Source organism: Lemur catta, chromosome 10 (genome assembly GCF_020740605.2).
Source record: "Lemur catta isolate mLemCat1 chromosome 10, mLemCat1.pri, whole genome shotgun sequence".
NCBI lineage: Eukaryota > Metazoa > Chordata > Mammalia > Primates > Lemuridae > Lemur > Lemur catta.
In genome coordinates, this window is record NC_059137.1 from 42,411,415 (window position 1) to 42,533,310 (window position 121,896).

Sequence of the window (121,896 nt, forward strand, 5' to 3'; positions counted from 1 at the left end):
GTGTTTTGTACATGTCAAACGTCATGTGAATAGTCATCTTTAACAAAACATGTAACTTTTATTCCCTATATTTGGAAAACAGATTTGTAAGGTTTACTTATATTAAATAATGAAGGCAGAGGACATGTTCAGTTTTCAAACTTAGATCTTTAACTGGAAACAATGTATACTGATCCTGGTTTGGAAATCAAATATCATTGCCATATTATCCTCTATGGTGCCATGTTGATATAGCTATAGTAGAGATTTTTTTTTTCATTCAGCAAGGTCTATCATTATATTGTCCAACAGAGTATCCACTAGCCACTTGTGGCTATTTAAATTAATTAAAATTAAAGTTAAAAATTAGGTTCCTCACTTGCACTAGCCATATTTCAGATGCTAAATGGCTACACGTGGCTGGTGGCTACCCTGTTGGACAGCACAGAAATAGAGCATTTCCTCATCACAGAAGGTTCTGGTGGGTAGTGCTGGTCTATAATGAAAATAATTGTAAAAGCTAAGCCAAAAAAATGAAATGATTTTATTAGCAGAAATGCTACTAACAGTAAGGGAAAAAATTAAAGCTTGGAATGTCTTTTACATGATTGTCAGATCCACTGACTGGCCTTTAGCAAAACTGGATGATATGATTAAGTTGTATGTTCTAGTTAGAAATATTCCTTTAAGATATCCCAGATGTTAAAATATGTTTACTCAATATGATATACAAATTCATTATTTCTCCCTTAATAGTGCTATACAACCAAAGGCTTGGAACTTGCTAGAGTGACAGTGGTTGATTCCAGCCTCCAGGTGGTCTATGGGACATTTGTGAAACCAGATGAAGAAGTCATTGACTACAACACCAGGTGGGCATTTTTTGAAGGGGTTTTTGAGACTAGAGAACATTCAACACAAAGTTTATGTGAAGTTTTAGTTCGGGTACCTTTATTGGAATTAGCTTCAGAACCTGAGTTATATACTATTTTCCTTTAATTCATTCATTTGTGCAAAACATTCATATTTTACTGAGTACTTATTAAAATTATGCAGATAGTGCATGAGGCCTTGGGCTATAACCCTAAATAAGAGACAAGGCCTCAGCCCTCATGGTGCTCAGCATGGTGGGTAGGAGGCTAAAAAAACAGGCAAAATAGTGAATAAATTATTTATTCATTCATTCAATTATTCATCAGTTTCTTCTCAAAATACTTTATTTATCATTCCTGCCAGGTAAAAATTTCTGTAATCCTGTGGACATGACCCCAAGTATATGTAGCCTTGATATGCATACAGAATAACTGTTCAGTGCATATTTAATTTTATTAATCATTATTACTAAAGTATGACATATTTGCAATTCTAAGTCAAAGCTAACTTGAGATAGTGTAATATAGATGTGCCTTTAATTTTTAAAAACCTCATATGAAACACCAATGGCATCATTGATCAATTTTAAATTGGGTTTTCTAAAGGCATATGATCCATATATGACATATTTGCATATTTATTTATATATGAAATGGGAAGCACCAGTATTAGAGTGAACATTTAGAAGTAATTATTGGTATAATTGTATTTGTTATTCAATTTTCTCTAAATAAACTCTATAATGGCACTTAAAATAGGAATTGCTCACCTAAGTAAATGACTTGTACATACACATATATACACATGTATATAAATTTGGTACACAAAATAGCAAGGTGATCATATAAAAGTTCTTTTGATGATAAACATTGAGAATAATTACAGAGAATTCTGTTAAGAATTTTTTTAACTTAAACTTCCTCACTGTTTAGAAAAATGATTGTATTTATAAACATTCAGTGAAGACAGCTGTTATCCAAAAATGCATTTTGCATACAAATCCCTCTCTTAACTCCATTTGTTCCCCCCCACCCCACTCACTTTGGCCATATCCTAATATTTCCATCTATTGTACTCTTTTTGGTTCTTATTCTTTTAAGAGTTTAGTAGGATCTTCCCTAATTCCTTTTTTTGGAACAAATCAGGAAACACTTTGGTAATTATTGATACTCATAATGGCAAAATGAGAACTGAAAGGTTTACATTATAAATAAAAAACCTTTGAATCTTAAAAAATTTCAAATGCATTCAATCCATTGCATTCTGTAGAAAATATTTTAAAATAAACCCATGTATTCCATCCATGATAAATTCCTCTTCATTCAAATATTTGATTAACCATGTATCATGTTGCCTCGTTAAATCTCCCTAACTAATGGAGCCAGGTATCTTTGGTTCCTTACAGAAGATAATAGCACCATATAGTTTAAGTTAAAAATATTTTTGCAGCATTTTTCTCTCTTAGCGGTAGCTATGTTGCAGAACATTTATTTAGTATGTGCTTCACGAAAGCCACTAAAGTAGTCACTTTCCTGCATGCATTTTCATTGGGTCCTCATAAATCAGTGAGTTGTTAATTATCCATACTTTACAGATGAGCAGTCTGAGACCAGAAGGTTAAGTAACTTGCTAAAAATAATATATAGTAAGTAACTGGCATAGTCATAGCATAGTTCAAGCCGAGGTTGTCTAGACTCTCCCTAGGATTCCATTTGCTCTTCCCTGTTACTCACATTTCATCTTTAGGCTTAGGTTACTTAGCTGTATTTGATAAAACTCAGATTATGCAAAAACAAAGTTGCCAACATAACCTAGCAGAGGGGTAGTTAACAGTCATGCAAGTAAGATCTTTGTTTTATTGAGCTGTTTGTCACAAGGGGGCAATAATGTGTTCTAACTATAACTGATGAAATTCACTGAATTACAGTCTTATATGAATTATGTGTCTCTTGGGGTAGGTTTTCTGGTGTGGCAGAAGATGATTTGAAGAACACAACGACGTCAATTCGTGACGTCCAAGCCGTCTTGTTGAACCTGTTTAGTGCTGACACTATAATAATCGGACATAGCTTTGCATATAGTCTGTATGCTCTTAAGGTAAATAATTACAGGCCAACATATTTTTTTACAAAAAATATTTTTACAAAATTATTAATATGTGTTAAGATAGTAGTCATTATCATTGTGTTATAGTTGATAGTTGATTTGCCCTATTAACCAAGAAAACAAGAATTATTGGCTGTGCTGACAACGTAGTCTAACTACCACAGACCAGAAGCAGTATGAGACAGCTCACATCATTTGGCTAATCAAGGTTAGCATAAACCATCATCAATTATGGTAAAAACAAAAACCATTGTTTTGACAAAATTTCTTTAATATTCAAATGAATGAGACTAAGTTTATCTAACAGATTAGTTTATTGACATAATGGTCCTTTTTCACATTAAATCAGGTAGACTTATAGGTAAACTCAAAATCTAACGTTATGTTTATTTTCTTTGCATGATACACCTAAAATCTTTCCTTGATATACCCCAGGTTAAAATTGTCTGTTCTTTGCTCTGTTGTCTAGAATGAGGCCAGTGAACTATATAGCCCATGGTTTGGCTGCCTGCTTTTCATACTGGAGGTATCTATATATAGATGGAGATAGAGATATGTAGATACAGATAGATATTTCATACTGGAGGTACGTATATATCCAGTATGGTAGACACTAAGTGCATATGGCTGAGAGCACTTGAGTAATGTGACTGAGGAAATGAATTTTTAATTCTGTTTAATTTAAATTTAAATAGCTGCATGTGGCTTATGGCTACCACATAGCACAGCACAGCTCTAGAACTTTGAAGACCTTTATTGAGTATTTGTCTGAGCCACGCCTAGGACTTGCCTTCATGTGGAGAAGGGTTATCTGTTCTTTAGTGCAAGAATCCAAGTAAGGCCATTTAATTTTCATAGGTGAATATCAGCCTTTTTCTTTATAAGGTTGGTGTCCAAAGTATAGGATATTTGTTTCAAACAGGAGTGCTGTCACTGCATGTGACAGATAAGCTGGGATGTGCTTCCACCCAGACCTTACCAAACTGTGGGAAAAGATAGTGGGGAGATAATGTTTCCATAAGAAGCTCTTCGCAGGGATGTCTTCCTGTCACCTCAAAGATAACACTTCCCAAACCGGACCTCTCACTGTGACTTTCCTGTCTGATTTCTCAGGAACCGTGCTATTCTGCCTGTCCCTCAGAGCAGAAAATTTCCAACCTTCAAGTTTCTTCATGCCTTGGAATCAGTCTGTTTCTTCCACCCAGATGACTCATGGATTTTCCTATTTTTCTCCCTTTCTACTGCCACTTTCTTTTAGTGTCATCTTCTCAGGGAAACCTCCCTTGTCGCCCAAGCTGATTTTTCCTTGTTCCCACTCCTATTTCACTTTCCCCCACTACTCTGAAAATCCCTGAGGGCAGGGACACTGTGCTGCCCGTGCTAGGACACAGTCTGCTGTCACCCAAGCGGTGTCCCCTGGGGGCGTTCCTCAGTCCCTCCTCCTGCCCAAGGGCTGCAGCAGTTTCCACCATGTTTCTCCCAGTCCTGTGTTCCCTACACAGTATCCTGCGGGCAGAAATGGGTGCTTAGCATGGGGGCTGATATGTTAAATGAGAATTTAAAGTGGTATGTCAGGCAAGGCATAGTAGGTGTTCAACACTAAATTTCTGACTCCTCATTTCTCAGTCTTTAAATTGGGCTAATCTACAAATGCTTCTTTTAAAATATGGTTCTCCTAATGAGGAATCCAGACTGCTACCTGACTTTCTGGGTTCTCAAGTTATCTGACCCGTCTCTCCCCAAAGCTATTCTATCATATTTTATATTTTATCAAACTTCAGTGAAACTTTAATCATCTTCTTCCATGCATTAAGTACAGGGGATTTGGAACTAGGTAGGACTGTGCTCCAGTCCGTGCCTCCTCCCAGAGGCAGACTGGCAAACCACTGAAATGTGATATGGCATGTGCTGAATTAGGCTGTGCCCCTCTCCACTGAGTCGCAAGATGGGAAAGCCTGGCTCTCCAGTCACCCCAAGTCCTTGTGGGAACCTCTCAGCACTCAGGCTGCCCTGACCCCGCACCATGGTACTCTCTTGGTGGGAAAATGTGGTCTCTGAAATCAGACTACTTACATTTTATTTCTTTCAGCTTTACTAACTTAGCTTAGGCAAGTTTCTTAGCCTCTCAAAGCCTCAATTTCCTTGGCTATGAAAAGGGACAATAAAAATACCTATCTCATTAGGTTACTCTGGAAAGTATAGTGAGATAATCTATGTAAAGTGCTTAGTCCAGTAACTGACACATTGTAACTGTTCCATGTTACCTGCTAACATCACAGTTATCATTGCTACTCTAGTTGCTATCAGCATCCTTATTCATTGCCAAGGGATTCTGATAGGTTTTTCCCTTTTATTTGACAGTTAATTCATTCTTCACTTGTGGACACTTCAGTTATGTTTCCTCATCGGCTAGGCTTCCCTCACAAAAGATCCCTCAGGAATCTAGTGGCTGAATACCTGCAGAGAATCATCCAGGATGATGGTAAGAGCCCATTTGCTCGTGAATAATATCAGTATCCTCAGTCTGATACGACTGAACAAACTGTGAGATCCATACTAAAGATTTGCTGTCTGAAATGCTTAGGGTAGGATACCAGGTTCTTCTCTATGGATTCTCTTCTATGGTGGACAATCCTAAAGCATCTGCTTGTGCTTGTGTAAAAAGCATTACACGCCCACTGCCTGGAACAGTCCTGGATGTTCCACATGAATGAAAACAGCAGTTTCACTGAGAACAGCGGTCAGATCCTTGTGCCTGGCCTGTGAATTCATGCACAGAACTTTTGTTTGTATGGAGGTCTAATCCCATTCTAATTTTTACTGGGTACCTCTTTTCATATGTGCTTGTCATTAATCCAAATGAGGTTGTTTCTACAATTGACTGAGTTCAGGTTACCTCACCAAGGGTAAAGTGTGTGTGTGTGTGTGTGTATTTGTGTTTTGTATTATAGTAAGTATAATTCAGTAGATTCATTATATGTACACTTACTTTACAACAGATTGGTGTATCTTGTTCTCAGAACTGTTTCTCTATTTTTGCTTTTGCTGATGAAATATACACAATATTAAACAAGTTAATCAAGTACAACAAGTACAGCCACCAATGACCTGTTAGTGGTATTAGCATCTGTACAATTTACCAGTGTCTGGCTCAGAGTGGAGACTATATATTCATGCATACCTGTTTAGGCCCTTCCTGTGCACAAATAGTAGAGCAAGGTAATTTTAAGCATATTAAAACTATGTTATGAATATAATGCTATATATTTCTAAAGGTACTCTTCTGATCATGTCATTAATTGTACAAAATGCAGGTTTCATTCTACAATGTAGTAATATTGTTTTGCAGAGGGTCTTTAATTGATATTATCTGCATTAAGAATATTCATATTTCAGAAAGTTTTCCCACAAAGTTCTATTATAAAATTTGTAATGCCTTCTGTTGAAAAGTCTTGAACCATGACATAAAAATATTTCAGTTAACAAAATATAACCTATTTTAAAAATCTTCTAAAGGTGAACATGATATCATAGTTTTCTCAGAGTAATACACAAGTAAAGAAATGAAAAATATCACACCAATTTAGAAACATTGACCATACGAGTTTTCTCACCTAATCTCAGATATCATTTATTATTCTCACCAGAACTATAGGCTTTATATTTTGGGTAAAATATCTACTTTTTAAAACCATGTAGCCTTGTGTTTAGGGTCATTCTTTTGTTTAGAGATGTGTGCTTTTTCTAGCATTCCACATTTCTGACTTCTAGCCAAATCTCTGTCCTTTAGTGATACCTGCTCCTTTATTATACCTTCCTGGAAAAGAGGTACACAGCTGAGTTGGCAGCGTGTCTTCTAGTCACTGCAAGGTAGTGACAGTGTGACAGAAGACATACTACATAGGAAAAGAGCAATGTTTGTCCACCTAGTAGATTTATGTAAAACATTTATAAAACAACCATTGGGGTTTGTATTAGTTGTTAATTATGTTTGGGCAGGTTGGCAGTGTTAACTTTGTTACAAACAAAACTGAAGGCTTCTTTTGAGAACATGTGTAGGTAACATCACAGATATAGTTGTCTTATGTCCAACACTTTTTAAAAAATATTCTTTACTATTTGGAGGTCACGATTCCAGTGAAAATGCAAAAGCTTGCATGGAACTGGTCCTTTGGAAGCTAAAAGAAGACCTGAAAGGAAAGAAGTAGTCACTTGCGCTTTGCTCAAGAACATCTTTACTGTCTGTGTTGCTGTGTCAGTGCTTCTCTGGCCCCTACTGCTGGCGGTAGCGTTCGGTCTGGAATGGTCTGCAGTTTCTTGACACTTCAGACAGAGAAAGAGGAGGAAAAGTGATGTTGAGGTTTGTTTATTACATTTTAAAGGTTAAATTTCCACAGTACTTTCTCAAAGTTGGGTCTGGGGCCAGAGGGAAGGGATGGTGAGGAATTAAGTTGGTTTGAATTTTCAGCTCGTCTTCATAAGTAGTATGCTTCATTTTGTGAATAACAGTGGACGATACTTTAGATTTGCAGTAGTAAGGCCATGTCTTTCACAAAGATCATTTCTCATGTTACCTATAATTCTTTTTCTGTAGATACTTAAAACCATTATACTGCTTGGAGTTAAAAACATCTTTAACGAAATTGTAACAGTTTCCTTTAGATCTCCTATATAGAAGTAGAGATTTTTTTTTTTCTCCCACAAAATATATGAAAGTAAATGTAAAATTTTCAGTGCAACCTTGTCATAAAGGTTTGGTCATTTGGCTATTGTGTAATGTGTTTTTATTTGAACTGATGTACTGTTACTTGATTTTAATTCATATCAACAACTCACTGATATTTTTTAAGGCAGTGTCATATGGATCTTTTAAGTGTACAAAGTTCTAATCTGTATCCCCAACCTCTGAATTGTCTAAGCTCTTTGAGGGGTTGGCTGTTTCTTTAACTGCTTTTTGATTATGTGGAAACTACATGATTTTATTCAATTTGACTTGTTTACCTCTGATAAAAGTCCATGACTCTCCAATATTAATGCTGCTAACATGCTATAAAACTACAAAGATTTCTTTGCCAGTGGGGTAGACAAGTCATGGAATAATCAGTAGTGTGGCCTCTGGGGCAGAAGTGAATTAGTTGCCTTCTAAAATCAGACAAGATCAGGCGTGTTCCGAGTGTTATGGGTATAGACAGATTAGTTCCCTTCTGATGATTGTGATGATATACTCTCAATAGATACACTTCGTTTGCTGCCTTAGCATTTTGAATTTACAGTTAAATCTTAACTGTCACTTAGTACCTTTTTCTTGCTATCCCAAGTGCCCCTCAGCCATCTCTTGTATACTTGATGTAAAACAACCTCATTATGGTATATTATTTTAAATGGTATATAATCAGGAAGGTATAACTATTATGGGAGGGAAAAAACCTGTTAGCATGCACTCAAAGTCACATGCACAATTTGAAGACATTACCTACATTTTCAGATCATCCTTGTGCTTGTTCTGTCCCATATATGTGCAAACCAAGACCTGACAAGAGTGTCTCCACAACAATTGAGTAAAAAGCAAAAGGAATGATTTTATGTATATATTTTTTAAATTTTCTAATTAACAAGTAAAAATTTTATTTATGGTGTACAGTATGTACCTGTGAAATGGCTAAATCAAGCTATTTAAATATGCATTACCTCATATACTTTTTGTGGTGATAAGACTTGAAAATTGCTAGGAGAGTAGATTTTAAGTATATAATATATTGTTATTAACTGTAATCACCATGATGTACAGATCTCCTGAACTTATTCCTCCTATCTAACTAAAATTTTGTATCTTTTGACCAACATCTCTAATCTCCTTCATCTCCCAGCCTCTGGTAACTACCATTGCACTCTGTTTCTATGAGTTTGAATTTTTGACACTCCACATATCAGTGAGATCATGCAGTATTTGTCTTTCTGTTCCTGGTTTCACTTAACATAATGTCCTCCAAGTTTATCCACGTTATCACAAATGACAGGATTTCCTTCTTTTGTAAGGCTAAATAGTATTTCATTTTGTTTATATGCCACATTTTCTTTATCCATTCATTCATTGAATGAAACCTAGGTTGATTCTGTATCTTGTCTTTTCTGAACAATGCTGCCATGAACATGGAAGTGGCGATATCTCTTCAACATAGTACTGATTTAATATCCTTTGGATATATACCAAGAAATGGAATTACAGGATCTTATAGTAGTTCCATTTTTAATTTTTTGAGGAACCTCTGCACTGTTTTCTGTAACAGCTGTACTACTCTGCGTTCCCACCGACAGTATACGAGTTTCCCTTTTCTACACATCCTCACCAATCCTTATCTTTCAGCCTTTTGATTGTAGCCATTCTAACTGATGAGAGGTAAGACCTCATTGTAGTTTTAATTTGCATTTCTCTGATGATTAGTAATATTGAACATTTTTTCATATACCTGATGGCCAGTTTGCATGTCATCTTTTGACAAATGTCTATTCAAGTCTTTTGTCTTTTTTAATCAGATTAATTTGTTTGCTTACTGTTGAGTTGAGTTCCTGATACATTTTGGTTATTAACCCTTATCAGATATATGATTTGCAAATATATTCTCCCATTCTATAGGTTGTCTCTTCATTTTGTCAATTGTTTTCTGTAAAAAGCATTTTAGTTTGTTATAATCCCATTTGTCTATTTTTGTTTTTGTTGCCTGTGCTTTTGGGGTCATATCCAAAAAATCTTTGCCCAGACCAATGTCATGGAGTTTTCCCCTATGTTTTCTTCTAGTAGTTTTATAGCTTCAGGTCATATGTTTAAGTCTTTAATCCACTTTGAGTTGATTTTTGTATATAGTGTGATATGAGGGTCTAATTTCATTCTCCTGCATATAAATATCCAGTTTTCCTAGCACAATTTATTAAAGAGACCATACTTTCCCCATTGTGTGTTCTTGGCATATTTGTTAAAAAAATCAATTGACTATAAATGTGTGGATTTATTTCTCTTTATTTTGTTCCTTTGGTCTATGAGTCTGTTTTTATGACAATACCATACTGTTTTGATTACTATAACTTTGTAGTAGATGTTGAAATCAGGTAGTGTGATGTCTCTGACTTTCTACTTTTTGTTCAAGATTACTTTCATTATTTGGGGTCTTTTGTTATTCTGTACAAATTTTAAGATTGTTTTTTCTGTATCTGCGAAAAATGTCATTAGAATTTTGATAAGCATTTCCCTTAATCTGTAGATCACATTGGATAATGTGGACATTTTAATGTATTAATTCTTCTAATCTATGAACATGGAATATCTTTCTGTTTGTATCTTCAATTTCTTTCATTAATACTTTATAGTTTTCAGTGTGTAGATCTTTTACCTCATTGGTTAAACATATTCCTATTTATTTTTTAGTAGCTATTGTAAGTGGAGTTTTCTTGGTTTTTTTTCAGATAGTTTGTTGTTAATGTATAGATAGACTACTAGCTTTGGTATGTTGATTTTGTGTCCTGCAACTTTACTAAATTCATTTATTCTAACAGTTTTTTTGGTGGAGTCATCAGGGTTTTCTATATATAAGATCATGTTGTCTGTAAGCAGAAACAATTTCACTTCTTTCTTTCAGATTTGGATGCTTAATCTTTTGCTTAATTTCTCTGGCTAGGACTTCCATTATGTCGAATAGAAGTAGTAGGAGTGGGCATCCTTGTCTTGTTCCTGATCTTACAGAAAAACTTTCAACTATTCACCATTGAGGATAATGTTAGCTATGGGCTTATCATATATGGTGTTTATTGTGTTGAGGTACATTCCTTCTGTACCTAATCTGTTGAGAATTTTTATCATGAAATGATGCTGACTTGTTAAATGTCCTTTATGCATCCATTGAGATGATCATACAGTTTTTGTCCTTCATTGTTAATGTAGTGTATCACATTTTTTGATTTGAAAATATTGAACTATCCTTGCTACCCAGGGATAAATCTCATTTGATTATGGTGAATATTTCATTTGGTTTGCTGTTTTTGTTTTTCTGCTGAGGATTTTGGCATCTATTAATATGTTCATCAAAGATATTATCTTGTACTTTTCTTGTACTGTCCTTGTCGGTTTTGGCATCTGTGTAATGCTGGCCTCATAAAATGAGGTTGGAAAGTTTTCCTTCCTTTTCAGTTTTTTCAAAGAGTTTCAGAAGTATTGGTGTTTGTTCTTCTTTAAATTTTTTATAGAATTCAGCAATAAAGCCATCAGGTCCTGGACTTTTCTTTGATGGGAGACTTTTTATTACTGAGTCGCAATCTCCTTACTGGTTAATGGTCTGTTCAGATTTTCTATTTCTTCATGATTTAGTGTTGTTGTATATATCTAGTAATTTATCCACTTCTTCTAGGTTATCCAATTTTTTGGTGTATAATTGTTCATATTAGTCACTTATGATCTTTTGTATTTCTGTAGTATCAATTGTAATGTCTCCTTTCATTTCTGATTTTGTTGATTTAAGTCTTATCTCTTTTATGTAGTCTAACTAAAAGTTTGTCAATTTTTGTTTCTTTTTGAAAAATCAACTCTTAGTTTTGATCTTTTCTGTTGTTTTTCCAGTCTCTATTTCTTCCCTGATCTTTATTAATTTCCTTCCTTCTACTTATTTGGGCTTAGTTTATTCTTTTTTTTTCCCTAGTTCTTTTTTGATGTAGGCATTTATTGTTAAAAACTTCCCTCTTAGAAGTTCTGTTGTTGCATCTCATAAGTGTTAGTATGTTGTGTTTCCATTTTCATTTGTCTCAAGATATTTATGTGTGCATGATACTGGGTCTTGCTCTGTCAGCCAGGCTGGAATGTGATCACAGCTCACTGTAATCTCCAGGTCCCAGGCTCAAGCAATATTCCTGGCTAAGCCTCCTGAGTAGCTAGGACTGCCAGGTGCATGCCACCAAGCCTAGCTAATTATTTATTTTATTTTTTGTAGAGATGAGGTCTTGCTATGTTGCCCAGGCTGGTCTTAAACTCCTGGCCTCAAGTAATCATCCTGCCTTGGCCTCCCAAAGTGTTGGGATTACAAGTGTGAGCCACTGCCTAGCCTCAAGATACATTTAAATTTTACTTTTAATTTCTTCTTTGACCTGTTAGTTGTTTAGGAGCATGTTGTTTAATTTTCACATATTTGTACATTTTCTGAATTATTTCTGTTACTGATTCGAGTTTTATACCATTATGATCAGAAAAGATACTTGAAATGATTTCAATTGTCTTAAATTTGTTAAGACCTGTTTTATAGCCTAACATATGATCTATCCTGGAGAATGTTCCATGTGCGCTTAAAAAAAATGTATATTCTGCTATGTTTGGATAGAATGTTGTAAATATGTCTCTTAGTGCCATTTGGTCTAAAGTATAGCTCAAGTCTAGTATTTCCTTATCGATTTTCTGTTCAGATTTTCTGTTCTGTCCATTGTGGAAAGCGAAATATTAGAGTCATTTACTAATATTATATTGCAGTCTCTCTCTCTTCAGACCTATTAAATATTTGTTTTATATATTTAGGTGCTCTGATGTTGGGTCCATATGTATTTATAATTGTTAATCTTTTTGATAATGCTTTATAATTATAATGACCTTGTTTGTGTTGTTTTACAGTTTTTGACATACAGTCTATTTTATGTGATGTAAGTATAGCTACCCCTGTTCTCTTTTTGTTTCCATTTGCATATAATATCTTCTCCTATCCTCCCACTTTCAATCTGTGTGTGTCCATAAAAGTTAAGTGAGTCTCTTGTAGGCAGTAGATAATCGGGTCTTGTTTCTTATTTTCTCAGCCAATCTATATCTTTTGATTGGAGAATTTAATCCATTTATATTCAAGGTAATTACTGATAGATAAGGACTTACTACTGCCATTTTGTTAATTGTTTTCTGGTTCTGTAGATCTTTATTCCTTTTTTCCTCTCTTGCTATCCTCCTTTGTAATTAGATGATTTTTCTCCAGTGATATGCTTTGATTTTTACTGTTTATATTTTGTGTATGTACTGTGGATTTTTGCTTTGTGGTTACCATGTGGCTTACATACAACATCTTGTAGTTATTAACAGGCTACTTTAAGCTGATAACTTAAATTTGATTGCATGAAATAACTACACTTTTACTCTATCCCCCAACATTTTATGTTTTGATGTCACAATTTACATATTTTCACATTGTATATCCCTTAACAAATGATTATAGCTAGTATTGTAATATTTGTCATAGTTTTGTCTTTTAACATTCATAGTAAAGATGTAAATGATTTACACATCACCACTACAGTATTATTCTGAATTTGACTATGTACTTTTACCAGAGAGTTTCATATTTTCATGTCATTAATTAGCATCCTTTTCTTTCAGATTGAAGAACTCCCTTTAGCATTTCTTGTAAGACAGGCCTGGTGGTGATGAACTCCCTCAGCTCTTGTCTGGGAAAGTCTTTATATCTTCATTTCTGAAGGACAGCTTTACCAGATACAGATCTCTTGGCTGGCGGAGTTTTATTCCCCTTTCAGTATTTTGAATATATCATCCCACTCTTTCCTGGCCTGTAAGGCTTCTGCTGAGAAACCTGGGCTAGCCTTATTGGAACTCCCTTATATATGGTTTGCTTCTTTTTTCTTGCTGCTTTCAGCATCCTTTGTCTTTGATTTTTGATAGTTTGTCTTGGTTTAATATTGTTTGGATTGAATCTGATTGGTGACTTTTGACCTTCCTATACCTGAATACTTACATCTTTACCAAGATTTGGGAAGTTTTATGCTATTATTTCTTTAAATAAGCTTTCTACCCCTTTGTCTCTGTCTTCTTTTGTTTGAACTCTTATAAGTTGAACATTTGCTTTTTTGATGCTGTTTCAGACATCCTGTAAGCTTTCTTCATTACTCTTCATTCTTTTATCTTTTTTCTCCCATGACTGACTGTATATTTTTAAATAACATGTCTTTGAGTTCACAGATTCTTTCTTCTGCTTGATCAATTCTGCTATTAATGCCTGCCATCTATTGCATTTTTTTCATTTCATTTATTGTATTTTTCAGCTCCAGAATTTCAGGGGTTTTAGGATTCCAATCTCTGTTAAATTTCTCGTTTTGGTTGTTTATTGTTTTCCTGATTTTATTGCATTTCTTCTGTATTTTCTTGAAGTTCACCGAGCTTTTTTTAAAACAATTATTTTGAATTTTTTATCAGGCAGTTCATGTTTCTTTGGGATCAGCCACTGGGAGATTATTGTGTTGTTTTGATTGTATGTTGTCTTGGTTTTTCATGTTTCTTGTTTCATTGATGTCTGAGCATTTGGTGGAGCAGTCACCTTTTGCAAACCCTTATGGGCTACTTTTGCTGTGGAAAGACCTTCCTCTCCAGGGAGTACGAGGCCACTTGCAGGGGTGTGGAGGTGGTGCGGCAGTTCCGGCAGCAGTGAGGGTGCCCCCTGCGTAGTCTTTGTACAGTTCTGTTCAGCAGAGGTCAGTGCTGGTAAACATTGGAGGGATTCTTAGCAGCCAATGCTGTGAATGTCCACAGTGGTGGCAAGGCAATCTCTGCTAAGGTCCTCCCAATCTCTTTTTCTCCGACTGGGGAAGTTGTGGCTGAGGGGATTCATCTTGGCACTAGGTCTGGCTTGTGGGCTCTCATGCAATAGTGCTGACACCAGTGTTTCAGTGGTGCCACAGAGCTGAGGCCTAAAGCATGGGCACATGTGGAGGGACTGTAGCTCTGGGATCTGGGTGTTAATGGCGCTGCTGCCCAGGGCAGAGGCACGCCTCCTACAGGCACAGGATACAAGGCACAGATGCTTGTGGAGCAGCTGGGAGAGACGAGAATAGAGGTACAGACATGCACAGTGGTAAAGCAACTCTGGGGTCTGAGTGGGGCCTAGTTATCTGTGGTGACTGAGATGGTGTCTGGGACATAGGGACCCTCGTTGCCATGTTGATAGTAGTTTTCAAGGTACAGATGCTTATGAAATGGCAAGGGAGCCAAATATGGAAGCATAGGTGTGAGCAGAATTAAGGTGGCTCTGAGGTTGGGATAGAGCCTAGTTTTCTATGGCGGCCAAGCTGGTGCCTGGAGTACAGGCACATGTAGCAAGGGCCCAGAGTGCAAACTAGCTTGCCATGGCAATGGCTTCACCATCTGAGACATCGGTGGGCCCGATGCAGCCACAGAGCCGGGACTGGAACATGGACTCTGTGAAGTGGCCACAGCTCCAGGGTTGAAGCACGCACAAGGTTGGGAGAGGTAATGGCTCCTTTCCAAAATGTGGCTCAACAGCAGCCACTTCTGGGGGTGGGGGATGTTAGGGGTATGCGGCTGCATTTTCCTTTCTAGGGCTCCCTGGTGTGAATGGCTGTTTTTTACTTCAGTGGCAAGAGCTGCCAGTGTCCTCTAAAGAGCAAGCCACTGGGGACCATGACGGTTTTTCCCTGTGGCTGAGTCTGATGTCTCTACCTTGCTCCTTTTTTCCCAGCCATCTCCTGATGTTTTAGGTATGCCAATCACATTACCAATTCTTTCTATGTGGATAGTCTCCATTTTTGTGCTCCACTGTATTGCTGCAGATTCTTTAACATACCCTTGCACCCTCTCTGGGCTATTATGGTGTGTTAATATCTGTCTATGTTTGGTTTTTGTTTTGTTTTGTGGGAGGATGCAGGCATCTCTTACTCTGCCCTCTTAGTGATGACAAACTGGACCTATGTTTCAATGGCTCTTCATTTCTGTTTCCATTTAGTTGATTAAGTAAATGCTATTCTGGCAGCCTTGCTTTTGCTCTGTGTCTCTGCTTGAATATGCTGTTATGAATGAAGAGCATTTGGGATGAATTCAGTTACCTAGTCATCATTTCTGAATACATAAGTTTAAGATGACAGGAATGCGGAAGTTTATGCAGCATGTTGAACTATCACAAGGCCTCAATAGGTGCTTGGAAACTGTGACTTTAAGCAAAATGGCATGCCGTATAACAAAACCGATTTTACCATAGGCTAATTGACTTAAACAAAAGTTAAGTTTCTACAGAGTACAATGCATAGTTTCACTTAAAGTCACGGTTTCCAAGAACTTACCAACATTAAATGAGGACTTGTTATATTTAACATTGTAACATAATTAAAAGGAATTCTAATTCTAAGCCATTGGTTCACACTGGAACACCACTAGAGGTATACTGCCTTGACATGAGAAAAGGGACTGATCTTCCCAATCTGTGCACTCCTGTGTCTGGTGGAGTATACTCCCCAGCTGCTCTACGTGGTTATTACTAACAAGTTAGGGGTGTATAATTTAAGGCATTTTTCTCTAAAACATAATAAAAACATTTGGCAATACCTATGAGACACACTTCTTGATGAAATATGGGTAGGCAAGACATTTATTCATTTATAATATCTCAGTGCAACGTGTGCCTACAGTATACATGGTAAACTCACAACTAGTCAAAACTAAAACTTTTTACAATGTACAACACATGTAGGGATGTTAATTCAATATAAATGTCACATGTCTCCCAAATATCACCCAGGCTATTTTTAATATTTCTTAAAATATGCAAGTCAATATTACCAGAGAAACTAAAAGTAAATCCCATTATTTTATCTATTAAACTTATTTATACTTCTCTAAAGGCTCTTAAACTTCTAAGAAATGAGATTTATGTCTATTTCTAGATGTTAGCATTCTGGACCGACTTGTAGGCTGTGGAAACACAAGACAAAGTTGTCACATGACTGTATGAAATTGGACTGGCTTCTACAGGTGAGGGAGAACACAGAGATAGAGGAATCTCATATCACTTGGATTTTTCAATCTCTTAAATATTAACCTGTGTCCTGTTAGAATGCATACATTCCCCTCACTTTTCTTAACCTGTGCTATCGGGGTCATTGTTAGGTTTATTAACAATATTTTTCTTTTACACAGAAAAGCATTTTATAGCATTCAATATAAAGGTAAATATAAAAAATATCTAGGACAATAACGAGTTATGCATTACAGTAATTGTATTCTCATACCTTCCTATGACGTCCACATTTTACAAAAATATATTATTGCATATGAAACCACAAACAGGCATTCTTATTGCAGCACATTCTTACTCAAAACAGTATATACAGTCCTAGTAGAGTCAGAGCACACTATAGATCCACACACGGGGGGTTTTGTGGTGAAGGTCCCAGATGTACAACAGTATATATACAGTTCGTATCACATCTCTTGGCAGAGGCTTTCTTGTTTTCTCTGCAGGTATCAAGGGTCTCTCATGCCAGTGAAGGGGAAACAGGGTACCTAGATGATGGTGTTCTGTCCTAGGCTGCTTCTTCTGCAGAGCAATCAATTCCTGCGTAGGTAAACTTCTCATAAAGCGTGGTATTCACGTAGGTCTGGAAGATCAAGAATGGTTCAGAGACATAGGCTGCCTTGGTTCCACCTCTGCCAGGGGCAGTTGCAGCATTACCCTTGCTTTTATTAGTTTATTTCACCTAAAACACTGAGTACTTGGGGGACACTTTTCTGTCCTCAGTCCCTCTGTGGTATTAGATGATTTTCCTTCTAAAATGCATCCTTTGCCTTTGGCAAGTAAGAGTCCACATTCTCCCTTTCCTCAGCCTCTGAGTCTCTCTGAGCCTCTCTTCCTCATGATTTCTCACTGGGTCCCCCTGAGATGTTCAGGTTCTCTAGGGCCCCTTCGTCTGTCCATGTCTCATCTTCACATCTCCCTGTGTGATCTCATCCACATCTCTGCTTGAATTACCACTTAGGTTTCCATGACATTCCAAATCTATTTCTTTAACCTAGATTTACTTGCCTTTTGAAACCCAGATCAGTATAGGCAACTAAGTTGTAAAAATGTTTATAGAATTCTTGACCCTTCCCAATTATTTTTATTAACCACACTGGGCATATCAGGAATTCCAATTAAAGATCTCCTGCTTTGAACTCTTTGAACCCATGTGTGCCCATACTCACCTTCCGTTCTTCTAACATTCTGTTTAAGGACACCAATATTTGGGCAAATGATGGCCTCTCATAAGGTTTCTCCCGCCAGCATTGTCTCATTAGATCATACCTTCAAAAACAAAGCATTAAAGGGTTAACTCTATGACTGTGCTTCATCCTGAGCATGGCCCAGGGCAGGAAAAAAGAGAAGATAATGTAGCCACTTAATGCAGGGTCATGAAGCTCAACCAGCAGAAGATAAAAGTACAGCACCTAGGAAGTTTCTATTCCACCTCCCACCTCCCTATGCAAGTCCCATTTCTTCTCCCCACGGACTTAGTGCCTACCCTGGGTCCTGTTCCTGCTGGATCTTGGTTTCAGCTATTCTGATCATCCAGAAAGAACTGGATTATGTGTATAGGGGAGCATTTCCCTTGGAATACTGCATCTCTTAAAATGTTAGTGTCTCATTAAAGAAAAGGCTCCATGCTCAGATAAATTTGTAGGATGCCACCTATTGCATGTCCCTCTTGGAATCTTAGAAGTTACATCATTAAAAACAAAAAAGCCTGGTTAACCGGTTGCTGTAAACTGAATGTTTGTGCCACCCAAAATTCATGTGTGGAAGCCTAACCCCCAATGTGATGGTATTTGAAAGTGGGTCCTTTGGGAGGTGATTTGGGATTCTCTGTCCTCATGAATAAGATTAATGCCCTTACAGAAGAAGCCCCAGAGAATTCCTTTGCTGCTTCTGCCAAGTGAGGACACAGCAAAAATATGGCCATCTGTGAACCAGGAAACAGTTCATAGACACCAGCCACCAAATCTACCAATGCTTCAATCTTGGACTTCTCAGCCTTCAGAACTGTGAGAAATATTATCTATTTCTATTGTTTATAAGCTATCCAGTTTATGGTACTTGGTCATAGTAGCCTGAAATGACTAAGACACCAGGTTTGACACAAGCTTTCAAACTTAGGTAACTGCAGAACTACTTTCCCCTTGTATTATATATTTATATCTTGTAAGACACTAGTGAACATACTTTGGGAAACACTGATCTAAGGCAGTGTTTTCTCAAATGTGGTTGGAACTACTTGTGCTATTAAAATGCATATTTCTGGGACATCCCCTAGACCTACAGAATAAATGTCTGGGAGTAGGGCCTCAGGGTTCCCCCTGAGCAAATGCCTCAGGGGACCTTATGTATACAGAAGGCTGTCAATCATCCACTTAGGATGTCACAAATTCTAGAGCAGCTTAGACTTTAACAGAAGTTTCTTAAAGACTGAAAAACCTCCCACCCCTTTGGGAATGAATCGCAAAAGTAGAATTTTCAGGACTTTGTCCAGTGATGGTTCAAGTATGTCTAGTTCGTCCCAGATGATCTAAGTTTATGCCTCTTATTCCAGTGACATTGTTCTCAAACTCCTGACCTCAGGCAGTCCTCCAGCCTTGTCCTCTCTAAGTGCTGGGATTACACGCATGAGACACCACACCCAGCCTGGTAACATTAATAGTACCCTCTTTCACTCTTAGAAGTGGCCCCATTTGGACAATAAATTATTTTTTCAACCTAGAGCCTTGCATTCTCCAAATAATGCCAATTAGGCAGCTTCCACTTCTGCTAGTTCTGGGAATGGTGGCATCACTACAGTTAATCATTGTTCCCCTTGAAATAATTCTTACTCTTGAAAAATAATCTTAGCAGAAGCAAGATTCCATAGAGGAAAACCCATCTTCCTTAATGAACAGCTATGAAATCTCTATCCCCAAAGTTAGTCTCAAAGTTTCTTACATTTGTTTATGAACAATTTCATGAATTTATTTCAGATCTTTCCTGCATTTGTTGCCGTTCCTCATTTCAATGTTCCCACCAGTCATTACTTTAAATTCTTCCTAGACTTTTTTTATTTCAAAATATTAAGGAGGTACAAATGTTTTTGTTACATGGCTACCTTTTATAATGTTTATGTCAGGGCTTTCAGTGTGCCCATCACCCGAATAGTGTTCATTTAGCCAACAGATAGGTTTTTACCCCTTTCTTCCTCCCCCCACCTTTTTTTTTTGGAGGCAGAGTCTCGCTCTTTTGCCCTGGCTACAGTGCGGTGGCATCAGTCTAGCTCACAGCAACCTCAAACTCCTGGGCTCAAGTGATCTTTCTGCCTCAGCCTCCCAAGTAGCTGGGACTACAGGCATGTGCCACCATGCCCGGCTAAATTTTTCCATATATATTTTTAGTTGTCCAGGTAATTTCTTTCTATTTTTAGTAGAGACGGGGTCTCTTGCTCAGGCTGGTCTCGAACTCCTGAACTCAAATGATCCACCCACCTCGGCTTCCCAAGTGCTAGGATTACAGGCGTGAGCCACTGCGCCTGGCCCTTCCCCCCTTCTTGATTTCCAATGACCTTTACAGCTCTCTCTGACTGTGTGTGCACATTGATTAGTTTCCAATTATGAGTACATGTGGTGTTTGCTTTTCCATCCCTGAGATACTTCACTTAGGATAATGGTCTCCAGTTCCAACCAAGTTGCTGAACAGACATTATTTCATTCCTTTTTATGGCTGAGTAGTACTCAGTTGTATACATATACCACATTTTGTTAATCTACTCATGAGTTGATGGGCACTTAGGTTGATTCCACATATTTGCAATTGTGAATTGAGCTGCAATAAATATTTGAGTGCTGGTATCTTTTTGATAAAATGAATTCTTTTCTTTTGGGTAGATACCCAGTAGTGGGATTGCTGGGTAAATGGTATGTTTGCATTTATTTCTTTGAGGAATCTCTGTTGTTTCCCCTAAAGGTTATAATAATTTTTGCAGTCCCTCTAACAGCCTATAAGTGTTTCTTTCTCTCTGCATTTATGCTAGCATCTATTGTTTTTTGACTTTTTAATAATGGCCATTGTGATAGGGGTAAGATGATATCTGATTGTGGTTTTAATTTGCATTTCTCTAAGTGATGTTGAACATTTCTTCACTTTTTTTAGGCCATTTGTCTATCTTCTTTTGAAAAACTTGTGTTCATGTCTTTTGCCCACTTTTTAATAGGGTTGGGGTTTTTTTGCCGATTTGAGTTTTTTGTATATTCTGGATATCAGCCCTTTATCAGATCTATGGTTTGCAAGTATTTTCTCACACTCTGCTGTTTGTTTACTGTGTTATTTCCTTTGTTGTACAGCTTTTAATTTAATCAATCCCTATTTATTTATTTTTGTTATTGCTATATTTGCCTTTGGCATTTTGTAATAAATTCTTGCCTAGGCTGATGTCCAAAAGAGTTTTTACTACATTTTTTTCTACAGTTTTTATGGTTTCATGCCTTACATTTAATTTGTTGTATATGGCAAGAGATAGGGGTTTTGTTTCATTCTTCTGCATGTCACCATTCAGTTTTCCCAGGACTGTTTATTGAATACAGCTTCCTTTCCCCAGTGTATGTTGTTGTCTACTTTGTTAAATATCAGTTGGTTGTAGGTAGATGGTTTTATATCTTAGTCCTTTATTCTGTTACATTGGTCTATGTCTTTACTTTTATACCAGTACCATGCTGTTTTGGTTACTATAACCTGGTAATATAAAATCTAGTAATGTGATACTTCCAGATTTGTTCTTTTTGCTTAAGATTGCTTTGGCTATTCAGGCTTTTTTGGTCCCAAATGAAATGTAGAATTATTTTTTCTAGATCTGTGAAATATGACATTGGTGTTTTGATGGGGATTGCATTTAACCTTATAAATGACTTTGGGCGCTATGGACATTTTAAGAATGTTGATTCTATCAGTCCATGAGCATGTGATGTTATTCCATTTATTTGTGTCATCTCTGATTTCTTTCATTAGTTTTTCATTGTTCTCCTTTTTGAGATCTTTCACTTCCTTGGTTAAGTATATTCCTAAGTATTTTAGTTTCTTTGTAGCTGTTATGAATGGTATTGTTTGATTTGACTCTCAGCTTAACTGTTATTAGTATATAGAGATGCTATTGATTTGGGTACATTGATTTTGTAACGTGAGACTTTGCTGAGTTTATTTATCAATTCTAGGAGTCTGTTGGTGTAGAGTCTTTCAGATTTTCTAGACACAAGATTGTGTATTCAGAGAAAAATGATAGTTTGACCTCCTGTTTCCCAGTTTGGATACCCTTTCTTTCTTTCTCTTGCCTGATTATTCTGGCTAGCACTTCTAATACTATATTGAATAGAAGTGGTGACAGTTGGCACCCTTGTTTTGTTCCAGTTCTTAGGGGAATGCTTTCAAATTTTCTCCATTCAGTATGTTGTTGTCTGTGAGTTTGTCATATACAGCTTTTATAATTTTGAGGTATTCTCCTTCTATGCCTAGTTTGAGGATGTTTTTATCATGAAAGGGTGCTAGATTTCGTTGAATGCTTTTTCTGCATCAATTGAGATGATCGTATGTTCTTTGTTTTTGCTTCTGTTTATGTGGTGAATCATGTTAATTGATTTGCATATGTTGAACCATCCTTGCATCCCTGGGATGAAGCCCATTTGATCATGATGAATTTTTGTGTACTGTTGAATTTGGTTTGTTTGTATTTTGTTAAGGATTTCTAGCATCTATATTCATAAGAGATATTGGTCTGTAGTTTTTTTGTTGTGTCCTTTCCTAGTTTGGGTATTAAGGTGATACTGGCTTCATAGAATGACTTAGGGCAGAGTCTGTCCTTCTTGATGTTATGGAATAATTTCTGTAGGATAGGTACCAGTTGTAGGTCTGGTAGAATTTGGCTCTGAATTCTTCTGGTCCAGGGCCTTTTTTGTTTGGAGATTTTTTTAATTACTGCTTCAGTCTTGCTGCTCATTATTGGTCTGTCCAGGATTTCTATTTCTTCTTGACTGAGTTTTGGAGGTTGTCTTTTTCAGGAATTTATCAATTTCTTCTACATTTTCTAATTTATGTGCATAGAGATTTTTATAGTATTCACAGATAATATTTTGTATTTGTGTGGTATCACTTGTAATATCTCCTTTTTTGTTTCTGATTGAACTTATTTGGGTCCTTTCTGTTCTATTTCTGGTTAATCTAGCTAGAAATCTATTGATTTTTATCTTTTCAAAGAACCAATTTTTTCTTTTGTTGATCCTTGTTTTTTTTAATTTCCGTTTCATTTAGTTGTGCTCTGAGCTTTGTTATTTCATTTTTTCCACTGGCTTTGGGTTTGGTTTGCTCTTCCTTTTCAAGTTCCTTGAGGGTGACATGAGGTGGTTAATTTAAGATCTGTCTTTTTGATGTAGGCATTTAAGGCATGAATTTTCCCCTTTGGTCTGCTTTTGTGGTATCCCATAGATTTTGATAGTTTGTGTCCCTTTTGTCATCAAGTTCAGGAAATTTTTAAATTTCATCATTGACCCAAGGATCATTCAGCAGTAGGTTGTTTAATTTTCATGACTGTGTAGATTTGAGTGTTCCTCTTAGAATTGATTTGTAGTTTTATTCCACTGTGGTCTGAGAAGATATATGATATGATTTTGATTTTTTTTAATTTGCTGAGACACGTTTTGTGGCCTAAGATGTGATAAGTCTTGAAGAATACCCCATGTGCTGATGAAAAAAAATGTGTATTGAGTAGTTTTAGGGTAGAATGTTCTGTAAATATCTGTTAGGTCCATTTGTTATAGAGTATCATTTCAGCCCAGTGTTTCTTTATTGATTTTCTGCTTTGATCTTCTGCCCAGCTCTGTCAGTGGAGTGTTGAAGTCCCCAGCAATTACAATGCTGCTTTTTATCTCTTTGGATCTAGTAGGGAATCTGGGAGCTCCTGTATTAGGTGCGTATGTACTATATATTTAGGATTATTATTAATATGTTGTGTTGAATTGTTCTCCTTACCATTATTGATTTAAAGTCTGTTTTGTCTGATATGGCTACATCTGCTTTCTTTTGGTTTCTGTTTGTATGGAATATTTTTTCCATCCCTTTACCTTGAATTTATGTGAGCCTTTGTAGTTTAGATGTGTTTCTTGGGGACACAAGATATTTGGGTTGTGTTTTTTTCATCCATTCAACTGGTCTATGACTTTTGAGTGGGGCATTCAGACCATTCACCTTGAATGTTAGTATTGATATGGTTCTTCATGTTGGGTAATATTGTTTTGTTTTCCCTCTTGCACTGTTGTTTTATAAGAGCTGTGAGCTTTCACTTTTGGGTAATTTTACACTAGTGGATATCTATAGTGCTGATCCATGTATAATGCAGTTCTGAGTATCTGGAAAAGTCTTTATTTCTCCATCATTTATGAAACTTGGTTTTTCAGCATACAAGATTCTTAGCTGGCAGTTCTGTTAGAAGACTGAAGATGGGGCCCTCATCCTTTCTGGCTTGTAAGGTCTCTGCTGAGAAGGCTTCTCTTTGCCTGATGCATTTTCCTTTGTAGGTTAGTTGTTGCTTTGTCTTGCTGCTTGTAGAATTTTCTCCTTCATTTTGACTATATGTCCTATTTGCAATGAATCTTCCCGGTGTTTGATGACCATCTCAATATCTGAATCTCTAGCAATACTGGGGAAATTTTCTTTGATAATTCTCTCAAATAGATTTCCAATGATTTTTGCTTTCTTCTCCCTCAGGGATACCTATAATTCATGTATCAGTTTGCTTCACATAGTCCCATACTTCTGAGTGCATGTTCAGTCTTCTTTATTCTCTTTTCTGCATCTTTGAATGACTGCGGTAGCTCAAGAGCTTTGTCATCAAGCTCTCAGATTTTTCTTTCTGCTTGGTTTAGCTTGTTGTTGAAGCTTTATGCTGTATTTTGAAATTCCCTAAGTGACTCATTTCTTTAAGTTCTATTATATCCTTTCTTATGTTGTCAGCTCTTTAGCAACTTTTTTTTCATTAATTTCCTGAAATTTTGGGGGGCTTCTTTGTGTTGGTTTTCAACTTTCTCTTCAATTCCGTTTATCTTATTTGCCATCCATATTCTGAATTCCATTTTTGATAGCTTCTTTTTGGATAATTTCTTTTTGGTTGGTGTCCATTGCTGTAGATATATTGTGACCCCCTTGGGGGGTATCAAACTATTTGGTTTTTTTCATGTTGCCAGAGTTCATTTGCTGGTTTCTTTTCATATATATCCTCTTCTCTCAGCTCAGAGCTGATAGGTTTGCAGGGCACCTCTTCTCTTTTGCTGGGAACTCTCCTACTGAGAAGAAGGGGAGGTACCTACATGGCACTTTTGTATCCTGCTGGAGAAGACTGACCCCAGCAGGGGAGGAGCGGGTGCACTGAGAGCCTCAAATGCAGCTGTTCTTTGTGCAGAGTGGTTGACTGTTCCCCAGACCATTATTAGAAGCTCAAGTGGGGCACTGGGTGAGACCCTTTCTATGGAGGCTGGCATTGGAGGGGATGGCTCTGCCCAAGATCTCCCCCCAGGGGTGACAGTGTAAGTTGGGTGAGGACATCTTGGCAGGGGTCGTGAGTGTCCATTCGTATTGGATTCAGGTGCAATAGCAGCTTGAGGCTGGAAAGTCCCTGGCAGAGCATTAGACTGTAGAGCAGTTCCGCAGGCCCAGCAGCAGTAGGGGTAGAATCTCCAGGCCCAGGGGGCAGTGCTGGAGCTTCCCAGGTGGAGCTACGTGGAATAGGTAGCAGCGGAATATGGGGCTGTTGGCCAGCGTTCTCCCCCAGCACAGGTCCCACGGAGGCAGTTGCCACAAGGCTTCTGAGGTGGCATCTGAGGCACCTGTTCTGCTCAAATCTCCTAGTCCCAGGGCATAGCACAGAAGAGCACCCACTCTGCCCACACCGTGCTGATGATCCCCATGCAGACCTTGAGCCCTGTACCTGCAAGCTCAGAATGGCATCAGTTGCAAAAACCTGAGATCAGTAGCCGCCAGATGCCTGCTGCACCTTCATTCTGGTGCAGTGTCGGTGCACAGACTCCAAGCAGCTCCCTGATCAAACCTGAGGTCGGTGGTGGCACTGGGGGTCCCCTCACAACTCAGGCCACAGTGTCCACGGGGTGAGCATGGAGCCCCAGGGTTCTCTCCTCTTTTCCTTCCTCACCTGTGGAGGCCTCTCCCCCCACCAGGTACCTCTGATCTCGCTAAATGAATCACCTTCTTCTTCACCCAGAATGTCCCGTCAGATCTCTGGGGTTTCACAATGCTCTTTCCAAGAAAACCATCTGCAGTAGGCATCTACCTGCAACTCTCCCTGAGAGCAGCATGCACAGGCTTCCTCTAGTCCACCATCTTGCCCCTCCTAGATTTCTACTCCTTGTCCATTACGTAGCTGTCTTAGTTTTAGGACCCCACCCCCATTTTTTCAGCTATTTGGGATCAGTGTATGCATGTGTTATGTATGTATCAGGTGACTTCTTAGAGTGAGCCTGTCCAAGAAACACACAGGGGGGAAGGATAAGATAAAATGACCCCAAGGTGAGGCTTGACTTACACTTCGTCATCACAGTTCAGGGGCTTCTCCAGTCTGTAACCCTGCGGCAGCTTCTCATAGAGCTCTGCACAGGTCATCCCACAGTAGGGGGTGCCTCCTGGAAGACAGGAAACAGTGCCACTCTCAGTTCTCTCTGGCACTGAAGGAAATGCCTCCTGCCCAGGGGCTCTAAAGTCAAGAGGCCAGGAGGAATTGGGGCATGGCAAGGGAGCATAAGCCTCCCTTTGCAAACCTACTGCATGTCAAAGCTGGACTTGCACTACAGACCACACATAAAGTGTGATCATTCCTTCAGTGGAAAGGTCTGCTACAGGCTTCTTCACTTACAGTGCTATTACTCTGTCCTAGGTCTGCCTACACACAGCATGTTTCTTATACCAATGAGATTTACCTTTTTTCTAATTGGAAGTGTAATTATGCTATGCAATTCCCACTTTATTGATAATAGTTACCAATAAAACAATACATGTTTATTGTGGAAAACCTAGAATACAAAAAAATGCATGATGAGAAAACAATAGATTTTATTACCTTTCTGTGTAGTACCTTCCAATTTTTAAAATATATGTATAAAACTGGGGCCATAAAGTATGTTAAATTGTTACATCTTTTGGCATGCGGATTTTCACATGCTATTAAATGGCCTTCAAAAATGTGACTTGTAATGGTTGCATAATAGTCTATCTTAAAGTTATAGAAGTAAACTTGTTGCAGCTCTATGACATCTTTGTACAAGTGGAGACAATTAACCTATAATGAAGTTCTTGGCCACTAGGTCATTAGTATTAGTATGACATTAGGTATAGAACTTTCAAAAAGAAAAATATGGAAATGAATACTCATGTGTCGACCTGTTTCTGTTTTCAAGTCACAGCAGCAGCACCACATACGAAGGGCCACTCCCTTTGCCTGGAGTCTCACCTGGTAGATAAACATAGATACTCACCTAAGCTAACAATCTCCCATAGTAACACACCGTAGGACCACCTGCAGGAGGGACAAACGGGAAACCAATAATCAGCAAACAGGTTGACCACTCAATTTTTTTGCCCCAAAAGCCAGGGTGACCATCCCTTTCTGAGAAAAGGAAATGTTAAACGTCCGCTTCCTAGAATAAGGCCTTGCACACAGTGTGGGCTCCTCTCCTCTTAGCCAAATGTGAAGTTTACGATAAACAGTGTTCACTTTGCCAGAGCCCCCAAATCACTGAAGTAGAGCTAGCAAGGAGCTGCTGTGGAAAACCAGTGCAATTCTAAGCCAAACAGATCTGAGTTAAATACTGGCACTGCCACATAGTACTCGTGTGACCTGAGAGAAGTTAGTGAACCATTTACAACCTCTCAGTGTACTCTTCCAAAAGGGGGGACACCAATTCCTGCCTCAAATGTTATTCAGAGTAACATCGAAAAGGCATCCTGCAGTGAGGAAACAGCAACTGCCAGCACCCTCCTCACCCCCAGGCATAAGCAAAACCCCTCGGACAAATCACCACTATGCGCTGGGCCTCAGTTTTTCCTCCTGGAAACAGGGTACAAGGCAAGATGGCCTCTCAGACCCTTCCTTCCCCCACCAGCCTATGACTTGTCGCTGCAGGCTGCATGCAGAGATGGCCCCCACTATCAGACCTTACTTTTGTCCCTGCCACCTCTGACCCCTGGCAGCTATTCGGGGCTGCTTCCTCTGATCTGGGTCTGGAGCGGAGCCCCGGGAAGGCCAGCATGCCCCTTCTTCCTCCTGAGGCCAAGCATTCTCAATGTGAAGCCTCTCTTCCACATGCAGAGGGAAACTCAGAACCTGCCACCAGTGATTTTTACCCTCTGGAAACTATCTATTCTGTGGCTTCATTTACTCTATGAATTTATTTCCTGCGCTTATTGGTTAGCTTTATTCCACAGAGGTACAGCTTATTCTTTTTTAAAAACTGTCAAATGTATAATTTTTCTGGGGGAAAAAGTCCCTCAGCAATAAGCAGCTTACTCACACATCACTGTTGGTTGTGTACACGCTGTAATTGAGTGACTCGATTGCCATCCAGCGCACTGGGAGCCTGCCCTGGAGAGAACAAAGGAAGAAGCACTTAGGCAGAGCAGGGACTATTTATGGTCTCTCTCAAAGGCCCCAGGGAACCCTAGCTGGAATTCCGCAGACATGAGGTAGGGTGGACTCAGGAATCGTTGCTTTGTATGTGTCCCAGCTACAAGTGTGTTTTCAAATGTAAAGACATGCAAATAGTGTAAGTCCTACTTACCTCAAGGGGTCCAGCAGTTTCCTGTGAATTGGAATGTGGCCCAATTCAGGCCCCTGCTCGATGACATTAGCCTCTGTCCTGATCTCTAACTGATCTCACTCCTAATGGTCTGTTCTCACAACAGTCAGGGCAAAATCACTCAAAATGGCAAATCTTCCCACATAGTTCCTTTCGTGAAAATCCTTTAATGTCCCTATTGTCCCAAGATCTCAAATCCTTAGCTGAGTCCCAAAATCCTTAGCTGGAACTCAAAGCCCTTCAAGTCTTTATCCCTGCTTCTTCCTCTAACCTTGAATTTTAGCTCCCTCTTCTCTGCATTACACTCCAGCCATACTGACTTAAAGATTCTCCAAAGGTTTCATGCATTCCTTTTCCTCTACGCTTTTACAGTCAACTCATTTTCACACCTCCAGTATCTATCTAACATCTACTGTGAGCTCAGGAGTTGACCTCCTCCAGGAAGCTTTCCCTGACTGCCTTCTGGCTTGGTTCAGTGCACCTTCTCTGTGCTCCCATGATGCTTATGCTTTCCTTGCCCTTAGTGCTTACCAGCTGTCACAGTCAGTAATTGTGTCTGTGAGCTCTTTGAAGGTGGAGGCTGTGTCTGACTAATGTTACCCCAAAACCTAGCACATGCATGAAACATTGTGATAATCAATACAAGGATGATGAGAATGGATATATTAATCGATGACAGTAAAACCCCAAATCACTTAGTACGTTAGTTTGCAGCAACACTTCCTGTATTAGAATCACTTCGGGGGCACTTAAAAAACACATCTAATGCAGGAACCCCACCCTAGACTAATTGAATCTAGGCAAGATTCAGTATCTGCATTCTGTGAGGTACAAGTTGAAAACCTCTGACTTAAAAATAGGCTGCTAGAGAGAGTGGCCACTCTGCCCTCTAGTGGTGCCTCGCTGCACTGCACCCTTCCTGCAAGGAGCTTGCTCCTCTCCAAACCCTTCTCCTTTTTTCCCTTTTCCCCGCCAGCCCCATGCTGCTAATGAACACTTTACCCTATATACTCTATTGTAAGAGTGGAGCCCTGATCAGTGCTCTGCCCCTGTAAGTATCTCTCCTAAACTCCCAATACTACAGAAATCTCTGCTGCTTATGGAACACCAAGCAAACCAGCATGAGCCTTGGGGATCTGAGGAGAGCACCCGCATAAAATGGGGAGGTCGTGGGCTAACCTGTGTTAGCCCCTCCACCTCCTCGTCTGGGGTACCATATCCCCCAAATGCCGGAGTGAAGCAAGAAAACAGATTCTGGAAAGGAGAAATGAGGACGTGGGTGGCCAGGGAGGAGCCAGCAGAGCCGGAGCGGCTGGTGAGTGATGGGCTCTGCTTCTGAGAGGACAAGCCCAGCTGCCGCCGAGAAACATCTGCCTTGCCTGGGCCAGCACCTGGCAGGCTCGGGGAAACCAGCATGGGCCTGGAAGCCAGCCCGCAGGGGGGTACACAGGGCTCCCAAAAGCTGGTATTGGTAAATATCCAGGCTGTGTGGGGCTGTCTGAGAGCCAACGGGCCCCACTTCAAACCCTCACCAAAAAAGAGTGCCAAGATCCGGAATGGTTATGTTCACCGTGATTGTAACCATGTGAAAAATATGTGCTGTGGAAGCCAATGAGCCACAAATGAAAAAAATAAAAGTGCCAAGGTGGTGAATTATGGGTGATTTCCTTTTCAAAATGTTCTTGAGTATTGTTTCTGTTTTATCTTGTCAGTAACTAAAATAAGTATGATGAAAAGAAAGGAAGCCTGGATTTGAGGATAAGTGCAGGAACCTAAGCCTTGCTAAGAAGCGATTTGGAGCACCCACAAAAACAAAAAGACCTTCTGTCTGACAACTGGGGCAGTCCCAAGACAGCTGAGCCCAAGTGATGGTCATCAGACCCAACACGGGGGGAGCTAACTCACCAGAGCAGCCCGCCTGACACACGTAGAGACTATAAGGTTTGTCACCCCAAGGCCCTACACTCTGCCCACCCAAGGAAAACGGGGTGGGCATGTTGTCAGCACAGCACTAATGTCCAGGGACGTGGCATTCCCAGGACTTTATAGTTCCAGAGTGGATACCAAAAGCAGAATGAGTTCCGTATCTCTCTTCCTCTAAGACTATAGGATTTGGTTCTCCTGTGACCCTTGTATTTGTGAAGATAAAATATTTATTACTGTTTAGGGGAGTGGGTACCATTGGGTGAAAGTATATCTGATTTGGGATTGAAGAGTAAATGTTGAACTTTTAGTGAAGAGGGAAATCTTATGTGGGCCTGTAGAAGTCATGAATTTCTCTGCAGAGACACCTTGTAATTTAGGAACCCATTAATTTATTTCCTTGATTTTTGGAAAGTATATTAACACATTGGCTGCCATATGAGTTGTATTTAACTCAGGCTACTTTTGAGCCACATGAGGCAAAACCCTGCAGTTGGTTCATGAAAATCTTCCTTGTTGATGTTCTTATTGTTACAATAAATATTGACAATTTAATCCTAAAAATGTGGCTTGCATTGTATGTATCTCAAGCACAGAAAACAATGATAAATAACACATTAAAAAGGATCATTTTGTTTTAATACAACACTGTGGCCCCAGGGAAAAAATTTTTTTCTGATGTGGCAGTCAATGTATTAATATCTTTTTTTTCCCTTGCTATGTCTGCTGTGCATGAACGGGGACTGTGGGAGCTCCTCAGAGGTTTCTGAGTGAGACACCCAGGGGTCAGAACTGTATACGGGCCCGAGACCCTGCACCACTGGGCTCAAATGTTCGATTACTTGGCCACATGTGACGATGCCTTCTTCACTGGTAATGTGGACTCTCCAATCATTTTAGGAACCAACATTTAGAAAAGGTGCTTACTGGGCCAGGCAACATCTGCTGGGATACGGTCGGTTGCCTTAACTCCACAGAGCAATGATGTTCTAAGAGAAGCGACACTTGGATTGGGAGGAATACCTTTGAAAGGTTGTTATCGGTGTCCATGGTTCTGTACTTACCATTGTCTTTTTCACATATACTTCTTGACCTCGGGACAATCCAAAATCTGCTATTTTGGCTACATAGTTTTCACCAACTAAAATGTTCCTGGCAGCCAGATCCCTGTGGATAAACTGAAATTTTAAAAAACATCATGTATTTTCAGCATAATCTTTGCTTTTTCACTTCATTTTGTTAGCGCAAAACCCCAGGGGCAAAAACTTTGGATAATAGAGAAAAAACGCTAATAGGAAAAAGACTTTTTTTTTTTTTTTTTTGAGACAGAGTCTCATCTCTGTCACCCAGCCTAGAGTGCCGTGGCATCAGCCTAGCTCACGGCAACCTTGAACTCCTGGGCTCAAACGATCCCCCTGCCTCAGCCTCCCGAGTAGCTGAGACTACAGGTGCGCACCACCACACCCAGCTAATTTTTTCTCTTTTTAGTAGAGACGGGGTCTCGCTCTTGCTCAGGCTGGTCTTGAACTCCTGAGCTCAAGTGATCCTCCCGCCTTTACTCCCAAAGTTCTAGGATTACAGGCATCAGCCATCATGCACAGCCAGAAAAGGGGTTTTAAAAAGTAACAGAATCCAGTTCCCTTAAAGTTCCTCTCCAAAATTCTCGGTTGGTGGGTTCTGCCAAATGACCCCCACCACCTCCTGGAAGAAGCATTTCAGTGGGGGGGGGAGGAAAAAAACTACAGGTCATTAAATCTGGTTGCAATGTAACGCCTCTGCTATTGTGCATTATTTGGAAGCAAACCAAACTACGGTTATGGCACCTCACCAAATACGTACTATGAAATTTGCTAGATAAATATGTTAGTGTTAGGCATTAATTTCTACATAAATAGATGGAATATTAACAAAGATTAAAATGAGAAAGACTGTAAGAAGGAATTAAAGACTAGAGCTTGACAAACCATGCAAACATATCCAAACCCTGACTTGAGAGAGAGAACTCCAGAGGAGAGATGTGCAAAGTGAGATCCTCAGAGCACACCTGTTTCTGGCTCAAGTAGTCCATGCCCCGGGCCACATCTGCAGCGAAGTGGAGGAGCTGCTGGGAGGACAGCGTGGAGGCGGTGCTGTTGGCGATGGCGAACGCAGGGTCAGTCTCCAACACACGGCTTTTGCGCAGGAAGTCCAGGAGGTTTCCGTGGGGCGCATACTCGATGGCTAAGTACAGGTATCCTGTGGGGAAAGAAGAGAGCATCGCCTCATCAGTGACTCCAGACAGCGGTGAAATGTTAGAGATGTGCTGTGCTCCTTGAGAATTGCCTATAAACTCTATTGCATCTAAAATAAACACATCTGGTGGTAGCACCCTGGGAACGCTGGGAACAGAAGGAAGGTACGTGACCTCCTCCTGCTATACTCAAGGGGGCTGAGCTGGAATCAGGGTCCCCCTCCTTCCCATCCCCCCTCCATTCCTAGCAAACGCCAACTAATGCAGAGGGCTTCCTGAAACGCTTTCACCAACTAATAGCAGAACGAAAGCAAAGCACCTCCTCTAGAGATCTCTGACAACTTCTTCACATCACCTTTTATTTTTTATTCAGTATTAATCAAGAACGTAATATGGATCAGGCATGTCATTCCTTTTTGTCTCTAGCTTTTCCTAGGTTACTTTTTCTGATTGATTACATATGCATGGCGGAAGGACCCACAACATGCAACTTTCTCTCTTGCCTCCTACTCCTTCCTGAAACCCATACTAAGTCACCGTATTGTTGATTAGGTCACTGGTCGGCAGAGTCTAGTTTCAGAGATTGAATTTGCTTAAAGAAACCAGAAAATGCAAAGTTTTAGGAAAAAATAATACAATAGTTCCTAGAAAACTTATGGTTCATTGTCTTATTTTTATTCCAAATCATGTTTTTTTATATAAAAAGTAATTTGCCTTGCTAAAAAACATTGATCTTTAGGGTTAGTGAAAAGTAATTTTACTGTTTTTTAAAGAAGAATTTTGGTAAACCATCTTTTTAACATATCAAATGCATTATAACTTCAAAGATATTCTAAGAAATTGAAATTCCAGCAAAAAAAGAAATCTAGCATTGAATCTTATTGCACCATAAGGAGAGACAGACCTAAATTCTGGTATAAATGTGCTTTCTCACATCGTTACTGAATTAAACAGTTTAAGAGCCAACCAAGTATGTACTAATGTGATGATAGAGCAAAATTTTAAGATATATATTTTTCTGTTATTATGGGTTTTTTTTCCCCCCCACAATGGGAATTTTCTTGATGGCTCTAGTTTATTCCCTCCCAAAAGACCAACTGCAACTAAATGAAGTGAATAACCTCAAGATTTTATTGTCTTCATAACAAAAGATGAAGCTTGGAACTGGATCATTTGGCCCCTTCTCTTCTCATCTCCTCCGGGTCCCCAGTGCTCGTATGTCTTAACAGCAAGCGTTCTCTTAGATCTGCAGTTGGGCTTAATGCACTCAAGCCTCAGCACAATCGTCTTTTGTAGTTTTAGCCTTTTGCCAGAAAATTGGCTTAGTCTGCCCACCATAGCCACTCTGCTGCCTGTCATACTGTCACTTTCCCTGGGCATACAGAGAATCTTTGCAAATTGCTTTTCTTGTGTCACTTTGTGGGATTGGTGCTTGCCACATGTCTTCCAGAAAGTCTGGTGAGTTTTAGGAATGCTCAACATGTTTGCAGGAGTATTATCAGCACGGAAAGCAGTTTTTTTGGTTTTGGGTTTTTTTTTTTTAACTTTCATTTATGTTGCTGTCCCAAGGTGATTTCTGTTTTCAGGAAATAGCTCAAAAAAAATAAATGTCATTACTTCATTATTTAACCTAAGGGACATAATCTGGCTTTCAGAATTACACCCTTATCAGATCATAGAATGTTATGTTGTTTCAACCACCAATATTTTTAGTTTAATAAATTGAGGAAATGGAAGTAGTCTCTTTTCTATTGTTGGTGTTTGTGCTACAGAGTCAACAAGAGGTTGTCAAGTTTGTAAATAATTACTGCGTGGAGCTTTTGGTGGGAGCAAACTTTTCCATGAGAAATTAAGTTTAAGCAGAGAGTCAGAACTACAAGCCCATATGGTATGCTGAGGTAAACCCTTAGATGAGTTGTTTTTTTTTTTCCTTTGATTTCAGGGGAATTTGACACAAAGATTTTGTTGTTGCCTACTCATTCACAGCTAATTACACACATTACAATAGGAAGTACTCAATAAATATGTGAATTAATAATATAAGTTTAACTTTAAAAGAATATGAGACACAGGATAGTTGAAAAGCTCCATTGTGATTGTACATGAAAGCACTCTGGAGAGAAACAAAGCATTTCAGGAGGCTGAGGCGGGAGGGTCACTTGAGCCCAGGAGAGTTTGAAGCTGCAGTGAGCGATGATGACCTGGGCAACACAGCAAGACCCTATCTCTTGAAAACAAAACAAACAAAAAACTCAAAGCAAGCACTGTCTAATTATTTTTTAATCTAAGCATCATCTCTGCTTTCATATTACAGTAGATTATTGGCATTCATGGCTTTAACATTCAGAATATCAGTTCCCTGGGTTTCTAGGAAAAATGTAAAGGCAGGCAATTAAGAAGAACTAATGCACCCCACACTTTCTGGTGATGAGGTCTCCCCTACTCCACCCTAGTAGTAGTAGTAGTTGAGAAAACCTCTGGATTAGCAAAGATAGGGCACATAGGAGCTGGGGATACCTTTGGGCAGTAATGGCTGAACCACATCAGAGGCTAATGATCCAGCCTTAGCACCTACCTTGAAAATGATGGCAATCTTCAGCACAATCTATAGATGGGACTAGACAGACATTCAGATTGAAGCTACAACTTTTTTTTTTTTAAAAAGCTGACATTCTTAAGATCATTATCTTTCCTAATTTCAATATGGAATATGACTTTTAAAAAAATCTGTCAGGAAAGAGAGGAAAAGAGTGTCTTACCTCGGTGTTCACATGCTCCCAAGAGATTGATGATGTTTGGATGGTGTCCAAGTTTACAAAGAACCTCCAGTTCTCCTGCAAAGTCCCTGTGATCATCTTTGGAGGCATATTCTGGGAAAGAAGTCACGGGTTGTAATCCTTCTTTGTTACACCTTTTCAGAATCAACTGCCCCCTCCTGTTCCCCAGGACCTTGAGGTACACTTCAGTCACCATTAGGTCTGGAAAACTGTATACAACCAGAGATTACTATGAAGCAGTTTCTCAATCTTTGCACTATTGACTCTGGACTGATAATTCTTTATTATAAGGGGTTGTCCTATGCATGGTGGGATGTTTAGCAGTGACCCTGGCCTCTACCCACTAGGTAAAAGTGGTCCAACAAAAAATATATCCAGACATTATTGAATGCCCCCCACAGGGCAAAATTACCTCTGGATGAGAAGCAGTATTCCAAAGATTTCTGGATTAAGCTTTTAGATACTCAGGGAAATGAATTGGTAGAGGTGGAGCTGTCCCAACTTTTAGACTCTAGATCTTCCAGCTAAATTTACCATCCAGAGACAAGTAAGGAGTAGAAGCAGAGTTTCCATGAACCATACCAATAATGCATGCACCTTACTTTATTTAATAAATTTTACTTATTTTTTAACAAACCAGTCTGTGAACCAGTCTCAATCTGGTTGATTGAGCTAAACAATCAAATTCCAATGACATCTTACAGAAGGTGCAAGGTAGTCAGGAAACTGAGGTGCATTGTTTCTATTCTTTTTGCCAGTCTCTCCACTAGCACTTTGGCCAGAAGGAGAACCCCAGATCAGGCTGAAGAGAAGTCTATTGGTTGGGGCACAAACTGATTAGTCTTGAGTTGGGGACAGTGTACTTTGATTGTTTTCTAAAAATAACACTGTGGGGAAGGGAAGAAGGGGAGGAATGGAGTGATGGTGGCCATGTGCATGCCTGAAAGTGCTTGGAAATTATGGCTATATCTCATGGGGTGCTGATGGTACCCCTAAGACTAATAGGAAACTCCATGTCAAGTGCCCTGTTCATACCACAGGAGCCTCCCTGTGGCTCTGGTCCTGAGGGTCAACACCTTGGGAATATTTTAAAAATGAAGTTCTTTATAATGAGGTTGTCCCCTTACTTAAGTAACTGCCCTTCTTTAACAAGGCACCAGGGCATAAAATTTCTGCAGGCAAAGAGATGCTTCCAAAGGAGGGCAGTTACCGACGTGACTTGTTAAGCTATTTTCTCACATGGGCTCAAGACAGAAAACCAGGTAGATCTCAATAAAAACTTATTTCATAAGGTTCTACTCCCTCTCTCCTCTAACTATCCTCACTGTTCCTGTGACTAATGTAGCAAAACAGAAAAGAGATTTCTGGCTGTTGAACAAGTTGTGTGTATTTTTTTAAAAAAGAAACATATTACTATCTCTAATCATAGATACTATTTCATTCTGTTCTGTTGGTTTTCTTAATAATGCAGAAAGCAGAGATGATTTAATAAGATTCAGATTCATGGGCTCAACATTGTGGTCACAAAGAAGGAAAATCTGCCGGCAACCTTAGAGAGCTTTTAAGATAGAGCTGCACAACAATAATAGTTAACCACATTCTCTAATGCACCACACTGCAAGCCTGTATGCTATGAAACCAACAGTGTGGCTTCACAATCAAGTCAGGCACAAACTTCTGTTTCACATGGAAGAGAAGAGAGCTAGCTATGGTGCCGGTGAACTAGTCATTCTGCTTTCTTGGAAGATGTTTGTTACCCGACCTTATTAAGTGGGTAGGTATTAAGCAGTTTTGAGATGAACACAGCTGGAAAAGATTTAGTTCCTAGGGCCCTAAACCAGTGGTTTTCAAACTTAAGTATACAGAGGAACCATTGAGAAAGCCTGTTAAGAACACAGATTTTCATATGCCACCCTAGAAATTCAGATGTGGTAGAACCAGGGGTGGGAGGAACCCAGGTGGATGCATTTCTAACAGTGTCTCAGGAATTTTGATACAGGTGACCTAGGAAGACTGTGGTCTGCCCAGTGTGGTCGCCAAACCCACAGGACCAGGATCACTTGAGAACTAATTAGAAATGCAAATTCTCTGGCCTTGCCCCAGACTTGCTGAATCACCAACTGTGGAGTGGAGGTCCCAACAGTCTGTTTTTAAACAAGCCTTGCAGGTGATTTTGATGCATGCTTAATTTTGAGAAATACTGCATGAAGAGAAACAAGGATGCTCCTCAAAAGTTAGCAGTATACAACCAAGAATCTATAGTATCACGTCCCAAGGAATCAAGACAGTGATGCTTAAATGGCTTCTGTCTTTGTATTTATATCCCGACTATCACATGCTTGACCTCAAAGGAAACATCACCTTCAGTTGCACAAAACAGCTATCTCTGACACCATGCCAATTTTTGGTTTAAAGAATATAAGACCATAGAGGAAAAATTCAACAGGAAGTCAAGTTTTCTCCCCACCCTAGTGAAATGCTGACTCTACCTGGCCAGCCACTGACCTTTCATTCTCTTGATGGCAGCATCCATCCGTAACCCATCCTTCTTGATGCGTGCCTTAAGAACTTGGCCAAAATTGCCCTCTCCAATCACATCTTGAAATTTGATGTCATTCCAGTCAAGCACTGGATAAATTGTAGGATCCGGGTTGTTTTTGACCTTCCTGTTTAGGGCCAGAGTTCCTGAGTTGAACTGCACAGCTGGTTCTTCCCTCTGGCAAAATAATTTTTTCATCATTGTGTGTCAGGATTTCTCATAATTCTAAGGTGCATAATACCTTCTGGTTTGTATCCACACCAGATGACAAAAGAAATAGTGTATCTAATTCTAGATTGGAAATGGAAATAGGTTTCATCTCATAGGCCCACTCTGATGACCTGGCTGCCTGGAAGGCTGCATGGGCACCAGTCTGGGCCTCTGTTGGAAAGCTTATTGATTAGCAAAGTCTGCAAAGGGTGAGGGAGGGGAAAATAGTAGAATGTATGCCATGTGTTAGCCACCTTAAGTTAGTCGTATTTGAGTCTCCCACTCTCCTGTGTAATGAGCCGTTGTTCAGTTCTGGTTTGGAAGATAACTTGGAGATCCTCAATGGGGGCAGTCACAGACTGTGTCTCAGGGAGAGGTTTCCTAACATCATCTTGATCCTGCTCTATTCTTGGCACTCTCTCTCTTGTCCTAACGTTTAGAATCTCTTAAGCCCACTCTGGCCACACGATGACTGATGCTTAGCAAAACCCAACACAGTGCTTCTTCTCCTCCTGAATTCAAATGACTGACGGGTGTATCATGACAGGCTCCGGCACTCCCAACCCTTGCTGGTCCTTCCTCTCCAGTGACAGCCTGAGTTGACCCAGCTCTGGATGGAGTCAGATAATGAAACCCCTCTTATCCTCCTTGGAAGGGAACCCTGGGGACTCATGCACATGAGGGTACATCTCATCGGAAACATGTCATTGTGCTCAGTGTGTTATGTACAGAATCGATAAAGTCCACTACTAATTATTTTTACGGGGCCTGAAACCACAAACTAGAGAAATGTGCAGGCTTAAGTATGCCAAAGGAACTCAAATAAGGCACGTACTGGTAAAGTGTGATTTTGTAGACCTTTGCTACTGGTCAAAATTTCTAGATGAAAGAATGAGGCAGTGCCAAGTGCCATGAACTCTGACTGCAGACTCAAGGGCACAGAGGAGTGGGAGAGGCACACATGTACATATAATTCATATATGTGTGTGTGAGAGTATATACATGTGTGTGTATATATATATGCATGTGTGTATATATATATGAGTGGTGATAGGATTGAGGCAAATATTAGAAATAGGAAATGGGAATTAGAAATAGGAAAAAGTGGGGAAACCTTGTCTAGTGCAGTACATCATTACCTATCATGCTGAGGTCTGGTGACCCCTGTGTCCTTCCTTCCCCCAGATTTTCAATTCATTCTATTACAAGATTATTCTCTCTGGTGATCTATTACTAGAATGACCATATGTCTCATTTTGGGGGGTGTGGCAAAGGCAGTCCTATTTTAGGCCTGATTTCCTACATAATTTATTAAGAGCACCCTTTCACTCTCCAAATTGTCTTGGTTTGGACAAGAAATTACATAGCCATGCTTTTTATCTCCCATTTCATAATGGAAGCCAAAGAGAAGATGAGACTTGCTGGGGGGAAATGTTTGCTTTACAAGTCAATTTCCTGGTCCATATCTAAAATGGAAGTGCTGCCTGTATGTGGACTTGCCCTCATTAGCCAGTGGGAAGATGAGACATTACCACGTTTTGGAAGGCTTGGGCCATTCTCCTTTGGACATTTGCCCTCTTCAATTGCAACATGATCAGAAAGGCCAAAAGCACCGTCAGGCAGGTCATTCCAGCCGAGCCGAGGATGGCTATGAGCAGCATCTTCCCGCCTCCGAGGTCCGCAGGTGCTGTGCGGGAGAACAGAGGGGAGCAGCCAGGTTAGGCAGAGAGACAGGGCCGAGACCATCTGTGGGAGAAGACTGCAGTGCCATGGGAACCTAACGGCAGCCCGAGCCCTGCCATCTAATCGCTATGTGACTTTGGGCTACTCATTTATTTTCTGAAATTCCGCGGAGATGAGTCTGACTCACAGAGTTGTTACAAGATCTTAAATAAAAAACATGTGCAAAGTGCTTTTAAAATGTGCATGTGCTAATCATTAATTATTGTCATTTGTTCAACTTTTATTTCCAAGTAGAAGCCCAAACAGATGATCGTTGAGTAACAGAATGACTAACTAGATGTATGACTTCGAGAGAGTGACTAAACCTCCCTGCACCTCAATTTCCCCATCTAGAAATGCTTTAAAGTTCTATGATGCAAGAGTTTAGAGTCTACAAGATATTTTGCTTTGTTTTTTTCTTATATTAAAGAGCTATTGGAGAAAACCTAAGGATAATCAATGGAGGGAAGGAGACAGGCAGGAAGGGAGGAAGGAAGGAATGAAAGAAAAGACAGAAGGAAAAAAAACATTAAATTTAGGACTCAGGTCAAAATAAACTATTAAAAATGATGGTCTAATCCTTCCACTTCTTCTCCTTATTTATAAATTGAAATAAAATTACACTCAATACATTTTTATTAATAATAGTACATAGAGCCTGATCCCATCTTCTTAAAAGAATTCTGTGCTCATCTGTCTTTCCTTCTATCTGTTTATGTGCAAATACAGAGATGGCTGGAAGGGTGAAGGGTTTTTGTTTTGTTTAGTCTTTTTAAAAAATTTTTCTGAAAAAAAAATTTTTTTTCTCATGGTATTTTGTGTATAGCTTAGATTTAAGACCTATATACACTTTACCAAAACACAAGTAATTATAAAAATGAAGCATTTACTAAGAGTGTGATGTGAAAACTACGATTCTCTAAAACTGGCACACTCTTCATTCCTTGGACATTTCAAAAATGTTCCAAAGAATCAGCACCAAAAAAAAAAAAAAAAAGTTGTTTTATTTTATTTCTTAAGCCCTAGGTAACCGTCCAAGAGAACCAAGAAGTTTTTAGATTTAGTTGTAAGATTTTCTGTAAAAATAGACTCTAGTCCAAATTATAAATTTGTAAAACTTGCCTTTCCCTCTCCTGGGCCTCTATCTGCAGTCTCTGTGCACGTTGTACGATGCAGAGAGCTTGGAGGGGCCACCTGCACAGACTTAAAGTGAATCCTTGTGCTGCAGCCCTGCCCACACCAGGGCCCTCGTTCACTTAATTACACTCAGCAGCTTTTATCAATCACAGAGAGTGGCCATAGTATGCTTGGCACTCCAAGGGGATCTCTATTTATCTCAAGGAGCTTGCACTCTGGGGTAGGGGTTGGTGGTGGATGTGGAGACCTAATAACCTGGATCAGAAAACTAGAAGAAAACTCAGAATAGCACAGTGTCATCCAAGCTAAAAGAGGAGCAGATTTGATAAAGAACAGAGTGTGGTTCTTGGAGCCTGCTACTGAAACACTCACACAGGCCTGCCTCCCAGAAGCAGGTTCCGCATTCTTCTTTCTCAGAATCAAAATTCGTATTCCTCAGAGCTTTCTTCCTAGATCGCTGGATGGGATGTATTGACAGGCTAAGCTATTCTAAGGTTTAATAATAGAAAATGGATCAACAGGGATCCTTCCTAGAGGTGTTTTGATTTTAAGGACATATCTTGAGGTCCCATTAAGACAAATGAATTGTCACATGACACACATATGGGGTAAATATCTTAAGAAAGTGAGGCTTTTCTGATATCCTTCAAAAATAATCCTACGTAAATACCTGTCCACTCTACCAACCTTGAGATTCTGGGAGGGTAATCAGTTCATGAGAAAAAGTTGGAGTGCTTGATCCTATGTTGTTCTCTGCAAAAATGTCCACCTGGTAAGCTGTTTCAGGCTCCAGGCCCTTGAGTTGATACTGAGTGATGGTGGCATTCTTTATCTTCACATCGATGTGCTGGTCTTCATTCTTGCCCTGAACTTTATAACGGATGATAATAGAGGAAATAGAATAGCCATCCAGTATTGCCCAAGAAATCACAGCTGAGGAGTGTGTGACGTTGGAAATCTTGATGTTTTCTGGTTGAGGAGGGATAACTAGAAATTAAAAAAAAAAAAAATCACTTCAGATATGCTACCATCTCTTAGATCATTATGCTTTTGAAAGATGGTTTATGTCAGTTCATAAACCATCAAAGGCAAACAGGTGTTCTCTTAGTTGGTAATTTCAATCATTCGGTAGTGGCTACTGGATTCCAAGTCCACACAGACATGAAAGAATGGCACAGATAAGAAAGTGGCAACACACATATCACCCATTTGTCATCCTTATACTAAACGAAGGCCTTAGAAATTCTGTTATTCCACAAGGATATATACACTGTTCTTGATGCTGGGAAGAATGGAAAGATTATGAGAACTGACATTTATATAGTGTTTACAATATGCCAGGCAGTGTTCTAGGCCCTTCCATTTATTAACTCATTTCCTTTTCATGACAGTCTTTATGTAAGTACTAAGGCTCAGAGAGGTTAAGTGACTTAGCCAAGGTCACACCACTATTAAGTATTTATGGAAGAAACAGGATTCAACTCCTGGCAGTCTGGCCCCATAGCCCGTAGTCTTAGTGTCGTATGGCCTGTTCTTTCCCTAAATGCATTTGTGGAGCAGTTGGCAAGTCTGTGTATACATGAGAAAATGTATTAAACACTTAGAAAAAGTGAGATCACCTTCCATTCATGGGCCTAGGCAGGATGAGAAAGAGATATTTTGAGATTTTCCTGGTGTGAAGATGACATGCACAGAATCCTCCCTGCATTCTCACTAAACTCTTTTACTAAACGGCACAGGCTAAAAGGGAAGTTTATGACCCAGTAAAGCCTACGTATATTTAACCCAAGAAAAGTATGAATCCAAGGTCTTGCCCTTAATATTAAATTTACCTTACATTTGTGAGGCTGTTTACAATGTGCTTCCATGTACAGATTCTCTCTTGACTTTCATAACCACAGGCAGGTAGGTAGACAGTGTTGAGATTTTTATTATTTAAATTTTAGAGGTGAGATAACTGAGACTTTGAAAATTTAAGGGACTTTGGTCCCAGTAAGCAAGTAGTAGACTCACAGTGTTTTCACTCCATATATCAATGTCTTTCCATATGAAAGTTACTGCTTATAAGCAAATTAGAATCTTTGAGAAGTGTCTTAAGGCACATTCTTACTATTCTAAATTCTCAGAGTTTCCTCTTCATACTAAGTTTCCTCTTTCCATTATGTTGATTCCCCATGTTACTCCTTAGGTAACTGTGGGAATTTATGAGAATTAGATATTGGATTTTGAGCTTTCCAAATATGAGTGTTATTTTCTATGTCCAGCAGGTGACAAATTATCCAAAAATCACAATTAACAGTATGTCTTATCTTCCTTTGCATCCAGTACCAAGCTTTTTACATATTTTTATAAAAATATAACCTTCCTTCCTACAAGAAGATTACAGGGTAATAGGAATACTAACATATTCAGAATAATATGATGACATATTTAATATTTGTACAGTTTTGCCTCAAAAAAAAAATCAACTTCATAAACCAGTAGTCTTCTAAGCCTGTCAGAAAAAGAAGCAGTACCTTGAAGATACTGCTAGAAAAATAATGAATGTAATTTTGATGCCAACTAAAAATCATAAATTTGCATCTACCTATTTATCCATTTTATGCCTGAAAGGTGTCACACTTAGGGATAGCTCAAGGGACCTCTGATTTAGATTCAGTGGGTCTGGGCCCAGCAATCTATCTTTTAACAGCTTCCTCAGGTGACTCAAATGTAGATTGTAAAGCACTTTATAACACTAAGTAGCCCTTAATTTAGAAGTGGGATATCACTACTAAAGGAACTTCTCTAAGAACTGAAGTTGCTTGGAAGCAGCTGGTTGCCAATCCAAAGAGATAAATGGAAGACATTTGTAGGATGATTTAGGGGCGGGGAGGGGGGGGGACGAACTGAAATGCGGGTTAGAATCCTAAACCCCACAACTTAACCAGCTGCATAACTTTGGGCAAGTCACTTACCCTCCTCTGGGTCTTAGGTTTGTCATCTGTTAAATATGATAATAATTCTTACACTACTTTTCTCATAAAGTCATTTTAATGGTCAAATATTATACATATAAATGTTTTTATATAAGAAAACATTATATATATACATTATTTTTTACATATGTTTGGGGCCATATGCTAAATCTAATTCATTCCATTTCCTACACTTGGACCAGATGGAATTGCTAGGCTGGAAACCAACACAAACTTGATAACTAGAAGCATTAATTTTATTTCTGAACAATTGATATGCAAGATCTGCCAATGACAACTCAGCATAACAATAAATATTTTCAGTTAAAATTGAAACATTCTAATTCACATCCTCTTTCCCCTAATTGTTGACTCTGTAGGAAGCAACTCCTACCCTGCCGATCTCACACCCCCACCACCACCAGCAGCATAAACCCTCCATCAAACTCCATACAGTCACCCATGGCACGTCCACTTCCAGTGACTACTAGCCAGTTTTTGTTTAATCCTGTAAACAAAAATGAGCGTGATTTCAATAGCGTATAATTCTAATGAGGATAAAATATAGAATAGTGAGTGAACACCTAAGACAATTTTGAAAAAGAAAGTCGTTATTCACACTACTGTTATCAAGACATTTCACAAATCGATAGTCAATTTAAACAGGCTAGAAATGGTACAGGAACAAACACAGATCAATGGAAGGGAACAGAGAGCTCAGAAATAGATCCAAAAGGAATATGAGAACTTGGCGTATGACACAGAAAGCATCACAAGTCACCAGGGGCCTTATTCAGTTCATGGCATTGGGACCACTGACTTGTCCCTGTGAATAAACAAGACTAAAATGAAAATATTAAAAAACACCATACCCCAAAATAACATTCCTATATCTTAAAAACCTAAATATGCAAAACATTAAAACTACTAGAATAGATATAGAGAATATATTTATGACTTTGGGATGGGTAATAATTCCAAAACACAAAAAATACAAATCATAAAGGCAAATATCGACAGGTATGATTGCATTGAAATGTAAAGTGTCTATGGGACAAAAGCCACCACAAACAAGGTTACAATCAAGGAATTAGGAGAATATATTTGAAATATATATAGCAAGATTAGTGTCCAGATTATATAAACAATTTTTACAAGTAAGAAAGACAATCTATAACAAATGGGCAAAGTATTTCAACAAGTATATCAACAAAAAGGAAAACCAAAAGACCAATTAACATAGAAAAAGATGCTCAACCTTGCTAGTGATCAAGGAAATGAAAATTGAAATTAATGGAAGTACCATTTTTTGCTTTTGAGATGGGCAAAAAGAAAAAAGTCTGACACTATCAAGTGATATAGATGTAGGGAAAAGATATATATACAGAGAGGGGGATGAGGAATAGCACTCTCATGCACTCCTGGACATAGTGCACATAGAATGGCCACTTTAGAGGGAATTAGCCCGGGAGTTCCACTTCTGGACATGTCCCTAGAAAAGCTCTCACACCTACACACATGGAGACATGCATAAGGATGACCACTGCATTTTTGTTCGTGATGGTAAAAAAATGGAAACTATCTATGTGTCCATCTAAAAGGGAATGGATAAATGACATGATATAGTCATAAGATAGAATATTATACAGAAGTGTAAAAGTCATGAATCAGATCTAAATAAATATGGATAGATAAAAATCATGTTTATTCAAAAAAGATGAATGATGTGTATGCATATGTATACTTATGGATACATATTAAAATTATACAACATTGAATGGAAAGATGCATAACAAACTCATAATTTTGGTCATCTTTGGGAAAATGGGACCAGAAATAGAGTAGGGATGATAATCAAAGGGGATTTTGATATATCTGTATTGTTATTACCTCCATAAGTCAATGAAAAAATGCTGGAAGCACATATGACAAAATGTTAATAGTTGTTAATTCTGGGTAGTAGGAATGTGGATGTTTGCTGTGTTACTCTTTGTACTATTCTGTAACTTGTAAATTTCACAAAATTAAAAAATATATATGATGAAGAATCCCTAAACACTGACAAAACAGTTCAGACTTTCACAAGGCACTGATACACAAGAGTGGCTGGAAAAACACAACTTCTACACCTGTCACTAGAAGGTGGAGGCCAGATGCAGAGGACAGCCTCAGATTTGGGGGCTTGGCGAGAGATCCCGTGGTCCTGACTTAAGTGGTAGCTGGCGTGGTCAAGAAGTATCTCATCTTTCCAAGGGCTCCAAAATGTACAGACACTGTTCTAATGTCAGTGAATCAAATTAGAACTCTCTGCCTAATAATGAAAAAAATTTCAACACTACAAAGAAATCTAAGAAGTTCCAACTAATTTTAATGACCAATCAGAAATAGAGAAAAGCCTAAAATGCAGAATATTTTGAAAAACAAATGGTTTTATTACTCTCAGATATATTTTTTAACTCTAAAAATTGTCTGTTATAAAGGGTTTTCAAGCAAAGTTATTTGGCTTTGAAGATGAGGAAAGACCCATCTGTAATTAATCAACATCTGTGTACATGTAGATACATGATAATCCTTAAAAACCATCTTATGATTGATTAAACAAGCCTTAGAAAATCTTATTCATGTTACTAACTTACTTAAAAAACAACTCCATACCAAAGAAAGGTCAATTTTAATACAATCCTGCTTGAATTATTACAAATCTGAATATATGGGGCTTTCTGATATATTGCAGGTTATTAAAATGATTAGGTAGAGGCACTGATGAATTAGCTTCTACTCACAACCAACTTCCTTTTATGATTTCTAAGAAATCGTCTTGAAGTGATGGTAGCTAAGTCCAAATGGCAATAGCCACATGTTTTTCAGGTGAGGCTGGGGCAGCATGTTTCACTTACTGTCGCTGAGAGTCCAGGCGGTGAGATCTTCACTCCATTCCCCCTGAGCCTTGGTGTTGACTCTGGCTCGGACTATGTACTGCTCCCTGGGGTGTAAGTTGTTAAGCAGCACTGAAGTCAAGTTGCCTGGCACTTTAATATTCTGCTGATCACTTTTTACTTGCACAGACCTCCTTTCTACTTCCACATAAAAGTCATCTTCCGAGCTTGGAAATATTGGTTGCCAGGTCAAATTTAGAGTGGTCTGACTTTTTGGTAGGAGATTGAGACCTCTTGGAGGAGGGAGTCCTAGGAGAAACCAGAGAGATCATTATTTCTATGTAGGGTGGGGGTGGAGGTAATGATGCCACAAAGGGCAGCTTTAAAGAATAACCTTGGCTTCCAGAATAATATACAGCTTCACAAGCTATCAAAGAAACACAAGCTAGCAGCCATATGATACTTTTTTCTCTACCTAAACAGCAAATCTTTAAAATATTTCTAATATTTAGTTTGAGTAATTTTAATACAGGGGTATAACCCCATTGGAAAACAACTTGGAAATATTTTCCAAAAGCCCTAGAAATGATCATATATTTTGGGCCTAATATCTGAATGCCAGAGTTTTATCCTGAAGAAATACTCCACAGGAAGAGAAAAAGCTATGTGCATGAAGATGTTCATTACATTATTTATAATAGCAAACAATTGGAAGAAACCTCTAAATACTCAAAATAAAAAAATGCTTTAATAAATTATGATGTAGCCATCCAGTGGATTAAAATAGATAACTAGGAAAAGTATGGAAGCCCAATAAAAATATTTATAGTACATGAGAAAGGGCTCTGATTGTAGCTTGGTAAAAGTCATGTCTACAATGGTGACAGATAGGAAGGAAACTGATAAAAATGAAAACAGTGGATTTGCTGAGGTTGTGGAATTGTGGGTGAGTATGTAGCGTTTCTGTTACCATTCTGAGCATATATTTTAAAGCAATTTCAGGGTTACTTCCCCTTAGCAAGAATTTCAAACATCATACAGCTGCGGTGGCAGGGCCAGGCCTAGCACTGCTCTGATCACAGCAAGGGATCTGCTACGATCACAGGCTGCCTGGCCATAATTACCCACGAGACCTCGCTGAATAGAAACAATATAGATTTTAAAATCGGATAAACAGAAACGTACATTTTAGTTTCATACCTTGGGCAGATTCATATTCTCTCCAAGTTCACCTGTAAAATGCAATTAAAATACCCATCTTCCAGACTCAGGAGGAATAAATGAGAAAATGGATGTGAAAATTCTTGGAAGGTGTTAGGGGCTCTATTAACATCAGTTTCTTCCCTCCCTCCCTTCCTTCTTTCAAGATGTCTTATGTCAATGGACAAAGGAGGAATTCATGACTTTTCAGTTAGTAACAGTAAAGTGATTTTTTTATAACAGATATAAAGCCCTTCCAAACATAGGATAGGGATCCTCTAATTTATGCACTTCCAATGGGGATGTTACTACCCCTAGGGGGCAACAAAATTGGTTCTTGGGGTATGAGAAAATTTTAGATTATTGTAATGGTTTACAAAGGACCATAATACACAAACAGATATAAAGTATGTCTTGTATTAAAATTGCATGGGGGGTGTGGGGGAGGATCTATTAGGATGAAGATATCTAAAAAAGTTCCTTGAGAGAAGGCAATAAAGTTTTTTTTTTTAAGTTGAGAAATGCTGTTCTAACTCTTTGTTAGATGTGAGAGGAAGGGTCTGTTTTTATTCTGGGAAGTCAGTCCCACCAGCCAGGTCTGACTGCTCTCAGTCTAGTAAGAACAGCAATCAGGCTTGCATTTGCTTGGCATTATGTTAAAGGTCTTATTGCTCATTTCTCCATAACCTTTGCAAATTAAGAATGGTGATGTCAACTCCTCTTGCTAAATTCTAAAATCTAAGATCCAAAATGAGCTGCCCAGTGTGGTTAGGCAGGTTTACAAGGAAGCAGAGGGGAGAGTTGCTGTTTTGGAGGATACATGTAAACCTCCTCGTCCTGTGCCGGGTACAGAGGAGTAACTCGATAAATGGTCATTTCCCTTTTTCCTCCCCTTTACCCCTCCCTGTCTGCCCTCTTTCTGCAGTGCGTTCAGAATGTGTGCTCCTCCCTCCCCTCCTGCGCTCCCTGGCCTTCACCACCTCAGTCAACACACACAAATAGTGCAACTGCCAGATGAATTAAAAAACAAACTTCAGCAAAACCCGAACGATGGGAAAAGAAGAACCTTCAAGGATTCCCTTCCCGCCCACCCCTGAGAACTACTTTGAAATATTCCAAGAGACCTCTGAATACATCCTGGCTGGAACATATTCTGAGGGTTGAAGATAGTAGGGTGTGGGGCTGTGAAGTGTTTTATGTTCTGCCCCATAAATACTTTCCATTTGAGTCAGATTACGACCTTCCCCTTCGACTCATCAACACTGACCTGAGGGAGAACCAACTGCCATTTGCCTTTCAGCAGCAACCTGATGCAGTATCAGGGTCCCTTGGATCATAGTTACAGAGGTCCCTTTAGCCTCTAATTAATATACAGTTTCTGACTTTATTTTTGTATTCACAACCTGGAGGGTCCCCAGGAAGCCAATTCTTCCTTGCACAATGCTTCTACAAGCTCCGAGTAGCTGTGGGTTCCATATGGTTAAGGATGTTGCTGGTCAGATGGAAATTAAGTGGGTGGTTGGAGAAAGGGTGTGTCTGCTAGGAGTACATAATGCCTGCAGAAGAAGATCTAGATTATTCTCCCTAGTTGTCTCACTAAATCATTTCATATCCTTCTGCCTTTAGTAAATGGACTAAAAAATAGGAAAATGTATGAATTGGGATAAGAAAATGGTACCTTTGAGATCCTAGACAAAATAATAATAATAATAATAATAACTGGATATGAGGCCATAACATGCATTACCATGGGCAAGTTATTAACCACTCTGAGACTCTACTTTTCAAACTATAAAAAGGGGAATATGATAATTCTTATCCTCTAAGGTAATATGAATTAAATATATATGAACCTAAAACTATAAAGCACTGACCCAGAGTTAGTAACAGCAGGATTATGCACCATGAACAAGTCAAAGAACAGAAAACTTCACAAAAGATCACTACAATGTTTCAGAGAAAGGTACCTGGGTGGCAGAAAGCCAGAGCCCAGGCGAGCATCAAGGAGACTTCATGAATTTAATAGTACTTCAATTGACACAATAGAGAGCCAACATTGATAAATCAGGAAATATTTCTACACACATTATCTTGAACATGTGGACCCAGGACCAGCAATATCAGGCATCACTTAGGAACTTACTAGAAAAGCAAATTACTGAACCTCATCCCAAACCTGTTGGTTCAGAAACTCCAGGCATGGGGCCCAGTAATCTGTTTTAACAAATTCTCCAGGTGATCCTGAGAGACATTCGTGTTTGGGAACTATCAACTTAGAATCCTGGGGGTGACTCTTGTAAGAAATGGCTCAAGGAGATGACAGTGGCTGTCTATAGGAAGTGGGACTGGGGGGTGGAGGGGCACAACGAGGGGACCCTGTTCTTTAGATAAAAGCCTTTCGTTCTATTTGATGTTTTCACTGTATGCATGAATTACTTTGAGAAATTAGAAATTATTTTTAAATATAAATAAACTGGGGTTTCTGAAATATGTCTGCAACGAGAGCCTGGCCTGGGCCTTTCAGATGGAAACAGGATGCCGGTGGTAAAATGCAGGCGCCCAGGCTCAGGACAGCTGCTGCTAAGTAAATCCCAAATCCTAAGGGATGTCCCTGCCTTCCTGAAGGCTCATCTGCTTCCTTCTCTGTCCCCATGGGCTGCTGCAGACCCCCTCCCCCAGGGAGACAGACCAGGACTCCAGCCCAAATAAAGCAATGTTTTGGCTCCAAGTTTCTGGCCTTCCTGTCACTTTCCCACCCATTCAAAAGCAAACGCCTGCCACCTCCATCCCCACCCACCCACTTACCCACCACCACCCTTCCTGGTCTTCCTTCCTCTTTCCCCTTCCTCCCCCTCCCACCCAGCTCCTGAATAAGTGCCTGTTGGCTTCCACTGACCGATAGAAGCTGTTGTGAAGCGTCTCACAGGTCCAGGATGCCCTTCCCCGCCCTCTCCACGACGGGCCAGCTGCACACAGAGCTCGTATTCTGTTCGAGGTTCCAAATAGTTGAGTGTAACAATCTCATTTGTCACTGAGAAGAGAGAAAGTCCAGGAAACTTAGGTTGGCATCCTTTTACACTCTTTAAACTGGAGTTGTTACTGTGATGTGAACTAATTTTAGGTTTTTAAAAATATGTCTTAGTGAAACTAAGAAGCAATTCCATCTTCAAGGCCTCATCATTCCTGATGTAAGAAAAATTAGGCTTTTGAAAGGATGTTTCCAGGCTACAATGTACATATTAATATGTGTATCTCTGTGTCACTTGTACATTTCTTCTCTAGTGCTTTTGTCTTTTCATTTGTAGAATAAAATCTCACAAATCTCCTACTGTATGGAAGACCAGATTTAGGGGGAAAAACTCAATTAGAATAAAATAATTTAATTTCTACTGTTTTCAAGTACATACACTGATTGCAATCAAGCTCTCAAGAGAAAAAGACTCTTTGAGGCTTTGTTTAAAGTAACCAGATAACTGATTTGTAATGTTCATACATTAGAATGAAGGGTTCTGAAGTCCTTGAGAATAGTTCTCATGAACAAATGTTACGTGCCTCTTTTCTCCTTAGCGATTGCTTTACCCAGCTTCTGTGTCTCCATGCATAGTGCAAAGATAAATTTTGCCTTAGCATATGATAAACTCCTAGTTGGTTAAAAAAAACTGGGCCGTGTTTAACAGTTCTTAGAAGATCACTCTGTGCATGTCCACTTGTAGAAATAGCAATGGATTATTACCAACATGTGACAAAAAAAGACCTCACCATTGATATTGGAAAAGAGCAGTCCAGCAAATCAGCCTTACATCCCTAAGATCTTGAATTTTGTCTGGGTCTACAATAGAATGTGAAGAGCTCAGTAATAATTGCATAATTTTATTCAGTGAACCCAGGTCAGCTAGTGTTATTAAGCCTCCTTTTCTTCTCTTTTTTTGTAACTTTCTCAAATTATCTACATACAGTGGGTAGAGGGCCCTTTTTAGGAAATCAGAGACACAGTGAGACCAAGGTATTGGTGGAGGTATACACGTTTCCTACAAGCATGACAGTGGCAGGCCTCTCTATAAAATGGCCCAATCAAAGCATCATGGTCAATTGATAATGCACAGTTTTGTTTTATTTATAAAAATTGGGGTTTTACGTCATCACGCAACAAATAGAATTGTAATTTGTGTTTCAAAATTAACTGTTTCCATGAACTTTGGACATTTGGTCACATTGTATTGAATTATTATTTTTTTCTTCCAGGAATTTGGGGTAGGAACACATAGTTCTCTTTACCCATACTCCCCCACCCACCCCCATCTGGTCTGCCACAGCCCCAACTTTGCAGGTACAAATTCCTCCAAAAATCTGTGTTAGGGGCCTGCAAGACAGGGCAAGACAGGAAATAAGAAAAAATAAATAAATGACTCGACATAGCAGCAATGACCACTTCTAGAATTTAGGCACATTAAGTCTCTCTGCCTTTCCAGCAGGCCTAGACTTTCCTGTTCCCTAACTCATGGTGTAAACCACCATGACCAGGTAAGACAGAGGAACGATAAACAGGACTGGAGAGCCAGAGAAGCCTGGGAAGGAAATATTTACAGTAACTCATGGTGCAGGGTGGGTCTGTGTCCCATAGTACACAATGCCTCCTATAAAGCCACCCCAGCAGCCAGAGGTCCCTTTACACTCCCTCCTGAATATGCTGAAATGGATCCTCCACCACCTTGAGGGAGAGGGTTGCAGTAGGGAAAGGGGGATTTCTATATTTGGGGAATTATTTTTCCTGGTGCTACATCCCCAACTGGGGGCCTCTCCTGTCCAAACCTTACCTTGAATATGCCGCCAAGCCTCATAATGATTAACAGGTTTGTAGAGAAGCTTCTTGGATTTGATTGGTCCATCCCCAAAGTAAGGCTCCGAGCTGATGTTGATGACGGCAAAGTTGTGTCCAGTGTCGATCACATTTGGGGCATGCAGGGGCTTTGGAAGAACTAAATAAAGTTTCAGCAATCAGATTAGTCTTTAGGCTTTGCTGTTTGATAGTTGTTCTTAGGTGGAATGGAGGACTTGTTTGACTTTTCCAACAAAGTCCTCTTCGAGTTCTCTGCTCAGATTTAATGACATCACCTGCTCAAAGCAGAACTATCTGCTTTGCTCTTGCTCCCCTAACCCATTATCCACAGTCAACGTGCGTCCTTAAAATATGAGCACTCCCCTGCTCAAGACGCTTCAGTGGTTTCTCATTACATGCAGGATAAAATCCAAACTTCATACCCTGGCCTGCCAAGCCTTGCATGATTGAGCCCTTACCTACCCTCCAGCCTCCTAGTCCCCTTACCCGGGACCCACCAGTCCCACTGACCCTTCAGGTCATCTACCTACCAAAACACCAAGCTCCTTTCTTTCTAGGGTTCTTCGTGGATGTTGTTCTCCTGCAAGGAATGCTCCACCTCCCAGTATTTCTCCTGGTTAGCTTTTACCTCTGATGTGACTTCTTCACACGCATCCATCCCAGAACCTCAATTAGGAGTGCCACATGCTACATGCTTTCATATAGCCTCTACTTTTCCTTTTTGTCATTTTCAGCATTTATTATTCTTTGTAAGTTTGGGTAATTATTTAATATTGGTCTTCCCACTAGACCATATATTCATATTCATATTCATCTCTCAGTTTCAAACAACACAAATTTATTGTTTTATAGTTCTGGAGGTCAGAAGTCAGACATGGGTCTCACTGTACTAAAATTAAGACATAGCCAGGTTATGTTCCTTTCTGGAGGCTGAGTGGAGGATCTGTTTCCTTGCTCTTGCCAGCTTCCAAAGCCCACCTGCATTCCCTGGCTCAAATCTCCTTCCTCCACTTTCAAAGCCAACAGATCTCTCTGACCCTTCTTTTACCACGACATCTCTTTCTGACTATTATCAGGGATGGTTCTCTGCTGTTTTTTTTGTTTTTTTTTTCATGACTTATGTGATTACAGTGTACCCACTCAGATAATCTAGAAAAATCTCAATGGTGGTGACAGCATCTCCAAGGAGGTGAAAATTGGTTCTTGGAGGATGAAAAACTTTTAGATATTACAATGGCTTGCAGCCCTCCAAAGAGCCACAATACATAAACAGATATACAGTACATAAAACAAAAGGATGGCAAAAAAAACCTTTGTATTGTGTTCATCTCCAAAGGAACTCCTTCATTCCTGCCTATTTGAAATGACCAAATGCTCCATTTGTCATCCTTCTACTCATGCTGTTTATCTAAACTGAAATGCAATTCTTTCACTCATTCTTACCGTTTATTGGTATTCTTTCTGTTTATTAAAGCCTAATATGACTTCCACTTGTTCTATCCACCCTTCTGCCCAGGGGGAAAAAAAATTTATGGTGATAGGAGGGAGTTTTGGAATAAAATTTCTAAAGGAGCTCCTTAGTGGGATGATAATATTAAAAAGTTTGTAAAACACAGCATGACACTCAAAACTACATCAGGGCAAAGTCCAGGTAGGTTTGTTGACCTGCACCTACCAGGTGCTGAATGTTTATCAACTGAATTTCCAGTGAGCTCCCTAGCTCCATTAGCCCAACCTACTTAGAAATGCATGACTAGTTTTGTTTTTCCTCCCTGAGAGTGTGTGCTACAGAATGTGGAAACTTTCAGATTTCAGGGGACATTGCAACGTTCTGTAATTTAACTTTTCCTCTCTGTCTCAAATGCTTTGACTCACCTTCCTTAGAAATGACCTTCAAGTCTTTGCTCAAGTATCATTTTCTTAAGAAGGCTTGACTACACTATTTAAAGTTATAGACACCCTCCAGCCCTGCCCTGGCATTGTCTACCCTCATGTCTGCTTTAGTGTTCTCTATGGCATTCAGCATTTTAGCAAACTGTACATTTTATTTATTTATTTGCTCATTGTTTATCTCCCTGTGGGAATATAAGCTCCACGATGAGTCCCCCACCCCCGGACTATTCACTGCTCTATTTCCAGTGCCTAAAACAGGAGCTGAAACATAACAGGCCTTAAGTAAATTCTATTGACTGACTGAATACAGATTTAGGAAATTGTCTAAAGCCAGTAAGAAGCCTAATCAAACAATATCCCCTGACTGGAGGCTGACCATGCCTATATTAAGTTAGGTAAGACTGGGTACATATTTTATTTAGGTCAGAAAAGAGGGCGCTGTTGTAAGTAAATTCATTCATTAAGTCATGATTCCCTTGTATGATCAAACAAGACCACCTCTTTGTTTAAACCAGCAGGTGAACATTTTCTTATAGCCATTAATGCTAGTCTGTGATACTTTTACAAGGGTGAAAATAATGCTCCCAAAACTTCCCTCTCAGTAACCCATCATTTTTTAATCATTGTTATTGAGCTTTTTGTTATTTGTTAAACCTCAATATTGTTATTGAGATTCAAAATACATAATGTAAAGTGTAAAAATCTTAAGTGTATTTAGCTCAAGGGACTTTACCTATGTATACACCCATGTAACCACCACCCGGATTATGATAGAGAACATTTCCAGCCGCCCCCTGTGCTCTTTCCCAGTCAACATTCTTTACCCAGAGGTAACTACTATCCTGACTTCTGAAGATCAGTATTGCCTGTTCTTTAACTTTATATAAATGGAATCATAAAGCATGTACTTTCTTTCATTCATTATCATGTCTGTAAGATTCAACCAGATCATTGCAAGAATTCTTTTTTAATGCTGTTTAATTTTCCTCTGCATGACTTTATGGGCTGAATTGTGTTCCTCCCAAAATTCATATGTTGAAGTCTTAACCCCTAGTACCTCAGAATATAACTGTATTTGGAGATAGGGCCTTTAAAGAGGTAATTAATTTAAATGAGTTAATTAGGGTGGGTCATACTCCAATATGACTGGTATCCTTACAAGAAGATTAAATCAGGACACGCAGGCACAGAGGGAAGATCCTGTGAGGACTACAGGGAGAAGACAGCCATCCACAGCCAAGGAGAGAGACCTCAAGAAATCAACTCTGCAGCTGGGTGTGGTGGCTCATGCCTGTAATCCCAGCACTTAGGGAGGCAGAGGAGGGAGGATGGCTTGAGGCCAGGAGTTGGAGACCAGCCTGGGCAACATAGCAAGACTCTGTCTCTACAAAAAAACTAAAAAATTAGCCGGGCATGGTGGCACACACCTGTAGTCCCAGCTATTCAGGAAGGTCAGGTGGGAGAATCACTTAAACCCAGGAGTTTGTGGTTACACTGTTACGATCAGGCCACTGTGCTTCAGCCTGGGCAACAGAGTGAGACGCTGTCTCTAAAAATTAATTAATTAATTAATTTAAAAAAGTAAGAAAAAAAGAAAACAACTCTGTTGACACCTTGATCTTGGACTTCTAGCCTCCAGAATTGTGAGAAGATAAATTTCTGTTCTTTAAGCCACTCATCCTGTAGTACTTTATTATAGCAGCTCTAGCAAACTGACACATATGAATCATACCACAATTTATTTATCTCTTCAAATGTTGATGGGCATTTGGGTTAATTTCAGTTTGGGATTATTATGAATAAAACCTCTCTGAACATTCTTAAAGATGTCTTTTTTGAACATATGTACTCATTCTATTGAGCATATACTTAAGAGTGGAATTGGTAGGTCTTGGGCAGTATACATATTAAAGTACATACGGCCAGTTTTCCAAAGTGATTGTACCAATCTGTACACTGGTAGTGAAGCCTAGTATCTATTTTTTAAAATACCACAAGAAAAGACACTAATATACCTAAGGACTATTTCCATTTTATGGCTATCCACCAATGTGACAGCAAAGAAGCATCATGACTTAGGACTGGAGATGCTTCTACACATTGATGTCATATGCTGTATCTTTCATTAAAAATAAAAATTAGAACCAGTGACTCCTCTGTATGTTAGCAGCATGGTTAGTTTTTGACTTACTATTTTTCATGGGTAGCAAACATTCCAAGAAGCTTAAAAATAAAATAATTTGTCTTGTCTGCATATCATTTCCTTTCTTCTAAAAACATGCAAGATGTAAGAAATTATTTTGGTCATGTGAAAGTTCTACTAAATAAAACAGATTTGAGCTTTTTCCTCTAATCAATAATAACAACAACGATTGTGAGGTGGTTTACATGGATTGTCAGGGCAGAGAATCCGAATCTATAAGGTTGCATGAATGCTACTGCTGTTATTGGCCTTTGAAAACAAACAAAAACTAATGAGTATCTAACATTATCTTACTTACAGAAGTTACCTGTAGGATCTCCCAAGAGATTCCTAATCAAGTAATGAAGTGGGCCAAACACAAATGAACTGTAGTCATCTTACTTCCCCGTCTGTAACACAAGAGACTCAGCAAAATGGTCTAGAAGAGATGGTGCTGGGTCTGGAAGCAGGAGATCCAGGTTCAAAACTACGATTTGTGCTTACTAGCTGAGCCTCTCATACAGGTGGCCCTTCATATCTGTAGGTTCTGCATCCATGAAATCCACTAACCATGGATCAAAAATGTTTGGGGAAAAAAATTGTGTCTGTACTAAACATGTGCAAGCTTTCTCTTCTTGTCATTATTCTCTGAACAAAACAGTATAACAACTATTTACATAGCATTTACATTGTCGTAGGTCTTACAAAGCATCTTAGCCTAGTGCCTTTCCTAGAATATATGGCACAGAGCTGATAGGTGCTTCTGTCTAAACGGGTTCAAAAGTAACTTCCAAATCTAAAATTCCTTATTGTGGCTATGTACACCAGCCAAATTAACTTGGATTTACCTTCACTTTATTTCTTCTCCTCAAGCCACAAAAGTATACATATCCACTCAGATTAATTTGAATTTTAAAATACTAATAGCAGGAAGAATACCTACAGCCCTGAATATGTGAAAAATCATTTATGTTAATCATATAGCATAGTCTGGGCTTCTTATTAAATGAGTCATCCTTGAAATAGGGATTCTTCAAATTATTCTCTATAATAATGAATAAGAAGTTATAACAATAATGATGCTTAACTTTTTATGAAATATAATCACTACCAGACCTGTGATGCCACACAATTCCAAATATTCTATGTATTTAACAAATCTTCACAGTAGCCCTAAGACGTACATAAAATAAGCTCCACTTACAAATAAAAACAGGCTCATGTTAAATTCATTTGCTCAAGGCCACACACAAGATTACAAGTTGTTAGGGACAACATCAAACCCAGGGCTGTGTGACTCCAAAGATCATCCTTTTAGTCTCTTCATTCTATTTTCATGCATACAATTTTTTAAAGGCTTAGTATCCTGGAAAATATTTCAGTGGTCAGCAGGCGTTTTTGTCTAGATACAGCAACTTTTCTTAGCAATACAGAAACACGGTGCATCAAGGATACAAGCTCTTCCTCTGGAAAATGAAACTTACCTTTAACAGAAATGTTGAAAGGCTTTTCCACCATCCCAGCCACTGTGTTCACACTGCAGACCCAAACTCCTGAGTCAGGGGGGAGGATCTGGTGGATGGTGAATATGGCTACTGAGAAAGGATCCGTATGGTTAAAGTCTTTTGGCTGGAAAGGTCAAATACAAAAAAATAAAAACTTCTAGGGAGGCATAAACAAAAAGGTCCAGAACACTGACCCCGTCTCATTGTTTAATAAGAAGTTTTCTAGGAGAGATCAAGAAGCTAAAAGCAATGCTAACATAAGTATTGGCTTATTTCCAAAGCTATTGTAGTAGCCCTGAAAGTTTATATTGGATTGATGCCCTGTCAGATCCTGCTGTTGTATTTGTGTATTTGGGAGTGTGGTGTAAACACTTACAAGCAAGGAGTCTAATTTCTTTTACACTGCCCTTGGTAAGACGTGTTCCTTTCCAGTCTAATACCGGGATGGCTGGGTGGGAGGACAAAGCGGCTTCCTAAGTGTGCTATTAAGTGTGGTTCAGCAGGAAAAGCCAAAAGTCTGAAGACACGTGGACCTCTGCCACTTTTGAGCAATTCGTTAGTTACTTAACTTCCCTCAGCCAGTTTCCACTTCTGCAAAAAAGGGAACAGGTAATGTTAAGGAAGAAGTTACATATAGTATGGTCGATCCTTACTACCTGGTAGCCTTCATTTCCATTAACTCATGAAAAAGCCAACAAGATTTTGGAAGCTGTCAATTGGCTTTTTCTATCTGATGGGCTGAGTGAAATCAGGAGCCTTTGATGTGTGGACACTGGTCAATGGCACGTTCTATGTATCCTGCCCCCAGAAGGTCACTCATATCTGCCTTCTGGGCAAGTTGATTTTCAGTCATTTTTGAGAGAAAAATAAGATATCTATTTTAAAATCTTTAGATACAAATATACATCCACTTCCTGGGGATCACCTGTAACACAGAGAAATTCTGGGTGGCTCCTATGTCTGCTGCATTTGGGATAGTTAGGAGGAAGAAGCAAAGCACGTTAGAAAGGTAACTTAGTCTTTTGTAGCAAAAGAGAACTGCTACAATAGCACCCTCCCCAATGGTGAGCACCAGCAATGAGAGCAAAGTGAAGGTGCGGGGTAAACCCCAGGAACGCACTCAGACCTAAAGGATCCCACAGATCATAGTTTCTGAATTGGAAATGTTGGGAGCAGATTCAAGATCTGTCTATGTAGAGTCAAAGAGATCATGCTGAACTCCCTCTTCCGTACTCCCCTAGTTGTTGCTCCAAAGAGCGTGCTAGGAGTAAGAGGAGTCATCAAAACTCCATGTCCTGGTAGCACCTCGTAGCACCTAAATCTCCTGCTGATTCATGGGTTGCAACACCCTTTTGGGGCCACGGGCCCACCTTACTCTTACTGATACGACTAGTTAGAGACATGGGGCTATTGTGAGGGGAGAGCCTTACACAGGCAGACACGTACTGCTCCCCACACCCAGCTGGACAGTTCTGCAGGATGAGTGTCGTCCCTGACACCCATCTCCATCAATCCCTCTGTGGGCATATTCCCAACCTTGTACTGTGGCACTGGCCAGCAAAGGACTGCAGTGAGTCTGTTCCGCCTCCCCAGGAACAGGGCATTTTATCAAAGCTAACAGCACACTGGCCTAGGAGGAAACAAGCCTCGAGTGGAGCCTTTAGGAGGGTGTGATTACTACACTGAAAACATTTCATAGTGTCAGGTAGGCAGATTAAGAATGGCTCTTACATGGAGCACTGTCCCATCTGGCTTCACCAGGGTCATTTCTTCATTAGTAGGTAGTGGCCAGCCAGAGGCTTTGCAGATGGGGTTAAATTTGCCGCTGTTTACTTCTATGTGATCTGGCAAATCCTCTATCTTTGGGGTCATCCTTGGCATGCCTGAATGAAGAAAACAGCATTGTGAAATCAAATCCTTAACACTGCAGCAATGTAGTAATAAAAATAGCTACTGTAGCAAGTCATGCACTGGGCAAAAACTTTGCAAGTATTTTATTGTTTTATCATCCATAATACACTTGAGGTGGGTGCTATTGTGGTCTCCATTTTATAGATGAGACTGAGGCTCAGAGCCCAGATTCAGGCTCAGGTCTTTATGAATCCAGAGTCCACACTCTTCACCATAAAGCTGATCACCTTGAACACAGGAGTTCGAGACCAGCCTGGGCAACATAGCAAGATCTCGTCTCTACAAAAAATAAAAAAATTAGCGAGGCATGGTGGCACATGCCTATAGTCCCAGCTGCTCAGGAGGCTGAGGCAGAAGGATTACTTGAACACAAAAGTTCAAGGTTGCAGTGAGCTGTGATTGTGCCACTACATTCCAGCCCAGGTGACAGAGCAGGACAAGAAAGAAAAGAAAAGTAAATAAAACAGAAAAAAAGGGAAGGAAAAGAAAAGAAAGGGGGAGAGACAGAGAGAGAAACAGAGAGAGAGAGAGAAAGGAAGTAAGGAAGGAAAGAAGGAAAAGAAAAGAAAGGAAAAGAAAAAGAAAAGAAGGGAAAGAAAAGAAGGGAAAGGAAAGAAAAGAAAGAAAAGAAAAGAAAGAAAGAGAAAAGAACATGTCAAGAATAGGCAAATCTATAGAGAGAAAATATAGTTGACCCTCAAACAACATGGGTTTGAACTGCATGGGTCCATTTATACACACGTTTTTTTCAATAATGTATTGGAAATTTTGGGGGGGGCTGGAAAAATTTGAAACAACTCACAAACTGTGTAGTAGCCTAGAAATATCAAAAAAATTAAGAAAAAGGTAGTTCATGAGTGTGTGTAATATACAGAGATACTAGTCTATTTATGTGTTGATCTACTATTTATGTTATCAGTAATGCTTCCAGTCAACAGTAGGTTATTAGCAGTTAAGTTTTGGAGGGATTCAAAAGTTATATGCAGGCCGGGCGTGGTGGCTCATGCCTGTAATCCTAGCACTCTGGGAGGCCGAGGCCGGTGGATCGCTCGAGGTCAGGAGTTTGAGACCAGCCTCAGCAAGAGTGAGACCCCGTCTCTACTAAAAATAGAAAGAAATGATCTGGCCAACTAAAAATATATATAGAAAAAATTAGCCGGGCATGGTGGCACATGCCTGTAGTCCCAGCTACTTGGGAGGCTGAGGCAGTAGGATGGCTTGAGCCCAGGAGTTTGAGGTTGCTGTGAGCTAGGCTGACGCCACGGCACTCACTCCAACCTGGGCAACAGAGCGAGACTCTGTCTCAAAAAAAAAAAAAAAAAGTTATATGCAGATTCTTGACTCTGAGGAGGGTTGGTACCCCCAACCCCTGCATTGTTCAATGGTCAACTGTAAATTAACGGTTAGCAGAGACTGGGAGGAGGGGAGAATGAGAGTTACTGCTGATGGGAACTAGGTTCATTTTCATATAATGAAAATGTTCTAAAATTAGATTATGGCAACAATTGCACAACTCTGTAAATATACTAAAAACCATTGAATTATACATTTAAAGGGGTAAACATTATGGTATAAAATTATTCTCAATAAAGCCATTTAAAAAAAAAGATAGCAGGCTGTATTTGGTCTGCGGGTCAAAGTTTGCCAACTTCTGACCTAGGATAATTTCTGAACTAGAATTATTTAAAATTTCATTTTGAGTGTAACCTTCTCTATTTGTTTCATTCTTTCTATCTCTTTGTAAAAATACCCTTTGTCCAAATCTCTCCAAAGTAGCTCTGTCCCTGTCATGCATATCAAGGGAAAAGGCTGGTCCCAGAGAAGGATGCAGAAGAGGTGGGTAGAGCTCTCAGCTGGCTAATCCTCACTTAATGTGCCACAGAGAGCACGTGGTTTATTCCTAGTGGAATGAGAAATGAAGATTCCTATGAGTGTCCACAGAAAAGGATTAGAATGCTGTCCTTAGGATTTGGAATAAACTTCTCCCAGATTCTAGATGAAAACTGAAGAGGCTTCAGGATCTCGGGATGCTGGGGCAAGAATTACACCAGCAAAGCTTGGCTCAAACATGCTGAATGTGCCCCTGACTACAGTGTTACCTTGCTTTACCTTCTTTCTCACACTGGAGCCCTTGTCGTCCTGGAGAGCAGAGGCATCCTTGGAACCGGTCACACATCTCCCCATTTGTGCAGCTGCACCTAAGCTTACAATCTGGCCCATAATAACCAGGGAGGCATGCTGTAAACAAAGACATCAAAAACCAGAGTTAATACAGGCGAATGGAGAAAACTAAGGCTAGATAGCTAGTTTTATTTTTCTCTCTAATCTATCAACCTTGCTGGTTCATATAAGGTAGGGTTGATTTATCTGAATTACCAGGAACTTAAAGGGTTGGAAGTTCTGCCTCCAGAAGCGTTGAATAAGCTTCTACCAGACCAACCTTCTCATGGATACAACTACATTCAGAAAACAACTACCTGAAAGCACAAGAGAGTGGGGTGGGGAAAAACAAAACAAAGCAGGTTCTGGAAGGGAATTGAAATTAGGAAGATAGCTTTTAACTTAATTGTTGGGCACAGTTAATACCATGTGAGGAGGCTAAAACTCCAAAGAAAACCTGCAATCTTTCCGGCCTGATGAATCTGTGGACAGAATCAGGGCAACCACAGCCACTGGAAAGTGAGGAAGAAAACCAGAAAGGGCGTGTCAAAGAGAAGTCCCAAATCTTTGGCTGATCCTTGAACCATACCATGCTTGGTGCAGACTCAAAGCAGCCCAGCTAAAGATAAAAGAACTAAACTGAGTTTGACCTGATGCCTAAGAGTTTTCAGTTTGAGTCCTACCAAGTTAATTGCCTGCTATTATAAAACAAAACAAAACAAAATCAACATCCTCAAAAGACTATATCATATTCCAGAGTTGTTACAATGTAACATTCACAATATCCAAGATATAATGCCAAAGTACTCAACATAAGAAGAAAGAGAGCTATGACCCATTCTTAAGAGAAAAGAAACTCAATAGAGATCAATCATGACCACCTAGATTTAGAAATAGACAAGAATTTTAAAGCAACTATAATAACTATGCTCAGTGAAGTAAAAGAAAATATACTCACAACAAATGAAATGAGAACTTTCAGTAGAGAAATAGAAACTATAAAAAAAAAAACAAAAAGAAATTCTAGAATTGAAAAATGCAATGTCTGAAATAAAAATATCTCTGTATAGCCTTAGCAATGGAATGGAGATGACAAAAGAGAGTATGAACTTGAAGCTAGACCAACAGATATCTAATCAGAAGAAAAAAGACAGGGAAGAAGTTAGAAAAAAATGATGAGAGCCTCAGGGACCTATGGGACAATATCAAAAGATCTAATACATGTAATTAGAGGTCCAAGAAGGAACAGAAAGAAAGTGATAGAAAAAAATATTTGAAGAAGTCATGGTTTAAATTCCCCCAATTTGTTGAAATTTATTCTATAATTTGTTAAAACTCCAAGTAGAATAAATATAAAGAAAACTATACCTAGGCACATCATGGTCAAACTGCTAAAAACTAAAATATCAAGAGCGTTTAAAATGTTAGTCTTTTTAAGCCTGTTTTCAATTTTTGCTGTACAGCAAAGTATTTCAGCCATTTGATGTGCAAACTGTGCTTCTTTACTTTAATAAGCTCTTGAAAGGACAGGGTGAAACCACTATTTTCCCTTTGGGAGTCACTGAACCTCCTAGGACCGTTCTTAGAATTTGGTAGATGATGAATGGATTCTGTTGACTGTCTGTCCGTATTTTGGCCAACCATAACATCATTAGAAGGCTTTCAACCAAAACTGCCATAGGTGCTTACCCTTTGGGGCTCTGATGGTTTGTTTCAATAATAAAAATGACAAGATTCAGTCTTTACTTTTGTATCAATCACAACTAAGTAATCTACAGATTCAATGCAATCCCTATCAAAATCACAATACCATTTTTTTAAAGAAATAGAAAAAAAATCCTAAAATTCAGATGGAACCATAAAAAAGACTCAGAACAGCCAAAGAAATATTGAGCAAGAACAAAGCTAGAGACATCATACTATCTGATTTTAAAATATATTTCAAATCTATAGTATCAAATCTCTGAGTAGGTGAAGTTAGTACTGCTTGAGTAAAGTCCACAGCCGATAAGATCTTAACTTCTATTTTTAAACCCCAAATCCCATCTGTATCCAACCTAGAAACTCTAATTTTTATGGCCCACTGAAAAAATTCCATGATTTTCCTATACAAAGCGTGGTTTGAAAATCAACAGTATTGGAACCACCTGGAAGCTTGTTAGAAATGCAGAACTTCAGGCCGCAGTCAGACCCACCAAATTAGAATCTATGTTTTAATAAGATCCCCAGGTGATATGTATGAAAAGTACTTTCTGTGAGGTCCATAGTCTTACTGTGAAAGTATAATTAACTTTGGACAAAAACATCTATGATTGAAAACCCTGTAGCCCATCAATGGGCAGTTGATTAGTCCAGCTATATCCTACGTCGTCATTTCCAGCAACCTGGATCTCCTTTATACACCTGCTAGAACTTTTTCTATTCAAGGGTGTGATTGGTGCATACCTTCATTGCACTGCAAACCCTTCCAGCCTGTGGCACAGGAACACCCATAGGGATCTGAGAGACAGAACACGTAGGACTTGCATCCCTCTGGTCCACTACACCTTTCTTTACAAGTTCTACCAAATGTGTGTAGTTCGCAAGCTTTGGGAAGAAAAAAAGAAAAGCTAATTCAGAGTCAAAAATGCAACCCCTTGAAATGCATAATTCTTCTTTGGCTTAGTCTCTACTAGCCTAGAGAACATGGAAAATAGTCTGACCTCAGCTGTGGCATGGGCAGAATGAACACACCATTATGGCCCATTTTACGGATAATGAAACTGCCCCACAGAGCCACACCACTAACACCAGCACCACCACCATCAGGATCACCATTCACAGTTATGCAGGTTGTACACTGCACAAATCTAGGGGGTGACATTCACGTTAAAGACATCATAGATTTGTATATTGATTATAATTTTCCAGTGGTTGGCAATAAAGAAGCTTAAGGAAAGAGCATCTTTTTCTAATTCACACAAAGGTATCATATGGTCTAATGGAGGCCATTTAGCTTCTATTACCACCTGTGTCCGGATCTAAAATTCTAGATCCAGCAATGATGGCTTTTTAAATCCACAGCTTACTTATCAAGAACTCTGGACTTACCCTTCTCACATGTCTTCCCCATAAACCCAGGGGGGCAAATGCATTCTCCAGTATCTTCATGGCAGACACCATTATTCACACAAGCAGTACAGAGATGGTTACATTCAGGTCCCCACTTTTGAGCTTCACATCCTTTTGTTAAGGAAAACAAGACTGTAATGAGTAGAGCACATTCACTCAACAAACAAACCTTTGTTGATCACCTACTATGTGTAAAAAGAAAATAACAATCTCAGGACCACCTCTACCTCAACTCCTTATGCAAAAGGGGAGGTAAAGGCCTCAGGCACCTGTGAAGAATGGCACCACAGATCATTCATTAAGGAAATTCCTTGCTGGCCTCCCATAGCAAGGACATGAGAATTGTAACTTTAGGTCTTCAGGCTAAGTCTAGCTCCTAAAACTGAAGTCTGTTCCTGTTCCACACTAACAATGAATTACAAGTTCGTCTTCACAAGGCCAGAACAGTGACAACACAGGATCAGACATTCTTCCTTCTCCCCAGGAACACCTACATCATTGATGTTTCCTTCACTCCCTTCTTCTCCTCTAACATTTGCCTTATCTTTTTTTTTTTTAATTTCAGCTCTTCATGGGGATACAAAAGCTGAGGTTATATACATTGTCCGTGTCCCGCCCATCCCCCTACATTTGCCTTATCTTATATAAAATGCAGATTTTCCTGGGTCTCACAAGAATGTAACCATTTTCTCTACTACCCCCACACTTTTTTTTCTTTCTGTATGCCTTTAAATGCTGAAACTTCCAAATTCTCCTTCAGAAAAACAGCCATAGGTTTGTCTGTGGTTTTTGTTTTTCCCCAGTGTGTCCTCAACTTTGGCTTAATAAACCTCTGTTGATTGAGATCCTTTGCCTCGGCTGCTTATTTTGGGTCAACATACGTGTCAGTCATTTTAGTGGACACTGGTAACTGAGCACAAAATACAGTCTCTGCTCTCTAAAAGGTAATAGAGACAGACATGTGAACAGGAGATGACACTAGAGACAAAAACAAGGAGTACTAATCCTGTCTTGGGCATGGAAGAGGGCATAAAGGAAGGCTTCCCAGAGGAGGTGGTATCTGAGCTGAATTTGCAGGGCCACCTAGGTAGCAAAGAAGATAAGGCTGGAGAGTGTGTTCCAGGCCAAGGCAAGGCATGGGAGGGAGCAAGGCATGGGAGGGAGCACGGCTTGTTCAGGAAGCTGTAGGTATGCTTAGAGACTGGAGTCCTAGTTTCCAAAGTGGGAATCTCTTAGAAATGCAAACCTCAAACCGCCCCCACCCACAATCCACTGGATGAGAAACGCTGGAGGTGGCCTAGTAATCTCTGCTTAACCAGGCCTCCAGGTGATTCTGGAACATGCTAGAGTTTGAGAACTTCAGGCCTAGAGAATGTGGAGGAGGGATAAGGCTAAAAGGGAAATAGGAACTAGTAGCATCCACCTATTTTTTCAGCTGATAAAGACATAAGGGTGAAACAAGATAGGCAAAACCTAATGTGTAAGGATGGTAAAATCCTTCTAGAATCAGATTTCCTGGCTAGTTCTCTCCAACACTTGAGGATTTTAGACTGTTAATTAGGTTAAAAGATACCTTCTAATATAAGGAAAATCCAAGGGGGTTGGGATGATCCTTTGTGATCAGGGATTTAGTTTCATTTCTCATCTGAAGGGAACTAGTGTTTTTGCCCCGTTAGTCTCACAGTGGTAAGCTTGGACCTGTGCCTACAGCAGATGTTAACCTGATAATTTCTTTGCCAAGAACTCCTTGTTATCAGTATTTTCTCTACAACAATCAGGAAGACTGTCAACACAGACCATTTCTTATAGTCTTCCACTTAGTAGATAAATGCACAAAATGTCTAAAAGCGAATATTTATTAATATATTCCTCAATATGTAAAGGGAAAGAGGCTATGGACAATTAGTGATGTCTTGAGAGCCAGGCCACAGGTTATTTGCACATGTTGGAAACGAATGATGGCAGACAATGTCAATGAAAATGAGTTCCCTGTTACATTAAACTGTGTTCTCTAGTCCTGTACCTTCCTGTAGACCTATCCCAACTTCACACCTAATCCTGGGAAGGAGAAAAAGATAAAGCTCTAGAGAATAGTAGGGATTATCTCTTGGGGATGGAGGAGTCAGGAAAAGAGCTTTTTGATAAGCAACAAGTAGGCAATTAGACATCTATTTTCTTCAAAAGCCTTGTGATTCTGTATTTTAGGAATCACATATTCATGGCATACAGAGAAAAATCCTATATTGTGAGAAATCTGGTCAGGAATTGAATTTATACAGAAAAAAATTTCCTATAAATATAACCATTGTGATTTTTAATACAAAATCTTTAAGCAGTATTTCTAGGCTTCAGTTTATCCTGGGGGGATACCCTATAGTTATGAGAAATGGACAAATGCCTTTAACTGTACATCATTTTTTACTAAACATCAAAGAATTCATACTGGGGAAAAGTATTCTTAAATGAATGACTAGAGCCCAACTTGAACTTTCTTAGAATGATTTTAAGTATTAGCAGTGCTTCTCATATGGTTTCATTAAAATACCCCTAACAACAAAAGGGGAATGAACATGTAGTCCTAGCAATCTCAAAAGAGATAACTTGGAGATCAAAATGTGTTTAAAATCTTTTGCTTTATCCTAAATGTTCAGATGAATTTTAAATTCAATCTACACTATGCTAAATCATGTTTGTTTTAACATTTAAAAAATTTTTTAAAGCTTTAAGCCTTTTACCATTGTGATAATATCATATAATAAGAAATATATATTTGGTCTTTTCTGGTTCCTGGCACACAGATACTAAAACCCTTGGAATTTCTGGAAAACTAAGAGGGCCTCAGCCGGCTGTGGTGGCTCATGCCTATAATCCTAGCACTCTGGGAGGCCGAGGCGGGAGGATAGCTTGAGCTCAGGAGTTCAAGACCAGCCTGAGCAAGAATGAGACCCCATCTGTACTAAAAATATTTTAAAAATTAGCCGGGCGTCATGGTGTATGCCTGTGGTCCCAGCTACTCGGAAGGCTGAGGCAGGAGGATCACTTGAGCCCAGGAGTTTGAGGTTGCTGTGAGGCACGGCACTCTACTCAGGGCAACGGAGTGAGACTCTGTCTCAAAAAAAAAAAAAAAAAAAAAAAAAAAAGGGCCTTTTGTATACTAATGAGATGACTGGTGGATGGGGACCCCTAGATAGCTTCAGAATGAGGGCTAGTCACAAGACCAATGCATGATTGGGACATCCAGCCCAACCCCTTAATCTCTAAGGAGGGGCTAAGGGCTGAATGGTGAGTTGATCACCAATGGCCAATGAATTAGTCAATCATGCCTACCTAGTGAAGCCTTTATAAAAACCCAGAAGGACAGTGTTCAGAGAGCTTCTGGATCGCTGAACACATGGAGGTTCCTGGAGGGTGATGCGCCTGGAGAGGGCATGGAAGCTCCGCACTCCCTTCCCACACCTTGCTCTGCATATTTCCCTCTGACTATTTCATCTGTATCCTTTGTATATTCTCTATACTAAACCAGTAAATGTGTTGCCCCGAGTTCTGTGAGCCATCCCAGCAAATTAATCCAACCTAGGGAGGGAGTGTTAAGAGAACCCGCAATTTATAGCAGTTTGTTAGAAGCACAGGTCACAACTTGGGGCCTGCAACTGGCATCTGAATTGGAGGCAGTCTTATGGGACTGAGTACTTAACCTGTAGGATCTGACACCAGGTAGACAGAGTCAGAATTGAGTTAAATTGTAGGAAACACAGCTGATGACGGCTGGAGGACTGCTTGGTGTGTAAGAAAACCCCCCACACGTCCGGCGTCAGAAGTGTTGTGTTCATGAGAATAGAGATTAGGAAAAACAGTTTGGTTTTCTCATCTCAAACAACCATATATCAACATCTGATGTTTCCGATATTCCTAGGAAACGTACCCACCATTTACCCTCTGAATATGCCTGTACATGATGTTGTATCAGACTACAGAGAAACTATCTAAATGAAATAAATGCAAATTGCTTCCTTGTCATTTGGACTTTCCTGTGTAGTAGAATAAAAGGGAACGTTGCTTGCTTCTCCCAAGTCAACAGAAACTTCATGTAGAGGTAATTGTGAAGCAAACTACTGGAAGCTGAAAACTGTAGTTTTGCTGTCATCATAAGTTATATTTTTCTAAAGATTGGTCTTATAAAAAGGCTGCTTTAACATTTAACAGAAGAAAACTCAAACACAGTAGTCATCTAGGAAGAAACAAATCATGGGTACATAGGCAGATTCCTCTTGACTCAAGCTCAAATAGTCCTGCTTATAAAATACCTTGCTGTATTTTATACTCATAGAGGTGGCTTAGCATGGGGCATAAACTAGATGAATGACACTTTTCATACTTCTGTTGTCATATTTTAGTGTCTATTTATCTAATTATATATGTATCTGCTCTGATTGGGAATTACCCAAGGGACAAGGATTTATCTTATGATCCTGTATTCTCAATAGCAATACAATTCTTGGCACAGAGTTATGATAAACATATTTTGTTCAATGAATGAATGAATATAATGCAAAGCAAAATCAATAATCTTCATGAATTAGAGATACCAATCATTAGAGGAATGACAAAGCAGCCCAGGTATTTAGGCCTAAAGACCTGAATATTTAATATCACGAACATTTAATATACTTAACATAGCTGGGAAAAATTCAGGGCAAATCTTTTGCTTTCTATACATCAATTTCCTATAAAAGTTATGGGAAAATGTAATGGTGATAGTTACTCACAACTTCAATAGTTATAATGGGAAAAATAAAAGTTTTCACTAGTTCAAACTCCTGCATTTTTCAAACCTGAAAATAAAAATCATCTTTGAGAGTTAAATGATCTGGAAAGATCCACCAAGTTCTCATTGGTCTAGGTTAGTGGACATCTGACATAGGTTAGGCCAATCTGATTCTTTATCCTAGGGATTCAAAATTTCGAAGTAAAAGAAACACTGTTGAAGTTGAGTTATGGTAATGGCAGCAGCCTAGAGGGAAAGTCCACTCCCCTCCCTGCCCCCCACCTCCCACTGCTCAGACCCAGATCTTCCCTGGAGCTTGTCTTTTCTGGAACTTGTTTGTCAGCTTTCCATCAATTTCTTAAAAGTCCTTAGTATCCTATCCAACCAATCTCTATTTTTTTGCTTAAGAATCCAGGGTTAATTTATGATACTTGCACTAAAAATCCTAACAGCTACACCATCACAGATGGTGGCCTCTCAGTCACTTACTCCGGACTATCAGCCTGGTGAAGGCCGAGGTGAAGAGGTTTCCTCCTATGTACCTGGCCGAGTACACGCCGGCGTCCTGGGGCTGAGCGTGAGGCAGGTGCACTTCTAAAATATCCGGTACTTCGTGGCGGGGCACTGAATGGATGAAGGACCCTAGTAATCAAGAAAAGTGGAGAATGATAGGTCACACTCAAACCCTCCTGTGTCCTCGTCTGGCCTCTCCACTTAATCAGCTTGCCGTGACCTGATAAAATGTGCTCTCACACATTGGATGCGGGAGAAAAATGAAAAGGCAGAACTATGCAATGCTCTCCCAATCGTGAAGAAAGGCATGGTGATAGAGCAGACAGGTTAGCCTGCAGGATCTACCCCCAAACACATGAAGATGGAGGTAGTCTAAGTTCTTATGTTCTACAGGGAGAGGTGAACAGAGAGCAGCAGGCAAAGCTAGGTGGGAAGTGTCAAGTAACCCTGTCAACTTAGCAGGTAACCAGAAGACACCTAGAATCACTGCTCTAACCCAGAAATCCTATCCACCCACAGAATTCAGAATGGTCCCCATCAGTATTCCAGCTGGATCAGGCAACTGTACCAAACCATAGCTAGGACCTAGACAGGTTTGGATTATAGAGTTGGACCTCCAGAACTGCTGACAATTGGCTTCCCAGGTTTACTATGGTCATTTCCTTAATTTTATAATCAAACCTCACATTTTACATAACTGAATTTAGGACTTCACTTATCACATTATGATGGGGTTTTATTGTATGTACAATGTATGCACATTCATGTTTATGAATGTATATATCTATCATATATATGTTATATATATAGTGTGTGTGTGTATATATATATATATGTGTGTGTGTGTGTATATATATATATATATATATATATATATATATGTGAGTTCCACTTTGATTTGCTCAAGTACCCAAACATCTCACCTAAGAGGGCTCCTATCATACACAGAAGTTGGTAAGCTTGCATCATAGCAGCTTTGCTTCAAACATCTGCCCCCAAGACTGCAATAGGATAATGAGTCAATATGTTATGTGTTATCTGATGTCTCACACCATGGTGCCGGAAGGAAATGAAACACTCACTCACCATTTTTGTAAATCACTGCATCTTCTTCTTTAATCAATACCTTTTTGAAAGATATGTTCACATTATCTCCTCTGTCCACAGTCATAGTTAAAGTAGCTGGTAGGAAGGAAGCTTTTAAAGGAGAGAGAGAAAACAAATACCAAAAATAAGGTCACGCATTTTCTCCAGGAGCAACTGAGCTTTGAGAATCAGTTGCCTCAAAAGATGAGGGAAGGGACCAGCTAGGAGTCAGCTAGTTTTTAGGATATGAAAAACAGTGGTAACTAATGGGTTTTAATCTTTCTTAAGGTTGTGGCCTTTTTTAAGAATTTGATGAAAGGAATGGTCATTTCCTCTATAAAAATGTAAACATATATAAATGATGTATATATACACAATTTTTCCACGCATCTATTTGGGGAAGTGAGGACTCAGTGTTGATTAGCACAGATTGAATATCCCTTATACAAAATGCTCAGGACCAGAGTGTTTCAGATTTTGGGGTTTTTCAGATTTGGGAATATTTGCATTCTGTCAGTTGAATAAAAATCTAAAATCTAAAATGCTCCAATGAGCATTTCCTTTAAGCATCATATTGATGCTCAAAAATTTTCATATTTTGGAGCATTTCAGATTTCATATTTTTGGATTTGAGATCCTCAACTGTATTTATTATCAAAATAAGTCATGATATTAACAATAAACCTCATTACCTGTGAATCTGACATCCTTCTCCAATCTCTACCAAGTTCCTCAAAGTAGAAAAAAATATGAATGGAATATGAGTTTCCCCAAAGTAGAACAGAAAAAACATTTGTCAAATGGCTTTTCCCTTGTTCCTTTGTGTTGTTGTTGTTGTTCCAAATAATTCTTATTGCTTTAGAATGCCACAAGCCTTTCTCAAATGGAATGAGAACAATGCTGGACTTATTACTAATGCTGTAAATATTGGAATACTGAAGAATAAAGACAAGGATGGGATCCAATATCTTGCCTTCTACCCTTTAATTATACATGTATGAATTGACACAATTATGGAACTAGACAGTGCTAGGAGAAAACAAGGGAAGTTATTCTATATTTGACTTTTAAAAGCATAAGCCAGTTGACTGAAAATTTCTGTTTCTGTGTCAAGCTTGGAACACAACATTTCCTGATTCCCTTGGCTTATTGGACAAGATGTGTAAATAAAATCTTCTAACATTCTCCCAGCAACTAGAGTTTCTGAATTCCTTTAACTTATACCATAATCTGCAGAGAGCCAAACTCTGTGGAATAAGGCGGTATTAACTTTAGGCTTTTAAAAATTAAGCCAATGTTAAAAATATAAGGATCATTCCTAAAAGAAGAGAAGTAGCCTATATAACTTTCTTCAACATAGAGGGCAGGAGAGAAGGGAAATAAACAAAAGACATAAAATGAGAAAAAAAGGCCCGAAGAAAATTATGGTATGGAAAAGATAGAATAAGATGGCAGAAGGAAAGACAAATATATGTTAAAAGAGGATCTTGGAATGAATTCAGATAAGAAAATCTTATATTTTAAAGTTTAAATCCTAAAATACATATATAACTATGTGCTCTTTCCATGAATTATACATTAAACGTAATGACACATCAGCTTGAAATATAAAGGGATAGAAAAATATATACTGAACTAATACCAACTAAAAGAAGCTAGTATTGTAACATTGATACAGAAAAAAAGTTATTCTAAAGCCAAAACAAACTTTAGGGATAAAGATGGTGTTTACATGAATAAGACAGAACCATCTACCATCTAATAAAATCTTGTTAGAAGATTTAATACACACATCTTGTTCAGGAAGATATAATAATCCTGAACTTATATATGCATCTAACAATAGAGCTTTGAAACTCATGAAACAAAAACTGACAGAATTTAAGAAACTACAAGCACAGTGGAAACTTTCAGAAAATTATTAATCAGACTGAAAATTATTAAGGAAATATAAATATTTTAATAACATGATTAAAGATCTGTTGGATATTCATGAAACCCTATGCCCAGTTATCTAAATACATGTTATTTTCAAGCACATTGCCTCCCTATTTAGCCACAAAGCGCATCTCTGTGAATAACAAATTCTCTGACCACAAGGTACCTACATTAGAAATCAATAGTAAAACACCTTGTACCCAAAGATATGAATTTCTATAGAGTTTCAGCCCAGGACCAAGCCTTGAGGCTCGTAGCAACTGCTATTGGGGACCTCATGGTGACTCAGCTGGTCACTGTGCCATCGTTCTCCTCTCATCTGTGGCTTTCAGATGGGTGGCTTGGGAGAGACCAAGTGCTGCGAGTACTGCGGGCTTGGACAGCTACCCTGTGAGGACAGAAGATACTTCTGACACATGCTCAGAAGCACCTAGGCTTTAGGTTCTTCTGCTTGCTTTCCTCAGCTATGGGCTGTGCCTGCTGACCCAGGCATGGTCCCCTGTCAGGCCTTCCCTGATGGTCAGGTATGTGAATGCTTTGGTGCAGACGCTGACCTGGAGCAAACCCAGGGAGCGTGGCATAAAACAAAGGGCAGTGTGTGCACTGCAGTCAGACAGTCCTGGGCTGGAATCCACCCTCTGCCACTTACGGGACTTTTCTGAGCGAGTTACATCAGCTCTGCACATCTCAGTTTCCTCATCTGTAATCCAGAAGCAATAACGTCTACCTTCACAGCTTGTTAAGAATATTAAATGATGTAAGCTAAGCCCCGAGGTGCTTGGAAGAGGTCCGTGTAAATAGACGGCAACGCTGCTGTGCTGACACTTAGCATGTGGACCCGAGGGGCAGCTTTCCCCACAGTACGAGAAAGGACCAAGCACACAGGGGAAGGTAGGCGGGAACTGGACGGCCAGGGGACGGGCTTCGTGGGGCTCCTGCTCACACTGACACGGTGCTTCATCTAGCCACACCGACGCGGGCATCTCTTGCTCTCTGTGACCTGCTCCTAGGCGCCCGGGAGAATTTTTTCTGATCATTTCACACTGTTGTCCCTTTCTGTGTGGCTTGTTTATATTTTCTGCCCCTGTGTGTGAAGACTGTTTAGCTGACCGTGGCAGTTCTCAGCACTGTGTTCTGAAATGAAACACACCTTCCCCAGTAGGCTCCATTCCAACAGTCCCACCCTCCCCTACTCTGTGGCTCTCTATTCTTTCAGACTTTGTGCCTTTTAAGCTGTTTTCTCAGGGGCACCATCACACCAGGGTTCGCTGCTGTCCAGCCTGTTACCTCCTGCATTAATGTCTCTAGGCTGATTGTTCTCTGCTGAGTACTAATGGAGGAGTTCCGACTTTCACGGTCTACTTCAGTCTTGGTAATGACACAAGCCTGGCTTGTGTTTGGTTCACATATTGATGTCATGTGACTTGACTGGATCATAAAAACAAAAAGCAACTTTTAACAGTACCTACTGTGGACCAAGTGCAGTTCTAAGCACCTTACATAAATTTAATTTTTATAATATTTCTATGAGATAGGTACTCCAATTATCCTAACTTTATAAATTAGAAAACTAAGGTATAGAGAGGCTAAGTAACCTGTCTAAGATCACACAGCAAGTACATGGGAGAGCCAGAATTTGAACCAGGGAACCTGGCTCTGGAGGCTCTCATAGATTATGTAATGTTAGCACTCAAAAGGCTTTCAAGTCCAACCACCTTATTTCATAAATCAGATTACTGAGGCCTGGGTTAGAACATGACTTAAGATTGTTTGGCTGGGCTAATTAAAGAACAGAACTTAACTAAGAACACAATCCACTTATTCATTAAGGGCTGGAGAAAAAAGCAGATGGTAATAAAAGTTCTACACAAAGGTATTTCTCATGGATGAAAAACAACTGAGCTAAATTTCAGTTGTCCCCTTTAATGTTAGATAAGTGACCAGGGTAATAATGTAGTTTTATGTCCATTACAACTTTGTACAATTTTCGCAACAGTCCTATGTAGACAGTATACCCACAGTTTACCAATGTGGGAGATGGGGTTAAGGACAACTGTGTGTGGAATTTGAGACACAGTCTCAAGATCTCCACGCTCATTCCCTAACACCAGCTCTCCAGACTTATCATTCTCCAGGCCCACGCTCTTACCTCTCAATTCCAGCCATTCCAACTATATTAAGTTCCTCAAACCAACCTCGTGACCACTCACGTCCAAGTCATGTGTTTCCTTCCTTCTCTTCTACCCCTTTCCCCCACGCCTCTCCAGCTCCCACTCACTCATCAGTCTCCATTTAGACGTCTCCAGGGACCTTACACAACTCCTGGAATACAGGTTGGGTGTTCTCATGGCTACTCTCCAAATACCCTGCACGTCCTCATTGCAGCCCCACTCGTGGTGTGTCTTCTCTGCTAGACAGAGTGTTCCAGGAGAGCAAGATCTTATCTATTCTGAAAGGCAGCATGGGGTGGTGGTTAGATCCGGCCTCTGGAATCAGGCCTGTCTTTACCTTCCCAGATCCAACACTCACCAGCTAGTGAACACCCCTAAGATGCAATAGCTATAAGTCTCATCTATTTATGGGGTCCTTAAAGTCTTCATCTGACATGTATTTGATAAAGACTAAATTAGATAGTAATGTTTATGAAGTTGTGAAGGGAATGTCAGGCACATAATGAGTATTCAGGAAATGCTAAAATCATTGCATCCCCAATGGGTGGCACAAGGAGAGAGAGGTTCAAGCATCATTGTGGAATGGAAGAAAAAATGAACAAATCTGATTTCAAGTTTTCCTATTTCCTTTTACTTTTAACATGTTCATTTGTGTTATTTAGAAATGAATGGTTCCTCTCTATCAGCTTCACAAATCATGTTTGGGGAGTTTGATGTTTTTAATATAAAGCTATTTCTCAAATGAAAATAGTAATTAAAAAAACATTTGTTTCTCCTGATGGGTCATTCTGAAACCAATTTTTGGATCTAAAAACGTTTCATACTTTATTTATAACTCCCTACCTTCAAATGAAATAATCAGTGAGGTTTGAACAAACTGCTGTTGACTGGTTTGGATGATGCCATTGATAAAAAACAGCCTGGCTATTTGGGCTGTGTGAGCCAATTTAAGCTGTGTTTTGGCACATCGCAAATGGATTTTCCACTTCCTCCCCAGATGCACGAGTCAGCAGCAAGCAGGAATATATTTATGTTTATCCTATCCTGCTGTGTCCCTGAGCAGAGCAGTTCTGAGTTCCCATGATGTTTTACTAGGGAATTAACAGTGGCCTGAAGACACAGTTTTGGAGGTTTGTCCTGACTCACCATAATGGATTTTACTTTCCTTGCATGGTATTCACCCCACTGGCTGGTCAGCAAGAGAAATAGAACCAGTACGCTAGCCTGAGTTGTTATTGTCAAAATATAGGGGAGAACATGCTCCTTATTTTTCTATCAACTGCCACAATTACATTAATGCACGATATTAAAAATTTCTATAATTGAATAAGAAAATACTTCCATCAAATTATTAATCACAGACACTATAATGATAGTTATTGAACATTTACTATAAACTGGATGATAGTTATCTTTAAGTGCTTCATTTAATTTTCAAATATTTGTGATAAAATCTCTATCCCAATTTTTTTTTCCAAATGAGGAAAAACTATGATTTCAATTAAATAGCGTGTCCTAGGCCATCCCACTCAATTGCAGAGTGAGGCTCAAACCCATACTTGCCTGACTTCTACTCTCACACCCTCTACTCTGTGCCCTGGGTTGCTTGTTAGGGTTTCCTGTGGAATAATTGTACTTTATAAAATAAGTGCCTAGAATCAGGGAGAGTTGTTAACATTAAGTGAGAGTGATATGCAAAGGGTAATGCAGTGGTTATAAATGCAGGCTCTGAAGTCAGATCTTTTGGCATCAAATCGCATTCCCACCATTTAAAAACTGCTATTCTTATTATTATATACCTTTCTGCAATGTCTCACTTTATGTAAGCTTTCAAGAACACATCTACTGTGTAAATTGATGCACTCATGGGAACTGGCTTCTTATATACACCATCTTATTTAAAAAAAACACAATTTTGTGGGTATTATTGTACCCATTTCACAGATGATAAAAAAATAACGCCAACAGAAGTAAACTCGCCTAAGGCCACACAGCTGATGAGTGGTAGAGAAAGAATTAAAACTCAGGTGAGTATAAGTCTAAAAGCTGTGTTCTCTTTACTGCTGCTCACTGTCCAAGCCTGCCTTTTCCTCACTTAACTGAATTTAAGCTATCCTTTACTCTAGGTTTGGAGGGATCATTACAATGCTTTTTAACTCCCAATGCTCTGGTTCAATATGCTCTACACATTCTTATTTATTAATTGTCAAGGACAATCACAGGACAGCCCAGAAAGGGCACAGTGGCACTTCACGTTTCATTCTCATGAAACCGTTGGGGCACAATCTCAGATCATTTTCACTGAGAATGTGGAAACATCAGCAGAAGAAAATTAGTCTTTATACAAGTCAAATCCAAAATGACACATATGAAAAATAATAGAGCTGACTTTCAGCCGTGATAGCTTTGGCACACCTCATATCCCTTTGTTCAACCTCTCTTCCCTCACCGGAGGGCTGCATTCCTGGGAATTTCTGTTGTGCACTTTTCCCACTTACCCTGGTGTCATTTAAAGGTGAATATTATAATTTTACTAAGAGAACCTTTTCCTTCATTTGTAATAAATAGTGATTTTATCACTTTTGACCTTAAAATGAGTTTGCTGCCTTCAAATCTTTTCATTATTACCATTTGCGAATTTAAAGAAATGTTTTCAGGTGGACCCCAGCTAGAGGCTAGTCCTAAGCACTTGCTGCTTGAAGTAGAGTCCGTGAGCAAGCAGATTCTCACCACCTGGGATCTTGTTAGAAATGCAGACTCCAAGGACTCTCCCTAACACCTACTGCATCAGTAGGTGATCCACGGGTGATCTATAAGCACGTTCAACTCCAAGAAGCACTGATCTAAAAAACTGCAAATTCTTATACTATATAAGAAACTGTCAGAAACGTGCAGAGGTGTGTTACTTATCTGGATTAGCGTTATCATTAAAAGTCAAACTTGTAAAGATCTCACAACGTCATTATTTCATGAAATGACAAACCCTCATTTGCCATCATTTCATGAAATGACAGCCCCTGTGGTTATGACAATATTAATTTGCAAAGGATGCATTCATTTTAGGTATAACAGCCAGAGAGCTGATGGGTGAGGGGCCAGATCCTCCTGGGCAGAACAAAGAGGGGTCATCTCTGCTGGAATTTTGTCCCTTCCTCCCTGCAGATAGCATCAAGAGCACCAGAAGTCAACCTGTCTGTCTCAGCCTGGGAGCCTTAGACAATCATTAAATAATATTTGCAACACGGTCTCCCCCCAACTGCCATCAGATTGATGGACTGTCCTAAAGATTTAGCTTAGGATCCACCGCTATTTTGGAGAAGAGCTCCATCACATCACTGCCTTGTGGGGTGGTAGCAAAGAGTAATAATCCTCCCTTAGACAAGGCTCTCTGAATCCTCCTTCAAAATTCTGGTGTTTTCTGAGGTGGGCCCAGGTATTTGCTAAAATTAGATCACAGTCCCTTTCCAACAGTAGTAGCCTGCAAAGAGGGCCCCAGTTCTCCGTCCTTCCGTGTATCCATACTCCCTGCCATTTCGGTTTGTAGTACCCTCTCACCCTCACTCCAGGCTCAGCGGTTGGACTTGTGTCATTCAGTAAAATGAGGCAGAAGCAACAGTGCACAATTCTGAGCCTCGGTTTCAAGAAGCCTCAATGTGCTTTCATTTTTTCTCTTGCACCTTTTCCATCTCATGAGAACATACCTAGGTTAGCCTGCTACAGAATAACAGACATGTGGAACCGAGCCAGCTTACCCCAGCCACGGTCAACCTAAAAAACCTACAGCCAGCCAACACCACATATGCAAGAAAGCCCAGCCAAAGTCAACAGAGCCACCTAATCAACACAGCTGACTTAGACTCACGAGATGTAAATGCTTATTGTTGAAGCCACTGTGGTTTGTGGTTATGCTCTGCAGCATTATTGTGGCAATAGATAACTGATACACAAGTAACCAATTAAACTGAGTTACTGATAAACACTTCCCCTTTAAAATGTTTATTTCTACTATACTAATAATTTTTATTTCCCCCTAAAATATTAACTTCCTTTAAGGGTATTTAGGGGCAAATGACACAAAGTATTATAAGAAAAATCAATGAGAAAGCTCAAAGTAGTCAATAGTTTGGCAATGGACAGCTGTCTTCATTGCTGTGATTTTCACACTACCTACATGTTACATAGTCTTATCGCCGTAAGTGCCATGAAGCACTTAGCAGAACATATATTTTACTTCATCACACAAAGCAGGCACAGTGTCTAGTGAGAGGATTGGACTGGATGGTCTCTTTTAACCCTGATGTTCTGTGTATCAGAGATAGCAATGCTTGGAAAGAGGCAGGCATGGTCTTCAAGCTCTACACTCAGGTAGCTTATGTCCAGCCTCTGAAGGAGCATCTGCCAAAGCAAAAGGTGTATGTATGTGGCTAAGTGGACCTCACCTGCCCGTAATTTAGGGGCATGTTACCTTGTTGACGCATCTTCATGGTTCGTATCCTTATTGCCTCTCCTCGAACTCGCCCTTCACAGAAATAAGCACCGTTGATCTTACTAGCCTTTTCTCTCTTCCAAACAACTTTTTTAGCCCATTCTCTGGTCACATCTTGAGTAACTTCCAGTGGATCCTGGTGCTGGTTCATTAAGGCTTCAAAGTCCCTTCCTATGGTGATGGGCTCATGAGGGCGCCACCCAGAGGCAATGCAGGTAAGGGATGTTTCAGCATCAGATACAAGAGGTAGGGAATTGATCAAGATCAAGTCCATGGCACCTTCCACCATTCCTAAAAGGAAAGAGGAAGCATAATGTAAGACAAAGGTTATTAACATGACCCCACAGGATGAACTGGAGCTTACAAAGCCTTGCGTAAAAGTAGTTGTGGGAGCGATCTTCCTAAAATGCTTTCTGACCATGTGCCTATCTTCCACTGGACAAGATCCAAAACACTTTACTAAGGCATCGAGACCCTTCATCACCTAGACCCTGCAAACCTCCTCTGCCCACTGCACATGCTGGCTGCAATGGGCCACCCATTATTCCCCCAAACAAGCCGTGCACTTTATATCTCTGTCCACTATAGTGCCTGAGACATAGTTGGATATTCAGTAAATATTTGTTACGCTGAGATAAATTAATGATAATGGTATTTTCAGTATTATAATTAATAATTATCAGTTATTAGTTATTAATTGATGCTAGTGTAGTACTGCCACAATAATAAAGTATTCTAAAGAAATATATCAACTACATACACTTATGCTTTATAGACTCTCATTTTTAAAGAATTGCTCAATTCCACATTAAATATCCCAAGATAGGGACAGTGACTAAGGGAAGTCTGTGTTTCCCTCTGAGCCTAATTTGCCTCATTCTTTTTTTTAAACATTTGCCTCATCTTTAAAATGAGGCAAATAAGACCTATCTTTTGGAATTCTTATGAAAACTAAATAAGATAAAATAGGTAACTTGCCAAGCACTGTGTGTGTTATATATCAGGTACTCAATGACCATTATTTCATTTCTCTTTATTCTGTTTCCTGAACACCTAGCCCCAAAACTTAACCTCCCCCCAAATGTAAAACAAAACTCTCTTGACCTTTAAAATTTATTTCCTAAATTTATTCCATAAATGATGAACCACACTTTAAAGAAAATCCTCTTTTTGCTTTCTCAGGTTTTTTTTTTTCCTCCCTCTCTCTCTTCCCCTCCCCCCTCCTTTCCTTTCTTCGTCCCTCTCCTTCCTTTTAATTTCTAAAGTTTCTAACAGGAGCAAACAGAATCTGTGCCTACTCTCTCCTCTATTTAAATGTGGAAATATTTAAAGGGTGGAAAATGTTCTCTAGCTCCAAAGGTTGGCTCTCAAGTTGACTTAAAATGATCAGGAGACTAGAAAAGTCAAACACATTGGGTGATGAGGAACTAGCTAAAGTGCTTCAAATAAGCTACATGTTATCTCATTTAACACACATTAAATTCTCCCAACAACCCTGTGAGCTATGCATCATTAACTCAGCTTTAAGTATGAAGAGATGAAGGCTCAGAAGATCAAGTAGCTTGTGCAATCTTTCACAGCTATTGAAGGCAGAGCTAGGATTAAAAATGCGCACTAGTCTTTTAATCTTTGATATATCATCCCCCTTCCTACCTCAAAGCCTTTGTATATGCTGTTCCCTTTGCCTGAAATACTTTCCTCTGCTCGTGGCATGGCCACCTCCTGCTCATCCTTTGGGTCTCAGCTTAAATTCCACTTTCTCATAAAGGGCTTCTCCGCCTGCCTTATCTACAAAACCTACAACACTCTTGTTCCATTATCCTCTAAGTCAGCCTCCTCTTTGTTTTCTTCATAAAGATTACCACAGTTTCTGATTATTTTATTTACTCTATGTTCCCCAAGCTGGTAAGTGCCAACTGTTTTGTATAGGAATAGGAATTTAGGAGCTTATTTATATAGGAATATTCTGCCTAATCTTGACATGTAGAAGACATAATAAGTATTTGTTGAATAGCTGGCTGGCTGGCTGGATGGATGGGCAAATTATATTTCCTGATCCAGCCTGATCCAAGCCTATCCATTTACTTGGCTCCCACTTATAGAATAATCAGGCCAAAAATGAAAATGCTTCTTTGAGTCTAAACTGATCTTCTTGTCCATATTTAACAAATTGTTTTGATAGCTACTGAGTTTATAGGAAAAAAGCAAATGTTACCATTTTTACAAAATGCCAAAGGAAAGGGATCGATAGCTGCTGAGCATTTAAAGTTGGCTAGTGTGCATCTACTAGACCTTTCTTGAGCACCTGCTTATGTCAAGCACTGTACCGCGTGAGAATTCCTCATACGATTTGTTTTTAATGGCAATTGCCAATGTATACAGTGATGTTTTCGGTGTGATCTTACTAGCAGTTATATCTTTATCTAATGAGGAAAAAGAATTTCAAAGTCAAGTCTTAATGAAAGCAGGAGTTACAGTTGCATTTTATTGTCACGTTAATACATGGGATTGAAGGAGAAAATCTTCACTAGAATGGGTTTCCAAGCCTGACCCTGAAGCATCCATCTTACTTCTAGCCTCAGTGGTAACTTTTAAGATCTCAGGACAGAGGTTAAGATAATAAAACCATTGCAAGAGAGGATGAGCTAAGAAAATCAGCAGTGGAATTACAGCCTCCAAAAATAACACATGCACACACCTCCCCTTCCACATGCACATTCAGCCCTGCCTCTGAGCGAACACCACTCATCTCCTGCGCTCACTCCTCCCAGGCATGTTCCAGAGAGGGTCATCAAGAGGAAGGAAATACTGTAATTCTTTCAGCTCCGCTTCAATCCAGCCACATTTCTAGGGCCAGTTGAGTGATTTGCTAACATCGTGGGATCTGCTCTGAACTCACAGCACTGGCACTGGCTGGGGTTTATTTAATGTCTTTAGGAAATAATAGAAAAGCCAGATGATCTGAAAAGACAGCCACATTTCATCTGTAAATTGTTTCTAGGTATGGATCTGGTTTCTTTTTCCTCTTGTTCTTTTCAGTGATTTCCCTTTACTTTCATAGTGGTGGGAAGGGAAGTCGTGTGCTCCGGGAGTCCCAACTCAACTGCACTTTGTCACCCCTACTCAGCAGGCCAGTTACAGGAAGCCCTCGTCCACCAGCGAGCCTTCTGTCCTTCGTAACACCACTCACAATATCAGAAGGAGTTTATATGTGCACTTTGGATATGAGAAGAAATACCTACCAGCTTCCTGGGATGGATCTTGAAAATTATCTCCCTAGTTTTCTTAAAATAAGAATCTATGTTTGTATTTGCTTATATATGACTAAAGAATTTCTGGAAGGTTACACATAAAACTAAGAACAAGGGTGACTCACTAGGGGAGAACTAGGTAGTCAGGACACAATGATGGGAAGAAGACTTTCTACCGTATACTTATGTGTGCTGGCTTTTGAATAATTTGAATGTTACTTGCACTTAAAAATTAAATGTAAAAAAAAAAAAGATTACTGTCCATTTCTTAAAAATAGGAAGTTGGAAAGAAACCAAGAGCCATGAACATATATACATCTCTTTATGTCTCTTAGCATGTATCCCTATACCCACCCCAATTCTCCTTGGATTGCATCCAAATGATACATTTTCTCTTTCTCTCTTCTTTGGACTAATAATAGGGAATGTGATGTCATCCCACAATTCTGGAAAAAAATCAGTTAAAATAAAATTTCAGAAAAGGGAGGAAGGTAGTCAAACCTAGCCTTTCCAAAAGAGTTGAGCAGAGAGGCCCCACAACAATGGGTATAACTGTGGCCCGTGGCTTCTTCTTGTACCAACATCAGTCCCCATGTCTACCACCTTTTCCTACATTAGACCACTACCCTCTCCAAGTCATGTTGAGATTGCCATGAGTTGTTTCATCACAACCGTAGCCTAAAGGGCGCTGATCAAATTCATTAATTAGTTCAATTTATACTTCTAACATCAAGGCTAAGGGTTTCCCATAAGTAAGATGCAAACTGAATATCATACATTTTATGTTTTGGAGATTAATACTATTTTTCCTTAGCAAAGATCTCTTAAACACTTTTCAGCATTTACTTAAAAGTGTGTCCTTGTTTGTAAGGAAATACTTGCATTGTGGCACGGCACCTGCCAAGCTAACAAATAATGGATCATCACAATTGAAGCATAACAATTTTCTAAAATGTTTTGCTCACTGTATTTTTTGTGTGCTATGCAGAATAACATCTAATCATTCACAGTAACATTTTCTCACTAAATCTCCTTGTGGTTAACTCAAAATGTTGTTTAACTCTTGTTTTTGCATTTAGATTTTCTTGTATTTAATATTGCTGTGAATAATGAGCCATTAATTAAGACATGGAAATATTTTTCTTTAAAAATAGTCATAAAAATTACTGTGGTCCTAAAATACCACCAATATAATAAAACTAAGTTAAATTCAAAATTAAAGGTAGAGCTGTGTTTTTCAAATTGTATTTAAAGGAATCATTATTTCTCAGGTTCTGAAAAGGTGCTTCAGAAATTTCTGAGAGTGGGAGAGATGAAATCAACAGAATGGTTTCCAGACACCCAACTACCTACACACACACACACACACACACACACACACATACACACACACTCTCTCTCTCTCACCAAGCTACTCAACTTTCATCTTTATTTTTCACATTGGGCTCCATATAAGATTTCTTTTGGGGGAAAAAAAAGATTTTGCTTAATTAAAAACATATAAAACTTCAAAAATTATCAATTTTAACTCCTTTTTTTAATAGATGAAAATGAAAGTTTAAACACGAATATCAAAGAAAATACATTCCACTATAGCACAACATGCTCACTCCAATTAGCCTTCCTTTTTCCACATTCAAGTTCAGCACAGCGGCAGATAGTCCAGCTCTGACTAACCTAGCTCCCTGGTCTTCAAAGTGTTGGCAAGCTAGGAGGAAAAAGCACATTAAATTATTATATACTGAGTCTATCCCCTTGTGCTTTTATTACATCAGAATTGTAGTGTTGGGTGCAATTCTACTACTATGTGTTTGGAATAATGTATCATGTCTTCAGAACAACTATCTGTATGATTCTTTGGAAGTTCAGTATTAGCTATAGTTAAAATTTTTCAAAGGTATTCATGGTTGTCTCATCTTTGTAACAGAAGTAGATCTCTTAAAGTTTTGAATGTCTGAAATGGAAATTAGCACTTCCTTGGCCAAAGGCATTTCACAAATCAGGGAATTGGCAATGAACTGAAAAGGTCTTGGCCAAAAGCATTTCTGGATATAAGGCCTTAGCAATGAGCCGAAGAAGCAAAAACAACTCCCAAACTATCCAGGATATTTTGTGAAATTGTTTGGATTTTAATTATTTTCTTTTAATGCTATCCAGAGAAGGAAAATTCTCTTCAGTTCAAAAGACACTCATTAAGTCACTTATATGTCCCTTCATTCATTTGCTAAACACATTTACTAAGTACCTCCCTTGTGCTAGGTACTGCATTTGGCCCTGGACACACAACAATGAATAAAACAGATACGATCTCTCACAGGCAAATGAGAGAGACAGACATGGAAAACTAATCACATCCATAAATACAGCACTGGTACCATGATAGGTACTAAGACAGAGAATTACAAGATACTATGGGATAGCATAACGGTGAACTTAATCAGACTTGACTGAAGTGGGATAGGGTTTGCAGATATTTAGCCTAAGGGAAAGCTGGAGTTAGCCAGGCAAAGCAAGAAAGATATAAGATATTCAGAAAAATCTTCCCCAAAAGGGTAACTACTGAGCAGGGTTTTCAAAAATGAATAAGTTTTTAATAGGACTCACTTCTGGAATGTTCTTTCTTAAATCTATCCTAAAGTTGGCATTAATTTTTTGGGGGGGTTCCTAAGAACTACTGGCCCATTTCTCTGTGTCAATCCCATGTTACAGTATTTTTAGTATCTTTTCTGCCTTCTTGGCTCCCCTGAAGAAATCCAGTTCCCAGGCATGTTTCCAACACTTTTATCTTTTTGTTGTTGTTGTTATTCTCCATGATCCTTATATGTATGTAGTAAGTCAAGCAGTAAGTTCACCTTCAAGTTTCCTTCCAAGAAGATATTGGGCAACTAAGGGGAAGGTACCAAATGCACAAGACTGGAAATAACTAAAGGAAGTTGCTAACTTTCTTATTGTATAGCTGAGAGTTCAGAGTTAGACAAGGGCATCCTGGATGTGACAGGGCTGTGTCTCTCTAACAACAACCTCCTGTTCTCGCCCAGGGGCTGTGCCAAGCCAGTTTTCCCAAAGGTCATGCCCACTTCCCATCCCTGCTTCCCAGCCAAACAGGGCCCTTGTCTGTCTGCTGAAGGGAACAGCATTCTCTCTCCATCTTCAAATGCCAGAAATTTTCCATCCAGGACAAATAACACATGTTTTAGTTAGAATCAGGATCAGTTAGCTGGCAGGAAACTTTTTATTTCCAGGGAATAGGCAGAGTGTCCACATAATGAGACTTTATTGCTTTACTGAACATCCATTTACATGCAGACTCCTTTCTAGGGAGTGGGGGACTTTGTTCCATGAAAACAAAGATGGTTTAAACTGGAAGTGACTAGAGATTGCTTGGCATGAGCCTCACACATTATAAAGGGTAGCAGTGTAAAGGGCCAAGTCTTTAGAGTGAGAGAATTTGGAATGTGTACAAATCTGGCAGGGTAGCACCTGGAGAATCCTGGAGCTTGGTAGAAACTGGGGTAAGGAAGGAGAGACTTTGAGGAGAGGTGGCCGAAAAGCGGGAAAGGGCATAGGACAGAAAACTTGGGAATACCCAGAGATGTGTTCCCCCCCGCCCCCCGCCACAGATCCCTTCCAAGCTTGATAATGCTGCCTCAAAATCTTTCCTGTCCACTTTGCCCCAAGAGAGGGATGCTCTTTAATTGGACCATGTTCATCCAACATCAGGAAATGTATCTGGTATGGAAGAAACCTGTCTTTGGAACCAGGCTACCTTCTCTTTCTGGGCTCTCCTCCTGAGTTAATCATCTGCCAAGTTTCTTTCTACCCTTGTGCTGCCGAAAGAGGTGCATATCCACACCCAGAGCCAAACATCTCTAACCTCTAAGGCAAGCATGGAGCAAAATGCTTAACTCTTCAGTGCCCTGTTCTCCACCTCCTGATAGAGAAGGCAATTTGATTGACTTGCTTGCACAAAAAAGAGAATAACCAAGATTCACTCAAAGTGACAACCCACTGAGAGCCACTGGAGGAGCAAACGGAGGAATGAGTCTATAATGGAAGAAATTCAGGATTATGACAGTTGGTAAGAGGAGACTGACAAAAGCAGGCTACACTCCCCAGCAGGCCTAAGATTACATCCTGTAGGGAAGGAAGCTGACATTTTAAATTATATACTACTGAATAAGCACTATGGTAAGTGCTTTACAAACAAAGTCCACCTGAATTCTCACAATATTGAAGGAAGGTATTTATACTCAATTTTGTAGGTTAAAAAAAAAAAACCCTGAAATTCAGGGATATGCCCAAGGTCACACAAGTAGAAAGATGGAATCTGAACTCCTATCTCACCAATATTAAGTTCCATTACTACCCACTAGGCTTCAGTCTAAACACCATGAGAAAAACCTATTTTGCCCACCATTGTCTCTCTAACAATTGTGATAATGCCTGGAACATAATAGGTATTCGAAAAATACTAATAAATGAATAAATGGTTACATGAGTGAGTGAGATTCGCCTTCAGTGAATGAAGTCATTCAACAAACATTGACTTAATAAGTACTATGGGCTGGACTCTGTGCTGCATCTTGTGCATGAAGAGAAGAATAAAATATGGTTTCGGCCTTCAAGAAGCTAACAGTCTGGTCATCCAAAGACATGAATATAGTCAAAGCCATAAAGGAAAACACTGACAGATTTGACTCCAGAAAAAGCCAAGACTTCTACATAGCAAAAAATTACTACATAAATAAAGTTAAATGACCAAGTGGGAAAAATATTGTTACATGTAAAGCTTAAAGAGTTAGTATGTATAATACATAAAGAAATTCTTTCATTCAATAAACCAATGGCCATTCACAGAGGAAGAAACACAAATAGTCAACCGTGGTAGATTGAAAATAATATAGCCATAATATTTTGCACTTCCTTACATTAAGAAATGGAGTCTATTTCTCCACCCCTTCAATCTAGGCTTGGCCACTGGACTTCCTTTGATCAATGGAACATTAGCAAATATGACACAAGGAGAGGCTTGAAAAGTGCTTGTCCACTGGACTTGCACTCTCTTGCTGCTCTGTGGAACCCTGAGACCATCATGAGGAGAAGCCCAGAGTAACCTACTGGAGGATGAGAGACCACATGGAGCAGACCTGAGCCACCCCAGCTGAAGTCCAATAGACCAACTTCCAAATGTGTGAGCGAACCATCCTAGACCCCCAAGCCTGAGAGTACTTCTTCATAATCTTTCCTACCCACATCTCCCTAACAGAGGGACCATCCAGCCCCACCCGAGCCATCAGCTAATCAGAGATCAGCCAATCCAGCCTAGACCTACAGAAAAAGCTATCCAGCTGACCTACAGACCAAAAAGCTATCCAGGTGACCTACAGAATCATAAGTCATAATAAATGTTTGCTGTCTTACCATTACATTTTGGCATGCCTTGTTATTCAGCAAAAGCTAACTTATACACCAATAAACATGAAAAGATGTTTAGCCTGACTACAAATCCCAAAATGCAGACTAAAAGGACATCTCATTATTTGCCTATCCAGTTGACCAAGAATAGAGAAAGGGTCATAACATCTAACGCTGGCTAATAACAACGACATTGTTGGTAAGGAGTATAATTGGTAAAACATTTTTATATGACATGCTTGCAGTATCTACAGGAATTATAAAGTTACAAAAAAAATCTAACCCTAATTCATTACTCGTTATAGGTAAGGCACTACCCTTAGCATGTTATACATAATAACTCACTTAATCCTCATAGCCATCTTATAGAATAAGTACTATGACTATCCCCATTTTCAGAAAAGGAGACTAAGAGATTAAGAGAGATTAAGTACTTGGTGATTGTCATACAGCTAATTTGTAGTAGAGCTGACATTCAAATTTAGGCAGACTGACATCAACCCATTCTTTTAACATTAAATTCACTGAGTTGTTGGAAGATACATTTTTAGTCACATCAAAAATGTATCTTCCAACACCAGTGAAGAACAGTTGCGCTTTTCAATAAATAATATTGGTACAATTGGACATCTATATGCAAAAAAAATAGGCCCTAACCTAAAACCTCCTCCCCTACATAAAAATTAACTAAAAATAGATCACATAAAACATAAAAATACAGGGAGATAAGAGAAAATCTTCATGACATTGGAGTTAGGCAGCAAGTGAGCTGTTGGCCATCACACCAAAGTGTGATGCATTAAAAAAATGAACTGATAAATTGAATTTTATTAAAATTTAAAACTGTAGCCTACACACGACATTGTTAAGAAAAGAAGACAAACTACAGACTGGGAGAAAATATTTGCAAATCACATATCTGATAAATGACTTGTACCCAGAATGTATTTAAAATTCTCATATCTCAACAGTAAGAAAATAATCCAATTTTTTAAAAATGAGCAAAAGATTTGAGACACTTCATCAAACAAAATATATGAATGGCAAATGGCAAATAAGCACACAAAAAGATATTTGATATCTTTAACCTTTAGGGAAATGCTAATTGAAACCACAACGAGATATCACTACAAACCTATCAGAACAGCTCAAAAAAAAAAAAAAAAAAAAAAAGGAAAAGAAAAAAGAAAACCTGAGAATACCAAGTGCTAGCTAGGATGTATAGCAACTATAATTTTCTTCCATTGATGATAGTAATGTAAAATAGATTGTATAGCCATTGTGGAAAACAGTTTAGCAGTTTTTTATAAAGTTAAACATACATTTACATATCACCCAGCAATCCCACTTGTAGGTATTTACCCTACAGAAATGAAAATTTATGTTCGCACAATGAACACAGCAGCTCTATTTATTCATAATCACCCAAAACTGGAAGCACCCAAATATCCCCAATGGAGGAATGCACAAATAAGCTGTGGTACATCCATGCTACTCAGCAATAAAAAGGAACAAATTATTAATACTTGCAATATGACATTATGCTCAGTAAAAGAAGTCCATATCAGAAGGCCACCTACTGTCTGACTGCATTTATATGACATTCTGGGAAAGATGAGCCTAAAGGGATGAAGAACAGATAAGTGGTTGCCAGGGATTAGAGCTGGGAGAAATTTGACTACAAAGATTTTTGGGGTGATGGAGCTATTCTACACCCTGATTGTGGTGGTGGTTGCATAAGTATATGCATTAAACTCATAGAGCTGGACACATACACAAAAGTCAATTATACTATATATTCATTTTTAAAATTATAATAAAAGTGTATCTTCCATATTTACCAGTAAAAATATGCAAAGATATAGCAAAGATATTCATTACAGCATATAGGCACAAATTGGAAACAGCACAAAGTTCATGAACAGGGAATGATGCATACACATAATGGAGTATGATCAGTTTGCATGGAATGATGCCCTTGAAATAGAAAGTGAAGAAAACAAGATGCAAAACAGTGTGTGATCTTATCTTGGCCAAAATATAGAGAAAAGCCTAGGAGTCATCCACCCACCTGGTAACAGTGGCACCTCTGGCTAATGAAATTGCCAGGCACAGGGATTGGGGTGGGTGGAGAAGAAGAAGAGAAGATATTCACTTGTTGTTTTGCATACCTCGTATTGTATTTCTTTTGTAATTTTAAAATAAAGGTTTTTATTTATAGAAGTGTGCATGCAACTAATCAATCTAATGGCAGCGTTCTAATTAAATATTGACATGTTTGTCTCCTTCCTTAGACAGTGAGTTCCCTGTCTTCAACTCCCCGGCACCAAGCACAGTGTTTGACAGCCTGTATGCTTTAAAAATGTTTGAATTGAATGAGAAAAATTCCAACAGTAATTGAAAGTAATACATCTTAAATCCAGGCGACTTTTTTGTGAATTACTCATTGCCTGGCATGATCAGCAGGACAGTAGAGCAGTTAAGAGCTTTGGTCTTGAAGTTCTGTCACATTTCCTCATCTGTAAATGAGGAGATAGCTTCTAAATCGTTAATTTCTATATAAAGAAGTAAAAGAAAAGATCAGGTAAATCTTTATGAAACTATGGTCTGTGTCAGCCACAGAAGATTTTTTTTTAAGTTGTCTTAGAGCTGAGGCACCCTTAGAAGGAAGGACTGCTGATGGCTTTGTGTCCTGCTGTGAGCCTGCCCTCCCTCACACTTCAAACCCACACTGGCAGGAAACAGGAAGATTTCTTGTGTTTCCTTCAAAACTCCTTTGATTCTTGCCCCTTTTCTTACAGGTCTGACATCAACAATTATCTGCACATGTAAGTGATTCTGGAAAGGCAGTTTCACAACCAACTTAGCGGTGTGGGGGCAGCCTTGGGGAGATCAGGGGGGCTCCTGGGGGATGAACATGAAAAGTTGCTCCATGGGCCTTTGCCGACTGAGCCTCAGGGAGACCACGCACTCAACCTGACCCAAAGGGCCCCATGTGTCTCTGGGCCTGAGAAACTCCCTTACATTTTCTTCACTATCTGAAAAAGTGACTGTGCAGTCAATATTCTATCCTAACACTATTTTATGGGAGCTCTACACTGAACCTGACAACAAGATACACAGTGCCAACCTTTTGCTCAAAGAATTCTTTTCCCTTCCCTGTATTTTGCTTCTCTTCCCTCCAGAACACAGTAACTCTGTATTCTGAAGCTTAACCCCTCTGCTCAGTGAGGTCATGTTCTTAGCTCAATAGAGGAAGAGGGCTGAGGGGCCCTCCAGCCTCACTCACATCATTTAGTTTAGGAAGTCCTTTATTATAATTCTGGAATCTCTTATCCTCCAGGCCTTATGCAAATTATTTCTGTAATTGGGTGCCGCCTATTTAGGAAACAGCTTTTCTGATCATATTCCCTCCCCTCAATTAAAAAAAAAAATTTTAGGCTGGGTTCAGTGGTTCACATCTGCAATCTCAACACTTTGGGAGGCCGAGGTGAGAGGATCTCTTGAGGCCAGGAGTTCAAAACCAGCCTGAGCGAAATAGCGAGACCCCATCTCTACAAAAAATTAAAAAAAAGTAGCCAGGTTTGGTAGCATGTGCTTATAGTCCTAGCTACTCTGGAGGCTGAGGCAGGAGGATCCTTAAGCCCAGGAGTTCCAGGTTGCAGTCATCTGTGATGCCACTGCACTCCAGCCTAGGCAACAGAGCCACACCCTCTCTCAAAAAAAAAAAATAATAATAATTATCCTGTATACTTCCAAACCACAGATACATTTGCTGGCTGGAATTCCAACTGAATGTCTCAAGAGTCCCTGGCTTATGTGTCTTTGTTAAGAGAGAACTCTTGAGAAACCCTGGGTGTAGATAGATTTAGTGTAATCCCCTTGGGCCTCTACCAGGCCCCACATTTATTCCAATGGCAGCAACATCATTCCAAACACATTGGGAGCTCTTCTTTAGGAACCATCCCCAGAACCTTTGCATGATCTACTCTCCCTGTATGCATTGCCCTTTCCTGTCTTTGCAGGAGCTATACTCCCTGTCTGCACTGCCTTCCTCCAACACTTCTCCTCTCTCCACGTTCAACTGGCTACCTCCTTCTTGGCCTCCAAGACCTGGCTCATGCTCTCACCACCCCTGGGAAGCCTGCCAGATGCCACAGGGCAGGAGCTATGTCTTACAGACTGCAGATGTGGTACCCTGTGGGTATGGCAGTGTGACAGGCCATGATCCTATACACAGCAGCTGCCATGCATTTCATCACACTAATGGCTTGGGAGAACAACTCCTCTTTCATTTCCCTGTGTAGACAATGTAAGAACAGTGGTCTCCAACATTTTTGGCACAAAAGACCAGTTTCATGGAAGACAATTTTTCCATGGATGACTCGGGGGGCAGGGCAGAGCTCTGTGGTTGCGGATCACAGATGTGAGATATACATAGGTTGTTCTGGAAGCAAAGAGACAGAACCTATCTGTGCAATCACTTGAGAAAAAGCCAACCAAAAACATGAAAGCCAGAGGGGCAATTTCATTAAATGTTCCAGTAAGATATTCTGGGCTTGGGCTGGATCCATTCTTAAGTCACATTTAGTACACAAATTTAAACATCCTAGTGTAAGAGTCTCACTTGCTGAGGCCAGGCTGTCCCTCAGTCCTTCTCTTCATTTTGACACGATGTGCCCCTGTCTAGCTACTCTCCCCCCTTCCCCTGCCAGCTCTGGGTCTATGGAGCCTACCTGTGTCCTGTTGGGTTCCTCTAATGGGAAGCAGCGGCAGGAGCTGGGAGAGTGGAAGAAGAATGTGGGCAGGGTGTTTATTCTCCCAGCTCCCTCCCTGTTGAGCCGTCTACAGAAGCCACGATTCTTATTGACAGTCCTCTCTTGCCACTGCTTTCTCTGGGTTCAGTAACTGTTCCTTCCCCTCTTGCCTTCAGGTCTACCAACGCTCATTTCAATCAACACTCATAAGCAGATAAAACCACACCTCCTGCAGGTTCATAGGGTTATAGAAGCCCAACTTTGCACCTGCTCTGTCGACCTTGAAGTAGTCCCTTGGGCACCTCCCCAGAGCTGCCATTTCTTTAAGGAGCACAGTTTGCAAATCACTGTCGAGTATTTGTTAATTCTCTTTTTCAACAGCAATGTTTCAATGACACATGAATAATTAGTAAAATTATTATTGATATAATAGCTATAATTTGTTACGTACCTACCACAGTCCAGTTACTTTGCGTGCATTGTCCTTACTTAATTCTCATAACCACCACATGAATCAGACATTGTATCTCCATACTACAGATGAGGAAATTGGCTTAGACAAAACAAGCAACAGTGATGACTAAATGAGATCTCTAATGTAAAACATCCTGAACAGCATTAGAATTCATAACTCCTCCTCTTCTCTGACAGAGCTGGGCACAGTAGTTTCTCCATACCCCTTGTTTAACTGAAAATCCATTTGCCTTAGCACTTTAATCATCCCAGCAGAAACATACGAGTACTCTGTGGACCACGTGTAAGACTATGAATCTAAAATAGCAGGTTTTCTCTTGGATCTCATTTCCCATTCACTCTCCTTGCCAAAACTCAGCAAGGGGCTATGGCCTTAGCCCACAGATTTTGGCCTGACCAGTGCTACGGAAGACCCCATTTCCGTTTTCACGGTGATCTCACCAACATTCAGGACTTCAGTTAGCACCTGTTCCAAATCTAGGTCTCTAGTTCTAACATCTTCCCAACTACAAACACATGTTATGAAAATGCCTCCTGGACACCCAGCAAGGCATCTCAATGCAGTATGTCCTGCATGAACTCAGCATCTTCTCTTCTCTCTACCCTCCCTCTCATTCTCCCTTCAAGCTCCACCTTTGTAATCACAGATGCTTGAAAACTCAGTTACTGCCACACTCTCCCTCCCTCACTGTTGATACCCAGTCCCCACAGTCTGTCCATTCTACTCTGGGCCATCTCTCACCTTCAGCTCCTTTCACAACCTCATTCTCTCTCACCTGAACTACTGCAAAAATTCAGTGCCATTGGTCTCTAGCCCTAAACTCCCTGCAGGCATTCCTTTCCTGGCCATCGCCAACATCATCTCTTCTGCCAAGGATGGCCTTCCCTACATTTTTATCTGTTGAAGTCCAATCTCTACCAAGATGCAGCTTAAATCTCAATGGTAATAGAGATTTGTGTTTCATTATTTTGCACAATTGAAAAAATAAATTTCACATGTGCAGACTGTCATAACTGAAGATCCAAACTCATTACATCTACTTTTTGAATTAAAGAAAACAAAGAATATTAAGATATACCAATGTGAGATCATATTTAATTAGCAACATCATGTAATAGAAATATATTCACTCAATACTGAAGTCTGGATCTCAGATTTAAAATGTCATCTGATTAGCACCCTTATAGCCTCTCCTAGCTTCCCACTAAAGAAGAGAAAAAAAAAATGAAGAATTGCAAATACAGTGTTAACTATGGCTGCCAATCAACTTATTGTCACATCTAGTACCAACAAAGACCAATGGGATTAGACTGAAAAATGTATTTTCATCATTAAACTATATTTTAATGCCAAAATTCCTCATACTACAAGAAGTAAGTTGTATCTCAAATTCCATAGTAAGTTACCAAAGACTCGGAAGGGAAAAGGAAGGATGAGAGAAAGTTAAAGTGTGCAGAGTTCCTCATTGATACATGAGTGTTTAAAACATGGTTTCACATTTATTATTAGAAATAGAGAAATATAGGTTAAAAACTGTTTATGAAAAACTTAAGGGTAACCACTAATAAAATAAAAAACAGGATGTATACATCAAAATGCCTAAGGAAGAGAAATGTAAACAAAATATAAGCCAAATAAGCAAAAGACAGGGGAAAAAAACTAAAAGGAAAAAACAAGGAAGTGTAAAAAAAATGTCAAAGCATAAAACAATCAAAGTGTCAGAAGTTAAGATTGACTATTATTTATGATTTAAAGACAAATGTCTAAAACGACGTATAGAAAGACAAATTCTGAGACTACAGAAAATATTCATATTAAACCTTCCAAGATGATGCTTATGCGAGACCCATTTAGAACAAAATCACAAACTCTTAAAAAACAAAGGGATAGGCAAAGCAAAGAATTTATCAAGAAATGAAAAGGGAACCAATAAAAGAAAGAAAAGAGAGAAAAAGTAATAACAGTTTCAGACAAGGTAGAATTGAACATAAAATAGAACAAAGTTTATTATATTATGTTGATAGAAAGTAAAGTCTAAAATAGAAGCACAGTGATTATGTATCTTTGTGCTCCAAATCATATGGAATCTAATATATAAAGAAAAAAACTGGTAAAAAGAAATAATGTGAGGAAAACACAATAGTTTCAGAAGATAGCATCATGCCTCTCTCAAATTTGAACAGATGAAGTAGACTAAAACAGCAAACATAAAATTTAAAAAAGAATTATAAAGATATATATTTATAGGATCATTTGTGTGTGTATATATATATATCTTACAGATATATATAACTCTGTACCTAAAACAGGGAATTCAGCTTCTTTTTTCCCAAAGCATCCATGCAGTACTTATATAAATCGATTATACCTAATGGAGCAACACATTCTATAGGAGTCTGGGTTCTAAAGGTCGGTAAGGTAATAATTGTATATAGACAAAAGTACTCTTAACAATCCTTTAAATAACCCATAAAGACTAATATGAAAGTATATCATTTATCTACAAATGTCACAGCTAGGTTTTCCTCCAGCACTGAACAGATCACTGATACTTTGGATGAGAACCAGATAAAGCAGTTGGCAGGTGTTCGGGAGCCAGGCAGCGTAAAACTACGTGCCTGCCAACACAGCAGTCACAATGGGAGTATGAGAAACTACAAGAATTGGGACCAAGCTCAGTCTGGGGCATATGCTCATGAAGTAGAAGGGCAAGTGAAATCACCTGCACTATTTATATTTACTTTGTACATCTTTTAGACCAAGAATATATAGTTAAATTTGCCTAACTTAAATAAGTTTGAAGTGGCTCAAAGGTGAAATTCAAAATATTTAACAAATTGGACCAACCAGTTAAAATGGACACTGATCTGAGCACCAAGAAAGGGATCTGAGAAACCCTGGTGGGCTAGACATTAACCGTTTCGTTGCTGAATTACTGGGAAGCCTAGAGGTCCTAAAGTAGGGACCAGGGCAACCAAGGTGGCAGGACAGGGGGAACTTAGAAGGCCCAAGCAGCAGTTATTTACCAAAACAAAACTATTTCACTCTTAACAACCAGTACAGATGAACCAGTATGTAAGAGTGGAATACCAGCCCAGTTGTAACTCCCACTATGTGCTCTCTCTCAAATCAATGAAGTCCAACAAAGGGAAATTGTCCATATGATATTCCCAAACCACAAAACAATCTCACACCACAACACAATAAATCAAGTTTAATGATACATTATTGAACAAAAAAAGAGAGAACGAACACCTTAAAAATCATAAAGCAGTCTTCTAAATAATTATTCTCAGAAAACATCAAAAGTATAATGACAGGATTTCTAGAAAATAAAAAACAAAAACCCTACTTTCAAAACTGCTACAACCAGTCTAAAACTGCTTTCAGAGACAAAGCTATACAGTTGACCCCTAGTATATGTGGGAGGTTGGTTCTAGGACTGCCCGTGTATAATCAAATCCACACATAGTCAAGTTCTACAGTCTGCCCAGCATACTGTATTTTTGATCTGTGTTTTGCTGGAAAAAAGCCACATATAACTGGACCCACTCAGTTCAGACCTGTGTTGTTCAGGGTCAACTGTAGTTTTAAATACTTTGCTTATTAATGAATACAAATAAACCATGAACTCTGCTCAGGAAACAGTTTTTTTCTTGGTACTATCTTTTTTTAATATTCTTTTTTATTTTTGTAGATTTAGGGAATACAAGTGAAGTTTGGTTACATGGATATACTGCATAGTGGTACATCTGGGCTTTTTGTGTAACCATTACCTGATCAGTGTATTACCATTAGGTAACTTCTCATCCCACACCCCACACCCCCCTTCCACCCTCTCACCCTTCCCTGTCTCCAATGTCTATTATTCCACTATGTCCATGTGCACAGGTTATTTAACTCCCACTTATCAATGAGAACGTGCAGTATTTGACTTTGTGGTATGAACAATTTTAAAAGAACTAATAAGAATCAAAAAAGGCAGAGGGAGAAAAAATAAAGCTAAGTAAAGAGAAAAGTGAGAATTCTAAGAGATGGTCCTTGGTGTGGGTAGAATGCACAACAGCAAGCCTCTGAATCTATTTACAACTAAAATCGAGAGTAAAGCAATTTGGGTGAAACTGGAGACCATTATCCTAAGTGAAGTATCTCAAGAATGGAAAAACAAACACCACATGTACTCTCTTAATAAACTGGAACTAACTGAGAAGCACACGTGTGCACAGAGGGAAGTGAAAGTCATTGGAAATCAAGCAGAGGGCAGGGGGAGGGGGGACAAAAGTCCTACCTAATCGGTACAATGAACACTATTCGGATGATGGGCCCACTCACAGCCCTGACTCAAGCATTACAAAAGCTATCCATGTAACAAAAACATCTGTACCCCCTTAAAAATATTTACACACACACACACTCTCTCTCTCTCTCTCTCTCTCTCTGGAATAATATTTAGCCATAAAAAAGAATGAAGTCAAGCCTTTTGTGGCAACATGGATGGAACTGGAGGCCATTATCTTAAGTGAAACTACTCAGACACAGAAAGACAAAATAAAACATATTCTCGGTTGTAAATGGGAGCTAAATAATGTGTACACATGGAAGCAGGGTGTGGAATCATACACATTGGAGACTCAGAAGGGCAGGGGGATGGGAAGGGAGTGAATGATAAGAAATCGGTACAATAGATGATATTCAAAAGTGATGGATATGCTAAAAGCCCTGACCTCACCACTACACTATCTATGTAACAAAATTACACTCATACCCCATAAATTTACACAAATAAATAAAACCAATGTATTAAAGTATAACATTAAGCACATGCGTAAGGAAAGACAAAGCACTTTTTCAAAATAATAATAAGAACCAAAGGAACAGAAAATGCCATCACAAAAGGAAAAGGAGAAGCAATACAATGGGCAGCTGAAGGACTTGAACAAATGGGGTTGTGTGAGACTGGATGTAAAGTTGTTTGCATTGCCTCAGTATAAACTGCAACTTTGTCTCAAATCGTCAGTTCACTGTGTTATACTCACACATGCATCGTCTATCCCTGTGTCTCTTATGATTGTGTCCATGTGTCCATCTGTACCTGCGTGCCTGTCTGTGGGTGGAGAAATTGTTGCTATTCTTAGGTTTAACCGAGGTAAAAGCTGCACATTTGGGTTGACACCATGTTGAACAGAGAGGCACGGGCAGGCGTGAGCGAAGGAGTGTCTGAATTGCACTGAAGCCAGACTTCAGTGTCAGAGGTAACCATGAGAACGTAAGTGCCCCTGAATTCACAGGAGAAACTTTGTGGAGGGCATTTGAATTCCACAGGGAAGGATATAAAATTCAATCTTATCTAGAAATGTTAACAGTGGCTATCTCAGGATGATGGTATTATATACACAGAACAAAAAGATAAACATGTTAAAAATTGAATTCTTTGGAAGGAAATCAAGTGACTTGTGCTCTGCACACTTAGTCTTGGATTTATATTAGTACCTTCACCTGGTGATGTGTCTAAGCTGCCTTCGCTGCCTCCAGGTACCTGTGTGGTGCTGTGCCTATCTCAGGACAGATCATATCGCAGTGGAAGGCCAGGAAGCTTAGCATTGCTGAGCAGTAGAGCAATGTAGTGGGTGGGCAGAGGCTAGGGAATTAAGCCATCCTGAATTTGAATTCTAGATCTGCCACTTATTACTTATATAATGCAGGACAATTTATTTAGCCTCTGTGCTTCAGATTGGTCATCTTTATAATGAAGAGTTCCCTTGAGGATGGATAAATATATACATACATATGAAAAATATCTTTTGTAAATTTTATGAGTGCTATAGTAAGAGTATGTGATAAATAGAATATTCAATAAATGATTATAATGATGATTATGATGATGAAGGTGGTAATGATTTATGATTCCCTAAAGTTGTGAGATCAATAAAGAGAAAATGGGGTTTGCTCCACTGCAGAACAGTCACAACTAGACCCTCCCAAGGTGATTCTGCCTTCAGGGCCCATTACAGCTAAAAGTTAACATTTGTGGTAGCATTTTTTATCTTATGTTAAGAAAAAATAAGGTCCAGAGAGTGAGCTAATGAATATCACCCAGCTCAATGATTGTACACTATGAAATAAAATAAAATTGTATTTTCTATGCTGGCATTCTGGGCTGCATTGCTAAGGCTTTCATTTTCTTTATTTATTAGATATTTAAATGGCCTTGACTTCTAGTAGGGGATCATGAAAATAAATTTTAATTTATGGATTATTTAATGATGAAATCTGACTCTATCTAAGGATGGCACACATTTATAGTCTAGGGTTACAGCTGGAAAACAAGATTTACATGGGCTCTAGAAATTCATGTCCAAAATCTCTGGATTCAGAATTTTAAAATATGACTAATCAGCCAGAGTTGCAGGTGTCAAATCAAATTTTTGATATTCTTAATTTTGGCTCCTAAAGAATTAAAAACTATTAGAGGTTAAATTGACTTTAGTTCTTAGATTATGTAATATAGAATACATTCAAAGAAAGCCAAAATTTTGCTCTATTGTATATAATTGAAATTAAAACTTGGCTGCTGAGGTCTGTGTGGCTAATATTCAAAATTTCAATGTCAACTCAGAAGGAAATAGCCGTGAGCATTCAACAGAGTTCTCAAGCTCCTACAGAACATCATGTTTGTGACAGTAAATCTCAGAGTAAATGAGATATTAACTCTCTAATCCAAGTATACAAAATGTTCATAACCATACAATCACAGTTCATCCACCCAAAACTCTGCTTTCTAGCAAATGTGTTTAACACTGACAAAAATCAATGTCATAAAGTTCATGATTCAAAATGCATCCCCTCTGCTAGAACAGTCAGTCACTCAAACCTTCAACCAGAGCATTACTAGCCTTTACATACAGACATGATTATCTGGTTTCTAGTCTACAGCAAATGGAAAATACAAATCAACTTTCTATGCCTCCTATTTTAGTTTCGAACCTGTACTTCTAACTACTATTGGCTTAGCCAATGATTCTTCATACAGGATACCCACCTATGACTCCCAGTTCTGAGATGGCATTGCCAGAGCAAATCCAACAATTTACATCTGTGGTCCCAGTGTTTTTGTTTAAGCAGAGGTATCCTTTTACCAAATGAAATAGTATATAGAAGATAATATGTTGCCTAACGAAAAGTATAACTACTGTGGTTGAAGCTGGGGTGAAGTAGGAGTGAAGGTGTCCAGGAATGTCCAGGCATAGGCCTCCCAGCTATGGCAGCCCTGCAGGCACCTCCTGGGAAGTCATCGGGCTCTATAAAGCAAGTTTGAAAGCCACTGGCCTGTAGTCTAATGGGAGATTTATTAAAAGATGAAGCATGTGCTAATAATTGATTTGGATACAGGTGCTAAAGGGCAGCAGTAATCTGGGGACATTGGCTTTTAGGGTTGGATATGTCACACGGCCACTGAAATGACAAAAGGGGCCATGGTGAAGAATGTGGAGGCCAGCAATGGGCTGTAGACCTCCCCTTACTTGAACTCAGTTGGATGTGGCTAACAAGGTTTATAAGGAAGATGGTGAAGTGAAGAGCAAAAGACATAGAGTCAGAAGTACATGATATTTTGAAATTACTTTTGATGCCAGTAATTCTTGCATATCCAAGACCCTAAAAACAAGCTATGACTTGACAAGATTTTTTTATTAACAAATAATGTTCATATGACACTGGAATCCCATATCTGATATTTACCCTTTCACTTCCCCATTTCTCACTCCATCCTTCAGGGTTAAGTCTAAGTGATGAGAGGATGTCCAGAGATAAGAAGAAAGTATTTGTTTCAGGCATTACTCAAAAATAACATGGCACCATCTGAAGATTTGGATTAGTTCTGTGACTTCACTTTCCTTGGGGTCTCTGATCCTGTGGTTGAGACCTCTGTTTTTCTCTCTCTCAGCTACCATCATACAACAGAGCATGCACAACTGTACTTATTCATATGTTTAAAGATAATAACTACCAGATGTTTAAACCAAACATCCAAACTTGTCTCTCTCGTGCTCACTCTCTTTCTCCTTTCATCTCTTTCTCTGTCTTTCTCTCCCACCCTCCCTTCCCTTCGATACAGGTTATAGATATAGATTTCTTATATTATTAAGAAGCACGTCTGTTAACTTTGGTGACTGAATTTTTTTAAATGTTTTTCTGTATGGCCAAATTTTTCTACATGAACATGAATTATTTTTGTAATCAGAAAAAATGTACATTTTAAGGAAGCTAAAGCACACAAATGCTATAGTTTGAAATAATTACCCAGAGTTCCCATTTGTATAGTTTTTATTCCCAAACTTTTAAAGTCAACTGGATACTGTGAAAGAAACATTTTTTTACTGTCTCTCCTGGTCTCCTGGTCTTAATTCTTTTTCTTTTCTTTTTTTTTTTTTTTTTTGAGACAGAGTCTCACCCTGTTGCCCAGGCTAGAGTGCAGTGGTGTCAGCCTAGCTCACAGCAACCTCAAACTCCTGGGCTTAAGCGATCCTCCTGCCTCAGCCTCCCAAGTAGCTGGGACTACAGGCATGTGCCACCATGCTCAGCTAAATTTTTCTATATATTTTTAGTTGTCTGGCTAATTTCTTTCTATTTTTAGTAGAAACAGGGTTTGCTCTTGCTCAGGCTGGTCTCGAACTCCTGACCTTGAGCGATCCTTCCACCTTGGCCTCCTAGAGTGCTAGGATTACAGTCTTGAGCCACCGCGCCCCACCTCTCCTTGTCTTAGTTCAATAGGCCACCTGAATGTCCCACTAAAAATGTTTAGGGAAGAGACTGTCTTGAGAATCTCTTTGTTCCTATAATAATACTACATTAATTAATATGTTAGGCTTAAACATTTTATATGCTCAAAATAGACAGTAGTCCTGATAAATTGTGGGTCCTTTTATAATTATTTTTATCCTGTTAGGTGATACTAAGAATTAAAAAAAATCATCAAAGTATACCTCTAAAAACCACAAAAATAGTTAATGGTCTTATTAGGACTTTCCAAATACAAATTATTTCAAAATATATGTCCTTATTGTGGAATTCTTTAAACATTAGATCGGGTCTATTTAAACACAGTAAAAAGAAATAGTTAGAAAGGAACATTTCAACCCTTGGCAACATTTTGATGTATAGCCTTTTTTTCCTAGAATACTTAACTAAAGAAACCAACATATAAAGCATTTTCTAGGTTAAAATCAAATACTATTTCACATTCTGAATTTTTACTTACTCTAATCAATAACTTCTTAAAGCCTCTTGCTCTACATTGCCAAATTTCTTTCTAAAAAGCTGCAGTGTGTAAGAGTGAACATTTTACCAATCCCAGCCCTGTATCGAGTCTTCTCAGTTGTTTTTAATCTTTGCTAGTTTGACATAGAAATATGGTATCTTGTTTTGATTTTAATTTGTTTTGGAGAGTAAACTTTTTCACATGCTTATAAGCCATTTGTATTTCCTCCTTTTGTGAAGTATTTGTTCCTTCTTTTATTGATGTTTTGATTTTTTTTCTATCAATTTCAATGAGTTTTTAACAAAAGTACTTTAATCTTTTATTTTCCATGTTTGTTGCAAGTATTTTTCTCATTCTGTTCTTTGCCTTTTAATTTTGCTTATTGTTGGATTAACAGTTTAAATATTTATGTATACAAGTGTAATCATTTCTATTTTTGTGGTTTCTTCCATTGTTTTAAAAGTAAAAAGTCCTTCTCCATATGAAAACTCAATATATATTCACTTCTATCTTATTCTTTTGATGGTTTGAGTTTTTTACATTTTACCTTTTAATCTATTTGGAATTTATTTTTGTGTGTGGTAAGAGATGGGTTTTTTAAACAACTCTTTTTTCCAAACAGAAAACCAATTTTCCCAGAACGATTATTCCTTTCTCCATTGATTTGTGTCCCTTATAAGATATTACAATTTCACATAAAGTCAGGTCTGGTTCTGGCCTTTCTAGTCTGTTGATCTGTGTGTCCAAACTCTCCGGACTGTACCACACTGTTATTACAGTATCATTCTCCACCTTAAGATCTAGTAAGAACTATTCCTAAGAGATTACTCTTCTTTAGAATTTTCTCAGCTATTCTTCCTACTTAGTCTTCAATATAAAATTTATAATTATTTTGCTAAGTTTCAAAACCAGTATCTTTAGTGAATTTGATGAGAATTATTAGAGGCAATATTTAGAATTTATGTGAGGCAAATTTTAAAACCTTGCTGTGAAATACGTAAGAAAACAATGAAAATTAAAATTACATATCAGTTTTATGACGGAAAACATTACAAAAATGTCTCTTTCCCCAGAGCCATCAGTCTAGTGGAAATCTATGCATTACATTGGATATCTAGCGTTAGGCCCGGGCTAGCCTCTTTAGAAACTGCAGAAACCATGGATCACGCTTCTAAAATGAGAAAATACTTATTCTGTCTCTGCCTCTGACAGAAGCAATGATATGGAACAGCAACTCCTCCGAGACCTTGTACTTCTGTATCGCTTGTGCCAAAATATGGAGAAAATATTTTACTGGGCAAATATTTGGATAAGCAACTTGGAGCAGGGGATGGAGTTTGAGACCAGCCTCAGCAAGTGTGAAACTTCATCTCTATAAAAAAAAATTAGGAAAATTAGCCGGATGTGGTGGCGCACACCTATAGTCCTGGCTAGTCTGGTGGCTGAGACCAGAGGAGCCCAGGAGCTTGAGGCTGCTGTGAGCTATGGTGATGCCACTGCACTCTGGCCTGGGTGACAGAACAAGAACCTGTCTCAAGAAAAAACAAAAAAAAAAAGTAAAGAAAGAAAGAAGAAATGAGTAGCCTGGGAACTGGAAGGGAATTTAGCCCTGGGAACAGAGAGATGTCTACTTGTGAATTTATCAAGTTGCAGGCACAATGTACAACACAAATCATCTTTTCCTTTAACCTACTAAAAACTCCATGTTACTGACTAACACTCGGGCGTTGGATCTGTTTTACATTGGTTTGGCATCTCAGAGTGCTGGGTCTTGCTTGTAATAGGTGTGGGTACGGAGAGGCCTGCCTCAGGGAATCCAGTCAAATCTGGGTTACACTGTACAATGATGGAGCCAAAATCCTTCCAATCTGGGTCATCCGGCTGGATCGGGCCATATTCTTTTATCTCTCCAAGCTTCGTCACTACTGTCTCTTCTGTCACCCATGCCTGTCTGTGTTTGAAAGTCTGATTTCTGCTAGTGGGGCCTGATTACCCTGGACTGAATCAATCTCTCTCTTCTGTGCTGGGTTGCACTGTATTCGTCCTGTACTTCTGTGGAAACTTGACTGCAGTCTGAGTTGTATAGTCATCTGTGTATCAATATGTAGTCTATCCTCATTATTTACAGATCCTGTTTCTATGAACTTGTATACTGGCTAGAATTTATTTATCACCTGAAAATCGATACTGGCAGTGCTTTCCCAGTCGTTGAACACATGCAGAATCCCTGGTTACACAAGTTCCCAGCTGAGGTGGAACAAATCTTCCTTCTGTTCAGCTCTCATACTATAAACAAGTACCCTTTTTGTGGTATATTTAGTGCATTAATTTTTTGCATTTTTGTGCTTTTTGTTGGCAGTTTCACCATTTACAATGGTCCCCGTGTGTAGTGCTGAAGTGCTATCTAGTGTTCCTGAGCACCACAAGGCTGTGATGTGCCTTAGGAGAAAATATGCGTGTTAGATAAGCTTTGTTCAGGCAGGAGTGTTATTGGCTATAAGTTCAATGTTAATGAAGCAGCCACACTATATCAAAGAGTTTGTCTTTAAACCAAAACTCACACAAAGCAGGGTTATGTCTTGATCTGTTGATGAAAATGTTGTGACCAGAAGCTTGCAGGAAACTTACCCTGTGTGCATGATTTATTGAATAACAAGAATCTATTGTATGTCTAGCTGCAGCTCACACCCCAACAGTGGCCTCCTTAGCAGCAAGGTTCTGTATTTTATTTCTGTTTATATCTGCTCAGGATCTGACTCACTGTTGGGCACAGAGTAGGAGCTCAAGGAATATTTACAGAATAGAAAGTGTTGGAAAGAAGTGATCTATGCTGACGGGGGATGAAATGGAATGGAATGACATATATACAGATTCTTGGAGACAGGGTACTGTTAGGAGCAATTACCCTAGCAGCACAAGGAAACATAAAAAATAATAATGACACCTAATGTAATACTTTATTAAGCATTTATTATAAACCTGTATTTTGCTAAGCACTTGACGTGCTTCATATCATGCAATCTTTACAACCCTTCAGTGTGGGTAACATCATTGTCCTCATTCTACAGAGAGATGAAATGACTTGTCTGAGGTCACACAGCTATCAAACTGTTGAATGGGGCTAGAGCTCAGATTTATCTGCCCCGAAGTCTATGCTCTTAAACTCCTGGCCATAAGGTGAAAAAGTTGGGCTTGGTAGGGCGTACAAGCCATGAGTTTCATCAGAAGGTGATCTCTAGGCAAGAAACAGGGGCCTCTAAGGGAAGCTAGTCTGAGTCACCAGCTCTCCTCGGCCTTCATGGGAAGACAGCGGTGCAGTTAAAGGTGATTTTTCTCCTGACTGGCAACAACACTGTCTTTTGTTCAATTCCAGAAGCAGCTGGCAGAACTCACGTATTACTCACATTGGAGTCACACTTTGCTGATGGCTCGCGTACGCTAGAGACCCTCAGTAGTCAGCGCTGTGGCCAGGCCTGTTGGGAGATTACCACAGGCCTCCGAATGTGGCTGAGCTCCTGCAGCTGCTGTGTTTCTGGCTCCAGCTCCACACTTCTTGGCAGACGACAGTTTGTGTGTGAAGCTCTGCTGACTGGGTGTGAGATACACAGGGAGAGGGGGCCGGCAGACTGGGCAGCACAGAGCAAACCCACGCTGCCGGGGCCCTGGAGTCTGTGGCTATGTAGTACTTATAAGAGGGAAAAAAGAGGGAATTTATAAGTAAGTGATTCGGGGATTCTTCAGAAGATTGCTCCTTCTAGCTCCTCTGCTGCTGGAGAATTGGCTGACGCTAGGCCAGCGTGTGCAGTCACCCCAACCCTCCCATGCCTGCTCTGGTGAAGGCCTCGTCATTCACCGGTAGTGATGGTTAGATGGATAAAATTAGTGACAATATGAACATTTGCTTTGTGTTTTCTAAATTTAAGCATTGTTCTAAATTGTTTATTATTATGATGCATATTTTACAGACGAAGCCAAGTAACCTGTACTACTAGCACAAAGCTAGTAGTTATTGTAGTCAATTGAATTGTTGGTCCCAACTCTTCAAAGCTTCCTTGCATCCACATACGTGCTTTGGCCTCACTGTGGGCAGAGTGTGCTTCCCAGCCCTTGACTTTGAGCTGGGCACATCACTTTGGGAGTGCCAGTGTGGTAGCTCTGAGCCTAGGCCTTAAGAGGCCCCACTTGTTTCCTTGTTTCTACTTAGCCCTCTTGTGTTTCCAACATCCCCAGGCAAACAACATGCCCTGGCTGATGTGCTGATCTAAGAAGGATGACATGGGAGCAGACTCATCCAGACAACCCACGTACCTAGGGCAAGAAGCAGAGCCATCCAGTTGTGCCAAGCACGGATCAGTTGAACCTCGAATGAGCCAAAAACATGTGAGTAATCCCAAATGTTGGCTCAACCACTGAGTTTTGGGAGTCATTTGTTATACAGCAGTAACTAACTCAAACAGTAACAAAGCTGGGGTATAAACTCCGCAGTCTGCCTCCATGATGTGTGCATTAAGCTCTAATTTACATTGTCTTCCATGCTCTATACAGTGACGAAACTTAGCCTCCCATGAGCTGAGTGAATCCGAGCAAAATGCTGAACTCTCTGGGCCTCAGTATCGGCATTTGTAAAATGAGCAGGTTGAGCTGAATCAGCATTTCTTAAGATATAGAACATTGGCTCCACATGATACCCAGGTTTAAAAGAAAAAAAAAAGGATTCTATGATTCTTCTCGAATGGGTATTCAGTGAAGACACTTCAGAAATACTGGGCTAGAAAATCTGTTAGTCTTTGACAGTTCTGATATTCTGTTACTCCAGGTAACTGTGTGGCTCCTTCATGAAAATATCTACCCTCGTTACAGTGCATTTGTGAAACTAAAATAATTCCCTCATTCACATAATTTGAAGACCACATGCAGGGGAAGAAGAGAGTATCTGTGAAGAGGCCTTTTCCTACTCTCTTCAATCCCTGCATATCCTTTTAGCACCTTGAGCCAATCAATGATGGCAGAGAGAAGGACCTGACCGCTTCTCCTACCAGTCCACCCTATAATCAAGCTTACAGAAATGCACATGGGAGTAGGAATCTACCAGACATGAGACATTGCTCAGGAAGGAATCTGTGTTTACCTGCTCTTTCTCCTCACCTCCCACTTGCTCCTCAACCCAAACCTCGCTCATTTGCTAAAAATGGTCTGCAACAGCACCAAATGGTCAAATTCTCCTGTCTCTCTCCCTACCCTGCTCCTGCCTCTACAATTTTTGATATGGTTGAAACTCCCTCCTCCCTCGGCTCATCCTTTCATCACCCTCAGTCTCCTCTTCCTCTACCCATGTCACCCCTTGATGTAGGTGTTCCCAGACCTGCCCGGCTGCCCTCTTCTTATTCCCCAGACAGACCGGGGCCATCTCACTCCTTCCTTCACACAGCTCCATCCTACATCCTAAAGTATCCTATAAGCGTTTCTGTCCTTGCCCATTCAGCTAATCTCAAACCAAATTACCTTCCTCACACGGCATCTTCCCAGATTTATTCCCGGCCACCTCCTTCACTGTGCCCTATAGTGTAGCTGCATAGAACCACTACACAGAGGTTTCTTAAACTTTTATCTCACATTTTTCATGTTTTTCCCTCTGCTCAGAATGCTTCTACTCCTCACTTCCACTCCTGATTTTCCACGAGACATAATCCACTTCACCTGTCTCAAGTGTCAGCCTCTTGGTGAGATCCCTGTTCTCTCCCAGGACTGCTCACTCCAGCTTCCATGTGTCCTGCTTTTATTAGAGCAGGGCTTCTCACCCACCAGGCTGCAGGCCACCTGAGGTCAGATATCTTTCTGAACTATCTTTGGAACTCCAGTGCCTAGCACATTCACAGTACATAGAAAGGGCTTGATAAATGTTAGCTTCAGTGAATGAACAGAACTGGCCTACCCATTCCTCCACTGATGGGCATTGCCCACTGGTTTGCTGCCTGTCAAACCTTTCCTGAGGATGGTCACAGTGCCCACGAGGTAAATTCAGTCTCATTTGTAATTTTATTACAAATGTTTACTTTCCAAGTTTCCTGGGAGAAGCAAAATTGAGTCTAAGACAGTCCTTTGAGACAGGTTGATCATCATGAAGCTCTGTTTCACTTTGTTCATGTCACTTACAATAGTATTAATTACATGCTGAAATTGCTTTTATATTATTTGGACACACATGCACATACATAGTTCCAAAAACGACAGGATTACATGGCTAACTCATTCATGAGAGCAGCGTCTCCCAAGCCGCATTCGTTCATGCATTACTTTCATGATTTTTACCAAGTCTACATGCTACTTGTACAATTATTTTATTAAGGATTTTCTTTAAATTAACTCACCTTTTTTCCTTAGCCTTAAGCAAGAATATTCATGACATCACGATTGATATGAAAAATACATACACATATACACATCTCTATATATATCTATAGATAGGTAGATACAGATACATATACCAATAAATATCATAATTATATATAGTCTTCTAAGTACCACGTATCTTGCAAGCCAGCAATAGTATACATGATATGCTTAGGGAAACACTGGCTAAGAATATTTAATCCAAAACAAAGCTAATTATTAAAGTGTTTCTCTTCCAGCTAGTGTACAATGTCAGATACTAGAAACGTTGAAATGCCAAACACAGCTCACTGCCCGGTGTGCAAAGCTAATAAGTAAACTGTAAACTGCTATTTAATGTTCTCGGTATTCTGACAGGGCCAAGCACAAAGGTGCCTGTGTCTGACACCTCCTGGGCACCAATGCGACCCTCCTCATTTCAGCTCTTGCTCCAGCTGCTCCTGCAGGGGCCACTTCTGAGCTTTGAGCAGGTGTGATATCAAAGTAGCTCACCCAGAGCACATTCAAGTATATCTCACCTCCTCCTTTGCAGTAACCCACTAGGTTCACGCATCTACATAACCCTGAACAAAGGGGGAGAATAACGATGGATGAATGCCTTCCCTTCTCGGTCCCAGGTGAACAGTTCGAAGCGTCAGTGTGGTTTCATAGGGCTCCTCAGAAAGTCTGGAACAGCAGGCTCCTGTAGCCACTGCCAACTTGATCATGCATCCCTGTACATCCATTCCACTGGTCTCTCACTCTCATTCCCTGGGACCATTATCCCAAATAATCTACCTGAACATATGTCTTTGCCCTCAGGCCATGTTTTTGCTTCATGCCCTAACTAACCCATGCAAGGAGGTTAAGGAAGACTTCTTAGAAGAAATGACACCTGAGCTAAACCTCTGATCATGAACAAGGCAGGCAGGTGAAGAAGAGAAGGTGAAGAGGGCATTCTGGGCAGAGGAAACAGCATACACAAAACCATGGAGGCTTGAAAGTGAATATTTGGGAACTCAAAAGAGCCTGGCATGATTGGAGTATGCTTTCACCACAGCACGAGGGGCTGAGAGCCACATGGGGCTGGTGAGGTAGGCAAAGACTGGCTGCTGAAAACCTGCTGACCACAACCAACTACCACACCACACTCCTCTTTGATTCTGAAGTGGCAGCAATGAACAGTAGAATAGGTGGATGTTTAAATCAACCCCAGAGGATTAGAAAGGGCTTTCCAGATGCAAAGGGTATTGGATGCAAAGCAAAATTGAGACTAAGGGAAGTTGGAATTAGAGGAAAGATGTGGCGAAATAGAGGCAGAGCTATTCTCTCTCTCTCTCTCTCTCTCTCTCTCTCTCTCTCTGCCCCTCCCTCCCTCCCTCTCTCTCTCTCTCTTTCTCTCTCTCTGTCTCTCTCTCTCTGTCTCTTTCTTTCTCTCCAGGATGGGTCCAAAAATCCAACCACAAACTTAGTCAGAAGTGAAGCGGATTCCACTTGGATTCAATAAATTGTCAAGAACTAGGATTTAACAGGTTTAGAATAGATAAGGTGAGGACCTACAAATGGCAAATCATCCAAAAGCCTCTGTTGAGTCAAGACCCAGGGAAGAGAGGAAATTGGGGGCCAGCAGGAGAAAAGTCAGGAGCTCTGTCTCGCCTGGTGGTTGAGCCACAGGAAAGAATTTTTCCACCTGACTCTCCAGATGTTTAGGAGAAGCCCAAGAACCTATAGCTCTAAGCTTCTCTCTCCTTATCCCTCTACAAAGCCAGATTGGTTTAGGGCACAGAGGGAGGCCAGGGAGTCTCATCTGCAAGGAATATGAGTTGCCTGCCCTCGTGGATGGAGATGTGCTTTAAAGAACTAGTGTAAGGAAATGTAAGAGGCTTCAGCTTTGTTTATAAGGAAACAGCAAGAACATCTGATTTTTATTGAGTGTTTACTATATACCATCATTGTACTAAATACTTTTAAGTAGTATCTTTTAAAAAATCTTTCCCAAAACCACAGAAGTGCTATTAGCCTCATTTTCTAGGAACCAAGTGACCATGAAACACTAGTTATTAATAGAAGATGGCACAGTGAAGTGTTTCAAAGAGCTCAGGACTGGGGTTCAGGTCATTCCCAGTTTAACTCTTGTCTCCATCATTTCCTATTGAGACATGAGGTCAATAAGGATGATTCACTTACAAGAGACAGAAATCAACTCAAAATAGCTCCAGCAATTAAAAGAAACTGGCTCACATAACTGGAAGAGGCAGGGATGGGCCTCTGATCCAAAATCAGGGGACCCAGGGCTCAGATACCATCACAGTGCCAGTGTCAATCCTGTTCTGTGTTATTGGCTCAATCTCTCCTACTGAAGACCAGCCTCAAGTGACCAGGGAAGCTGGTAGCTCCAAGCATACAGTTTCCTCAGTGAAGAAAGAGAGCATCTTGCTTTCAAAGTCCTCATAGATTCCAAGAGAAAGACTCTAACTGGCCCTGTTGGGTCGTGCGTCCTCCATTTGAACCCACTGCTGTCGTTAGATGGACGGGACATTCTGTGATTGGTAATTGGCAGGCCCATCAGAATCACATGCAGGGAAAGCATGGCAGCAGCTCTAAAAAAGTAAGGATGTTGCGCAGTCTGAAGTAACGGATGTCCACTACATTTTAACCTTGGACAAGTCCCTTAACATTGCTGAGCCTTGGTTTCTCCACCTATTAAAAAATGAGTAATAATACCTATTGTGCAACGTTGTCAGGCAATATTAAAATCACATTAAGCACTTGGCACATAGGGGCATTCAATCTACGGTAGTCATTTTTGTTATTACTGGTACTATTATTGTTTTGTGGTTGTTTTTGACACAGGGATCGGAATTTGAAGCCCATCCCAGATTCCCAGATGTCTAAAGCACTCCTGTCCCCAGGGTGGAGTCCTCTTTGGCTCTGCAGCCAGACGCCTTGCACAGCCCGGGCCCTGTGTGCCAAGGTTAAGCTGGTTCACCATCTGATGGCCACGGAGCAGCGAGTGCCTCCCCAGCCCCAGCAATGTCAATACTGCCTTCCTGACTCCGCCTATTGTATCTGGAGGAAAGTGGCTGAGCATTGTCTTCCAGTGCTCCCCCCAGGAAGCATGATATCACCCTCTAACAAAAGCGGGAAAGCTGACAGATCTGCTGAGATGGGTGTGACCACCACACACCTCACTGGCCAAGCCCTGGGCACGGGGCTGTGACAAGCAGAGAGCAAATGGCAGCCGCCCACGATGCCCTCAGCCTGATGCCTGACTGGCACCATTGGCTTGTCTTTAAATTCTCTCCCTCTGTCACACCCACACCCATGTTAGACATGGAACCACCAGGCAACAGGAATGCACTTTTTACCACATGTGGTAAAAAGAGTCAGGACTCTGCCCATCTGGCAAATCCACATCTTCACACCTGCTTCTGTAGCCTCTAGGAAGGAACCTTGGGAGGATAGTGAGACTCCTACAGGGACAAAGGAAGGCAGTGGGGGTGGGGTTTACGGGGAAGCAGGCATGGCTAGATCTAAAAACCATTCTGCACGTGTGATGTGAGTTAGGGAATAGTCTGGCCAGACGGGTGGGAATTGGGTTATCAGCTTACAATTCTAGAAATAAGGGAGGCAACTTTAGACATTCTCTTTCCTGAAGGCTGGGAGTGAAGCCAGCTGCTCCTCTGACACCCTTCCAGCCTGGATTAGTGATGCTGCCAGTGCAGCTGGCTCTCTGTAAAATAACACACCTGCAGGCTGGAGCCCCCATGTCAGGCCTGGAGCCTGTCACCATCTTAAAACTCTCTCTTTTAGCAATTCTCTAAAATCCCAGGAAAGGAATTTGATTGGCTTTCCTTCTCCTACTGACTCCCTGCCTCCTTCTTCCTCACTGAATCCTTGGCTGTCTCCTCTTTCTCTTTCCTTCGCTGGATGCTCAAAGCTTTCCTTAATATGAACTGAAGATTTCCATGTCTCAGTCTCTTGCCCAATCCTTTTCTGAGCTTCTGATCTGGAGAACCAAATTTTGCTAAATATCTCCCTTTACATGTGACTTCAAAATCAACATGTACAAAATAATTATTTGCTCCATCCAGTTTCCTCTGCCATGTTTCCCAGCACACTGAATGGCATCACCATTATCCAAACCAGAATGCTGGAGCAATGATGGTTCGCCTCCCTCTCTCTCAACCTCCTATATGCAACCAATCACTAACTCCTGCAGCTTCACCTCCTAAACCTCTCTCAAGCCCCCTGTTCATCCCCACAGTCTTCTTGACTAGAATGTTGGGAAGCCACATTGGCCCCAGCCTACAGTCTCTGCCATGTTAATTCATCCTCCACATTTTTAATACAGTGACTGTTCCGCGCCATAAATCAGATATATGACATATGATAGAACACCCTGCTAGATTTCATCATGTACAGAATGAGGTATGAGCTACTTCAAATGGCCCACAAGGCCCTTTCTGATTTGATCCCAACCTTCATTCTCTACCTCTATCCTACATTCCAGCTTTTCTCAACTTCCTCAGGCTTGCCCTGCTATTTTATACACACCCCCTTCTTACAGGTTGTTTCCTCTAATGAGAAGTTCCTTCTTCCCTCTTCTTTTTTATCTTCTTGATTTTAAAATTATTTGGCTATGAATAACTCATAACTATAGCCATGGATTTTTGGCAATATTCATGACTATTTAAGAGTTCTTGCAAAGTGAGAAAAATTCAACCCACAAATTGTTTTCAAACATCATTTTCTTTATATTAAACTTAACTAGCAATTAATGAAGCTGACATTATATGTTTTTCAGACTTTTAATTCATGTTCAATTTAGATTTTACAATTTCATTTTGTATCATTGGATCCAATAATTTTCATAGCCCTTTAAAGGCTCAGATTTTATAAATACCTTTATTTTGTATAATACCTCTATTATATCATTTATCACAACATTTTATAATTCATCTGCCTATATTAATTTTTTCTACTAAAATGTGAGCTTAGCAAGGGGAAAGAATCCTTTTTCATATTTCTAGTTTCTAGTACAGTACATGGTCCAAAATAAGCCTTAAATAAGTCTTCATTTATTGAAAGAAAAATAAGTGAATGAATCAATGAATGATTGCCATGCAATAACTCAACCAATGCCTACTGAATAAAAAGTATGCATATGTTATAGGTAATAGTCAACAATCATACAATACCCAATTTTAAGTAAAGGCCTAAACCTACTTTTATGAGTCCTCTCTTTTATGTTTCATACCTAATAGGAAAACAAGAAATCATCTTTTGACTTTATTTACATCAAACACTTAACATAAGCCAACCTTTTAAAATAAGATTGAATATTACTTACAATGTATATGAAATTGATCTGTCATTCAATGTATCTGAAACTCTTTCTACAACGTTCCCTTTTTCTTTTAGGTCTGCTGTGGAGTACCAACAGTTCCTTAGTATGACCATAAAATTTCATTCAATAAAAATTACTAAACATTAAGTACATACACTAATGAGAATTAAAAAGAAATAATATTTATTGTCAGAGATTGTAGAGGCTAATTGGGCTAAAAGGTCAAACCTCAAAGACACATGGTGAAGGAGCCTAGATTTAGGGGAAGATCAGTAGAAAGAATTGGCCCAGGCAAGCTGATATGAATTGTGTTTGCAGAGTGGAGACGGAAAATGCCATTTCCAAATGTATGGAACAGCATGAACAAGAGCCAAGAGGAAAGAATGTGTAGATTGTGGAGATAGGCCTGGTGAGAGCATGCAGGCCACAAACAGGGGTGCATGGATATGTGAGGGAGGCACTGGGTGGTAGGCAAAGTATTCAGGCTTGTTGGGTGGGGAGTGGCCAGCACAAAATTTGAGGGATTGGATTATGTCAAGGTTTTGTAGAAGGAGATTGCATCTACGAGTACTAAGTGGTTCTCCTACATCCTGGAAAAGATTAGGTCAGTCTTGACTAGCATGTGGTCCTCATAGCAATACCTCTCTTCTGATTATACTAGCTTCACTTATTAAGAGAGTTCTTACTGGCTAAGCACTTTACATGCATTATCATATTTGGTCTTTATAATGACCCTGGAAAATGGGTCTTTCATCCATAAAGATGAGGAAAATGTGACTTAGAGAAATTAAATAACTTTCTTGGGATTATCCAGTTTGGGCTTTGACTTCATAATCCATGCTCTTAACTCCTTCTTCAGCTTGTCTACTACAGTTGCTGTGAAATTTTTCAGGTCTCCAGTGTCTAATGGATGTGCTCTAAATAGTAGACTTAAGTGATTACCATTTCTGATTTTGACTTTATATTTCTGCTAATGCAATATATTACAGCATATACATTACCCTATTGAGCAAACAGAGCATGTATTGGCTCCCAGGAGTTTTGTGTATCCCCCCAAACCTGGATGTCATTCCCAAGAACTTTCAACAAACCAGGTCTGCCCCATATTAAACATACATAGTTTCTTTTTTTGAACCCAAACACAAGTTTTGGTCCACCCTTCCAGCCTAGAGAAGTCCGTTTAAATCCTGATTCTGTACAGTAACCAGTAAACCATCTACAGGGAATAAGCAGGAGACACAATCACAAAGATACGTTTTGAGGGATAGAGGCTCAGGGAACAAATTGATAATTGCAGAGGAATTTATAGCCCACCCATCTAAAGCTCCCACAGGACATAATATAGTTTTTTTGAGATGGACTTGGAAGACCCCTTCCCTCCTGGAGTGCTGCCTTAGAAGAACTAGACTCTTCCAGGAAGCTCTCCCAGGGCAGGGCTGAAAGGGAAATGCTAAGACCTCCCAACAAAGACAATGCTTGGAAGGCAGCATCTGTGAAGAAAGCAAAACTCCTCCCTCAGAGCATAATTCCACGGAGTGTCTGATCCCAGCTTCTAGACCTCCGCCCTTGATTACTTGGACCTGACACTAGCCTTCTAAGACCAGCCCTAATAGGGAGGTTCCATCTGAGACCACTTCCCCATAACTGCATTTCTTCTGCCACGCCAGACAAGATGTCCACTGTCTCTAAATCTAGTTGTTATTTAAAATGTCAAATGACACAGGAAAGAGCTATGAAGATATGCAACTAGAGAAATCCCATTGAATCAGTATTGATCATATAGGACATACTATGATATAGTTTAAAGTGTGATTTTTTGGCTTGTTTTTCTATATACATAACTTTTTAGAGAGAACACCCTGGTTTGGTGAGGATAGGGGAGTAGGGAAAAATTAGTATATTTGTGAGAACTTGTTTGTAAGCTGAATTTGGCAATGATTCTCAATTGGGAGGGGAAACCACCAGAATCTAGGAGGGTTTGTAGGGAGGCTTCTGAAAGCTACATACCTTCTCCAACCCTCGTATGGGTCAGCATCTCTGCTACCCAGAGCCACCTTAATCGAGGCAAATGTGGCATATGTTTTTCGGTTATTTTCAGTGTTCAAAAAAATGGAATGAGAAACAATCCACTGGATTAGAGAGAGAAACTCATAAGCCTCTTGCTCCATTACTATAGTCTACTAGTGGAGTTTGGCTTGAAGAATGGGCTCCTGTGGCTACAGACATGATCATCCAGATTCCTGTTGCCATTGCCAAGGCTTGAGCATTCGTGTTCATGGAGGCTTGGACTGGGGATGCAAATTAGCATTCAACACAACAGACCTACCTCAGAAACTAACCTTGCTAGTGTCACCCCCTTCCTTTTTAATAAGAGCATCATGATCTCCTTCCTCTCTTTGATCCTCTCCCTCATGAAGTGTTGTTTAGACATGGAGCAACTATTTGGGCCACATGATCATTTTGCTTGATTTTATGACAGGTCTTCTAAGCTTATATTGCAAAGTATCATAACAAAACCACTTTAGGAGAAAAAAGTGAATTAAAACAGTTGCTTGTGGCTGGGTGCAGTGGCTCGTGCCTGCTATCCCAGCATTGAGGGAGGCCAAGGCAGGAGCATTGCTTGAAGCCAGGAGTTCAAGACTACCCTGGGCAATATATCAAGACCTCTGTCTCTACAAAAAAATTTAAAAATTATCTGGGTGTGGTAGGGCACACCTGTAGTCCCAGCTACTCAGGAGGCTGGGGCAGGAGGATCACTTGAGCCCAGGAGCTCAAGACTACAGTGAGCTATGATCACACCACTGCACTCAAACTTGTGCAAGAGAGCAAAACTATTTCAAAACAAACAAAAAAACCCAGTTTTTTTGTTTGTGTGTGTGTGTGTGTATGTGTGTTATTTAACCTAAAAGGTACCTTGGAGAAACTATAGATACCTGGGCTTTGCATTACTATAAACCTTGGTGTAGAATCAGTTTCAGATTTCATGTTGCTGATAAATGTGGCACTCAGAAAAAAAAGCAAACCAAAAATGGCATCCTGATATTTAAAGATGCATTTTAGTGGAGAAATCAACATTTCTACGTTAACATAAACAATCTCTGTGTGCATACTGAATCCATTTAAAATAATCTTTTATTTTCAGCAACGTGTTACACATTCTTAATCTTAAAAATATTATTAAACTCTCAACATATTGGTTACTGAAAGCACATTGGAGAGCTGTAAAACAAATTGTATGTAATTCTGTTACCTAACTGGATTAATTTTGAATTTTCTGAATACTTAAAGTATTTCAAAGATATAGAAAATATAAAAATAGTATAGCAGATACTTATGTATATTTGGATCAAATTCTGTTAATAGAATATAGCCCACACCCATGACATTCAGTAAATTTTCCCAAATTCCTCTCCAATATCAATTCAATTTTCATTATAATAATTAGAATATTTTTGAACTGAAAGGGAGACGCTGATGGTGACGATAACGTATTTGTGACCTGCAGTTCAGGTTTTGATATTACTTTCAGTCTGTGTCACATAGCGTGAGTGAACTATAGAGGCATGCCACTATCTAGAGACTCTGAGCCATATCTGTACTAACCCTTAAACACATTCTGGCCAACCATTCCTTAACTCTACAAGAGGTTTCAATACTCTCCTGTGCCCAAGGATACTAGTAACTGCCTAAATTTTCCCTTCATTAGGCCAGTAAACACTATATGAATTACTATATGCCAAATATTTTTTAAAATAAAACAGAAATTATATAGCCCTAATCTCCGTGACCCTAACTACAAAAAATCCCAAATACCTGTACTTTCATTGTTTTAATTAAAATAGGGTACAGACACAAAATCTTTATAGGAAAGCATTATTGTTCTCATGTAACAATGACAAACCATATTGCTTTAAGTGGACCCCATAATTCTTAGCATGAATTTTGTTTTTAAAAAATTACTTAAGATTATCTTTGAAGCAGGTAAAACCAGGTTTGTTCCTTTTTTAAAAATAGGAAAACACTCCAGAATAAGGAGCAGGAAAATAATGCCTGATAGTAAGCGAATCTCTTCATATAAGATGACTTAATCAGTCCTCAAACCATTTGTGGCAACACAGGGGGCAATAACCATTCAGAAGAGAAACTCTAGAAAATCCGTTCATGCTTCAGGGGCTTTGCATTTCAACTCTTCCATATATTAACCAGAGAGTCACAGAGAAACAACTCCTTTGCCACAGCCACCCCTTGATAACCAGCACTGATGAGATTTGGTGAGAAAGCCCAGAATTCACTAACTCTGCTTTTATTAAATTAAAAAAATAAAGCCAAACCTTACCAGAAAGGAGCACGCTGACTCCGCAGAGAACTAAGCCGGCTAGCGTCCATGCTTCCCCAAATCTCTCCATCCAGTTTCCACAGACGTGCATGAGGTCCCAAGGATCCTTTCAAAAACCCAGAGGTTTGTGACTTTCCATTCGCATGTTCTCTCAGGTCTTGTTTACAAGTTAGAGGCAAGAAGGAACAGCACAGAAGCAGGCTGTAACAGTCTCATTTCTGTCTGAGCACAGGGAGTTTTAAGTTCCTTTTTCCTGTTTCCTTTGTAGATTAGGATGGGAAAGGCTGTATCTTAAAGGCATTTGGTATCAGCAGGGCTGGGGGCACTCAAGCCCTATCCATCTTGCAATTCATCAAAACACTTATCTGTTGCTGTTGCTTCTGCTGCTGCTTTTGCTGCTGCTGCAGGGGCAGAAGAATTTTGTTGGAAGTGTGGGTCCCGGTCAGCATTTTCAGAAACAATAGGGGTATCCTCTCAGAGGCGGGAAACTGAAAATAACAAGCCCTCCACCTATGTATGGTATGCGGTGATGACCAACCCTTCTCGAACCTCTAACTGCTCTCCTGGGGCCACCTGGGATCCCTCACTGAAGAGGCTTTTGGGTGTGGGAAGCAGTTTTAGCTTTTATTTTCTCATTTTAACCCACATGGTTTGAATTGGGAAAAGAGGTTTTCCATGATGAGAAAACACAACCTAAAGGGCAATTAATTTGAGCGAGCACCGGTGAGGTCAGTTCTCAGCGCAGCCACAAGAGACCAGAGTCTAAAATCATTTCAGCCTGTTTTCTTTCACACAGACGGCCTATTTGTTGGCCACAAGCCCAACGATACCCATGCTACTGGCTATAGCTTTCATTTTTATTAACAACCCATCTGAAGGTGATCTAATTTCTTGAAGAACTGGGCATAGAAGGATTTTAGTAATCAGAAGGATTTCGTAGTTATTGAGCAATGGTGTTTCAGAAGCAAATTATACGTAAAATTTTAAAAATAATGTGTGTAAAAGGCAAACATAAGTGATTAGATTGGGATAAAATAGTGTTCATAAGAGCAGAGAGTACATAAGTCAAAAGGAAAATATCGATTGGAATTACAATATCTAAAATGAGATCAGAGATCCTAAAATTATCCAGAGGATCATTTCTCAGCAATATGAATTATGACGTTAGGATGGCAAGCAGGTACTCTGTTCGTCACCTGCCTTCAAGCCTGGGGAAAGAATTGAACCATACTCCTCCTTTTCCTACCCCCCACAGGAAAAGGTAGATGCTGCTAGTCTTGACTAATTTTTGTGCCAGGTTTTATTGCATCTGTGGCTGATATTGAGAAGCAATTAATGTTTTCACTCTGCTGGATGGAAAAGCTCAGGTTCTGTCTGCAAGCAGATATGGGTTCAAATACTGGCTCAGCCACATGGGTGTCTTAAGACAAATTACTTAATTTCTTTGAGCCTCAGTTTTAACAACTGCAAAATGGCAATAATACCTCCTTCCTGGTTTTTTTTTGAAAAGATTAAGTGAGGTTTAAAAATATGCAAAAACATCTGGCACTGTGCCTAATTAATTAAAGCTTTTCATCAAATGTTAATAAGTTTATTTCCTTTCATATTTTTATTTTGTCTCAGTGTAGGTCCCAAGAGCTTCTACCAAAAAGCCCTTCTCTATTCCTATGATATGGCTTTAAGTTTAACATCATAAAGTACCAGTCTAGGAGTCGGGCGTCCCTGGTTCTAGTCCCATCTCTGCCATTACATGCCTGTGAAGCCTTGGGCAAGTCATTTCCCGTATCTAGTCCTCAGTTTCTTCAGTTGTAAAATGAAGGCTTTATACTGGATGTGACTAATTTTTCTTCTGATTCTGTCATCTCAGAAGTCCAAAATGACTAATTGGTCCTACTCTCAGCATCCCCCAGTTCCCAGGTCCTTTCATCTGGGCTTTGTTTCTCTGTCAG

At 39.6% G+C, this 121,896-nt stretch overlaps 2 protein-coding genes and 1 pseudogene across 2 annotated transcripts in view; 1 reads left to right on the plus strand and 2 right to left on the minus strand.

Moving 5' to 3' along the window:
* The window catches only part of LOC123645682 (RNA exonuclease 1 homolog), a 14,495-nt gene extending 9,479 nt beyond the window's left edge, over positions 1-5,016 (plus strand). The window contains exons 8-10 of the mRNA XM_045562121.1: positions 736-851; positions 2,811-2,949; positions 4,876-5,016. Of these exons, the coding sequence (XP_045418077.1) occupies positions 736-851; positions 2,811-2,949; positions 4,876-5,016 (396 nt within the window). The remainder of the gene's footprint in view (positions 1-735; positions 852-2,810; positions 2,950-4,875) is intronic.
* An 11,324-nt stretch (positions 5,017-16,340) lies between these two features.
* TEK (TEK receptor tyrosine kinase) lies at positions 16,341-120,437 on the minus strand. The gene is made up of 23 exons (XM_045562255.1): positions 119,948-120,437; positions 80,718-81,029; positions 72,144-72,254; positions 71,034-71,186; positions 65,759-65,890; positions 65,114-65,254; positions 62,618-62,746; positions 60,329-60,480; positions 58,577-58,721; positions 52,995-53,156; positions 51,077-51,211; positions 47,002-47,289; positions 41,835-42,134; positions 39,821-39,975; positions 38,045-38,255; positions 35,522-35,632; positions 32,577-32,767; positions 31,597-31,710; positions 28,325-28,395; positions 27,290-27,330; positions 26,344-26,440; positions 17,954-18,053; positions 16,341-17,367 (listed from the first exon to the last, which is right to left on the minus strand). Exons 1-23 carry the CDS (start codon positions 120,036-120,038, stop codon positions 17,293-17,295), a joined length of 3,417 nt encoding a protein of 1,138 aa, XP_045418211.1. The 5' UTR covers positions 120,039-120,437; the 3' UTR covers positions 16,341-17,292.
* LOC123646327 lies at positions 33,885-34,295 on the minus strand (annotated as a pseudogene).
* Positions 120,438-121,896: the final 1,459 nt, after the last annotated feature.

Excerpts from the sequence above, each read along its gene's own strand:
- TEK (XM_045562255.1), bottom strand. The coding sequence starts at position 120,038 with ATGCACGTCTGTGGAAACTGGATGGAGAGATTTGGGGAAGCATGGACG. Across the intron at positions 81,030-119,947 it reads AGTCAGCGTGCTCCTTTCTG|GAATGGTGGAAGGTGCCATG; the intron begins GTAAGGTTTGGC and ends CTTTCCTTTTAG. Across the intron at positions 42,135-47,001 it reads CGCCTGGACTCTCAGCGACA|TTATCCCTCCTCAACCAGAA; the intron begins GTAAGTGAAACA and ends TTTAATTTCTAG.